At 40.3% G+C, this 127,878-nt stretch overlaps 9 protein-coding genes across 9 annotated transcripts; 4 read left to right on the top strand and 5 right to left on the bottom strand.

Moving 5' to 3' along the window:
- The first annotated feature begins 31,491 nt into the window (after positions 1 to 31,491).
- On the top strand, positions 31,492 to 51,942 carry LOC120034500 (globoside alpha-1,3-N-acetylgalactosaminyltransferase 1-like). The gene is made up of 6 exons (XM_038981089.1): positions 31,492 to 31,559; positions 39,350 to 39,388; positions 39,540 to 39,575; positions 50,448 to 50,480; positions 50,707 to 50,841; positions 51,252 to 51,942. The coding sequence occupies exons 1-6, from the start codon at positions 31,492 to 31,494 to the stop codon at positions 51,940 to 51,942; spliced, it is 1,002 nt and encodes a 333-aa protein (XP_038837017.1).
- A 10,878-nt stretch (positions 51,943 to 62,820) lies between these two features.
- Positions 62,821 to 67,420, bottom strand: LOC120034358 (interferon a3-like). Its single transcript, XM_038980879.1, has 6 exons — positions 67,031 to 67,420; positions 66,769 to 66,856; positions 66,397 to 66,471; positions 66,115 to 66,264; positions 63,493 to 63,570; positions 62,821 to 63,149 (listed from the first exon to the last, which is right to left on the bottom strand). The coding sequence occupies exons 1-6, from the start codon at positions 67,123 to 67,125 to the stop codon at positions 63,060 to 63,062; spliced, it is 576 nt and encodes a 191-aa protein (XP_038836807.1). The 5' UTR covers positions 67,126 to 67,420; the 3' UTR covers positions 62,821 to 63,059.
- Positions 67,421 to 75,621: 8,201 nt separating this feature from the next.
- On the bottom strand, positions 75,622 to 76,726 carry LOC120034325 (interferon alpha-C-like). The gene is made up of 5 exons (XM_038980838.1): positions 76,583 to 76,726; positions 76,308 to 76,379; positions 76,070 to 76,219; positions 75,866 to 75,955; positions 75,622 to 75,720 (listed from the first exon to the last, which is right to left on the bottom strand). The coding sequence occupies exons 1-5, from the start codon at positions 76,724 to 76,726 to the stop codon at positions 75,622 to 75,624; spliced, it is 555 nt and encodes a 184-aa protein (XP_038836766.1).
- Positions 76,727 to 90,663: 13,937 nt separating this feature from the next.
- LOC120034056 (interferon a3-like) lies at positions 90,664 to 92,253 on the top strand. The gene is made up of 5 exons (XM_038980468.1): positions 90,664 to 90,813; positions 90,972 to 91,043; positions 91,684 to 91,836; positions 91,951 to 92,049; positions 92,167 to 92,253. The coding sequence occupies exons 1-5, from the start codon at positions 90,664 to 90,666 to the stop codon at positions 92,251 to 92,253; spliced, it is 561 nt and encodes a 186-aa protein (XP_038836396.1).
- Positions 92,254 to 99,295: 7,042 nt separating this feature from the next.
- LOC120034499 (interferon alpha-6-like) lies at positions 99,296 to 102,048 on the top strand. The gene is made up of 8 exons (XM_038981088.1): positions 99,296 to 99,820; positions 99,988 to 100,087; positions 100,452 to 100,632; positions 100,725 to 100,873; positions 100,970 to 101,056; positions 101,188 to 101,337; positions 101,595 to 101,687; positions 101,795 to 102,048. Exons 4-8 carry the CDS (start codon positions 100,748 to 100,750, stop codon positions 101,897 to 101,899), a joined length of 561 nt encoding a protein of 186 aa, XP_038837016.1. The 5' UTR covers positions 99,296 to 99,820; positions 99,988 to 100,087; positions 100,452 to 100,632; positions 100,725 to 100,747; the 3' UTR covers positions 101,900 to 102,048.
- A 5,145-nt stretch (positions 102,049 to 107,193) lies between these two features.
- Positions 107,194 to 108,512, top strand: LOC120034575 (interferon alpha-6-like). The gene is made up of 6 exons (XM_038981174.1): positions 107,194 to 107,246; positions 107,339 to 107,487; positions 107,583 to 107,669; positions 107,801 to 107,950; positions 108,208 to 108,300; positions 108,405 to 108,512. Exons 2-6 carry the CDS (start codon positions 107,362 to 107,364, stop codon positions 108,510 to 108,512), a joined length of 564 nt encoding a protein of 187 aa, XP_038837102.1. The 5' UTR covers positions 107,194 to 107,246; positions 107,339 to 107,361.
- Positions 108,513 to 112,480: 3,968 nt separating this feature from the next.
- Positions 112,481 to 113,632, bottom strand: LOC120034590 (interferon alpha-6-like). The gene is made up of 5 exons (XM_038981195.1): positions 113,507 to 113,632; positions 113,324 to 113,410; positions 113,043 to 113,192; positions 112,693 to 112,785; positions 112,481 to 112,588 (listed from the first exon to the last, which is right to left on the bottom strand). The coding sequence occupies exons 1-5, from the start codon at positions 113,630 to 113,632 to the stop codon at positions 112,481 to 112,483; spliced, it is 564 nt and encodes a 187-aa protein (XP_038837123.1).
- A 5,424-nt stretch (positions 113,633 to 119,056) lies between these two features.
- On the bottom strand, positions 119,057 to 120,224 carry LOC120034579 (interferon alpha-6-like). Its single transcript, XM_038981177.1, has 5 exons — positions 120,083 to 120,224; positions 119,900 to 119,986; positions 119,619 to 119,768; positions 119,269 to 119,361; positions 119,057 to 119,164 (listed from the first exon to the last, which is right to left on the bottom strand). Exons 1-5 carry the CDS (start codon positions 120,206 to 120,208, stop codon positions 119,057 to 119,059), a joined length of 564 nt encoding a protein of 187 aa, XP_038837105.1. The 5' UTR covers positions 120,209 to 120,224.
- A 3,527-nt stretch (positions 120,225 to 123,751) lies between these two features.
- Positions 123,752 to 125,071, bottom strand: LOC120034566 (interferon alpha-6-like). Its single transcript, XM_038981166.1, has 6 exons — positions 125,019 to 125,071; positions 124,778 to 124,926; positions 124,595 to 124,681; positions 124,314 to 124,463; positions 123,964 to 124,056; positions 123,752 to 123,859 (listed from the first exon to the last, which is right to left on the bottom strand). Exons 2-6 carry the CDS (start codon positions 124,901 to 124,903, stop codon positions 123,752 to 123,754), a joined length of 564 nt encoding a protein of 187 aa, XP_038837094.1. The 5' UTR covers positions 124,904 to 124,926; positions 125,019 to 125,071.
- Positions 125,072 to 127,878: the final 2,807 nt, after the last annotated feature.

Here is a 127,878-nt window from a genome sequence, read left to right as displayed (position 1 = left end):
CCTTTAAACAACGCCCAAGACACCACCAGACTCTTGGTGGAGTGGGCACGTAGACCGTTGGGTAATTTCTGCCTTTTGCTGTCACACAAACTGGCACCCCTGGTCCGCTCAATGTACATGCATAATGCTCGTACTGGACGCAGGGCATGTAACCACCTCCACTGAGTAAACAGAGGAAGTGAAATGAGAAAAAGCTCAAAAGCTAGAGACCTGTAGTTCATAAACATGACCTTAGGGGCAAAGGTCAATTAGGACACAACGCCACCTTATAGTCGGCAAGCTCAGACTTCATACAGGCGGGGTGAATTTATAGCTTGTGGAGATCTCCAACATGTTTAGCCACGAGCAGGGTGGTCTTGCACTGTCTCGACACTTACATCACAAGAAAGAGAAATGGGTGTTAATTTTTTGGGGGGGGCAATTATAAATTAGAATGAAAGTAACTTCCGAAAATGAACTCTTGGATTAAAGTGATATTACGTCTGACCTCGAAAACAATGCAAAGTATGTATAGATATGTGTAATTTAGAGCCAAGCGTTTTGATTTGAAATTGCGTGCGTATCATTCTCTTGACACACTTGATGAATTATGCAGGAGAATGTGACAACAGCAGCTGTCACGTTCTGACCATAGTTCTTTTGTGTTTTCTTGTTTTAGTGTTGGTCAGGACGTGAGCTGGGTGGGCATTCTATGTTTTGTGTTTCTATGTTGGGTTTGTTGTTTGGCCTAATATGGTTCTCAATCAGAGGCAGGTGTTTGTCATTGTCTCTGATTGGGAACCATATTAAGGTAGCCTGTTTTGTGTTGGGATTTGTGGGTGGTTGTCTTCTGTCTTTGTGTTCATTGCACCAGATAGGACTGTTTCGGTTTTGCCACATTTGTTATTTTGTATTGTGTTCATGTTCAGTTGTTTATTATTAAAACATGGACACTAACTACGCTGCGTATTGGTCCGATCCCTGCTACACCTCCTCTTCAGACGAAGAGGAGGAAGGCTGCCGTTACAGCAGCATTAATGAGGCTATCTAGAGAGTGCAGGTAGGCCTAGACCACCGGTGTCAAACTCATTCAACGGAGGGCCGAGTGTCTGCGGGTTTTCGCTCCACCCTTGTACTTGATTGATGGATTAAGGTCACTAATTAGTAAGGAACTCCCTACACCTGGATGTCTAGGGCTTAATTGAAAAGAAAAACCAAAAACCTGCAGACACTCAGGCCCTCCATGGAATGAGTTCGACACCCCTGGCCTAGACAGAGGAAGGTTTTGTGGTTGCAGCCATGTTTCACCCCTTTATATTAATATAATGAATGCCTGCGAATACAACTAGTGTATATTTGCAAATTAAGCACATATAATTTACTGTATCACAAAGTATTTAAAAAAATACCTAATATGGTGTTAAGAATGAATGGTAATTCAGGACAGCGGACCAGGCTTGAATGAACACTTTCACTAGTTGCCTTGAACGCAGCTCTCGACTAACACAACAACCACAAGCTGCTACTAACTGCCAAGCAGATTCCACACCTGTTGCAACACTTTAATTACTTGCCGTGAACGCAGCTCCTCAACAGCATCAGCTGCAACTCTTCGATAGTCAGCATTCACACTCGTCGCATTCACATTCGTCGCTCTCCTTTTTATTGCATATGACCCGACCTAGTGTTTTTTTTTGTTGCTGTATTGATCCCCTCATATTCCTTAAATTATGTGTCTTTAATGTTCTATCATACTTTAGTTTTTTTATTTCTTATTTTTTAAGTAAAAATAGTTTTTGAATCACTACCCCAAGTTTTCATATGTGGATCAAATATGACCTTAATGTATTTCCTATGGAAAAATGGTTTTACAGAAGCTGGATGAGGAAGCCATTGGCGACTCTGAGTCAGAATCTGAGGTATCCAATTCAGATGAAACAGACTATGTGCCTGTGGGTCAAGTTGAAGTTGTGGATGCAACTGGTAGTCCAGCTGTCCTAGATGAGCCTTCATATGGGAAGGACTCCTCCCCTGATGAGAGTGAAAACCAGTCAAATAGACTGAGTAAAAAGGGGTCTTACTGGAGTGAACATCCTCCCACTAAGACAGGACCAGTAGCCATAACATCCTAAGGAGCTGCCCAGGGTCTGTGCTGGGGTCAACCTTTGTGCCACCAAAAGATGCCTGGGAGCTGTTCATTAGTGACAACATTATTGAGTCCTAAAGTGTAGAAATTTAGAAGGATGGAGAACAGTGACAGCAAAAGGGACATAGTGGAGAGAGGTCAACAAAGAGGAACTAAAAGCGTTTATTGGTTTAACCCTCCTCGCCGGCGTGGAGAAAAGCTGGGATGTCTCCACACGACACAAGGCAACCATGTCAGTCGGAAGATATGAGGATATGCGTCACCTCCTGAGAAGCAGTGTTCAGAGAAGCAATGGACCACCTGGCAGCCTTCCGGTAGGTGTGGGACCTTTTCCTAGAAAACTGTAGAGGAAGGTCACAGTGGATGCGTCACAGTGGATGAGCAGCTTGTGCTGTTCCGAGGCAGAAGCAGGTTCACACCGTACATGCCCAGCCTGCCAAATATGTAACGTTAGCTTATCTTTCATCCCATCTCGACTGAAGTGAATGAATAAGCTACGCTAGCTAGTAGCTACCACAGCCAGGTCAGCTCTAGCCTCTAGCTACCTGTCAGATAGCAATCTGAGGTGGCTATTATTACTAATATCTAACAACTGTTGTTTGTATGGACATGTTTTGTAGCCTTTGTTTTATCCTGTTTCAACTGAAGTAAATTAACTTGACTAGCTTTCCCTAGTAGCTATTATTTTTGCCTCAATCACACTAGACATGAATCAAACGATGAAACCATCAGCCAAATGATGGAAGATTGATATTGTCACGCCTACTCCCGTTCCCTCTCTCCGCCGCTCGATGTCGCTGGTCTACTAACCCCCGGTCCTGGAAAACCACATTACGCACACCGGCCAACAATAATTACGCATACCTGCTCACCATCGTAATGCACACCTGGACTTCATCATTACCTTGATTGCTTCCCCTTTATTTAGCCCTCAGTAGCCTCAGCATTGGTTTGCTTTCATGTTCCGTACGCATCTCCTGTTTTGTTCATTTGCCGTTCATCATTGTTATTAAACTCTCCTTCTACACCTGCTTCCCGACTCCCTGCTTATACATTGTCAGTCAAAGGTTTGGACACACCTACTCATTCAATGGTTTTTCTTTATTTTTACTATTTTCTACATTGTAGAATAATTGTGAAGACATCAAAACTATGAAATAACACATTTCGGCGGATAATTTTAGGAAGAGAGGGTCCAGAATGTCTAGCCCTGCTGATTTGTAGGGATTTGTTGGCCTCCTTGCTCGCACATGCTTTTTCAGTTCTAACCACACATTTTCTATAGGATTAAGGTCAGGACTTTGTGATGGCCACTCCAATACCTTGACTTTGTTGTCCTTAAGCCATTTTGACACAACTTTGGAAGTATGCTTGGGGTCATTGTTCATTTGGAAGACCCATTTGCAAACAAACTTTAACTTCCTGACTGATGTCTTGAGATGTTGCTTAATATATCCGCATAATTTCCCTGCCTCATGATGCGATCTATTTTGTGAAGTGCACCAGTCCCTCCTGCAGCAACATGATACTGCCACCCCCGCGCTTCACGGTTGGGATGGTGTTCTTCGGCTTGCAAGCCTCCCCTTTTTCCTCCAAACATAACAATGGTCAATATGGCCAAACAGTTCTATTTTTGTTTCATCAGAACAGAGGACATTTCTCCAAAAAGTACAATCTTTGTCCCCATGTGCAGTTGCAAACCGTATTTTGTCCCGTGTTTTATTGGGGTTTTGGAGCAGAGGCTTCTTCCTTGATGAGCGGCCTTTCAGGTTATGTCGAAATAGGACTCGTTTTACTGTGGATATAGATACGTTTGTACCTGTTTCCTCCAACATCTTCACAATGGCCTTTGCTGTTGTTCTCGGATTGATTTGCACTTTCCGCACCAAAGTACATTAATCTCTAGGAGACAGAACGCGTCTCCTTCCTGAGCGGTATGATGGCTGCATGGTCCCATGGTGTTTATTCTTGCGTACTATTGTTTGTACAGATGAACGTGGTACCTTCAGGCGTTTGGAAAATGCTCCCAAGGATGAACCAGACTTGTGGAGGTCTACCATTTTTTCTGAGTTTTTGGCTGATTTCTTTTGATTTTCCATGATGTCAAGCAAAGAGGCACTGAATTTGAAGGTAGTCCTTGAAATACATCCACAGGTACACCTCCAATTGACTCAAATTATGTCAATTAGCCTATCAGAAGTTTCTAAAGCCATGACATGATTTTCTGGAATTTTCCAAGCTTCTTAAAAGCACTGTCAACTTAGTGTATGTAAATTTCTGACCCACTGGAATTGTGATACAGTGAATTATAAGTGAAATGAGAAAACAATTGTTAGAAAAATTACTTGTGTCATGCACAAAGTAAGTAGATGTCCTAACCGACTTGCCAAAACTATAATTTGTTAACAAGAAATTTGTGGAGTGGATGAAAAACAAATTTTAATGACTGCAACCTACGTGTATGTACTTCCGACTTCAACTTTATCTCACTGTATCATCAGCATACACTTGAACTTCAGACCCATTACAGACAGAAGGCAGGCCATTATTGTATAGGCTGAACAGTTTTGACCCTTGGGGCATGCCCACATCATAGGTAAGAGTGGGCTACAGTTAGTTTTGACTATTACGCTGATGAGACAGCAACAACTTTTTGAAGGTTCTAGATTTGTTAAACAACAGGTTTATATTTTTAACTAAATTAATGCTGGAAAGGGGTTATGGGTTTGTTTATTGTTTGTTTTAGGTGTTGATTTCACTTAATGAAACACTGTATTATCTGATGTGTTTTGAGTAGGAGTCTTCCTTCCGGGACTGTATGTATGTTAATTAAGGGAGACGTAGGAGATCACGTCTCAAACAACTTTTTATTAAATGCCTGGGATCAAGTATCACTGATTCCTTACGCTGAGAAATTGACTACATTTGCGACAGCAAAAAGTATTACATTTAGAGGGGTAACAGGAACAATCTAAGGCAAAACAGCTATTACATATGTTGTTTGACATTGGTCTGGTTACTTTTATATGGTTATGGAAAAGAGAGACCAGTCATATAATATTATATGGGAGTGAATTGTTCGACTCCGTGTTTAAGGGTAGCACATGCTAAATGAAGCACACATAAATGTTGGGGTAGGTTAAAACAAATGATGAATGATTTGAAGAAGTACAGTGGACTTATCATTATTATCAGGTTTTGTTTATAGTTAAAACTTTTGGGTTGCTGAATCGGTGTAGTATAGTGAATGCTAACAAAATGTATTTTTTATGGGAAAATGGTGGTTTCATTGTCTTTCTTTGGAATGTTTCCAGGGGATATGGTCTTGGGGAGAGCAGTGGGTGAGATTGAGGCCGCAAACTACAAAATTAAATAAGGCCTGGCCATTTTTGTTTATTTTTACCTTAAGGTATGCAAATACCCACACACAACATACCTATTATGACTACTTGTTGGTGTTTTTAAAAATACTATGTTTGATTTTATTGTAAGGGTTTAGTGAATTTTCCATTTGTCTTGTTGCCAAGGTATCTTAAAGGGGCACGCACACACATGGCATCTTCTGAAGTTTTTATTTTCTGAGTCTTAATTAAACACGTGAATTATTTTGATAAGAAATGTACTGGAAACTTCCTGGAAACCTGAGATATGAAATGTAGTCAGAAACACTTCATTGAAGGGTTTGTATGACCTCTGATCTCTGTCCTGAGGGTGATCAAAGTGTGGTTTGATCACCCTCACTGGAAAGCCATTTGGATAATGAATTTAAGGTCATTTGTAATACTGATTTGAAGGTCATTTGTAATATTTAGAATTATTATGAAGTTTATAGTTCTTAGCCATATTTGTGATTTGGACCAATGTGAAGAAGGAGAGGGTGTTGCCTTTGACTAAGGGTAGGCTGTCTTTGTATGACCATATGTGTATACTTTATTTTCTTTATGGAGTTAAGGGTAGTGTTTCTATTGTTCTATTTTTATTTCAGTAGTAGTGTTTCTTTACACATTACTCACATGGGGAGTTATGTGTCAAAATGGGGGAGGTAACAGTCCTCTGAGGTTTTGGATTGAAGTTTACATGTATTGAGTGATATGTGAAGGAGTGTATTGTTGTGTTGTTTGTTCTGTTCTGTTTTGATACCAATTTCACCAGATTAGGTCTGCTGGATTGTTGTGATTTCTCCCGATGGGTCTAACTTCCTGATCCTGTGGCTCTGTGAGAAAGTTGACAGTGTGATGGGGAGTGTCGGGTTCACCTAGGGGTCATAAAAAGGGTTGTACCCAAATGTTTGGTGTATTAGAATAATGTATTATGCTTATGTTTTATTAATAGAAGGGGAGGGGTTAAAAGACCCCTCCCTCCTTACAGTTATAGGGTTTTAGACTACTGATTAACAATAGATATATTCATTGTAGAAGTTTAGTATTGTTCTACATTTGTATTTTAGTTCTCTCTCTCTCTGCCTCATTATAAAGAGGCCCTTAGACAGAACTCTGCAGGGGAGTGAAGGAGATAAGACTAGGTAAACATTCCACAATAGGTCAACTTTGGGGGAAGGGGACATTTACTGCTAAGTGTTTAGCTAACAATAAAGGCTCTGTTTATACAGCTTTGTATGCATGGTTTTGGTCCCAGGAGTAGAGGATGATGATATAGGCAGTGACATCACCAGGGCGCGACTTAGGGCAGTGACATCACCAGGGCGCGACTTAGGGTTTAATAAAACCACTGGAGACCTTTTGTTTGATGCAGAACTTACTCAGAAACATGCGTGCTATGTTCCTGTTTGTCAACTTCTGTCTGCAAATGCAGTAATAAAGGTTTTTGAATTATTTAATTAAAGATATTGTCATAATGCTAATTTCACCAATGAACCAATGATTGACAACGAAGGACGTAAGGAACGAACCCTAACAGGAGTATAAGCCCATTTTTAAAAATTGTTTCAATAGAATGTGTTGTTATTCTCTTTCACACATGTTTAGACATTGGTATTAATAATAATTGGTAAATGTAATAATTTATCATACAGTCAATGCTTGTCTGGATTTCCTGAATCAAAAATGAACTCAACTGAACTGTTGTTCTGATCTGTCCTCTCTTGAGGTTATCAAGAAAGGTGACGTCAGTCGGTGTCTTAATGCACGGAAGAGATAATTGGACCGAACAGTGTGTGTACCTCAAAACCCCCTCTAACGGGCTGAAAAAAAGTGACAAAGGCGTTCAATGCAGCCCTGTCCACACCACTTCTACCGAGAGACCTGGGTCCTGAGCCAGCAACCTGTATGCAGCGTCCAATCGGCGCTATCAACTTCTTTTGACTCATGTCTTTTCTCTCAGGAGTGTGACAGGAGTCCACGTGGAGTGAGCATGGGGAGAAATCTGTCCCAAGCTTCTCTTATGTTGCTGGGGTGGTAAAGGCGGTGGTAAAGGCGATGGCGGCTCAGATGAGACATTGAAATTGGGACATTATCATGGGCCATGCACAGGTCTACACACTACATAAAATGATAGTAATTTAGATTAAGAATGCGTTAAGATACTGATCTGTATTATAATTGTGATTAGAAAGTTAATAGTAGAATTAAAGGATAATTATACTGTATGTTAATATACATGTACATTCTGCCAATGTTGATGTGTGTTAAATTGAGGGTGTTTGACTTTGAGTGATAGGACCAATTTAAATCACTGAGCAATGTCATTGTACATTTTGGTTGAATAATTAACTGGGTTTTGATTATGATTTGTAAACTGAATGATTTTTAAAACTGATGGATTGATTGGTGAATGGGGAGAGTGAAACTGATCCTAATCTATTTTAATTTTTTCCGTTACCAAATTACAATTTTGATGATATTGATAATACTCAGGAACTATAGCAGGTATGGTGTTAATGGCACATAGAGACTATAGGAGTTGACTTATAAGTAGTGGAATCATGATACTTGTCTTGGGTCATGTTCACTAGCCTCCAACGGAATAGATTTTAGTTAAACCAGAAGTCTACTTGGATTTGTCCAACAATATATGCTAATTTTAGTTTCTGGGATGGACCATGCATTGGAGAGTGATAGATAACTGAAGCTTATGTTATTGAACTCCATTGTTGCATTCACTGCATTATGCATTTAATATTTGATTTTCAATGTCTATGAAGATATAGCCTTAAATTGTATAAACTGTATGCATCTATTGTTTTTCTTCTCGGGTTTGTGCAGGTGACTGTGTATCATGATCTCCCCAGACAAATTGGTAGAATGTTTAGAATGTGTGTTGGAGGTTGAAATGGGAGACAGTGCTAAGTTTCTTGGGAGGAGGCTGAGTCAGTGCTATCAGCCAGTCACATGCAGGAATACATGCAATGAGTTATTGCTTTTCTGCCTCTTGGGTTATGAAGAATATATGCATTTTCTACATGTGAATTAATGTTTTTAAATCTTGTAATTTTCTTTTAAATTGAGAGAATTCTCAAAATGGGGGATTATGGTGGAGAAATTACTAGATTTTGTCATAATGCTGTTATAGCATCAAATGGTTGTTTTATGCAACAGAATAAGGGGTTGTTAGAACGCTCATCTGTGTGTGTTCTACTGAGGATGGGCCTTATGATGTCTTTGGGTGATACTGCATTCCAGAGCATGAGTTAATGTTTCTGTTCTATAAGGTAGCAGGGAGAGATGACCCCAGGGCCAGACCTTGGTATCTACACAAAGATAACTGTTTTTACAGCAGATACTGTCTGCTGTGAATTATAAGTATCTTTCATACACATCTTAACCTTGTGACCCATTCCATACATCTGTTGTTTGTCATGTAGACTGAAGGGGGTGTATCTTGGACATAAAATAACTTTGTATCTTTGTCTCGGGGCTCTCAACGAATCATCTGAGGGTGATTCGTCAACCTGCCATCATTAACTTAGAGCACTCAATCGATTCACTTTATATGTGTGTGTTGTATTGACCTGCTCCCTTATTAATAAGTGAATAAAGATTTAGTTTAAGTATAACTCTGACTTGTGTAATAAGTTTGTCTCTCCTCATTTGATAGTAAATAAATTAACCACCACAGCAGTGATTGGGGACATTGCCCTGTGTAAGGTGCCATCTTTCGGATGGGATGTTAAACGGGTGTCCTGACTCTCTGTGGTCACTAAAGAACCCATGGCACTTATTGTAAGAGTAGGGGTGTCCTGGCTAAATTCCCAATCTGGCCTTCATACCATCACGGTCACCTAATCATCCCAAGCGTACAATTGGCTCATTCATCCCCCCTCCTCTCCCCTATAACTATTCTCCAGGTCGTTGCTATAAATGAGAATGTGTTCTCAGTCAACTTACCTGGTAAAATAAGGGTTAAATAAAAATAAAATAAAAAAATGCATAAAACAGTTAATGTCATATCCTAATTGGATCACTGTTGTCACAGATAATTGTCTTGTGCTGCAGGAAATTGAAATGAGACTTGTCATTTACATATATTCAATGAAAACATGCAGTTCTCATTCTCTCTCACTCGCTCAAGACAAGGTAGTTCAACTTAATGAAACCAGTTATAACACCTTTGTAAGTACTGCAGTATAATGCACAACAACCTTCATAACACATTTATTCATGATCATTCATAAGCCTTTTTCTAAATAAAAGCCCATTATCATTACAGAACTACAATACTTAAAAAGGGAGGGGACAATGTTATGTCTGTTGTGATGAGTAACTTATTCATGAGACATAATCACCATTGTGCTCCTGAGAAAACATAGTGATGTTGGTAGAGATGTGATATCTTAATTTGAAAAACAATCCAGCAGCAGGAGGATTTGATTCTAAAATTAAAAAGTGATATTTTCTAATTGGAAATTAGTTTCGATAGGCTATAGTTTATCTTGTGTCATTAATAAGCTATATAAAATTACGGTTGTTGATGTGCATGGGTGGGAATTTAAAATGTTTGTGTATTTGAATGTCGCAGTAGTAGGACCTGCAGTATTTGGACATTTATTATGTCTGCTAATTTAACGCTTGAGCAAGCGAGAGAGAATGAGAACTGTGGGTTTTCATTGAATTTACATCAATTGCAAGTGTAGTATAGTAATATGCACTTGTGGCACACACTGTTAGGTACTCACATGGTACTGGTCAGTACCTTTAAGGGTACATGTGCACAAAATGTAGTATAATGGTACATTTTTCTTCCCAATACAGTCAATTTTTAAAACGTAGATGGAGCAATGTGCTGGCGGGGGCTAAATAGCATTCATTTGGGGGCATGGTCTCAAACAGAGCTCTTCAACCTGGTTCCTGGAGAGCTAATGTTTTGTGGGTTTTCACACCAAAGCTAATATACTGTAGCACATTCTAGCGGATTCTAGTAATTAGCTGGTTGATAAGCTGAATCAAGTTACAACTGGGGTTGGAGTGAAAACCAGGAACTGTTTCCTCTCTGTTTCCTCTCCAGGAACAGGGTTGAAGAGCCCTGGTCTAAAATACAGTGCATTGCAAAAGTATTCCTACCCCTTGGATTTCTTCAAATGTTATTGTGTTACGTAGTGGGATTAAAATGTATTTAATTCATTTGTTTTGTCAACAATCTACACAAAATACTCTGTAATGTCAAAGTGAAAGATTTTTTATTTTATTTGAAGATTAATATAAATAAAATAGCTGAAATATAGTTGTTGCATAGTGTTCTAATTATTAGAGTAAGAACTAGACAGACAGTGTGAAAGCTCAAACCAAGTTTATTCTTCCCAAAGGCTCGAACAGCTGAACAGACAAAAACACATTCACACGAGCACCAGCATTGTATAGGAGTCTCCTCCTACACATCTGAACAGCCAACACATCTCTATTGCTAGACAGAACCATTAGTGATATCTGTTCTTCCTCACTTCCTCTGACCTGACCTCTACCCCAAAGTGCTCACTCCTCCCCAACTCACGGCTGTCATGGTGACTGGTACCAGACTGTGTCTCGTCTCCTCCCAGAAGATTCCTGATGGCTAACAATAACATATCCTGACAGAATGTAAACGTTCTACATTACCCTCTCTCCCTCAGTGACATGAATACGTATATTTCCTATTCTCAGAACCCAACAGTCCCCCTTCTTGAACAATAGCTTCCTACTGTTCAACTTACATAAACTTGGAAAGTACTTATAAATGAACAAGCAATAATAACAAAACATGAACATAAAAAACATGATTAACATTCACGGTGAGGTTAACAAACTCAGACTTATGGCCTCTGTTCTACAGTCACACCAACCACGCTCTTATTTCCATTTCTCACAGAAAGACTTATGGCCTCTGTTCTACAGTCACACCAACCACGCTCTTATTTCCATTTCTCACAGAACACCGATAATAATAATGTTTGGGCTTTCAACTTTCTCCTTCTGGTTCCCACGAGAGTGATAGCACAAGACTTGAAAAGCAACGAGAAACACTAAACATAACAGTATTAATAACGTGTTAAGATATGCATAATTATATATGCATGAAAACCCATAGTTTGGTAACATGACAATTCTCACGCTCACCTCGCCTGACTATGCTTTCAGGGTACTTTTCTGATGAGTTTGGCAAAAATAAAGGCCCTAAAAAGCCTCCACATGCTTTCGCCCAGTGTTCCCCATCAGACCACAGGATCAAAGAAGTGTTCCCAAGCCATGTCATTCTTACTTTGTTCACCATCTCCTTCTTCCTCCATTGCCACCTGATAAACACGTCAACTGATTGGCAAGTGCGTATCCCTAATCACCACCACATCCTCGAAGTAACTCAGCACTGTATATGCTTTCACATCAATGACTCCAGAATGTTGCCCAGAGTACAATTACCCAAACATCTATAATTCATCTGATGACTTGTCCAGAGTGCAATTACCCCCAATATCTCTTCTTTCATCTGATGCATTAACCAATAAAACAACTAACCCAACTACAGTATGGTGGTTAAAGTGTCTCCCAGGCCAAACCCGTCTGCATGTCTACAGTGGAATCTAGTCTTTTTCTTTCCCTTTAGCTCCGCTTCCTCTGTCATGGCGTCTTCAGGCTAACCCATTATGCAGCTGGATCTCACTTCACGTGAGAAGTATGAACCCACCGAGGAGAGACATAATGATCTTTACCGTTGCAGGTGCTGACATAATGTAAACGTTATACATTACCCTCTCTCCCTCAGTGACATGAATAAGTATATTTCCTATTTTCAGAACCCAACAAAAGGCATTCAATTCACTGAGTCAATACATGTTAGAAACCCCTTTGGCTTCTTAGGTAAGTCTCCAAGGGCTTTTACACAACTGGATTGTGCAATATTAGCCCATTTTTCTTTTCATACTTCTTCATGCACTGTCAAGATGTTGGGGATCATGGCTAGACAGCAATTTTCAAGTCTTGCCATAGATTTTTAAGCAGATTTAAGCCACAACTGTAACTTGGCTACTCTTGAACATTTACTGTCTTCTTGGTAAGCAACTCCAGTGTAGATTTGACCTTGTGTTATTGTTATGGGATTTTTATGAATAATGATTAAATTATGTATACATTTAACTAGAATTATAACTAACAGAATTATATCCTGTCTGATGAAGAATGTTTGTCCATAAGAAAGAGGGACTGTTAGCAGGCAAGGAACTGTGGCAGACAGCTTGTGACCACTGTGGAACTGATAACAGAGAAGGAAGTCTCCCCACCTAGGGAGGGGAGAAACCTTGGGCTTGTAGTAGATTGTATAACAGGTGGCAGGCAATATATGAGAAGGACTTGTGAACTATATTATCATTGTAGTAGAGGAGTAGGGACATTTATGACGAAATGAGAGGTATATAAACCAATGTACATGTAATGATTGGCAGAGCGCTCTCGTAAATAAATTCTGATTATTGTGACTGGGCCTCCGTCTGATTCATTTCAACCACTTTCTTACAAATTCTGGGTTTCAGGCTGAGTAATTAATTAAATTGGGTATTATGAACAACTGAGAACTAAATTCTCATAATAGTTATAGGTTATTGTACTGTTATCCAAACGAGCTTCAATGCCATACAGCACTCAACGCTGCCTGCACCCACCCGCCCGACTAGCATCACCACCCTGGAAGGTTCCGACCTAGAATATGTGGACATATTTTGTATTTTGTCTAGTTTTCATGTTCATTAAATCATGGAAACTTACCACCCTGCACATTGGTCCTCCGATCCTTCTCGCCTCTCCTCGTCCGATGAGGAGGACGACTTAGACTGCCGTTACAGATGAGTAACTTATTCATAAGACATAATCACCATTGCACACCGGATTCTAGTAATTAGCTGGTTGATAAGCTGAATCAAGTTACAACTGGGGTTGGAGTGAAAACCTACTGTGGGCTCTCCAGGAACAGGGTTGAAGAGCCCTGGTCTAAAATACAGTGCATTGCAAAAGTATTCCTACCCCTTGGATTTCTTCAAATGTTATTGTGTTACGTAGTGGGATTAAAATGAATTTAATTAATTTGTTTTGTCAACAATCTACACAAAATACTCTGTAATGTCAAAGTGAAAGATGTTTTATTTTATTTGAAGATTAATATAAATGAAATAGCTGAAATATAGTTGTTGCATAGTGTTCTAATTATTAGAGTAAGAACTCAACAGACACTGTGAAAGCTCAAACCAAGTTTATTCTTCCCAAAGGATCGAACAGAACAGCTGAACAGACAAAAACACATTCACACGAGCACTAGCATTGTATAGGAGTCTCCTCCTACACATCTGAACAGCCAACACATCTCTATTGCTAGACAGAACCATTAGTGATATCTGTTCTTCCTCACTTCCTCTGACCTGACCTCTACCCCAAAGTGCTCACTCCTCCCCAACTCACGGCTGTCATGGTGACTGGTACCAGACTGTGTCTCGTCTCCTCCCAGAAGATTCCTGATAGCTAACAATAACATATCCTGACAGAATGTAAACGTTCTACATTACCCTCTCTCCCTCAGTGACATGAATACGTATATTTCCTATTCTCAGAACCCAACAGTCCCCCTTCTTGAACAATAGCTTCCTACTGTTCAACTTACATAAACTTGAAATGTACTTATAAATGAACAAGCAATAATAACAAAACATGAACATAAAAAACATGATTAACATTCACGGTGAGGTTAACAAACTCAGACTTATGGCCTCTGTTCTACAGTCACACCAACCACGCTCTTATTTCCATTTCTCACAGAACACCGATAATAATAATGTTTGGGCTGGAGCTGTCGACTCCTTCCATTTCAACTTTCTCCTTCTGGTTCCCACGAGAGTGATAGCACAAGACTTGAAAAGCAACGAGAAACACTAAACATAACAGTATTAATAACGTGTTAAGATATGCATAATTATATATGCATGAAAACCCATAGTTTGGTAACATGACAATTCTCACGCTCACCTCGCCTGACTATGCTTTCAGGGTACTTTTCTGATGAGTTTGGCAAAAATAAAGGCCCTAAAAAGCCTCCACATGCTTTCGCCCAGTGTTCCCCATCAGACCACAGGATCAAAGAAGTGTTCCCAAGCCATGTCATTCTTACTTTGTTCACCATCTCCTTCTTCCTCCATTGCCACCTGATAAACACGTCAACTGATTGGCAAGTGCGTATCCCTAATCACCACCACATCCTCGAAGTAACTCAGCACTGTATATGCTTTCACATCAATGACTCCAGAATGTTGCCCAGAGTACAATTACCCAAACATCTATAATTCATCTGATGACTTGTCCAGAGTGCAATTACCCCCAATATCTCTTCTTTCATCTGATGCATTAACCAATAAAACAACTAACCCAACCCAACTACAGTATGGTGGTTAAAGTGTCTCCCAGGCCAAACCCGTCTGCATGTCTACAGCGGAATCTAGTCTTTTTCTCTCCCTTTAGCTCCCCTTCCTCTGTCATGGCGTCTTCAGGCTCACCCATTATGCAGCTGGATCTCACTTCACGTGAGAAGTATGAACCCACCGAAGAGAGACATAATGATCTTTACCGTTGCAGGTGCTGACAATGTAAACGTTATACATTACCCTCTCTCCCTCAGTGACATGAATAAGTATATTTCCTATTCTCAGAACCCAAGAAAAGGCATTAAATTCACTGAGTCAATACATGTTAGAAACCCCTTTGGCTTCTTAGGTAAGTCTCCAAGAGCTTTACACAACTGGATTGTACAATACTAACCCTAACCCTTTCTTTTCATACTTCTTCATGCTCTGTCAAGATTTTGGGGATCATGGCTAGACAGCCATTTTCAAGTCTTGCCATAGATTTTTAAGCAGATTTAAGCCACAACTGTAACTTGGCTACTCAGGAACATTTACCGTCTTCTTGGTAAGCAACTCCAGTGTAGATTTGGCCTTGTGTTGTAGGTCATTGTCATGGTGAAAAGTGAATTCCTCTCCCAGTGTCTGGTGTAAAGCAGACTGAAGCAGGGTTTCCTCTAGGATTTTGCCTGTTCTTAGCTCCATTCTGTTCATTTCTATCCTGAAAAACTCCCCAGTATTTGCCAATGTCAAGCATACCCATACCATGATGCAGGAACAACATGCTTGAAATGCTTGATGCAGGATGCAGGAACAACATGCTTGAAATAAGGAGGCAGTTACTCAGTGATGTGTTGTGTTGAATTTGCCCCAAACATAAGGCTTTGCATTTAGGCCAAAAAGTGTATTCCTTTGCCATGTTTCTTTGCAGTATTAATTTAGTCCCTCCCATACAAGATGTGTAGGGCAGCCCCCGAAGTGACTCTTCTTATTATCAACTTTGTTCATGTCAGATATGCCTTGTATGTGAATCCATACATTTTACGAAGTAATTAAATACACTTGTATTCAGAATTCCATTCTCAGACATTTCTTCATCGCCTATTACTGGAACCCAACCATAGTCTCTTGCATTTAGCTAATTATCTTTATAAAATCAGATAAAAAAAGTAACAGGCTAATTGCTTCGTCTTATTACGAGTCACATGTGATGTACTGTATACAGTGCATTCAGAAAATATTCAGACCACTTCCCCCTCTCCACATTTTGTTACGTTACAGCCTTATTCTAAAATTGATTTTAAAAAGAAATGTACTTACCAATATACACACAATACCATATCATGACAAAGCAAAAACTGTTTTTTAGAAATTTTGCAAATGTATTACAAATTAAAAACAGAAATACCTTAAGTATTGACATAAGTATTCAGATCCTTTTTTATGAGACTTGAAATTGACCTCAGGTGCATCCTGATCGTCCTTCAGATGTTTCTATAAATTGATTGGAGTCCACCTGTGGCAAATTCAATCGATTTTGATTGGGCATGATTTGAAAAGGCACACACGTCTAATAAGGTCCCACAGTTGACAGTGCATGAAAGAAAAGAAAACAAGCCATGAGGTCTAAGAAATTGTCCGTAGAGCTCCAAGAAAGGATTGTGTCGAGGCACAGATCTGGGGAAGGGTACTAAAACATTTCTGCAGCACTGAAGGTCCCCGAGAACACAGTGGCATCCATCAATCTTAAATGGAAGAAGTTTGGAACCACCAAGACTCTCCCTAGAGCAGGCCGCCCGGCCAAAAGTGGCCAGATGGAAGGGACTCCTCAGTAAAAGGCACATGACAGCCCGCTTGGAGTTTGCCAAAAGGCACCTAAAGGATTCACAGACCATGATAAACAAGATTCACTGGTCTGATGAAACCAAGATTGGTTCCGAATGCCAAGCGTCACGTCTGGAGGAAACCTGGCACCATCCCTACGGTGAAGCATGGTGGTGGGGATGTTTTTCAGCAGCAGTGACAGGGAGACTAGTCAGGATCGAGGGAAAGATGAATGGAGCAAAGGACAGAGAGATCCTTGATGAAAACCTGCGCTCAGGACCTCAGACTGGGGTGAAGGTTCACATTCCAACAGGAGAACGACCTTAAACAAACAGCCAAGACAACACAAGAGTGTCTTTGCGACAAGTCTCTGAATGTCCTTGAGTGGCCCAGCCAGAGCCCTGACCCGATCGAACATCTCTGGAGAGATCTGAAAATATCTGTGCAGCGACTCTCCCTATCCAACCTAACAGAGCTTGAGAGGATCTCCAGAGAAGAATGGGAGAAGCTCCCGAAATACAGGTGTTTCAAGCTTGTAGCGTCATACCTTAGAAGACTCAAGGCTGTAATCGCTGCCAAAGGTGCTTCAACAAAGTACTGAGTAAAGGGTCTGAATACTTATGTAAATGTAATATTTAAGTTTTATATTTGTAATAAGTACTTTTGCAAGGCACTGTATGTTGATCAAGGTTAATTTAAGGGGTTTTATCTTCATGTTGAGCAAGGTTGAGCACCTAATCTGTCCACTCCCAATTCTACAATCTTTGAAAGAACTGCACTGTTAAGAGTTTGCTGTGCACTTTCCAGTAACTTAATGGCATTTGTTCACCAGAAAGTTCTTACCTGTGTTCGAATACCCATACTAAAAAACTTTATACAATGGGTGGGTCTAATCCTGAAGGGTGATTGGTTAAAACCGCATTCCAGCCGGTATCTATTCCACAAGTTACCACCAGCTAAATCTATGACGTTAAAATGCCTGTTTACTCTATTCCATCTCACTGCGCAATCCACTGTCTCATCAACCCAGCCAGGCAATTTATAAACTTGATCTCCACTATAAAAAGCATCTAGACATTATCTCACATTTCTTTTAGACTAACATTTCGTTTTCAACAGCGGAGATTTGACTTGCTGTCTGTCTCTCCGACATTTTCAACCTTGTTTCAATATTCAAATTCGATCTCCAGCTGTCCCATTGTAATTGTGTTGGGAGTCGTGACGAGACAGACATGCAGGCAGCTTTTCTCAGCCAGTCGAAATCATGAATCAGCTGGTATAATTTTTATGGATATACAGTTGAAGTCGAAAGTATACATACACTTCGGTTGGAGTCATTAAAACTCGTTTTTCAACCGCTCCATAAATTTATTGTTAACAAACTATAGTTTTGGCAAGGTGGTTAGGACCTATACCTTGTGCATGACACAAGTCATTAGCAGAGCTGGTTAGGCTGTTTTCATGCTGCTGACAACAATTTAATTGCGCTTTTTTTGCGGCCGTTTACTGACACCGTCCATATTCAATGGGTGCTGAGCATTTGTAAATTCATTAGTTAATCTGCACTCTCGTACACTCAGACGAGAGTGCTCTGAAATCGGAGTAGATAGCCAGTTTATGAACGCACAAGAATTAGTAATATCCATTGAGAACGCACAATGACTATACCACTTAGCTAAGCTAAGAATGACGTGAATAATCAAATCAATAAACGTTGGGTATTTAGTATATATTTAATATACTGGCAAGTTCAATCTACTAATAGCCAACTAATGTTAGGTAGCTAACATATCGGTACATACTGCTGTAATGATGTGCTATGCGGTTCGTGAGGATAGCATAGCTAACAAATTGTCAGCTAACATAACGTAACTTATTTGAAAAGTCATTACTTTATTACATTGCTCAACATTTGTCATAATTAGGTAAAGCAATGAATTTGTATCTGTTCTCGGCGGATTTCGGCAGAAAATCTGAAAACGTTGCGAAGCCACGCCCATTTTCTGAAGAATTGCATTTCGGGCGCTAAAAGCATCGAAATAGTGTCCAATGCTTGTATACTTCATACTTTGGCAAATGTAGTACGACATCCGGGAACTTTTGTCATACTAACTATATCCATACTATGACCTATAAGCATACTACATACTCAATTTACAGTTAGTGCAAGTATTCGAACACAGCTCTTGTTTAATTTTCAAACATTTACTGTCAGCTGTTGCAGGAATGACCATTTTCTGCCAATCAAAAGGTTGAGGCCAGGTGAGGATGAGTATTTGTGTTAACAGTTAGTGGTTGTACCAGTTTAACTGGTTTTATAGTTATGAGGACCACGGTTGAGCACCATTTGGCCACCAGAAAGTTCAAAGAATGCTTAGCAGTTATCAACAAACGTTAAGCTATCTTGTAATCAGATAAGGGACAGTAAATTACTGGCTATTAGATTACTGTGCATTTTACAATAACTTACTGACAGATGGTTGTCAGTTAGATAACGCAAAATTCACTGCGGCTTTTGTTGTCTCACACCCTCTCAACTATCTCATTGCAAACAGGGCATGCAAGCCTTTCAGATCATATCTGGTACCACACTCACAGTAAGAAAAAACGTGGCAAGGGAGTGGGCGGTGGGAGATGAAATAAATCAACTAAGTAGCTCGTGACAGAGTTCATTTGTTTAATCTCCCACACTTGTGACACTTAGGCTTACACGCCACATTAAATCAGATCAACGATTATCTATCATATGCACTGGATACAGCATAAACTGTCAAAGAAATGATGTGCTTGTTCTACGATTAAAACGATTGAAGGAACTGTTTGCAACAGCTTTTTGAATATTTCAAACATGAGGTATTTTTATGTATAATATACTTTGCTTTTAGTGTGTCACAAACAATATTATATTAAGTGCAAACTACTTACAGCATCTGAAAAATGGGTTAGATTAACTTAATTTCATAATTGAAACTGTTGTAACCGTTTGTCACGTTCCTGACCTGTTTTATGTTATTTTTGTATGTGTTTAGATGGTCAGGGCGTGAGTTGGGGTGGGCATTCTATGTTTTGTGTTTCTATGTTTAGGTCGTTTGTAATTAGCCTTATATGGTTCTCAATCAGGGACAGGTGTTTTACGTTTTCCTCTGATTGAGAACCATATATAGGTTGGCTGTTCACACTGTTTGTTTGTGGGTGATTGTCTTCCGTGTCTGTGTCTGCGCACCACACGGGACTGTTTCGTTTGTTCGTTCGTTTGATGTAGTCTGTTCCTGTTCGTGTGTTCTTCGTGTAGTTATGTAAGTTCCATGTTCAGGTCTGTCTGCGTCGTTTTGTTATTTTGTAAATTCTCAAGTTTGTTTAGTTTTCGTCTTGTTTAAATAAAAGTCATGTCGTATCACAACGCTGCGTTTTGGTCAAATCCCTACTCCTCCTCTTCGGACGAAGAGGAGGAGGAAAACCGTTACACCGTTGTTTTAAATTGGATCTCAATTTCTTTTGGATGATTTATTCAAAGGTATTTGTTTGATGCAACAGCTACATGGGAATACGTATAAAAGTAACAAACATCAGAAGAACTTTGAAACTTCACTTTTATTGCTTACTTTTTTAAAATTTGAAGTACAATGTGTTTCTACAAGAGAAAACAACTTGCAAAGTAATTCAGTTTCAGTGGCGAATCAACAAAAGGGAAATTATCACTTTTCATATTATATTATTCTATATTATTCACTTTGTAATAAGCATTGAACACTTTTCTGCTGCCCAAAACATTAGAAAGGTTCAAGTAGCGCTGATTCTAAACAATGCACACTGACTTAACAGAGAAAATCAGTAAACGGTAAACACTGAACATCACATCTGACTAAAGTCTTCGGTCGCCTTGGCAAAAGCACCTTCAAAATTTTACACTTGCCATTTAGGCCAGGGTTTCCCCCCAAAAAACATCCTATCCACTTTAAAAGTATATTTCAGTTCTTTGGGATTGATTAGCTTGTGTTGTGGAAAGGACAGCTGCTTTCCCCAGTAAAATGGACTCTTTTACAACATGATTAAACGTTGTTGCTCCTTGTTTTAGCAAGGTGTTGCAGCGAAAAAGTATCATGAAATATATGCACCCGGTGAATACAGAAATATCAGCAAAAGTTAACACAGAACAGCATACTGATACAGTCCATGAGTCTTCGGTTGCCTTGGTAAAAGCTGCACCTTCAATGTTATATCCTTGCCATTTAGGCCAGCGTTTTCCAAACACCAGAGGGTACTACTGGACCTTGGCTTAAAACAAGTAAAATAAAAAATCCCCAAGCACATGGGGTTGGGTAGATGGTTTTGGGAACCCCACAATTTAGGCGACTAACTTGGTCCTCAGAGTACGAAACTTGTGGGAGGCTTTCAATGTATTGATTTCCAAGAAGACTTTCTGGAACATCTCAAAGGTGTTTTTCAGTTTTTAGGGGGGTAGCTTAGGTTTAAGCAATAGATAAGGCCCATCAGCAAGATAGAGTACATGCCTATGTAACAATGGGAATACCAGCCAGGACCTTGGCTCCTTTCAATGCAGATCCCACGCTCTGGATCCGGATGCAGATCACTCACAACGAATACCTTCAGCACATGCTGAGCGAGGTCCTCTGGGATTATGTTGTCGTCAGCACCCTGAGAAGTTAAAAACATACACATAGACAACGTCAACTAGACCCATGAAATAAAGCGGTGCAACTTGAGGGAGGCAGGAGAAAGAGAAGGGAGATGGAAAAAGAGACATACCTAAATAAATAAATCAGTGAAATAATAAATAAAAAAATCTTTACCTTGTATTCCTTGATAAGGACCTCGACCGTTTCGCCAAGGTATATGATTAGACCACGCATAATAACAATTGTTGCATTGTACCACAGGCAACTAAATAAATGTCACCAAATGTAATTATTGACTGTACTGTGAATGTTGAGTGCCTACGATATACTGTGCTTCCAGGATGCCCTGCAACTCTTCCTTTTCAGCACCTCCTTTTGACTTGAACAAGGACAACAGCCATGGGGGGTATTGGTCCAGGTTCCCCATGAAGGTGGACTGAGGTCAGACGGTCGTGATTCTTCAGAACTCCTCCTCAATCCGTGTGTGTGTGTGTGTGTGTGTGTGTGTGTGTGTGTGTGTGTGTGTGTGTGTGTGTGTGTGTGTGTGTGTGTGTGTGTGTGTGTGTGTGTGTGTGTGTGAGTGTGTGAGTGAGTGAGTGAGTGAGTGAGTGAGTGAGTGAGTGAGTGAGTGAGTGAATGAGTGAGTGAGAGAAAAAAGAGAGAGACTTGTTACTGATGCATGTGATAAGTGCACGACATGACCAAAAGTATGTGGACACCTGCTCGTCGAACATCTCATTCCAAAATGGGCATCACTATGGAGTTGGTCCCCCCTTTGCTGCTATAACAGCATCGACTCTTCTAGGAAGGTTTTCCACTAGATGTTGGAACATTGCTCCAGGGGCTTGCCTCCATTCAGCCACAAGAGCATTACCTAGGTCGGGCACTGATGTTGTGTGATTAGGGATTAATGTTGTGCAGACGGTGAAGCGTGATTCATCACTGCAGAGAATACGTTTCCACTGCTCCAGATTCCAATTACAGCGAGCTTTACACCACTCCAGCCAGCGCTTAGTGTTGTGCATGGTGATCTTAGGCTTGTGTGCAGCCATGGAAACCCATTTCACGAGGCTCCCGACGAACAGTTCTTGTGCTGACCTTGCTTCCAGAGGCAGTTTGGAACTCGGTATTGATTATTGCAACCGATTACAGGTGATTTTGACACGCTACGCACTTCAGCACTCAGCGGTCCCGTTCTGTGAGCTTTTGTGGCCTACCACTTTGCGGCTGAGCCGTTGTTGCTCCTATATGTTTCCACTTCACAATAACAGCACTTACAGTTGACTGGGGAAGCTCTAGCAGGGCAGACATTTGATGAACTGACTTGATGGAAAGGTGGCATCATATGACTGTGCCACGTTGAAATTCACTGAGCTCTTCAGTACAGGCCATTCTACTGCCAATGTTTGTCTGTGGAGATTTCATGGCTGTGTGCTCAAATTTATACACCTGTCAGCAACAGGTGTGGCTGAAATAGCCAAATCGAATCATTTTGGCCATGTAGCGTAGGATATGGTAGAAAGAGTATGTGCCCTTTTCTGTAGGCTACGGGCTGGAGATAAAATATGTCAATGTAATGAGGTGGACACTTTTTTACATCATGTAGCTTTTTCCGATCAAATTGCCTAACCTTATTGGCTCCCAATCAATAACAAAAAATGCACAGTTATGTCAACAAACAGAATATCTTAAAAACAGGATAGGTCAAAGTAAAATGGGCAATATGCAATGGACATTCACAACTGTTGTCCAGGAGTTTCACCCCATTGTCATGATCAGTGGTTTCAAGTTTCTATCCATCAAATAGTCTCACGATAACTAATGATGAAGTCGGGTAGCGGATATTCAGAGCTTAAATAGACAAATTGATATGTCACAGGAATCAGGACTAATAAAGCCAATGCAACTGCCTGTTTTACAAATGGTGGGCCTACCACATGGATGGGCATTCATAAAATGCATTTGTGGGCTGACATGGTAGGCTATAACCCAGTAAGCACGAGCCAACGTCTTTTGGACGTCTTTTTTTGGTCCTGTCCAGATATATTTGTTGGTGTGTTTTAGAAACTGTAGGCTTACAAAGTAAAATTCATTTTTTTTTTAAATATATTTATATTTCAGGCAACACTGTCGGCTATACCTCCATAAGCACGGACCCGACGCCAAAGCCTATGAAGATCTTTTTTTGGTGCAGTCCGGACCAGCCTTGATTTCCACATCCACAGACATTTGTTTTTGGACGTCTATATTTGGTTCAGATCTGGTGCGATCCAGACCTGCCTTGATTCGGCCCAAACGTAGACGTCTATAAATCACATATATTCAACTTTTGTTCATGTTAAGATGGTGCTCATTTGTGTTAAGATGACGCCGGTAGACATGGCAGCTCTGCTTCTAGCTCCTAAGCAACTTTGCAGTATTTTTTGGTGTGTGTTATTTCTTACATTATTAGCCTAGAAAGCTTTTTGTGTTATTACATACAGCCGTAAAAAGCTTTTGGATATAAGAGCACCGGCAACTCACCAGCATTCCGACCAGAAATATGACTTCCCCAAATTGGATCCTTTGTTCATACCCCCCAGGCTGGCTGCTCCAAGACATCGCTGGCGGAGAAGAGGTATTCGTAGTGAACTTCTAGTCCAACTCAGGAGGCATGCACACTGCTTCCAAGTATATTACTCGCTAATGTTCAGTCCCTGGACAATAAAGTAGACGAGCATCTCATTCCAGAGAGACATCAGGGACTGTAATATACTCTGTTTCACGGAATCATGGCTCTCTCCGGACATACTATCCCCTTCCATACAGCCAGCTGGGTTTTCAGTACATCTCGCAGACAGAAATAAAGAACTCTCTGGGAAGAAGAAAGGCAGAGAATTCTGTTTCATGGTGGGATTGTGAGAACGTACAGGGACTCAACTCCTTTTGTTCTCCCGACCTAGAATACCTCACAATAGTCACAGCCGTGTATATTCCCCTTCAAGCCGATACCACGACGGCCCTCAAGGAACTACACTGGGCTTTGTGCAAACTGGAAACAACATATCCTGAGGCTGCATTTATAATAGCTGGGGACTTTAACAAAGCAAATCTTAGGAAAACACTACTGAAGTTCTATCAATACATTGCCTGTAATACTTGCGCTTCAAAAACTCTCAACCATTGTTACTCTCCCATCCGGGATGGCAACAAGGGCCTACCCCGTCTCCCTTTGGCAAATCCGATCACAACTCCATTCTGCTCCACCCTTCGTATAGGCAGAAACTCAAACAGGAAATACCCGTGCTAAGGTATATTCAATGCTGGTCTGACCAATCAGAATCCATGCTTCAAGATAGTGTTGATAATGCGGACTGGGATATGTTCCGGGTTGCTTCTGAGATTAACATTGACGTATACACTGACACAGTGACTGAGTTAATCAGGAAGTGTATAGGGGATGTTGTTCCCACTGTGACTATTCCTACCCAAACCAAAAAATGTGGATTGAGAACTGAAAGCGCGAACCACCACATTTAACCAAGGTAAGGTGACTGGGAATATGGTTGAATACAAACAGTGCAGTTATGCCTTCCGTAAGGCAATCAAACTAGCAAAATGTCAGTACAGAGACAAAATGGAATCGCAATTCAACGGCTTTGACATGAGACATATGTGGCAGAGACTCCAGACAATCACAGATTATAAAGGGGAAATCAGCCACGTTGCGGACACCGACGTCTTGCTCCCAGACAAGCTAACCACCTTCTTAGCCAACTCTGAGGATAACACTGTGCCACCAGCGTGGGTCGCTCCCGTGGACTGTTGGCTCTCATTCTCTGTGGCCGATGTGAGTAAGACATTTAAGCGTGTTAACCCTCGCAAGGCTGGTGCCAGGAGAATAACCTCTCCCTCAACGTCAACAAAACAAAGGAGACAATCGTGGACTTCAGGAAACAGCAGAGGGAGCACATCCACATGGACAGGGCCTCAGTGGAGAAGGTGAAAAGCTTCAAGTTCCTTGGGCGTACACATCAGTGACAATCTGAAATGGTCCACCCACACAGACAGTGTGATGAAGAAGGCGCAACAGCACATTTTCAACCTCAGGAGGCGGAATAAATTCGGCTTGGCCCCTAAGACCCTTACAAACTTTTACAGATCCACCATTGAAAGCATCCTGTCGAGCTTTATCACCGCCTAGTACAAATGGCTGATTCCACACAGCACTACTGAGGGAATGATGTTGTTACCTTACTGGAAGCCATGCTTTTCAACAGACTCCAGGAAGGAACCAAGGGCAGTTGATGCTTTGTTGTTGGTTGCTGCACCAATGTACATGATCTATAGGATATCATTATGAAACTGATCGTGTAATACAAAAAAATAACACATGTATACAAAAATAGCTGTGCTGTTTGTATAATTCAAACCTATTTTGAATAGAAAGCATTGGATTATCCACATTGAGTCAGACAAACATGACCAACTTCAAATACCATGGGAGATCAATCGGTTGCCTTTCTTGAGAAGCAGTCTATGCCACCAAGGCATATCTATAATTTTTTTTCTCTGGATTATTCTGTACATATGTTGAGTGTCTCTGTATCTGGTATGTTTGCACAGTGCCATTTTGTATTTTTATTATTTTTCTTTGCAAGTGGAATTCAGTAGGGGGGAGTGTAACAGGGTTATATTGGTGATTCCCCTTGCCACTTTATTGTTAAGCCAATGGGTTTTTGGTTTTAGTTTTGTCTTGCCGTCACCTACTCAACATGGCATCTTATTGGCTGGTTTGCGTAGCTTGCTTACGAGAGGGCATGTTTCAGTTAGAATCGTCCCAGTGAACAAGCACCAAACCAGCGGTGAGTTGTTGGTTGCAAAGCACTGTACGTCAAAAGTGATTTTTATACTCCCAAGTGATGATTTAAATGTACAATTAATATCAATCTGTTTGTAAATGTTATTCGAACATGACACATAAGATGCAGTGTTTTTGGGAGAATATTGGTTGTGCATTTTGTTGTAAAGAATTCCCGCCAGTACTAGCTAGCAACTTACTGTGTCTGGTGGGGGGGGGGGTTCATATATTTTGTACAGGGCGTGAGTGCAGAGTTGGATGGTGAGCCGTGCATTGCATGACGTGCAATTTTGTGCTGTTCCTATCAGGTACATTGTTAAAGATATTATATATTGTAATTGTATTATTTTGGTAACTACATGCCCAGTGAACAAGCACCAAACCAGCGTGCGTGAGTGCAGAGTTGGATGGTGAGCCGTGCATTGCATGACGTGCAATTTTGGGCTGTTCCTATCAGAATAAATCTTCATGACTGGTGCTACACGTTGGAGTTCGTGTCGGTGATTGATTGTACACAACTCAAGCAGAGTACTGTTACAGAGTACTGTTGAAAGACCATTTTGGACAGTTTTGTATACAGTACTTGCTAAATTAGCCATTTTACAGTGAAATATACAGAGGCAGCATTGTATGGGCTATGAGTTATATGACTCAATGTGTACCCCTGAGCTGAAGGGGGTCTAAGCTTACCTGATCAACTTGTGGTTGGTGTCCAATTGTATGAGGGAAAGAGGACCCCAAACAGAATATGTTCTTCTGACAACACCTCAAAGTCGTGCCATTCTTTCCTGCATTCCTGCAGCATCGACGCGATGCATTGAGTCTCACACTTGCATCCACTGGACTCTGTGACCCAGTGCTATCAGATGTCCTCTCACCATCCTAATTGTGATGGACTTGTCCTGAATGTGGCCACCAGATTGTCCAGCTCCTTATCTGTCATTTGGCTGTAGGTTCCCCTTGCCGCAATACCGTTGTTGTGTCTTCGGCATCATTATAGTGAAGACTGTTATTTTATCAAATCAATTCTCTGTAATTATTATTATGTGATTAAACTAATCATATAAATGTAATTAACTAGGAAGTCGGGGCACCAAGGAAAATCTTGGTTATAATCAAAATTATAATTTTCCTAATATAACTTTTCAGATATTTTAATATCTGATCAATTAGTCTTCTAATTAATGAATTATTCTTTACCTCACGTTAGTCTCATTCCAAACGGTGTAAATTGTTGTTTATCTGCAGGAACCCAGTCTTTGCTATGAATCATCCATACATCAATTGTCTTAATCATTTATTTACTAACTAACTAAATAATCACAGAAATGCATAAACAAAAAAACAGTAGATATGGTTACAATGAAATGATAGGGGAGGTTCCCTAGTGGGCTAAGCCGACATGACGGCTTGGTGGACAAAGGGAAGTGGGTGTGGACTGAGAAGGACGGGAAAGACAAAAATGCAGTAGCTGGCTTCTCCACCGACCGTTTACACATTCTCCAAAACATGGATATTGTTCAGTTCTCAAGTTCTGTGGTGTAGAAGAAGTTCCTTTGCTCTCTCTATGTGTCTCTTTCTGCATGGCCAGGCGGAGAGATTCTCCTCCAGGAATTTACGACCTGGGATAACAGAACCTGGGTGTAGGAGGGAGAGAGAGGGGGATTCCACGCTCTATACCCAGAAAGGGCCACGTCATGACACCGTATTCCTGCCTTCTGCGTTGGACAGTTTGTGTTGAGATGCCGAGCAGTTTGGCAATGCAAGGTACAGGCAGATCCATTTCAATCAGCTGTCGAAGGTGCTGTTCTGACAATCAGTTTAGGACGTCCCATTTCGTCATCAACAACAATTGATGGGCACATCTTTCTTCCATTTCAGCATTGACTAGGCTACACCGTTTGGAGAGTTCCTGCAAGTCTACTTACTAATCTCATTGGTGCAGACAAACTGTAAGTAACCAAGATCCAGTGGAAGGCGTTGCATGGCCTGCTGCAATCTGTACAGGAGCCTCTCCATAATGTGCCTCCTCATCGCCTGTGAGGACATATGAAAAATGTAATTTGACCAGCTGGTTTCAGGCAAGATTGGGTCTAGACTTCAGGTATTGCTAGGGGAATAGCTATTAATGGTTGTCGCTGTTTTTTCTCACACACACACACAGATAACCTTTCACTACGGCTGACAGTGGCTGGCTGTAACGTTACAGGCATACAGTTTTGCGATTCATTCAATTTCCATTTGGCTAGCTTGTCTGACTCCGAAGCCAGCCAACTAAGTTAACGTACTTCAAAATTGTCAGTCACTGGTCAATAATGCAAGGATATTAGAAGCGCGTCTATCTAATACGTTTAATGATAAACTATGTATCTGCTTAGGTAAACATATGAATTACCTGTTGCCCAAAGTTCGGCGCAGGCGTTGGTAACTGGTTCGCCATGTTCAGAACATGCAGCCACTGGGGGGAAAGATTTGGAGTGTAGTGGTGACGTCAGATCGTTTGGTTACGTAGCCAACATAGAAAAGCATGTGTTCATTGATTGAGTTAAGATGAACCGGTATCCAAAACTAGTGGACCAATGGAGACTCGTTGTCTACACCTCCCTTTAAACCTTCACGAAAAAAAGAAATGCCAAAATTTACAATAAAAAAAACTAGCAATGAAAGCAAAGAAACAGACACGGAAAGCAAAGATATGAGTAGCGTAACCGAAAGGTAGTTAATGCAGGCAAGAGCACAGGCAAAATGGGTTAAATAGGATTGGTTGTTGGGAAAGTTTAACTTAAAAGATCTTTGCATTCATAATTTAAAAAAAAGTTGTCAATCACTTGTCAAAGTTTTGCTCTCACCTTATTTTTTACAATTCTATACATTTTGCTTTCAGTAGTTTAAAAAAATGTATTTCAATATCAATTATTTCAACCTTCCACAAAAATATGTTAACATTTTCAACTTTTTTTCCCACAATTTCTTTTCTTTTATTTTAAATTCAATACATATTTAGTGAAATTGGCCATATGTATTGGACCTAGTGAGTTTATTTCAATTGACTGATTTCCTTATAATCAAATCAATCCCATGAACCCCCAACAAAGACAGATACAGCGTTGTACCTTGCTGGCCCACAATGAGGAACTGTGCAGAGGTATGTAAATAAAAACAAATTGAACTGAGGAAATGTTTGGACTAAAGTGTGAAAAAGGATCCATAATAATAAGAGACTGTACACTGTAAACCATTTCCTGTTGTCTTTTTACGGTAACTTACAGGCAGACAGTTTACTGTAAGTTACCATATAAAATGTATGTTACCATATTGTATTTTACAGTTTCCAATAATGTTACTGTAATCTTTTTTTACCATTGTTTTTACAGTTACAAGCAACTGGCTGCCTGTAAGTTACTGTAAAACAACAGTACAGTTGGTTACCTCTAGAAGGGAAAGTCATATAAATTACAAAATGTTGGTCTTAACAAAGGCTTCCAAACTGGCAGTGACTACAGGGAAAAACAAATCAAAGGACATGGTAAATACTCAACCATTAAAGGTTTGAGACTTGATGGAACCCCATTCTACCCTCTTTACACATTTCATTTAGCCTCTTACAAGGCACACGTCAAAATATGTTAACAGCAATACTAAAGACAGTAAGATGGGCAGAAACTGCTTCTCCAACAGAAATCCCCAATCACACTTGTAGGCGATGTCATAGCAACGTTGGCTAGCTAAACTCATGCTCAGAAACACGTCTGTCGGTCGTCCCGTGCCGTACTGCACATGTGCAGGCCATCAAATCAAAGGCACTCCTTCAATATCAAGTTGTTTTTGTTAAAAAAATGAAAACATGTCAGTTTGTGACTTTCACGAAGTTGGATTAATAACTACGTGAGACATTGGCTCTAATCTACTGCAGGTCGTGCCTTTAAATTTCGATAAAAAATTAACAGCTAAGGAATATTTATGAACTTTTCTCATTGAACACGGTTACATGCACACAATAATACGATTATTGTGGATAGTCAGACTAATATAATAGATTGTTTAAAATATTTACGTGCTTTGCAAAAAAAAGAACGATTTTCCTAATAAGCCAATCAAAATAAATGCTCTACCGTGTACGTTTTTGGAAGACTATTTGATTTTGAGTTCGGACATATAACGTTTTTATGTGAACACTATTTCTAAAGATGCATACTTTCAGTTTTCCCAAACTCACTTCACTCTCACATAAGAGGGAGGTTTGCGCTAGCAGTGCAGATCAAATACAGTACACCGCTGGAATGCTGATTAAGCTGTTTACATGTCCTGATCATTTGAAAGATTGCTCAGGGGAAAAAAGTGTGTTTTAATAGGCATATGTTTACTTCGATTGTGACCTCTTACCGATTTAAGATAAGCAGAGTAAGGTGTTTACATACAGTACCAGTCAAAAGATGGGACGGACCTACTCATTCCAGAGATGATCTTTATTTTCACTATTTTCTACATTGTATAATCATAGTGAAGACATCAACACTATACAATAGAATCTGAAATATCAAATATATCTTGATTTGTTTGACACTTTTTTGGTTGCTACATGATTCCATATGTTCTATTTCATAGTTTTGATGTCTACAATGTAGAAAATAGGACAAATAAAGAAAAACCCTTGAATGACTAGGTGTGTCCAAACTTTTGACTGGTACTGTATAAGCAATAGCCTAAATGTAGAATAATTTTGCTTGGGGCCAATGAGGAGATTCAGGATCTTTCCTTCATGGCATCTTTCATCCACACGTTTCCATGGTATTTCTTTTTTTTGTTTGTCAGTTCCATTAACCTCTTTAGAGTATCTTTACCACTTCGCTCTGAAACCTGCAGTGTAGTTGACTTGTCAAACAGGTTATCGGAGGGTCTAATTAGCTCCCACATCCTCCATCATTTTCACTCTGTCAGCTTTGTTCATATGGTTGAGGCGTGCATGAATGCGCCAATGGAGGGGTGAGCAGAACATGGTGATTTGGGACTCAACCAAAGAGAAAGACAATAGGAAGGAGCCCAGGGAGGAAGCTCCTCCCTTATAATAGGCTACACGAAATACACACATAGACACATATCTTGCGTGTCACACCAGTTTAAATTGATATCAAACATCTTTAACTTGATCCTAAACCCTGACAAGGATTGATTTACTGGTGATAGATTTATCCACCTTTTCACATCATACTTTTGATCAGTATTAATAGGATCAACTAAATCTTTTCGTTACGCTATTGCAGGAACAATGCGTTTTAGTTCAAATGTTAAGCCGTTTGTTCTGCCTCTCATTGTTGGAATCTTCTTGCTTCTTGGGTATGTAAACCATTTTGACATGACTTCTAGTTTATTTCTTTTTCTGGGATTAAATGAGTGGCTTTTGTGATATTTTGATATTAGTTTCTAAGAGTGAGATGCAATTTTTCTTTCTTGAATGTGAGTATGTTCGAATCTGTTAATTAACACTGTTTTGGATTGCTACATGATTCCATATGTATTATTTCATAGTGTTGATGTCTTCACTATTATTCTACAATGTAGAAAATAAATAAAAACCCTCGAATGAGTAGGTGTCCCACGTCCGAAGCCACATCCATAATCGGTAGACGGTTCCCATTGGATCCTTATGGGAAAAAACTAATTCATTTCACATGTGATCAAGTTAATGTGGTAACATGTGACAACATGTAAAAGCAACATGTGATAACATGAAACTATACATAAATGTGACATGGGGATGCAACATTTCAACATGTGATACCAGGAAACTACAAGTGACAACATTTGAAATTTTTCACATGTAAAAATGCAATTCCACATCTGAGAGAGATTAAATCAGTAATTGACGCAGACATGGTGGCATAGAAAGAATATCGGAATGCCGTGAACTAAGAGGTTGTGAGTTCAAATCCCAGATGGGGACATGTTGAATAATAATTAATTTATAGATAAACATGCAATCATGTATGTCAAATATGTAAGTAGAAAACACTGCGGCTATTTTGTGATGGTCAGGGGATATTCTAACAACTTGTTGTTTGCAGGGCATCATGTGAACATTTGAATCTACATGTGAAATGTTATGTGATCACTTGAAATATCATCATATGTCGTGTTCCAAAACCACATAGTTTAACATGATATCACGTGAAATTTCACAGGTGAAATAATGTTTATTTTTTTGTTGTAAGGTTGAGAATCGCTGCTTACATCACCGAACAATGAACAAAAAACTATTAAATCCAGTTTTTAGATGCTACACCCAATACCCAAATCAAATACAGGGTGTGTTCTCACTTTGCGCACACGCCTGTCTTTGTTTCACACACCTGTTTGTCTAGATAACCAGCCCCGAAATGTTGGCACCATGGTGCCCATTGGGTTAAGTAGAGGAAATGCAAAGTCCGAACAAAACATTGCAAACCATATTAGATTTTGATCTGGGGAGGGGTTGTTGCATTTAAAAACTCAATTCAAAAGTGTCTTGTTCGTTGCTCGACGATGCAAATAGCGATTGTCCAATCGGAGCCGTCTACCGATTACGGATGTAGCTTCAGACGGGGGGGACACGGTCATTTAACTTCTCAAGATTTCCTTTTTTTTTTTTATATATCTCAAACTTGGCAATATACAAACTTAAAACACAACCACGAGGCAAACCTCTCTCTTTCCCAGGGGTTATACATGGCCAACACACAGGTAAATGTCAGTCACGGTTCAATATGTTGCCACTCAGTGAGTAGCAAACTCTACCGACTACTGCCAAATGTCAAACTGGCATACTACGCCACCTTTTCTTGTATAACAGGTACAACCCGGTTCTTACTATGAGTCATTTTCTTGTTTAAACAAAAACAGGTACAACCCGGTTCTTACTATGAGTCATTTTCTTGTTTAAACAAAAACAGGTACAACCAGGTTCTTACTTTGGGTTGAATGGAAACATATAGCATTCAAAGACATATATGAACGTCACAATTGTTTCCCCTCCACAATAGTCAATGCAAGCTGAACGACTAAGGCTTTCTTTTGAGCCTAGTCAAAAAAGGAAAACGAAGGCCACCACAATGATTTAACATACAAAACAAACAAATAAATAGGTTATGTTGCAGGGTTGAAGGAAGCACTAACTTAACAGTCATGTACTTCTCAAGATTTAATCAAACTATTCAATACATTAACTATGTATCTTGGGACGCTACTACATCACATGTCCCTCTCTGAGTGGTATTGAATAAAGACAATGGCTCTCTGAAACCACATGGAATTAATACCAGTACAGCATTTTTATTGCGCAAGCAAAGAAATGGAACCCTTTAAAAATGTCTGCACACATGTGAATCGTTGCATTATTCAAGTGTGCAACATTATGTGCAATATGGTTTAATTGAAAAGCTCCTGTATACTTTCAATATCCTACCTACTTGTATATACCACTACATACTATGGTGTTCATGGTATATTAATAGCTGAACACACACATGCAGCATGAATGTGGCTTTGGCCACACCAAATCCAAGGTAATGTAGGGATAGTATAAATCCTAATTTACACCCTACACAATACAACAAGATACGCAAATGTGGGCTGCAACACAGTCTCACATTCAATTCGCGCATATATGTACAAAATGTATTTCAGCAGATTTCGTGCGTTTTTGTGCATTTTTGGGCTGGTTTGGGCTGGTTAAATTCGTTTGAAAATACACGAATTTCTGTGCTACTTAATTCGTGCGAAAAGACACGAATTTAACCAGTAGGCGACACAAGCCTTTGCAACAACCATATAGACGCGATAATTTATATTTCATTTTTGTTCTTCTTAATGGCTAATTCAACGTCATGAATATACAGAAATGTTGTCTTTGTTTAACCATGTTTTAAAATGTGTCGTTGTATGCCTATATGTACTGTTTTAGACTTGCTGAACAGAATTTTTGAGAAAAGACGCACATTTACCTGCGACTTAATTCGTGGGAAATATTGTTTTATTAATGCCAATGCTGTTTTCTGTGCTTGATTTCGCTTAATACTTTGGATACTGGTGTACTTGTAATCAGAACGCCTTTTTGTCATGTAGGCAACCATACACGATTTTCTTCATAACCCATTTCATATTTCGTGGAGCCTAAATTACACCATTTTCTTCATAATGCATGTATTACATGTTAATGTAAAATAATGAATTATGTTGGCTTACACTTATGGCCTTTCCAAGGCCTTTCCATACCTTAAGGGAACATTTTAGCACTCGCCATATGGTTAGTGAGAAACGCCACATTGCAAATGTAAGGTCCCTTACTAGACGTCCTGCAACGTTTCTAAAATTCGCGGACGGCGTCGGGCCGTGCGCGGGGGAGAGATCTTTCAGGAAGTCATCAAACTAAATCTCTCGGACGTTCGGTTTCCGTTTTATAAAAATAACACATTTTGGTCATTTTTCCGCAGTCTAGGAAATTCCCACCAGAGGGAAAATAAATAATATTGCAAATGCACAAGCACATTGCAAATGCATGTGGCCTTTTCTCCTAAACGGAAAATATTTCGAAGACGTAATGGACAGTTGGCCCCGAACAAGATGGCGTCGAGGTCTCAACGCTTTTTGAGTTATGGCCATTTTTCTGGGATTAAAGGTCAAAAACGTAAAGTAGGGTGCTAATTTGACCGCTTCACGTCAAAGTACATAAGCATACGGTGTCAGGAAAAAAAGAACCAGCCATTTATCTATCGTAATTTAAGAGAAATCGTACATTGACAAATTGGTCATGTTCACAAAAAGGAGTAAAAAAAAAAAAAAAGTTACAGATCCAGTTGCAGTGTGTTCAGACGAACATTTTTTAAGTGGGTCTCGAAGCTCTGCCACTGCATCGCAGTGCTAGCTGCGCCACCAGAGTCTCTGGGTTCGCGCCCAGGCTCTGCCGCAGCCGGCCGCGACCGGGAGGTCCGTTGGCCTAGCGTCGTCCGGGTTAGGGAGGGTTTGGCCGGTAGGGATATCCTTGTCTCATCGCGCTCCAGCGACTCCTGTGGCGGGCCGGGGGCAGTGCGCGCTAGCCAAGGGGGCCATGTGCACGGTGTTTCCTCCGACACATTGGTGCGGCTGGCTTCCGGGTTGGAGGCGCACTGTGTTAAGAAGCAGTGCGGCTTGGTTGGGTTGTGCTTCGGAGGACGCGTGGCTTTCGACCTTCGTCTCTCCTGAGCCCATACGGGAGTTGTAGCGATGAGACAAGATAGTAATTACTAGCGATTGGATACCACGAAGAAAAGGGGATAAAAGGATGGAGTGAAAAAGTACGGTGCTTAAAGACACACAAAGCCTGAAATGGCATTGCCATTATCTCCAGGCCGTGCCGAGTTCAACGAGATGCCCCGCTTGACCGTAGCTAGCTCGGTCTGAGTGCAGCGACAGGGACAAGAAGAAGGACCCAAATGACCCTTTGACCTCAATTTCATATTTTTTTGCTTTTGGGAGACAGAGAGAGAACCGTTAAGGTTAGAAGCACAATTTGACCTCAGGAACGTTCCTAAGGTCCTCCCGATCTGTGCAAGCCTAACATTGACCGTGTGGCATTAACCCTTAATAGTTAAAAGAAGGTGTTTACATCAAACAGTTTACAATGACATGTCTCCCCATAGGAATACATTTCCTGCTCCCCTAAATTCAACCTGAAGCCTATGTGGGTTAATAATGCCTTATGAACCTGTCTTCGATGACAATCCATCAGGCCACTATGAGGTCTACCTGTGTCGATTCTAAAGATTCGATTTTAAATCACCCTAAAAGTGTTTGCCATACCCAACCTGCAGTTTGAGAGAAATAGTGCATTCAACCCTATGTAAATCAGTGAGTTCTTAACGTATAGACTTAAAACTCAGGATTCTGTAAAAGCCCACTCCAATGAGGATATGTGTTTACTTTCAGCTTCCTGTGCCAACCGGAAGTGCCATAATTGGTGTCAAAAGGGCTGTTTCGAAGGGTTAAAAAAGTCAAATCTTTCCAAAACTTAATATATGTGAATAGGCAACCCTCATGAACTGTAAATCAGTCATTCATCCCATCAGATTTCAAGGAAAAATTTACACACCCACACAGAAAGGATGGAGTGACACACTGAGGGGCTTAGAGGCAGACAGTGCCTGCAATAGTTACTTTTGTTTGAACTTTTAAAGAACCGTCAGACCTAGAGTTCTGAAACTTTACAAACCTGTTCTAGAGCTCAGGTCGATTAAGCACGGTGAGTTATGTGGCTCTAGAAGGTTCTCGGACCGATAAAAAGCCTCGGTGCATTTGCATTGACTTCAATTCATTTTGAGCATTACAAAATGGTGACATTTAGAAAAGTCCCAGAGTTGCAAGACTAGGTGCATTGAAACCGGCTCGGCCCATAGAGACGGACCCCGACATTTCTGTCCGATAGCTCATTCAATGACCCCGTAGCAAGGCATGGAAAAAAGTGGAATTTCAGCACCAATTAAGGTTTTGCTCGGGCACCGAATGACCTATCGAGCCGAAACTTGGGATTCGACGTCGCCTCACATAGGGCTAAACATAATGTGAAAACTGGACCCGCAGCTAGAACATAACTACGTATTATTTGTTTTATTATGGTTTAAATGGAAGGCGCTGTGAATTTTGGGCCTGCTCTGAAATATGTGATAGTTGGCTTCTAAACGAGTTGGAAAAAGTGAGTTTGGAGTCAGATGGTATCAGTTTGGTGTCTGAAAATATCTAATTGGCTGATGGACACTGACTTGCTAGTTGACTTTTGTGCATTTGCAATATGTTTCAACAGTGAAAAACCACCAAAATAGCATTCTGAAATCACCACTAAAAATGACATCACCATATCCGTGCCGAGTTCAACGAGATGCCCCGCTTGACCGTAGCTTGCTCGGTCTGAGCGCAGCGACAGTGACAAGAAGATGACCCTTGACCTACATTTCAAGTCTTTTGCTTTTGGGAGACAAGGAGAGAACTGTTAAGGTTTAGAAGCACAATTTGACCTCAGGAACGTTCCTAAGGTCTCTGTGCAAGCCTAACATTGACCGTGTGGCATTAACCCTTAACAGTTAAAAGAAGGTGTTTACATCAAACAGTTTACAATGACATCTCACCCCATAGGAACACATTGCCTGCACCCCTAAATTCAACCTGAAGCCTATGTGGGTTATGAATGTCTTATGAACCTGTCTTCAATGACAATCCATCAAGCCACTATGAGGTCTACCTGTGTTGATTCTAAGCTTCCTGGAGCAACCGGAAGTGATAAAATCACCCTAAAAGTGTTTTGCCATACCCAACCAGCAGTTTGTGATATATAGTGCATTCAACCCTGTGTAAATCAGTCAGTTCTTAACGTATAGACTTAAAACTCAGGATTCTGTAAAAGCATACCCCGATCAGGATATGTATTTACTTATAGCTTCCTGTGCCAACCGGAAGTGCCTTAAAATGGGGTCATAGGTGCTGTTTCGAAGGTTTAAAAAAAGTCAGATCTTTCCAAAACTTTAAATGTGTGAATCGGTCAACCCTCATGAACTGTAAATCAGTAATTTCGCTAAACAGATGTCAAAGAAAAGCTCTCTCACACACACACACACACACACACACACACACACACACACACACACACACACACACACACACACAGCAAGGATGGAGTGAAAAAGTATGGTGCTTAAAGACACACAGAGCCTTAAATGCTTTTAGGGGGGATCCAGACTTCCATACCCGCTCTGGGAGCGCTATACTACCGCCCCAAATCAATGGGTGCTGGCCTGAGTGATTTATGGAGGTTTTCAAAAAATATTCTGTTTTTTCTTCTGGAAAATATTTTATGTTTTTTCTTCTCGAGTCAATGGCCTGAGTGATTTATGGAGGTTTTCAAAAAATATTCTAAGTACAAACTTTTCATGCACCTGGTATTTTTTTGGGGTTACCAGGCGTCATTTTTCAAAACGGTTGAAATTGCTTTTAGGGGGCATCCAGAGTGTCACATGACCGGATGAGGTAACTATTCTTGTTCTTCTTGTAATTTTCCGGTAGGCTAGAAGCTTTCCGGTGTTTTGCTGCTCGACACAGGTCGACGCAGGTATTGCACTTGATTTATCGTTATCGTAACCGTAGGTGCAGCCAAGTGGAAATACGAAAGCTTTCTAGCTATTTCGCACTGACGGTAATTTGAACACAAGAACGTTTCTAGTGAAAAGGTGCTTACACTCAGAGCCATGTATTTACACTCAGCCACCCTAGCCTTATTACGGGTTAACGTTTTGGTAATTTTGGTTGGCCAACAAAATGTAAGACTACAATGACTGCATACGTTTCCCCAAATGTTATACGAAAAAAAAATGTTTTGTTATTGATGGACAATGGCAAGGCTGCCATTGTATTTTCAGTTACATTCTGTTCAATAAAAATGGTTTACACGTTTATTTTTTAAGAAATACATGGAACTACAACCGAATAAAACACCATTAACCATCATGCATTGCTTACATTCATTCTATCCTGAAAAGTCTGTTCAGAAAAATCGAAAACAGTACATATAGGCATAAAACCACAATGTTTTAATAGGGATTAAATAAAGACAATATATATATAACCTCTTATGGTTATATGGTTAAAAAAAGACAAAATATCTATATATTCATAACGTAAAATAAATAAATACAGGCGATCGCGTCTATGGTTGTTGCAACGGCTTGTGTGTCGCCTACTGGTTAAATTCGTGTCTTTTCGCACGAATTAAGTAGCACAGAAATTCGTGTATTTTCAAACGAATTGAACCACCCCAAAAATGCACAAAAACGCACGAAATCTGCTGAAATACATTTTGTACATATATGCGCGAATTGAATGTGAGACTGGGCTGAAATGTGTGCGGCCCGGTAATGTGTTACGCCACGCAACTATGCAGTATTGCCATTTTGCGACGCTAATTGCGTCCTTGGGTTGTGTACTTGCGTAAGGGTATGAATTACGTTTAAAATACACGTGGCAAATCTGATGGCGAAGAAAGGCAGCGCCGGCAACACATTTTGTTAGTTTAAAAATGTCCTAAATGTTTTCATGACAGACTTGAACTGATTCTCTCCTGCTTCCCAAAGGTATGTCTACTTCAGCTTCTTCTCTGAAAAGCTCAACCGGTAAGATCAAGTTCTGTTAATCTACTACAACCTAAAGACGCTATAATGTGATATGAAAGTTGCAATATTTTCTGATTCATATTAACAGGGTTTTGGTTTGAGGTTTGAATTTAAGAGGAACGTTATTTTACGGTTTCAGTGTTTCCAACAGAGATATCCCAGTTGATGAGGACCAGAAGAGCAGCAGGTTAGTTGAGATAAACAAAACAATTCCCTCAACAAGTCATGGTACTTTGTACTTTTAAAGTTAGGATGTTAGGATGTTTTGTTCTGTCACAAGATAAGCCATACAATTGCGTTAAAACAACACACTCGGGAAGAAAATGGATTGTTCTATTCTCAGCCAGGCTCATCTTTCGAAAGAAAACACAATTTAATCTCTATTTGAGCAAAATGAGTAGTTTGTTGCGAACAGAAGACAATCCTAATAATTCAGATAAAGAGCGCCACAGTCAGGCAAAAAAAATCTCTATGTTCTATCATAAAGCGATAACAGTTAGTCTCCCCGGTTGAAATGGCTGCTACTTAGAAATACTATTACAGGAAATGAATTGACGACTTTCACTGCTATTAACATGCCTCCAATATAGTCGCATAGTTTTCATAGACCCACCGCGGACCTTTGTCAAATAAATATCTCTGTGAAAAGGCGTCCCATGGTCTGTTGTGTCAACAATCGCAATGTAGACCTATTCCCGAACACTGCTGGTAACCAATGTAGGCCGTCATTTTAAATACGAATTTGTTCTTAACTGACTTGCCTAGTTAAATAAAGGTAAAACACAAACAAACAGATGATCCCGATCATTTAGGTTGCCTAGTAAATGATGCCCCCTCTGGTATCTGTCTGGGACTCGTTTCCCTGTTAACTACTCAAATATATTTGACTTATTAAGTCAAATAATAAACTAACTGCAGTACACTGGTCTGAAATATATTAGCATAACTAGGCTACACAGAACCACGGCGGACCCATTGTAAAAATAGAGGCTTTTAATTGATTAAAACGTGTCCCAGTCCAAGGTGCCTAGCTCTGCCCACTGGGGCGTGGCTTAAGGAGCGCTCTTTGAAATAAGCGCTTGTATCGCCTTATCCCAAGGGATCGACTTCTCTCACCACACTGGCAGTGTCAATTTTGCTTGTACTCTGAGTTTGGTTGACTTTGTGTGAAGAACAGAACTAGGACAGCACTCCGGTAAATAAACTTAAATGTACATCTTTTTATCGTCACGCATACATTTCGGGTATGAGCACTTCTTCAGCGTGCAAGGCAATGGCAGTCAATGTCACATCAACAATACCACACACAGGTGGGAATAATTATGAATTCTCTTTCACTTTTGGCCCAATCAAGAGATCCCAGCAGAGGGAGCTGTGAAGGAAACATGAAAGTCAAATAAAAAATATATAAACACAGCAGACTATGCAATATGTTCTCTTTGGAGAAGTACTGTAATTGATCCCTCTCTCTTTACTTTGGGTAGAGTAAATATGCTAGGCTAAAGGCTTCCATACAACACTTGTTTGGATAATGTGTTATTTTATTATTTGCTAATCCTCTGCTGTATTTTGTGGAATTGCGTTATTGCAGAATTTTTTTTGTAATTTCACGGGTCTTGTCGTTAACTTTTTCTGGAAATGTGAAGAGTGTACGGAAAAGGTACTCTTTTCGTGGAACGACCCTAAAGTCACACTACATGACCAAAAGTATGTGGACACCTACTCGAACATCTCATTCCAAAATCATGGGCATTAATATAGAGTTGGTCCCCCCCATTGCTGCTATCACAGCCTCCACTCTTCTGGGAAGGATTTGGGGATCCTAATAAAATACCAAATACCCTCCAAAATACCGCTAGATGTTGGAACATTGCTGTGGGAACTTGCTTCCATTCAGTCACAAGAGCAGTGAGGTCGGGCACTGATGTTGGGCGATTAGGCCTGGCTCGCAGTCGGGGTTCCAATTCATCCCAAAGGTGTTCAGTGGGGTTCAGGTAAGGGCTTTGTGCAGGCCAGTCAAGTTCTTCCACACCGTTCTCAACAAAACATTTCTGTATGGACCTCGCTTAGTGCACAGGGGCATTGTCATGCAGGAAACAGGAAAGGGCCTTCCCCAAACTGTTGCCACAAAGTTGCTTCCGGAAAGTATTCAGACCCCTTGATTTTTTTCACACAAAAAAATGGTTACAGCCTTATTCTAAAATTGATTAAATCTGTTCTTTTTTTCTCATCAATCTACACACAATACCTCATATTGACAAAGCAAAAACAGGTTTTTAGAAACTGAGATGGGTCAACCTTCCAGAATGACAACCATCTTCACTGAGGAACTCAAGAGCTCTGTCAGAGTGACCATCTGGTTCTTGGTCACCTCCGTGACCAAGGCCCTTATCACCGATTGCTGTTTGGCCGGGCGGCCAGCTCTAGGAAGAGTCTTGTTGGTTCCAAACGTCTTCCATTTAAGAATGATGGGGGCCACTGTGTTCTTGGAGACCTTCAATGCTGCAGACATTTTTTGGTACCCTTCCCCAGATCTGAGCCTCAACACAATCCTGTCTCAGAGCTCTAAGGACAATTCCTTTGACCTCATGGCTTGGTTTTTGCTCTGACATGCACTGTCAACTGTGGGACCTTATATAGACAGGTGTGTGCCTTTCCAAATCATGTCCAGTCAATTGAATTTACCACAGGTGGACTCCAATCAAGTTGTAGAAACATCTCAAGGATGATCAATGGAAACAGGATGCACCTGTGCTCAATTTGGAGTCTCATAGCAAAGGGTCTGACTACTTATGTAAAGGTATTTCTGTTATGTTTTTCTTGTTTTTTTTGCAAATATGTCTAAACACCTGTTTTTGCTTTTTCATTATTGGGTATTGTGTGTAGATTGCTGTGGATAGTTTTTTATTTAATACATTTTATAATAAAGCTGTCATATAGCAAATTTGGAAATAGTCAAGGGATCGGAATACTTTTCGAAGGGATTGTATGCTGTAACGTTTAAGATTTCCCTTCACTGAAACTAAGGGGCCTAGCCCAAACCATGAAAAACTGCCCTAGACCAATATTCTTCCTCCACCAAACTTTACAGTTGGCACTATGCATTGGGGCAGGTAGCGTTCTCCTGGCATCCGCCAAACCCAGATTAGTTTGTCGGACTGCCAGATGGTGAAGCGTGATTCATCACTCCAGAGAGTCCAATGGCGGCGAGCTTTACATCACACCAGCCGACGCTTGGCATTGCACATGGTGATCTTAGGCTTGTGTCCGGCTGCTCGGCCATGGAAACCCATTTCATGAAGCTCCTGACAAAAAGTTATTGTGCTGACATTGCTTCCAGAGGCAGTTTGGAACTCGGTAGTGAGTGTTGCAACCTAGGGCAGACAATTTTTACGCGCTTCAGCACTTGGCGGTCCCGTTCTGTGAGCTTCTGTGGCCTACCACTTTGCGGCTGAGCCGTGGTTAATCCTAGACATTTTCACTTCACAATAGCAGCACTTACAGTTGACCGGGGCAGTTCTAGCAAGGCAGAAATTTGATGAACTGACTTGTTGGAAAGGTGGCATCCTATGACAGTGCCACATTGAAAGTCACTGAGCTTTTCAGCAAGGTCATTCTACCACCAGTATTTGTCTATGGAGATTGCATGGCTGTGTGCTCGATTTTATACACCTGTCAGAAACGGGTGTGGCTGACATAGCCGAATCCACTAATTTGAATGGGTGTCCACATACTTTTGTAGCCTATATATATTGTATATATATTATAATATCGTCTTTCTATCTCAGAATCATTGCAATGTGGTTAACATTAAAAATTGAAATGAGAATTATTCAAATCTTAAAGATCAAATTCAACCAGAGAGCGCTCTTAGATCATGGTAAAAGGCTGCACTTGACCGTTGCACTTGAATCATTCCCACGGTGAATGGCTAGTCCTGCTACGCTAGGAAACCACACACTATTGCAGATCCTTTGATATTACCGGCCGCAATAGATATGGTAAAAGCAATATATGGGGAGGCAGAGGCACAGAAACTCACATCAATACCTTTGTCAGGGGACGCTGTTAAACAAATAATTTATACTATTGCTAGCAATTTAGAGGAAACTGACTGAATTACTCAAACTCCAAAGCTTATACTCTCCTAAAGGACGTTAGCAGTGAGGGCAAAGATGGCAATGCATTCACTTTTGTTTGCTATACAGTGCCTTCGAGAAAGTATTCAGACCACTTGACTTTTTCCACATTTTGTTAGATTACAGCCTTGTTCTAAAATTGATTTAAAATAAAAAAATATCTCATCAATCTACACACAATACCTCATAATGAAAATGCAAAAACCTATTTTTTTTTAGAAATGTTTGCCTATTTATTAAAAATTAAAAACAGAAATATCACATTTACATAAGTATTCAGACACTTTACTCTGTACTTTGTTGAAGCAGTTTTGGCAGCAATTACAGCCTTGTGTCTTCTTGGGTATGACACTACAAGCTTGGCACACCTGTATTTGGGGAGTTTCTACTATGCTTCTCTGCAGATGCTCTCAAGCTCTGTCAGGTTGGATGGGGAGCGTTGCTGCACAGCTATTTTCAGGTCTTTCCAGAGATTGGTTTCAAGTCTGGGCTCTGACTGGGCCACTCAAGGACATTCAGAGACTTGTCCCGATGCCACTCTTGCATTGTCTTGGCTGAGTGCTTAGGGTCGTTGTCCCGGCTGCGAACGTGAACAGACTGGGGGCGACCGTGAACCTTCGCCCCCAGTCTGAGGTCCTGAGCGCTCTGGAGCAGATTTTCATCAAGGATCTCTCTGTACTTTTCTCCGTTCATCTTTGCCTCGATCCTGAATAGTCGCCCAGTACCACAGCATGATGCTGCCACCACCATGCTTCACCGTAGGGATGGTGCCAGGTTTCCTCCAGACGTGACGCTTGGCATTCAGGCCAAAGAGTTGAATCTTGGTTTCATCAGACCAGACTATCTTGTTTCTCGTGGTCTGAGAGTCTTTAGGTAGCTTTTGGAAAACTCCAAGTGGCTTTTGTCTGGCCACTCTAAAGTAAAAGGCCTGATTGGTGGAGTGCTGCAGAGATGGTTGTCCTTCTGGAAGGTTCTCCCATCTCCACAGAGGAACTCTAGAGCACTGTCAGAGTGATCATCAGGTTCTTGGTCACCTCCCTGACCAAGGCCCTTCTACCGCGATTGCTCAGTTTGTCCAGGAGGCCATCTCTAGGAAGTGTCTTGGTGGCTCCAAACTTTTTCCATTTAAGAATGATGGAGGCCACTGTTTTCTTTGGGACCTTCAATGCTGCAGAAATGTTTTGGTAACCTTCCCCAGATCTGTGCCTCGACACAATCCTGTCTCGGAGGATGATTAATGGAAACAGGATGCACCTGAGCTCAATTTCGAGTCTCATAGCAAAGGGTCTGAATACTAGGTATTTGTGTTTTATGTTTAATACATTTGCAAAAATGTCTAATAACCTGTTTTCGCTTTGTCATTATTGGGTATTGTTTGTAGATTGCTGAGGATTTTTATTTATTTAATCCATTTTAGAATAAGGCTGTAACGTAACAAAATGTGGAAAAAGTCAAGGGGTCTGAATACTTTCCAAAGACGCTGTACATATCAGGGGATGCTAATCACAAGTACATATTGTTCTGTCTCACGATTCCCAAGCTTGGACCAGCACAGGGGATGTTCAGTGTGCTGTGTGGCTGTATTGTTGAAAAACAGATTCCATGGGATCGAGTGGTGGGCTTAAGCCTTTTGCGCGGATATCAAATCAAATCAAATGTATTTATATAGCCCTTCGTACATCAGCTGATATCTCAAAGTGCTGTACAGAAACCCAGCCTAAAACCCAAACAGCAAGCAATGCAGGTGAAGAAGCACGGTGGCTAGGAAAAACTCCCTAGAAAGTCCAAAACCTAGGAAGAAACCTAGAGAGGAACCAGGCTATGAGGGGTGGCCAGTCCTCTTCTGGCTGTGCCAGGTGGAGATTATAACAGAACATGGCCAAGATGTTCAAATGTTCATAAATGACCAGCATGGTCAAATAATAATCATCACAGTAGTTGTCGAGGGTGCAGCAAGTCAGCACCTCAGGAGTAAATGTCAGTTGGCTATTCATAGCCGATCGTTAAGAGTATCTCTACGGTAGAGACTCTACCGCTCCTGCGGTCTCTAGAGAGTTGAAAATCCAGACGGAAAATATTTACACAAGAAGCAACCTAATATCACACAGTCAAACTCTCCAGTCATTTAGTAATTTCACCATTCTGCGATTCTCACCGTTAAACATTGCACGGTGTTCCAACGCAACGGCTCTTTATGTCATCATAGTACCTTTGCCACTGTTCCACCCCTTGTGTATTGCGCTGTCATGGTGTTACAAATACACCATGACAGCGCAACACACAAGTGGTGGAACAGTGGCAAAGGTACCCACAGGACAAACAGAATAATATTAGTCTGAGGAGAGATTAAATAGCATTAATACAACAAAAAATAATTCAAAACACACTCCTTCAGTTTACACAAGTTAAACAGATGTATTTTTTTCTTCATAATAAGCAGGAGATTCCAAGAACACAGGATGAGATGTTACTATCCTTTGTGCAAGCACTTCCAAGAGTTCATGAACAGTGAGACTGGTGAAATTTGGGGAGCGCATCGTCAGTAGTGTACCTTTGGTTCCTAGGGTGTTTCGGCCTTTCACACTATACACCCTCCCCAAAGGCGGCCAGCGACAGGGTGATCAATCGTACGCTTGCGTCCCATTCCCAATTAGTCATAGGAGTTGCCTTGTTGTTGATAGCCAACATCCCATGGGACTATGCATGGCAGGGGCGTCCTCCTCCCTGAGTCAAGCATTGTTGACCGCATACCTCCTGGCCCTCTCACTTCGGGGCCCAGCTGGGGTCTTTCCTCTTCATCCAGAGCCATTGACTGCTGCCTTCTGCCGCCTCTGATACAGCTTTGATTGCCGAACGCTGGCTCTGGCCCTTAATTCCCAGGTCTCTAAGCAGTCTGGTTGTAGATGTTGCCACAAAACCTCTGCAGCCCACCTCCACTGGTCGGACTTCTGTGTTCCAGCCATGATGCCGTGCTTCGGGCAGCTAGATCGGCATAGCGCAGATGTTTTCGCTCATAAGCCTCATCTACTGAGTCCTCCCAGGGTACTGTGAGCTCAATGATGAAGACCTTCTTGAGCGAACGGGACCAGAGCACCATGTCAGGTCTTAGGGTGGTGGTTGCAATCTCCGGAGGAAACACAAGTTGCCGGCCAATGTCAGCTAGCATTTTCCAGTCGCGGGCCAAGCGCAGCTGGTCTCGCTCTAATGGTGTAGAGCCGCTCTTCGGTGGTTTAGAGTAATATTCTTAGATCAGAATGACAGCAGACTGTACTTCTATCCATGTCACTAAAGACTAACAGAAACAAAAGACAAAATGAACTAATACACCATGACAGCGCAACACACAAGGGGTGTGTTGCACCTGTAAGATAGAATGGTAAAGTCAAACGGGACAACCTGTCCATCTATGGCGGGACGGCGGGCAGGCCCCCTTCCCTCGGCTGTGCATGTTTCTAACAGAAAACAGCATCAGTAAGTGTCCCACACGAGTGATGACTGCTCACCTCCAATGAAAATCACGTTGGGACCTACTTCCCTATCTGTTTGACTGTGATCCTGGCTCAGTTGACATGGTGGTAAGTAAAATCAAACAGCTGATTGAGCTGTCATGTGACCGAATGCTGCAGAAAACGCATTCACAGGTCATTATGGAGGAGTATTGGTACCTGACTCAACGAGAATACCCTGCTGTCTTCCTATGAGTATTAAAACTCATGGTAGCCTTCACCAGCTCTTGTCTGTGTGAAGCTGGATTTAGTGCTCTCATCTGCATTAAAACCAAATATCGATGGTTTTAACAGCAGGGATGAGGTGACAGCAGGGATGAGGTGCGTACTGTCGACCACGCCTCCTGACTTTGAGAAGCTCCGACGTGACATGCATCAAGCACACCCATCTCATTAGTGGTGGTGAGATAAGAGACAATTTGCCAGACTAATTTGCAATTGAGTGTCACCACATTAAAAGTACGTGAAGGTGAGTTGAGAAGACAATCAGAAATGCTGTTAGAATGTTTTTCAAATAAAAAAGTAAACATTGGCTGTTAATTCCATACTTTTTTTCACGTGGTTGGGGTCGTGAGAATTTTCCGATATCAAAATGGGGTCGTGGGACAAAATCGTTTGGGAATCCCTGCACTATTTTTATTTTTTTATTTCACCTTTATTTAACCAGGTAGGCAAGTTGAGAACAAGTTCTCATTTACAATTGCGACCTGGCCAAGATAAAGCAAAGCAGTTCGACACATACAACAACACAGAGTTACACATGGAGTAAAACAAACATACAGTCAATAATACAGTAGAAAATAAGTCAATATACAATGTGATCAAATGAGGTGAGATAAGGGAGGTAAAGGCATAAAAAGGCCATGGTGGCGAAGTAAATACAATATAGCAAGTAAAACACTGGAATGGTAGATTTGCAGTGGAAGAATGTGCAAAGTAGAAATAATGGGGTGCAAAGGAGCAAAATAAATAAATACCGTAGGGGAAGGGGTAGTTGTTTGGGCTAAATTATAGATGGGCACTGTACAGGTGCAGTAATCTGTGAGCTGCTCTGACAGCTGGTGCTTAAAGCTAGTGAGGAAGATAAGTGTTTCCAGTTTCAGAGATTTTTGTAGTTCGTTACAGTCATTGGCAGCAGAGAACTGGAAGGAGAGGCGGCCAAAGGAGGAATTGGCTTTGGGGGTGACCAGAGAGATATACCTGCTAGAGCGCGTGCTACAGGTGGGTGCTGCTATGGTGACCAGCGAGCTGATATAAGGGGGGACTTTACCTAGCAGGGTCTTGTAGATGACCTGGAGCCAGTGGGTTTGGCGACGAGTATGAAGCGAGGGCCAGCCAACGAGAGCGTACAGGTCGCAGTGGTGGGTAGTATATGGGGCTTTGGTGACAAAACAGATAGCACTGTGATAGACTGCATCCAATTTATTGAGTAGGCGATTGGAGGCTATTTTGTAAATGACATCGCCGAAGTCGAGGATCGGTAGGATGGTCAGTTTTACAAGGGTATGTTTGGCAGCATGAGTGAAGGATGCTTTGTTGCAAAATAGGAAGCCAATTCTAGATTTAACTTTGGATTGGAGATGTTTGATGTGAGTCTGGAAGGAGAGTTTACAGTCTAACCAGACAGCTAGGTATTTGTAGTTGTCCACATATTCTAAGTCAGAACCGTCCAGAGTAGTGATGCTGGACGGGCGGGCAGGTGCAGGCAGCGATCGGTTGAAGAGCATGCATTTAGTTTTACTTGTATTTAAGAGCAGTTGGAGGCCACGGAAGGAGAGTTGTATGGCATTGAAGCTCGTCTGGAGGGTTGTTAACACAGTGTCCAAAGAAGGGCCAGAAGTATACAGAATGGTGTCGTCTGCGTAGAGGTGGATCAGAGACTCACCAGCAGCAAGAGTGACATCATTGATGTATACAGAGAAGAGAGTCGGCCCAAGAATTGAACCCTGTGGCACCCCCATAGAGACTGCCAGAGGCCCGGACAACAGGCCCTCCGATTTGACACACTGAACTCTATCAAAGAAGTAGTTGGTGAACCAGGCGAGGCAATCATTTGAGAAACCAAGGCTATCGAGTCTGCCAATGAGGATGTGGGGATTGACAGAGTCGAAAGCCTTGGCCAGGTCAATGAATACGGCTGCACAGTATTGTTTCTTATCGATGGCGGTTAAGATATCGTTTAGGACCTTGAGCGTGGCTGAGGTTCACCCATGACCAGATCTGAAACCAGATTGCATAGCGGAGAAGGTGCGATGGGATTCGAAATGGTCGGTAATCTGTTTGTTGACTTGGCTTTCGAAGACCTTAGAAAGGCAGGGTAGGATAGATATAGGTCTGTAGCAGTTTGGGTCAAGAGTGTCCCCCCCTTTGAAGAGGGGGATGACCGCAGCTGCTTTCCAATCTTTGGGAATCTCAGACGACATGAAAGAGAGGTTGAACAGGCTAGTAATAGGGGTTGCAACAATTTTGGCAGATCATTTTAGAAAGAGAGGCTCCAGATTGTCTAGCCCGGCTGATTTGTAGGGGTCCAGATTTTGCAGCTCTTTCAGAACATCAGCTGACTGGATTTGGGAGAAGGAGAAATGGGGAAGGCTTGGGCGAGTTGCTGTGGGGGGTGCAGTGCTGTTGACCGGGGTAGGGGTAGCCAGGTGGAAAGCATGGCCAGCCGTAGAAAAATGCTTATTGAAATTCTCAATTATAGTGGATTTATCGGTGGTGACAGAGTTTCCTATCCTCAGTGCAGTGGGCAGCTGGGAGGAGGTGTAATAATAATAGCACCTATCCCTCTACTATATATAATACAATCACTACTACACTAGCCTCGAATTGTCAACACTAGCTTCTAACATTTTAAACTTCTAAACTCCTTCCACTAACATAAAAATACTTCTGGACAACTGAAGCAAGGCACACAATTTTTCTTAAAAAAGTACCCTTTCTAGTTTTTATCGTCTTCATTGTGTTTGTTTTCTTCTTACTATGTTTTTCTATTCATACAGCCTGAGTAAGCCCATGGTCAGGAGCAGAGTACGGAACATGGTCTCTCCTGAAAAGTGTGTATTTGTATTTTACTCTTCCATCACTAACCATAGCAGTACGGTGTCATGCTGTACTGATGAAAACCATCAAATCAATCCTACAAAAAAATCTTCCCAAAAAAGACTGACAATCAATCAGATTAGTGGTCCTTTTATGTCATAGAAATGTACATCAATGTCATGTTTGATTCACTGCATGAATTGGTGATGGGATACTGCATGTGTTTAGCTTATAGCAAGGTGGTTGGGGCAGTAGTTCTATTAATGTATATGTTATGTAGTAGTCCAACTATTACAGGTCGGTCTATCTAAAACTACCACCATCAGCCCATCTCTTCATTACAATTAAGTAATTCATTACATTTTGTCTTCCCAGGCTTTTGTACAAGCAGCCCAGTGTCTTGGTGGGGTAAGCAGCATTTGTATCTCATGTTAAAGTCATATTAGCTGACGTAATGTAAGTGTCTGACACATCATTGTAGGGAGCTTTGATATATTAGGTAGGCCACAGCTGACATTAGTGTCTGACACATCAAGGTCCTTTAATTGCCAGTACCATAGTGAAATATTGAGATCATAACATGGCTCTGGTCAGTACAACACAGTCAGGCAGGACCTTTGTTCTGTTTCTCTAGACGTACTGATGTGGTGACAGTGACCCCATGGTTGGCATCCATCATCTGGGAAGGCACCTTTGACCCTGTGCTCATTGACAACATCTACAAGCCCATGAACCTCACCATAGCAACCACAGTGTTTGCAGTTGGAAAGTGAGTAGCCTACAACTTTTGCCAAATATTCCAAATGGAAGTTAAATTATCAATACTTTTTCAACACTGCAACTATAAGTAAATAAGTACTTGATGGCAGGTAATTAAATATCAAGGTGTTATCATGATTCATGCCTTGGAACATTGTTAATTCATTAATTAATACATTCATAATTGTACTACTTCATGTATTATCCGCTAGACTGTATACTGGTCAGAAAGTGGTAGAATGTCCTATGAGAATGGGGATGCAGTTAAGCGGATACCTAGTCGGTTGACCAACTGAATGCATTCAACCGAAATGTGTCTTCCACATTTAACCCAACCCCTCTGATCCAGAGAAGTGCTGCCATTGTATCCTTGAGCAAGGCACTAATCCTTATGTTATGTGTGTCTTTAAATACTGGCAGATATGTCAGCTTTCTCCGAGATTTTCTGGAGACAGCGGAGATGCACTTCATGGTCGGCTTCAACGTGCGCTACTATGTTTTCACTGATCGTCCCCACGATGTTCCTTCAGTGAACCTGACTCAGGGGAGACATTTAAGTGTGATCCAGGTCCCGGGTTCGAACCGCTGGCAGGAGATATCAGCCCGGAGGATGGAGATCATCCAGACCACCATCGAAAGTCAGATCAGCAGGGAGGCCGACTACATCTTCTGTCTCGACGTGGACAGCAAGTTCCACGCTCGCTGGGGGGCTGAGTCTCTTGGAAGGCTGGTTGCTGTGATACACCCAGGCTACTATGAGCAGACCCGTGCCAACTTCCCGTACGAACGGCGTCCAGCCTCGTTGGCCTACATCCCCATGGATGAGGGAGACTACTACTATGGTGGGGCTATGATCGGAGGGTTCGTGGAGGATGTGTACACACTTACAAAGGTATGTCGGAACCGGTTTGAGGTGGATGCTGGGAATTCCATCGAGGCTGCCTGGCAGGAGGAGAGCCACCTCAACAGGTACCTGCTCTATAACAAGCCCAGCAAGGTGTTGTCTCCGGAGTACCTGTGGCAGGACTTCAAGGCCAAAACCAAAGAGGTCAAAGTCATTCGCTTCTCAGGGGTCATTAAAAACTATGCTGAAGTTCGTCCCAATGTATAAAAAGAGGAAGTGGATATTTGACCAGCAGAAAAAAACTGAATTCAGTCTTAGCAGTATAAATTAATTGTGGTTATGGTTATGTTTAGGTTTAGGAACGAGGGTTAGGTTAAGGTTAAGTTTGGGTATAGTTTCGCTGAGTTACGTTTGTGGGTTGCGGTTCGGGAAAGGCATAATAATAAAAATTATTTGGGGGATACTTAAATTTATCCTGTTACACACGTGGGTGTTTTTTAGAATAAGGCTGTAATGTAACAAAATGGGGAAAAGGTGAAGGGGTCTGAACACTTTCCGAATGCACTGTATTTAATTTTTTGTTGAAGAAGAAAGGATGAGCTTTATTATTTCACAGTCATGAATGAGAAGTTGTTTGAATGATGCATATTACACACATGTAGGACATTGCAACAAATGAGTCACACTTATCAGAATAGTTTCTCATCTTTGAACTCCCCTGCAACAACGATTATGAGGCGTATGACTAACAAACAAATGGTTTCGTTGTGGAGAGATGCAGAAATAGAGAATATTACATAAAGTAGATTCCATCTATACATTTGTAAGTCAGACAAGGCACAGCAGTGGGCTAAATTCCATTTTTAATGAAAAAAGGGCAAAAACTGCACAAAGGGCAAGGTGGAGCTGGCAGTCCTATCCAGAAACAACCCCTACCCACTACATTTACATTTACATTTAAGTCATTTAGCAGACGCTCTTATCCAGAGCGACTTACAAATTGGTGCATTCACCTTATGATATCCACTACACACATATAGATCTGAAATGCTTGGATAGGTACAAGCAATGTTCCCTCTAAGCTGAGCACAGCTCCCCTCGGTCTGCTGAGCAGAAGAAATATCAGCCTGCGGAGAGAAGCACTAAATTGAACATCACTCAACTTTATAGAGTTTTCCATTTTAGTTACCACTATCAACACTTCATTCTACTGTGGGAATGCTCGAATCAACGGAATATTAGCCACTTTAAATGTAATATACCGAAACGAAACCAACTATGCAAGACTTAGTACGCAAAACTTTGGAGCAGGATTCTATTGCATTGACAGGCAAGACTCAGGCCCATACTCTACACAGACTGGTGCGCCATAACCAATCAGAGCTGCAGTTGGCCTATATGCAAATTGCCATTGCCATATATGGATCTGTGCCATTCAATTTAATAAACTGGACTGTGTTTATATCATGAGTGGTCTCGAGTAAATGCTCTTGTTTTGATATCAAAGCGAGAGTTGCATGTAGCCACCTGTGTACATTTTTTCATATTCTTTGCTAGTTATTGAGTTATTAGCCCAGTTATAGCTAATGTCTAGTCAACCATGGGGAAGTGGTTGCTTCCTACAAGAGCACAAAATATGTGTATTTCTTGCCATCTTTGAAAAGCCAGTCAGGTAAAGAGCTTTTTTTTATGTCTTAAATGGGCAGTGTTGTATTTTGAGACAGTCTTGAATAAGATAAGTAGCAAATAGGCAGAGGGTAGCATAATTTGTCTGTTTCTCTCAAATAATTGTATGGAAATAATAATGCAAGTGGTTTCTTGCTTCAAACAACAACATTTTCAGCCACCTTGTCTGAAGGACAAGTTGATAAACATTAAAGTCAAGCCCTGCATGTTTCTTTCAAAAGTCTCATGGAATGTACGCCTACATTGAACACCACACGTTTGCTACTACTGACAGAACATCCATTTCCATGTTAAAATGTTGTGGGTTGCACTCTGGTAGGCCTACAATATGATCAAAAAGACACAGCAGCCTACTGTTAAAACTGTAACTTAGAGCGGCTACAGCCTCAGTGTTCACAGTAAACTCGCGCCAGAAGTTGCACAGAATTTCCACAATGTTCCAGTTTGCACTCAGCAGACCTGAAATTTGCTCAATGCCAAAAAACATTCGCAGGAACATTGGGTACAAGCAATATGGCAAAATGACTCCTAGCCTATCAGAAGGCGAAGTGGAGCAAAGTCTAGGTAGCTTGCTAATACCTATCCACTTTATTTCAGATCTATATGAAGTGCCTTGGAATTAGGAGAGGGTTGTGTCTGGACTGGACCATTGCCTTTTATAAACAGTAGTATCCACAACAGGGAGTCCTCAAGACTAGGTGAAGGAATGTCTCAAGTTTTCAGGGAATGGCAATAATTTGGTTTCACTCACAAGATCTTCCAATGAAAACAAAGAAACACACAAGACAAGTCCTTTTTAGAAGGCAATATGGAGGATGGACTTCATTGTGTAAAAACATTCTGACAATGTCAGGGCAAAAGGGTAAATCATTCATTACAATGAGCCCATAGAAAATTGGATGGGGGAAGGGGCTTCAGAATAGCCTGCAATGTCACATTGTATTGGGTTACATTTACTGCCCTGAAAGCAGACCGAACTGGAAACAGGTGTATATCTGCCATTGTCACACCCTGATCTGTTTCACCTGTCTTTATGCTTGTCTCCACCCCCCACCAGGAGTTTCCCATCTTCCCCCATTATCCCCTTTGTATTTCCACCTGCCATTTCTGTTTGTCTGTTGCCTGTTCCTTTTGTCTTACCAGCGTGTTTTCCTGGTTTCCAGTCTCTCTAGTTTCTGTTTTCTAGTCCTCCCAGTTCTGACCATTCTGCCTGCCCTGAGCCTGCCTGCCGTCCTGTACCTGTCGGACTCTGATCTGGTTACGAACCTCTGGCTGTCCTCGACCTGCCCTTTGCCTTCTCTCTGTGTTGTAATAAATGATTTGAGAACAGAACCATCCGCCTCCTGTGTCTGCATCTGGGTAACATCCTGAGTCGTGATAGCCATATTTGACCAAAATCAGACAGCGTTGTACTTTTAAACAGGTGAACGTAATGCTTATGCATGCAATAAGCTAGTGATAATAATGTTGAGTGAGCTAGCCTAGCAACCACGAATTCCACTGCACCTTTTACACATGCTGTGAACTGTGTACAACACATACAATTGGATTCAATTGAATCTCCCAATTGGAAGTAAGAGAGGGTTGTGTCTGGACCATTGCCTTCATACACAGTATTATCCACAACAGCCCCAGGGAGCAGGTGAAGGAAGGGCTCAAGTTTTGGGAATGGCATCAATGTGGGTATCGATTTTGGTTCATTCACAAGGTCTTCCAATGGAAACAACAGCAAAAATAACACAGGATGAATGCCTTTAAAAGGCAATGTGGAGGATGCACTTCAATGTGTAAAAACACCCTGCCAATGTCAGGGCAAAAGGAAAAATCCTTCATTACAATGAGCCCATAGAAAAGTGGATGGGGGAAGGGGTTTCAGAATGGCCTGCACAATCACATGTATTGGGTTACATGTACTGCCTGAAAGCAAAAATAACCGAAACCATGTGTGTATCTGCCATATCTGACCAAAAGCAAATAGTATTGTACTTTTAACCAGGTGATTGAAGAGAGATGGCCTAGGCAACCCGAAGAGTTCATCATTACATAATGCTTATACATGCAATAAGCTAGTGATAATAATGTGGAGTGAGCTAGCCTAGCAAGCAAGAATCTCACTGCACCTTTTACGCATGCTGTAAACTGTGTACGACAAATGCAATTTGATTTAATTTAATCAACCTAATTTTAAAGCACATAGTTGAGAACGGCATTCAAGAAGTTAATACAGATATTTAGGATTTCTAAGCATCCATATCTTCTCTTGTCTAGCACTACTACAGAATGTCCCCGTACATGAGTTCTAAGCCTCCATCCTCTAACACTGCTGTCCCCAAAACAGCACCAACGGGGCAAGAGTTTCCCCTGCTGGCCTGTTGACATCACTTCAAGCAGATCAAAACATAGCCTAGCACGCAGACATTTCACTGCACCTTTTATACATGCTGTATAATCAACAAAAAAAATGGATTTGATTTAATCTCCCAGTGTATTCAACCTCATTTTAAAGCACATACAGTAAACGGTCAAAACTTTGGACACACCTACTCTTTCAAGGGTTTTTCATTATTTGACTATTTTCTACATTGTAGAATAATAGAGAATACATCTAAACTACAAAATAACACATGTGGAATCATGTAGTAACCCAAAAAGTGTTAAACAAATCAAAATATATTTGAGATTCTTCAAAGTAGGCACCCTCTGCCTTGATGACAGCTTTGCGCATTCTCTCAACCAGCTTTATAAGGTAGTCACATAGAAATGTATTTCAATTAACAGATATGCCTTCATAAAAGTTCATTTGTGGAATTTATTTCCTTCTTAATGTGTTTGAGACAATTAGTTGTGTTGTGACAAGGTAGGGGTGGTATACAGAAGATAAGCCTAGTCCATATTATGGGAATGCTTGAATCAATGGAATATTAGCCACTTTCAATGTAACACACCAAAACAAAACGAACTATGCAAAACTTAGTATGGAAAGCATTGGTGTCACGTTCCTGACCTTATTTCCTTTGTTTTGTCTTTGTTTAGTTGGTCAGGACGTGAGCTGGGTGGGCATTCTATGTTATGTGTTTCTATGTTGGGTTCATTGTTAATTAGCCTGATATGGTTCTCAATCAGGGGCAGGTGTTTTAGGTTTCCTCTGATTGAGAACCATATTAAGGTAGGCTGTTCTCACTGTTTGTTGGTGGGTGATTGTTCCTGTGTCAGTGTTTGTGCCACACGGGACTGTTTTCGTTCGTTTCGTTCATTTCATTTGTGTGTTCCTTCCTGTTCGTGCGTTCATGTTATATGTTCACAAGTTCAGGTCTGTTAACGTCGTTTATTGTTTTGTAGTTTTTTCGTGTTCGTCTTTCACAAATAAATCAAGATGTATTCACACTACGCTGCATATTGGTCCGATCCTTGCTCCTCTTCAGACGAGGAGGAAGACGAGCGTTACAATTGGAGTAGGATTCTATTGCATTGACAGGCAAGACTCAGGCCCATACTCTACACATACTGGTGTGCCATAACCAGCTCAAATAAGCAAAGAGAAACAACCGTCCATCATTACTTTAAGACATGAAGGTCAGTCAATCTGGAACATTTCAAGAACTTTGAACGTTTCATCAAGTGCAGTCGCAAAAACCATCGAGCGCTATGATGAAACTGGCTCTCATGAGGACCGCAACAGGGAAGGATGACCCAGAGATTCCTCTGCTTCAGAGGATAAGTTCATTAGAGTTACCAGCCTCAGAAATTGCAGCCCAAATAAATGCTTCACAGAGTTCAAGTGACAGACACATCTCAAAATCAACTGTTCAGAGGAGACTGCGTGAATCAGGCCTTCGTGGTTGAATTGCTGCAAAGAAACCACTACTAAAGGACACCAATAATAAGAAGAGACTTGCTTGGGCCAAGAAACACAAGCAATGGACATTAGACCGGTGGAAATCTGTGCTCTGGTCTGATCTCAAAATTTGAGATTTTTGGTTCCAACTGCCATGTCTTTGTGAGACGCAGAGTAGGTAAACGGATTATCTCTGCATGTGTGGTTCCCACAGTGAAGCATGGAGGAGGAGGTGTGATGGTGTGGGGGTGCTTTGCTCGTGACACTGTCTGGATTTATTTAGAATTAAAGGCACACTTAACCAATATGGCTACCAAAGGATTCTGCAGCGATACGCCATCCCATCTGGTTTGCGCTTAGTGGGACTATCATTTGTTTTTCAACAGGACAATGACCCAACACACCTCCAGGCTGTGTAAGGGCTATTTGACGAAGAAGGAGAGTGATGGAGTGCTGCATCAGATGACCTGGCCTCCACAGTCACCCGACCTCAACCCAATTGAGATGGTTTGGGATGAGTTGGACCGCAGAGTGAAGGAAAAGCAGCCAACAAGTGCTCAGCATATGTGGGAACTCCTTCAAGACTGTTGGAAAATCAGTCCCGAGTGGGCTCCCAAGTGGCGCAGTGGTCTAAGGCATTGCATCTTAGTGCTAGAGGCGTCACTACAGACACCCTTGGTTTGATTCCAGGCTGTATCACAGCCGGCCGTGATTGGGAGTCCCATAGGGCGGCGCACAATTGGCCCAGCGTCGTCCGGGTTTTGCCGGTGTAGGCCGTCATTGTAAATAAGAATTTGTTCTTAACTGACTTGCCTAGTTAAATAAAGGGTGGCAAAGGGTGGCTACTTTGATTACTACATGATTCCATATTTGTTATTTCATAGTTTTGATGTCTTCACTATTATTCTATAATGTAGAAAATAGTACAAATAAAGAAAAACCCTTGAATGAGTAGGTGTGTCCAATCTTTTGACTGGTACTGCAGTTGAGAATGGCATTCAATTGATTAATACAGCAATTTCGAATATCTAAGCATCCATATCTTCTCTTGTCTAGCACTACAGTATGTCCCACACATGAATTTTAAGCATTCATCCTCTCTAACACTCTTGTGCCCACAACAGCATTTACGGGAGAAGAATAACCCCTGCTGGCAAAGTTCTTAGAGTATTGCGATTATTGTAGATTGTAATGCAGCTTTAGCTAGTTTCTATTTTTTGGGCCTATAGCCAATTAAATATCCAGTTGGCATGAATCGTATTTATAGTAGGGGAGACCAGGAATGGATGTAACACGGGACAGTTGTAACACTTGCAATTCCTCCAATCAGGAGTGAGGTAGAATCCTGTGATTCACTGTGCATATGCTCAGTTTAGTCTTGAACCCGCATGTGAAAAAGTTAGTCCCTGTGATAAACTCTGCAGATTCTATTGACAGAAATCTGATTTTGAGTTAGGTAATTATTTTGACCAAATTTGTTTTTGTGATGGCATTAACTGCTTTGTAGTTCCATTCACCAAACTTATATCAGGGTTATAACCATTCTGTGTAGAGATATTTGATGCAAGTTAGCAATGCTAAAGTTTAAACTTTTAGTTAAAATGATAGCAAGCTAATGGCTGCAAGGGTCAGGGTTAGTTGTAACAACTTGTGAGAAAATGTTACAACTACCCAGAGTAAAACTAGATGTTTTTGGTACATTTTTTTATTTTACTTTCAGCATGCCTGGATCATGGAAAAGAAAATCTGACAGCGGAATACATCTCCACACTTTGAAAAGACTGTCAAATTATGTAGCAGAGCAAGGGTCAATCAGATCGGATGCAACGTTGTATGGCATATGTCATGTGATGCTGTACATATTCTGCAAAGAGATACAGAAGCTACTGGAGAAGGGGTTGAGAGAGCTTCCTCATGTAGGCTACCGTAGTGGAAACAGGGTCTTCATGGATGAGCAGGAGCAGAAGTTGTCAGAGTATCTCTTGAGGGCAGCTGTGCCCACTGTGCCCACCTCTCCAACTGCCTTCCAGGCCACCTCTCCAGCTGCCTTCCAGGCCAACTCTGCAGCTGCCTTCCAGGCCACCTCTGCAGCTGCCTTCCAGGCCACCTCTGCAGCTGCCTTCCAGGCCACCTCTCTAGTCACTTCACAGGGCACCTCCCCACATGTATTAGGCTGTGGCTGTGAAACAGCTGATTACTCTTCTGATTTCAAACCAGTTGATGTCCTCCCCTTCCCAAAAGCAGGGCCCAGGAAAATTACAACAAGGGGTAGGAAGAGGAGAAAAACGGTGATTTCGATGGATACACCCGTCAAGCAGGCACTGGAAGAAGAGCATAAACAGCCAAGCACTCAGAAAGCAAAACAAATACGATTCTGCCTTAAAAAACAGCTGGAAAGATGCAAGCCAAAACAAAACACACTGAAACAACAATGGGCCTCGCGGTTGCGGCCGGCTGCGACAGAGCCTGGACTCGAACCCAGAATCTCTAGTGGCACAGCTAGCACTGCGATACAGTGCCTTAAACAACTGCGCCACTCGAGAGGCCCTACACTTAGCATCTTAGCTACAGTATACATACAGAGCCTTGCAAAAGTATTCATCCCCCTTGGCGTTTTTCCTATTTTGTTGCATTACAACCTGATAACCCAGGGAACACTCGAAAGGTGAGAGCCCGGTGGCAGAGCAGGGGAGGGTGTTGCAGGCGTATTCAACACACACGAGTTGCTGGCTCCAAGTGGTGGGGTTGGTGGAGACAAGGCAGTGAAGAGTCGTCTCCAGGTCTTGGTTGGCTCGCTCTGACTGGCCGTTGGACTGAGGGTGTTACCCGGAGGACAGGCTGGCCGACGACCCAATGAGTGTGCAGAACGCCTTACAGCACCGGGATGAGAACTGAGGACCCCAGTTGGAGACCATGTCCACCGAGAGTCCATTGATCCGGAAGACGTGCTGCACCATGAGCTGGGCTGTCTCTTTGGCAGACGGTAGCTTGGGGAGAGGAATGAAATGGGCGGCTTTGGAAAACCGGTCCACTACAGTCACGATGGTGGTGTTACCATCAGACGGGGGGAGACCCGTGACGAATCCAGGGATATGTGAGATCAGGGACGGTGAAGGACAGGCAGTGGTTGAAAGAGACAGCCGGAACTTGCCGAGGAGTCTTGTTCTGCACACAGATTGTGCAGGCGGTGAAGAACGCGAAGGTGGCTTGACAGCGCGTCTGGCTTGATATTCTTGGATCCCGGTCGGTAGGAAATGGAGAAGTTAAACCGGGTGAAAAGCAGGGCCCACCTAGCTTGCCTGGAATTGAGAAGCGTGGCGTTGCGGAGTTATTCCAGGTTCTTGTGGTCCATCCACACAATGAACGGATGTTCCGCCCCCTCCAACCAGTGTCTCCACTCCTCCAAAGCCATCTTCACCGCGAGAAGCTCACGATTCCCCACATCTTAATTCCTCTCCGTAGCGTTGAGGCGATGGGAGAAGAAGACGCAGGGATGTAGCTTGAGGTCGAAGGCAGAACACTGGAACAGGACAGCCCCCACTCCGACATCCGAAGCATCGGCCTCCACCACAAACTGACGGGACGGGTCAGGATGAACCAATATGGGAGCAGTGGTGAAGCGGTGCTTGAGGTCCTGGAACACCCGGTCAGCAGCTGGGGACCACGTGAATGGATCCTTGGGAGAGGTGAGTGCAGACAGGGGGGCGCCAGGGTGCTGTAACCCTTGATAAAGCTGCAATAAAAGTTGGCAAATCCCAAGAAACGTTGCAGCTGCACTCTGGAAGTAGGCTGGGGCCAATCACCCACCGCTCTCACCTTCCCGGGATCCATCTGTACATTCCCTGCAGCGATGTTGTAACCAAGGAAGGGGATGGTGGAGCGATGGAATTCGCATTTCTCCACTTTCATAAAAATCTGGTTCTCTGGGAGGCGCTGGAGGACCTGTCGGACGTGGAGCATGTGTTCTTGGGCTGAGTGGGAGAAAACGAAGATGTCGAAGACGAACCGGTTCAAGATGTCAAGGAGAACGTCATTTACCAGGGCCTGGAACACAGCTGGGGCGTTGGTAAGAACAAATGGCATGACCAGGTATTCGTAGTGACCGCTGGCCGCGTTGGTGGCAGTCTTCTACTCGTCTCCTTCCCGTATCCGTACCAGGTGGTAGGCATTCCGCATGTCCAACTTGGAGAAAATGGTGGTCCACTGGAGTGGCTCAAAGGCCGACGCGATGCAGTTCTTCACTGTGATGTCATTGAGGCCCCGGTAGTCGATGCACAGGCACTGGGTTTTGTCCTTCAAAGAACCCTGTGCCGGCGGGGGAGGCATAAGGACGTATACACCCTGCAACTTAATTATGGGAGTGGGAGTGGTATTGTAGGTGACCCGGCCTATAGAGCGCCCGTCCAGCATTCTAACGTTCATGGGAATGGACAGAGCCTGAGTGTGGATGCCCGGCTCGGACATCAGGGATGCGTTCAAAATACTCTCATCAGGGCCAGTTCGTACTGTCAAGGCTCAGGAGAAGACCCAGATGCAGACAGTTTCGAAGTAACAAAATGTTATTACAAAAACAGGGGGGCAGGCAAACGACAGGTCAAGGGCAGGCAGAGGTCAGTAATCCAGAGCAGAGCCCAAAAGGTACAGAACGGCAGGCAGGCTCAGGGTCAGGGCACGCAGAATGGTCAAAACAGGGAAAACTAGAAAACAGGAACTAGAGAAAGACAGAAACACGGGAAAAAACACTGGTAGGCTTGACGAAACAAACGAACTGGCAACAGACAAACGGAGAACACAGGTATGGAGACAAGCACAAAGACAGGTGAAACAGATCAGGGTGTGAGACATATAACATCATACCATTATACAAATGAATATACAGCATATCTACAATAACTCTATTTTATCCAGGAATTCCAAGTCTTATGAAAGGACTGTGTGCTGCCACATTGGCCTACATAATACACACTTTTGTCTAATGTCATACAGGAATTGACCTCATTTATCCATTGAGAACTATTGGGAGGATCCCCATGATGCCACTTAAAAAGATCTATATATATGACTAAGCTAAATCAATTGTTTGTTTTTATTTTCTTGCCCACCACCACCCTGCCTCGTTCAGGGGACTAAACTACTATCCATTAAAAGTATTTCTTGTTTTTTGTCTCTTTTTCCATATTGTCTTTCCATGTCTTTTCCCCCCCGTATTTCTTCTCCAATCATAGTAAAAACATACAGGTGTTTAATACATTGGACAGACTTTATAAATAAACATCCCACAATGGCAAGTGGGAGCTAGAAGTTCCTGGTCCCCCAGATTATACTCTAATGCTCATCCAGATCTCCCCACTCCCCTTCAACCCACTGCCCCAGTGTGATTACCACACACAAACAAGAAAAACATAAAACAGTATCCCTCACAAAGTACAAAAACACATTCAAAATAAATTACACAAAGAAACAAAACTACAAGCATACATAAGCTTAAAGTAGAAACTGTCATGTGACTGATCAGCGACAAATTTAATCTGCATCCCCTCTGATGATTAGATTAGGCTGCTCAATATTATAAATCCACTCTCGTTGGTTTCAGACAAGAACGAAATCTGGACAATTTATACAAAATACGTTTTTATTCACAATTTCAATATTCTTTTTTCATTGATTTTTGAAGTAGACAAGCAATACGTTTCAGTTCAATACAGGTACAAAAGGGAAATACAAAATATAAATAATAATAATTTATGAAAATAAAAAACAATAATATACAGATTTAAATAAAATAAATAGACTAACTAAAGCATGATTGTATTCATGCTTTATAAACTGGTAAGTGAGTAGCTTCTGAGATGAGTCCGGATGATCAGTACATCTGTCCCGCAAGGATATCCAATCTTTGCAGATGACGTTTTGTCTCTTTCCTGATGAGCTCCCACGCCTCTGCACTGTAGTTCTGAAAAACATAGAACATTTGAAATCTTAGTGGGGTGAACTTTCTTGTCAACATAATGACCCATATCGTCTTGAACAACAAATAAAGGACTGGTGCCGTATATATGAAGCTTCTCAGAGTAGGCTGATTTAGGATCAGTTTTGCCTTTTAGATCACTATAAATAGGACAGAGGAGACCTGAGAGAAGACCTGATACTAGATCAGCAGTTCTTCTCTGAGACACTTGATACATATGGCCCCAGAACACTTTTTTTTAATGAACACTGCTCCTGTTTAGCCTAGCCTAGTTTATATTAATTTGATTACATCTATCAAACATGTTTCCATACGAAACCAAACTCACCATTTGTCTCAGAACTTTCCTATTCAACTTCCTGAAGTACCATTTCAGTCTCCTCTCAGGTTTCATAGCAGGTGATACCTGTTGGACAAAATTAAACAAAACATTAGCGTCATACAGATGTAGGATCTTCATTTGATCTGGGTTTTTTTCCTGAGAATTTTCCTGCGCGGCAGGAAATGGAAACTTATAGTGCGTTCAAGGTTTAAAAAGGATTCTAAAGTTTGCAATTTCGACTAAAATATCAAACTTGATTTGCCGTAATGAAAATACGCACCAAAGCCTACAAAAAATGTCTGTTAATTATAAACCACAATATTTAACATTTCTCATTGATGCAGTATTATTTTTGTGATGTTGCAAACTGGCTCAAAATCTGTAATAACCTATATACGGTGCATTTGGGAAGTATTCAGACCTCTTCCCTTTTTCCACATTTTGTTACGTCACAGCCTTATTCTAAAATGGATTAAAGAAAAAAAATCCTCATCAATCTACACACAATACCCAATAATGACAATGCAAAAACAGAAATACCTTCAAGTATTCAGACTCTTTAATATGAGACTCAAAATTGAGCTCTGGTGCATCCTGTTTCCACTGATCATCCTTGAGATGTTTCTACAACTTGATTGGAGTCTACTTGAGGTAATATCAATTGTTTGGACATTATTTGGAAAGGCACACACCTGTCTATATAAGGTCCTAGAGTTGACAGTGCATGTCAGAGCAAAAACTAGGCCATGAGGTCGAAGAAATTGTCTGTAAGGCTCCGAGACAAGATTGTGTCGAGGAACAGATCTGGGAAAGGGTACCAAAACATTTCTGCGGCATTGAAGGTCCCCAAGAAAACAGTGGCCTCCATCATTCTTAAATGGAAGAAGTTTGTAACCACCAAGACTCATCCTAGAGTTGGCCACCAGGCCAAACTGAGCAATCGGGGGAGAAGCACCTTTGTCAGGGAGGTGACCAAGAGCCCGATGGTCACTCTGACAGAGCTCCAGATTTCCTCTGTGGAGATGAGAGAGCCTTCCAGAAGGACAACCATCTCTGCAGTACTCCACCCATCAGGCCTTTATGGTAGAATGGCCAGACGGAAGCCACTCCTCAGTAAAAGGCACATGACAGCCCGCTTGGAGTTTGCCAAAAGGCACCTAAAGGACTCTCAGACCATGAGAAGCAAGATTCTCTGGTCTGATGAAACCAAGATAGAACTCTTTGGCCTGAATACCAAGCAATACGTTTGGAGCAAACCTTGCACCATCCCTACGGTTAAGCATGGTGGTGGCAGCATTGTGCTGTGGGGATGTTTTTCAGTGGCAGGGACTGGGAGACTAGTCGGGATCGAGGGAAAGATGAGCGGAGCAAAGTACAGAGAGATCCTTGACGAAAACCTGCTCCAGAGCGCTCAGGACATCAGACTGGGGGCGAAGGTTCACCTTCCAACAGGACAACGACCCTAAGCATACAGCCAAGACAAAGCAGGAGTGGCTTTGGGACAAGTCTCTGAATGTCCTTGAATGGCCCAGCCAGAGCCCGGATTTGACCTGATCGAACATCTCTGGAGAGACCTAAAAATAGCTGTGCCGTACACTCCCTATCCAACCTGACAGATCTTGAGAGGATCTGCAGAGAAGAATGGCAGAAACGTTCCAAATACAGGTGTGCCAAGCTTGTAGGTATCACGTTTTAAGGTCTGACCCAGGTGCAGACAGTGTTGAAGAAACAAAAGTTTATTCTTTAAACAGGGGCAGGCAAACGACAGGTCAAGAAAGACAGGGGTCAATAATCCAGAGAGGGTGTAAGACACCGGAACAGCAGGTGGACTCAGGATCGGGTCAGGCAGAGGTCGGTAATCCAGAGTAGAGGCAAAGGTACAGGATGGCAGGGAGGCTCAGGGCATGCAGGAAAGGTCAAAATTGGGAAACCAGAGAACAGGGACTATAGAAAACAGGAGCAAGAGAAACCGCTGGTAGGTTTGAATGAACAAAACGAACTGGTACAGACAGACAGAAAACACAGGTATAAGTACCCCGGGGATAATGGGGGAGATGGGCAACACCTGGAGGGGGGTGGAGACGAGCACAAGGACAGGAGAAACAGATCAGGACGTGAAAGTAGCTTCATACCTAAGAAGAGTCAAGGCTGTAATCACTGCCAAAGCTGCTTCAACAAAGTACTGAGTAAAGGTTCTGAATACTTATGTAAAAGTGATATTTTTTTATTTTATTTTATTGTGAACACCTTTGCATACATTTCTAAAACAGGGTTTTTGCTTTGTCATTATGGAGAATTGTGTAGATTGATGAGGGGAAACATGTATTTAATCAATTTTAGAATAAAGCTGTAACGTGACAAAATGTGGAAAAAGTCAAAGAGGCTGAATACTTTCCGAATGCATTTTATACTTTGATTTTTTCACTTGTAGATTTAGTAGGCTACACCTAAACCAGGGCTTTCTAATCCTGTTCATGGAGAACTACCTTCCACACCTGATTGATAAACCGAATCAGGTTAGTTACAACTGGGGTTGGAGCAAAAACCTACAGGAGGGTACCTCTCCATGAACGGGGTTGGAGAGCCCTGACCTAAACAGTGATACTTTAAAATGGACTTGTTACTTACACAGGAATTAAGGTTCTCAAATTGGCGTTCGAGAATGTTTAGGAAATCGTCCAGGTTTTTCTTGTCCCAGGTGACAGACTTCATATTCCCATCAAACAGTTGTATGATTTGATAGATGGTCTCGTTCAGGAATCTGACTTTGACCTCAAACTACACAGGATGATAAAAAAATATAATATTAGAAACTGTATAGGCTTCCGTTATGGCATCAGTATTGCATTGGGTCAAGACCACTATACCAAAGCATATCAGAACATGATAAGTCACAATTCGAGTCTTTACCTCGGCATCATCTATGTGTCTGTAAAGTGATGTTGGGAAAAGGACAGGGGAATTCTGCTTTGTGATATCTCCTCCCTGGAAAACAATCAATATAGTATGTCAAGTCACGTGTCAAATACTTAAAAGAGCAATCAAGACTGATATAAAGTGTAGCTTATACTGCAAGTACAGTAGGCCTAATGTAGACAGCCTCTCTTGATCTCTCTGTCATCATAGCCTAAGCGCCCTTTTGCTATGTATATTCAAATATAGGCTAACAGTTGTCGAACACAGAGGCTGAACATGAAACATATGGCTATTTTACTTGGTTGATTGTCTTGCTCGCCTTAATACAATCATTCCGTCTCCTCTTACAGTGTGCTGATAACTCACCATCTGTTCCAGCTGGGAAAGGTATTCTGCGCTCAAGTGACCGAAGTGGTGTCGGATCCAGTCACAGCAATGACACGCGCTCTGCATACTGCAAAGAATAAGAAAAAGACACGTCCAACTCTGCATTGTATACATTGTAAATAGCAGTTTGCTTTGCTTTTAGTTTTCCAGATGAGTTTGAACATCTTGGCTGTGTTAAGTAGTTTTACTGTGGAGTTAGGAAAGGGAAAACTGTATGGAGAATTTCCCCCGATCAACCTACCGGAGGCGGGGACTTTCATTTTCCAGACATACAGCAGTAAGAATTACATGCCTCCTCCGTCTTCTGGACCAACAAATCCCAGTAAATCTATACATATTCTCCTTGAAATCAGCTTTAAATTATAGTTGAACCACAATATAAGATTATTAAACGTACATATCGGCCTGGCTATTAGCGAGAATAGGCTATTCGCGAGCATTGCTTTCAAATGCTAATAACTTCGCGTGAACGATTTAAAAAAAAAAGGCTGATAACAAAATCGTCGAAGTCGAAATAAAACCCACACTTCCTAAGAAAAGTGGCCATATAAGACATTCATTTAAGTGGGTTTCTTTCAAAGTTAGTCCGACATATTGTTCCGCAGTCCTCTGCTGTTGCGCTACAACTGAAAAGTGAATTGGGAGACGTCAGCGCCCTACCCCCATCACTCAACTTTCATTTTCACAATGACGCAACCAACTTTCACCCTACAGTTGTCTGCTGGTGATGCAATGTTGACAAGCAACGACAATATGATTTGTTGGAACATTCTATTTGTCGTTTTCTTTACAACTGTAAATATCATATACTGTAGGGAAGTGGTCACCAAAACGGTCTGCACGGTCCTGGAGACCAGCAGGAGGAGGTGCTGGCTTTTGTTCCAACCCAGTACGAACACACCTGTTCCATCAGGGTCTTGATAAGATGTCGTAGATGGTTTCATAGCCTAATTATTCTGTTGGGAATTTATTCATAAAGCGTCTCAGAGTAGGAGTGCTGATCGAGGATCAGGACCCCCTCTGTCCATTCATTATAATCTAAAAGGCAAAACTGATCCTAGATCAGCACCCCTGAGATGCTTTATGAATACGGGTCTTGGTATTATTCAATATAGCCTTAATAAGCCTTATGTTTAAAATACATTTTATCTATTGGGGACCAGCCATGAGGATGAATCATAGGAGTGACACTTGAAACGTGATACTGTATGGTACACATATGGTACTGTATGGTACACATACAGTACCAGTCAAAAGTTTGGACACACCTACACATTCAAGGGTTTTTCTTTATTTTTACTCTATTCTACATTGTAGAATAATAGTGAACACGTCAAAACTATGAAATAACACATATGGAATCATGTAGTAATCAACAAAAAAATTAAACAAATCAAAATACATTTTGTATTTGTGATTCTTCAAAGTAGCCACCCTTTGCCTTGCTGACAGCTTTGCACACTCTTGGCATTCTCTCATCCAGCTTCACAATGTAGTCTCCTGGAATGCATTTCAATTAACAGGTGTGCCTTGTTAAAAGTACACTTGTGGAATATATTCCCTTCTTAATGCGTTTGAGCCAATCAGTTGTGCTGTGACAAGGTAGGGGTGGTATACAGATGATAGCCCTATTTGTTTAAAGGCCAAGTCCATATTATGGAAAGAACAGCTAAAATAAGCAAAGAGAAATGACAGTCCATCATTACTTTAAGACATGAAGGTGAGTCAATCTGAAAAATGTCAAGAACTTGGTAAGTTTCTTCAAGTGCAGTCGCAAAAACCATCAAGCGCTATGATGAAACTGGCTCTCATGAGGACCGCCACAGGAAAGGAACACCCACAGATTCCTCTGCTGCAGAGAATAAGTTCATTAGAGTTACCAGCCTCAGAAATTGTAGCCAAAATAAATGCTTCACGGAGATCAAGTAACAGACACATCTCAACATCAACTGTTCAGAGGAGACTGTGTGAATCAGGCCTTCATGGTCGAATTGCTCCAAAGAAACCACTACTAAAGGACACCAATATGTAAAAAAGACTTGCTTATGCCAAGAAACACAAGAAATGGACATTAGACCGGTGGAAATCTGTCCTTTGGTCTTAGGTCAAAATTTGAGATTTTTGGTTCCAACCGCTGTCTTTCTGAGACACGTCTTTGTGAGGAGAAGGAATGATCTCTGCATGTCTGGTTCCCACCGTGAGGCATGTAGTAGGAGGTGTGATGGTGTTGGGGTGCTTTGCTGGTGACACTGTCTGGGATTTATTAAGTATTCAAGACACACTTAACCAGTATGCTATCACAACATTCTGCAGCGATACACCATCCCATCTGGTTTGTGCTTAGTGGGACTATCATTTGTTTTTCAACAAGACAATTACCCAACACACCTTCAAGCTGTGTAAGGGCTATTTGACCAAGAAGGAGAGTGATGGAGTGCTGAATCAGATGACCTGGCCTCCACAATCACCCGACCTCAACCCAGTTGGTTTGGGATGAGTTGGACCTCAGAGAGAAGGAAAAGCAGCCAACAAGAGCTCAGCATATGTGGGAACTCCTTCAAGACTGTTGGAAAAGCATTCCAGGTGAAGCTGGTTGAAAGAATGCCAAGAGTGTGCAAAGCTGTCATCAAGGCAAATCTATGGTTTGCAACTGCACATGGGGACAAAGATTGTACTTTTTGGAGAAATGTCCTCTGGTCTAATGAAACAGAAATAGAACTGTTTGGCCATAATGACCATCGTTATGTTTGGATGAAAAAGTGGGAGGCTTGCAAGCCGAAGTACACCATCCCAACCGTGATGCACGGGGGTAGCAGCATCATGTTGTGGGGGTGCTTTGCTGCAGGAGGGACTGGTGCGCTTCACAAAATAGATGGCATCATGAGGCAGAAAAATTATGTGGATATATTGAAGCAACATCTCAAGACATCAGTCAGGAAGTTAAAGCTTGGTCGAAAATGGGTCTTCCAAATGGACAATGACCCCAAGCATACTTCCAAAGTTGTGGCATAATGGCTTAAGGACAACAAAGTCAAGGTATTGGAGTGGCCATCACAAAGCCCTGACCTCAATCCCATAGAACATTTGTGGGCAGAACTGAAAAATCGTGTGCAAGCAAGGAGGCCTACAAACCTGACTCAGATACATCAGCTCTGTCAGGAGGAATGGGTCAAATTTCACCCAACTTATTGTGGGAAGCTTGTGGAAGGTTACCCGAAACGTTTGACCTAAATTAAACAATTTAAAGGCAATGCTACAAAATACTAATTGAGTGTAATTTCTGACCCACTGGGAATGTGATGAAAGAAATAAAAGCTGAAATATATCATTCTCTCTACTATTATTCTGACATTTCACATTCTTAAAATAAATTGGTGATCCTCACTGACCTAAGACAGGGAATTTTTACTCGGAGTAAATGTCAGGAATTGTGAAAAACTGAGTTTAAATGTATTTGGCTAAGGTGTATGTAAACTTCCGACTTCAACTATATATTTTGATTTGTTTAACACTTTTTTACTTACTACATGACTCCATATGTGTTTTTTCATAGTTTTGATGTCTTCACTATTATTCTACAATATAGAAAATAGTCAAAATAAATGAAACCATTGAATGAGTAGGCGTGTACAAACTTTTGACTGGTACTGTATACAGTGGGAAGAAAAAGTATGTGAAACCTTTAGAATTACCTGGATTTCTGCATAAATTGGTCATAACATGTTATGTGATCTTCATCTAAGTCACAAAAATAGACTAACACAGTCTGCTTAAACTAATAACACACAAACAATTATAATTATTCATGTCTTTATTGAACACACGGTGTAAACATTCACAGTGCAGTTTAGAAAAAGTATGTAACCAATAACCTCAACCAAATGTTTTCTGTAGTTGCGGATCAGACCTGCACAACGGTCAGGTGGAATTTTGGACCATTCCTCTTTACAAAACTGTTTCAGTTCCACAATATTATTGGGATGTCTGGTGTGAACCGCTCTCTTGAGGTCCTGCCACAGCATCTCAATCGGGTTGAGGTCAGGACTGACTGATCCACTCCTGAAGGCATATTTTTCCTGTTCAAGCCATTCTGTTGTTTATTTAGTTCTGTCTTTTTGGTTGTTGTCCTGTTGCATCACCTAACTTCTGTTGAGCTTCAATTGGAGGACAGATAGCCTTACATTCTCCTGCAAAATGTCTTAATAAACTTGGGAATTAATTTTTCCGTCGATGATAGCAAGCTGTTCAGGCCCTGAGGCAGCAAAGCAGCCCCAAACCATGATGCTCCCTCCGCCATACTTTACAGTTGACATGAGGTTTTGAGGTTGGTGTGCTGTGCCTTTTTTTATCCACACATTGTGTTGTGTGTTCCTTCCAAACAACACAGCTTTAGTTTCATCTGTCCACAGAATATTTTGCCAGTAGCACTGTGAAACATCCAGGTGCTCATTTGCGAACTTCAGATGTATAGCAATGTTTTTTTGGACAACAGGGGCTTCTTCAATGGTGTCCTCCCATGAACACCATTATTGTTTAGTGTTTTAGGTATTGTAGACCCGTCAACAGAGTTGTTAGCATGTTCCAGAGATTTCTGTAAGTCTTCAGCTGACACTAGGTTTCTTCTTAAAATAGGGGGGCGCTGTTTTCACTTTGGAAAAGATCGTGCCCAAATGAAACGGCCTCGTACTCTTTTCTAGATCATACAATATGCATATTATTATTACTATTGGATAGAAAACACTCAGAAGTTTCTAAAACTGTTTGAATTATGTCTGTGAGTAAAACAGAACTCATTTTGCAGCAAACTTCCATGCAGGAAGTGAAAAATCTGAAAACGAGGCTCTGTTTCAGGGCCTGCCTATTCAATTGCCTTATATTTATCGATATGCATGCACTTCATACGCCTTCCACTAGATGTCAACAGGCAGTGGAAGGTGGAATGGGGTGTCTAGCTTGATCTGAGGTCGAACAAGAGCTTTTGGAGTGGCAGGTCAGGAATTTCCTTTGTATACCAAGGCGTGCGAAGTACCTCGATATTGTCTTCTGATAAGCGTTCGGTTTACACGGCGAATATCTCCGGCTCTGATTTTATTTGATACATGTGATAATAACATCGTAAAGTAGGTTTTTTCAACCGAGTTTTATCAGTTTATTCAACGTTTATTGGGACTTTTGGAGTTTTCCGTTCTTTGCGTCGAGAGAAGATGGGAACGTTATCAAGCTTGGCTAGCATTGTGGCGCGAATTCGACAGAAGAAAAGGACATTCTAAAACCAAACAACGATTTATTCTGGACCAAGGACTCCTTGTCCAACATTCTGATGGAAGCTCAGCAAAAGTAAGAACAATTTATGATGTTATTTCGTATTTCTGTGGAAAATGTTGATTCCTATTCTCCGCCGTTTTGGCGAGCGCTGTCACGCAATAACGCAAGCTGTTTGTTATGGTAAAGTTGTTTTTAAAAATCGAACACGGCGGTTGCATTAAGAACCAGTGTATCTTTCATTTGCCATACAACAAGTATTTTTATGTAAAGTTTATGATGAGTTCTTTGGTCAGATTAGGTGAGTGTCCAAAATAGCTCCGGACATTCTGGGGAAATGTTGCTACATATTCACAATGTATAACCACGGTTTGCAGCTCTAAATATGCACATTTTCGAACAAAACATACGTGTATTGTATAACCTGATGTTATAAGACTGTCATCTGATGAAGTTGTTCAAGGTTAGTGATTAATTTTATATCTTTTGCTGGTTTTTGCGATAGCTACCTTTTGCAGTGAATAAATGCATTTGTGTGTTTGGCTATTGTGGTAAGCTAATATAATTATTTATTGTGTTTTCGCTGTAAAACACTTAAAAAATCGGAAATATTGGCTGGATTCACAAGATGTTTATCTTTCATTTGTTGTACACCATGTATTTTTCATAAATGTTTTATGATGAGTATTTAGGTATTTCACGTTGCTCTCTGTAATTATTCTGGCTGCTTTGGTGATATTTTTGATGGTAGCTGCAATGTAAAACTATGATTTATACCTCAAATATGCACATTTTCGAACAAAACATAAATGTATTGTATAACATGTTATAAGACTGTCATCTGATGAAGTTGTTTCTTGGTTAGTGACTAATTCTATCTCTATTTTGTCGGTTTTGTGAAAGTTACCTATGCGGTAGAAACATGGTGAAAATATGCGGTTGTGTGTTTGGCTATTGTGGTTAGCTAATAGAAATACATATTGTGTTTTCGCTGTAAAACATTTTAAAAATCGGAAAAGATGGCTGGATTCACAAGCTGTTTATCTTTCATTTGCTGTATTGGACTTGTGATTTCATGAAAATTATATTATATGATATCCCTGTCCCGTTAGGCTAGGCTATGCTAGTCAGCTTTTTTGATGAGGAGGATCCCGGATCCGGGAGAGAGAAGTGGTAGAGGTTTTAACCTCATTGAGCATTCTGCACTGTGCTCTTGCAGTCATATTTGCCCGGATGGCCACTCCTAAGGAGAGTAGCAAAAGTGCTGACATTTCTCCATTTATAGACAATTTGTCTTTCCATGGAGTGATACTTCTGTAACCCTTTCCAGCTTTAAGCACCAGCTGTCAGAGCAGCTCGCAGATCACTGCACCTGTACATAGCCCATCTGTAAATAGCCCATCCAACTACCTCATCCCCATACTGTTATTTAATTTTTTGCTCCTTTGCACACCAGTATCTCTACTTCCACATTCATCTTCTGCACATCTATCACCCCAGTGTTTAATTGCTATATTGTAATTATTTCGACACTATGGCCTATTTATTGCCTTACCTCCCTAATCTTACTACATTTGCAAACACTGTATATATACTTTTTTTATTGTGTTATTGACTGTATGTATGTTTATTCCATGTGTAACTGTGTTTTGTTGTTTGTGTCTCACTGCTTTGCTTTATCTTGGCCAGGTCGCATTTGTAAATGAGAAATTGTTCTCAACTAGCCTACCTGGTTAAATAAAGGTGAAATAAAAAATAAAAAGTAATTAAAAATGAATACAAGGCAACAATTCTTAATCTTAGGTCTTCTGACATATCTCTTGTTCGGGGCATTGTTCACATCAGGCAATGCTTCTTGTGAATAGCAAACTCAAATTGTGTGTGTTTTTTATGGGCAAGGGCAGCTCTAACCAAAATCTCCAATCTGGACTCCAGGTTAGTTGACTTCTGATTCCAAATAGCTTTTGGAGGTCATTAGCCTAGGTGTTCACATACTTTTTCTTGCCACTGTATATATATTACGGACTCCGACATTGCTCATTCTAATATTTCTATATTTAATGTCCATTCTTTTACTCTTAGATTTGTTTGTCTTGTTGTGCATTGTTAGATATTACTGCACTGGTAGAGCTAGGAACACAAGCATTTTGCTCCTGCCACTATAACGTCTGCTAAATATGTGTATGAGACAAATTACATTTGATTTGATTAAAAGAGATTTCAGCTCTGGAGGCCACATTTATTTAATTAAAATATATGTCATCATTACAATAACAAACTATCTCGTATCATGTTGCAATAATAAATACAGTAAGCAATGGCCTTCATAATAAATACAAAACGAAATGTACGCAAACATTGTTACATTGTGTATAGTCTAAAACAATCACATAATTATTCAGTATAAAAAAATGTTTTACTCCAAAGAGTTGAGTACTACACAATACATTAACACGTTCAAAAACAAATAAATAACCAAATAAATATTTGAATAAATAGATATATAAATAAATGTGGTCTCCAGAGACTTCATGACACTGAGATGCCAAAAAACATAAACAAAATATTGTACAAAAAGGCATCAGGGAATTAAATGAAACATAGCAGCTCATGAAATGTTGAAAAGATGACAATGGCTCAAGGACCAGGAACAAGTGAATAAAAATGACCTTACAGCCTACCATTTTCTGAAGCATCGTTGGGTGGTAGGAAATATTTCGGTAGACCCTCTCCTATATGCTTCCGGTTTTCAGAATAAGACATTGGTAGCCTATGCAGTGCACAGGCAGTGTAGACCTTGGCAATACTGCTTACCTTGGCGGGTGCTTTTTGATCTGGGCCTATAGGCATGTGTGCGTAAAATATAGGCCTGTCAGTTGTTAGATCATCTGTCAAATAATTCCATCTTCGTGTGTTTTTATTGGACATTTATTTGACTTTTATCCAGATATATGAGTTGATGTTACCTCGGCAACTATTATCTTTCCACTATAGAGACTGGAGAGTGACAGCATGGTTAGCGGTTGCTACGCTCCAGTGAACTAACTTTCAGAATTTGGAGTTAATTAAACTAACTTTCAGAATTTGGAGTTATACTTACACTAACTTCAGAATTTGGAGTTATACTTATGTTGCATGATATCAGTATATGTGTAGTTGATCTAATTAATAACTATACGAATCAACAATGTTTTACAGTGATCTGATGATGCCTTAAAGGGCAGGAAAGTATGGCTGGAATTCCGAGTAGTGTAAATTAGATTATTATTTTTCATTGAGGGTGTTGATATGCAATTGTCAGGAGGAATAAGATCACATTTAGGATAACATTTCAACGAAAAAGTCGTTTCATTTCAAGGTTGCGTCCCACCACAGAATTTTACAAAATTGTTGGCACAATTTCAACCAATAGAAGGCGTGTTTGTCTCTTTATTTAAATATTATAGCCTACATGGAAATGATTTGCAACACGGATAAATAACATAAACGTATAAGGCTCACAGTAGCAAATTTCATTTATTCAGCAAGATACATTTTTTTGGCAGAAATTAACTAAAAGTTATACTACTCTCACACATGTTTTCTTGGCATTTTTGATTTCTTGTAAAAATCCCTCAGGATGCTCCGGATTTCAGCTCTCACGACCTCCCATGAGCAGGAGCTGAAACGCTGAAAGAAAACGTGAAACAAATATGTTTTTGGTGGAAATAATACATCATACATCACAGGTATAGGCTAGGCCCACTCCACTCCTCTCAATAGTTTAGATTTGGAACACAGTTGACAAAAAAATGCAACCCATGAGATGTTTTACCTCACGTGAAAGAAAGTCGCCCAGCTGTTTGAAGTAGTTCTTAACCATATTTTCAATTGGAAGGTTTTGATGCAGACGCATGTCTTTGACCTGAAATACGAAACAACAAACAACATGTGATTACATGAATAATAATAAAAATAACAATAATAATAAATGTGTAACAAGCTACAGTTAACAAATGAAAAATAACCAAGAACGTACACATTCTGAATAGGTCATATTTTGTCGAGCAAGAAGGTCTTGGAGCTCACTGAGTTTGAAGGTATTCCATTTCACAGGTGTTAGGTTTTGTTGGAAGAGCTCGCTGGCTAGTTGAAACGCAAGTTTCAGTGTCCAAAGCTTTTCCCCCTCCTGTAATCAGAAAAACACCCCGTGTAACCATGCAATTGACCTAGACAAACACTAAAACGGTAGCCAGTCATGATCTCCTGAGCATCACCTCTATGGAAAGCGTTGGACGTTGGACCATTATCTTTTCAGCCTCTTGGATACAGCCGCTTGGTCTCCTCTCCTATACCGCACACAAAAGACACCATATCGCAATAAAACAACTGAATATATGAACGAATCAAGCTCCAATAATCTACTTTACAACTAGAATAAATATCTTGTGATAACACACTATATATGCTACAGCCTATATTCAGAGGCATATTTCTAAATATGTCTCTGCCTTTATGGTCAATTTGTAACAGGTTAAAGAAATTGACCTACCATGGCAAGATCATTGAGGGTCTGGCGAGTTTGAGAAAGATAATACGTTTGCTGTTTTTGGTCACTGCATTTAGCATACACAACCGGGTAAAGAACAATTACACACAGAAGATGTACCACAAAGAACACGTTAAGAGTTGCCATGTGTCCAGTCAGTTGATAAATCCCTTAACACTACTTCTAAACAGCGGGCTACCTGCCCTATACCTTTATAGCCTCCCTCATTGAAATGGCATGGATGAGGTAATATGTACAATAAGGAAAGTTCAAGTGGGGAAAGTGAAAGAGCATTGAAAATTCCATTCCTTCACCTTGCATAGCTGTTGAAGACAGGTTGCGTTCTTGTCTTCTGTGTGCAGGTGTGCGCAATAATGTTGCTCAAAGGATATTTAAATACTTTTTGAACTAATACATCAACACAGAGAATAATATAAAAGCAGGTACACAGCGCTCTTCACGCAATGTATTTTAAAACAGTAGCCTATCTATTTTTGTCGTTCCTTTTTACATATTTTGTGTAGGCTTGATATTCTACCGTATAAGCATTTAAAGGCATGCTTTTTATATCCCCTCCCCTAATGGATGGAAAGTGTAACAAATTGTATGGCTACTCTGTTACAGAAAGAAAAACACGATGATACTATTTGGACTCGACACAGCTGCTCCACTGCAGTTATCGACATTTCCTAGATGTAGCATCCATTGCACTTCATTATTAGTTGGAAAACAAATTGACATTAGAATATAAAAAGATAATTCAAACAATTTCTGATGGACCTGATTAATAGCTAGATACAATGTCATAAGTGTGTTGTCCTTACAGTTTCTATACGCCAAATAATATAACATGAACAATGACTGCTCACTGTCGGCGTGCTATTATCCGGATGACTGCACGTGGGACAGGGTTATGGCTAGAAGGGATCCAGCTTTGGACAAATTAACGTCAGATTTGACTTTTCGTAGCAGGTTAAGAGAAATTACGCAGCAGGTTATGATAATTAACGTGTTAGGATAATTTGGTTAAGATTAGGAAAAGAGTTAGAGTTTGATATTAATTTGACAATTAGGAACCCTTAAACCGTGGGACAGCCTCTGTCTGGGATGATGATGACAACGGTGAATACACACCATAAATCGCTTTCACTTTCGAAAACGACAGTTTTTGCATATTACTGCATTTCGTCATCTATCCGAGCGAGAAGCCCCTTTGACTGCAGTGTGCAGTTCCGGGCCGGGCTCAATGTGTGCGGAGTCAAACGCGTTTTACCCGAACCCTTCCCGTCTCCTTCAAGGTCACCCAAGTTGAGGTAAAAGTCGAAGTTATCAATGTCAACGAACGAAAGCGAATCTTAATCGAACCTAACCTATATGGATAAAAATATAAACCATGGAAGTAAGTGAGACTGTCATTATGCATAATGTACTTTGTAATATTCATGTTATACCAGTGCAGTGCAATATTTCTGAATAAAAATAACCAATAAGTCAAGAATTTAACAATTCTTTGAGATGCACCTGTCCTTTCTGTGCATTGTCTCCAGGGCGAAAAAATATACTCTCAGGTATGTATGAAAGCGCCTGTCTACGGGGACTTCCACCTTTCACTTTTGGAACACCGTGTAGAATCTTTGTATAAAAGATTGACACAGATTGGAGAATGACAGAACTCGGGAATTCGAGAAGGGGATTGATCAGGAAGAACACTTTATCTCTTTTTCCTTTGAGTAAATCATTTGTTCTTTTTTTTATTCAAAGTATGCTGTCTTTCGGAAGTGTACCTAATTTTGCACCCGGGATGATAACGGCAGAGAATTACAGTAGATCTACGCTAAAATGGGTTCAATCAGCCTTTGGATGTGCTTGGTCCTGACGATTTGCACCTGGCATAAAACCATCGGATGCACTTGGATGAAGACACCGCCTCGGTCTCCGAGCATGTTCCAAGTGTTCAGCAACAACACCATAACGATGCTTCAGAAAATGGTAGGATACGGTGATGTTTATTCACTTGTTCCTGGTCTTTGAGCAGTTGTCATCTTTTCAACATTTCATGTGCTGCTATGTTTCATTTTATTCAGTTACTCCTTTATGTATACAATAATAATATTGTAAGTCTTTTGTTTCTATTTTTTTGGCATCTCAGGGTCATGTGGTCTCTCGAGAACCTCAGATCACTTTCCCTGACAAGCAATACAGACAACTGAGACAAGTCGATAATTTCAAGATAAGACATATGCATAGCCTACACTATTTAAAAAAATGTTTTGGTTCTATCCAGAAGCATTTTTCCCCTAATAGTGTAGGCTATATAATTAGGTTTAACAGCTCTTTCAGAACATCTGCTATCTGGATTTGGGTGAAGGACAAGCTGGGGAGGCTTGGGCAAGTAGCTGCGGGGGGTGCGGAGCTGTTGGCCGGGGTTGGGGTAGCCAGGAGGAAAACATGGCCAGCGTAGAGAAATGCTTATTGAAATTCTCGATTATCGTGGATTTATCGGTGGTGACAGTGTTACCTAGCCTCAGTGCAGTTGGCAGCTGGGAGGAGGTGCTCTTATTCTCCATGGACTTTACAGTGTCCCAAAACTTTTTGGAGTTAGAGGTACAGGATGCAAATTTCTGTTTGAAAAAGCTAGCCTTTGCTTTCCTGACTGACTGTGTATTGGTTCCTGACTTCCCTGAAAGTTGCATATCACGGGGACTATTCAATGCTAGTGCAGTCCGCCACAGGATGTTTTTGTGCTGGTCGAGGGCAGTCAGGTCTGGAGTGAATGAAGGGCTCTATCTGTTTTTTGAAAGGGGCATGCTTATTTAAGATGGTGAGGAAATTACTTTTAAAGAATGACCAGGCATCCTCGACTGACGGGATAAGGTCAATATCCTTCCAGGATACCCGGGCCAGGTCGATTAGAAAGGCCTGCTCGCAGAAGTGTTTTAGGGAGCGTTTGACAGTGATGAGGGGTGGTCGTTTGACCGCCGACCCATAGCGGATGCGGTAAATGAGGCAGTGATCGCTGAGATCCTGATTGAAAACAGCAGAGGTGTATTTGGAGGGCAAGTTGTCACGACTTCCACCGAAGGTGGCTCCTCTTCCTGTTCGGGCGGCGCTCGGTGGTCGTCGTCACCGGTCTACTAGCTGCCACCGATTCCATTTTCTGTTGGTTTTGTATTTATTGGTTTCACCTGTTTCTCGTTTGGATTTTTGTTCAGGGCTATTTAAGCCGTTTATGCCCGCCTGCTTTTGTGCGGGCTTATTTTCTGTTCTGTGTGTAGATGGTTGCGTTTGTTATTTTGTTGGACTGTTTTTGTGTCCTGTTTTGGGTAGGTCAGTATTTGTCGCCTATTGTTATTTGGCGGGACCTTGTTCTTTCCGGAATAAATTACGGAAACCCAAAATCCTCTGCTCTCTGCGCCTGACTCCGCACCCACCACTCCTAGCTCCGTGACACAAGTTGGTCAGGATAATATCTATGAGGGTGCCCATGTTTACGGATTTAGGGTTGTACCTGGTGGGTTCCTTGATAATTTTTGTGCGATTGAGGGCATCTAGCTTAGATTGTAGGACTGCCGGGGTGTTATGCATATCCCAGTTTAGGTCACCTAACAGAACGAACTCTGAAGATAGATGGGGGGCAATCAATTCACATATGGTGTCCAGGGCACAGCTGGGAGCTGAGGGGGGTCTATAACAGGCGACAACAGTGAGAGACTTATTTCTGGAGAGATTCATTTTTTAAATTAGAAGCTCGAACTGTTTGGCATAGACCTGGAAGATATGACAGAACTTTGCAGGCTATCTCTGCAGTAGATTGCAACTCCTTCCCCGTTGGCAGTTCTATCTTGATGGAAAATGTTGTAGTTGGGGATGGAAATCTCAGAATTTTTGGTGGCCTTCCTGAACCAGGATTCAGACATGGCAAGGACATCAGGGTTGGCGGAGTGCGCTAAAGCAATGAGTAAAACAAACTTAGGGAGGAGGCTTCTGATGTTAACTAGCCACAACAAGAAGTACTAACCACTGAGGTGTGTGTGTAGATTTATTTATACATCTATTTATTGAAATATTTATTTACACGGTTATTTAAAAAACATTTTTTTTACTTAATCTTGATTTATTTATTGTATGTATTCACAACTCTGCGAAGTAAAACACCATTTTTACTGAATATTTAATTATGAGATGGCTTTTTTAAGGCTATAGACAATGTAACAATGTTTTAATGCATTTATTTGTGTATTTACGAAGGCCATTGCAAGATAAGAAGACATTTCAGCACCATGGCAAACAAACAGACAGGAGCTGACATGATTACGGATCATTCTGAATGAATCGTGAGTAATGACTAGTGAGAAAGTTAAAGACGCACAAATATCATACCCCCAAGACATGCTGACCTCTCACCATTGCAATAACTGCGGAGGTTAGCAGTTTTTGGAGACGGGGGTATGAAATTTGTGCGTCGGTTAGGCATATAACAAGTAAGTCGAGCAACCCGAAAGGCTGCGAGTTGGAATCTCATCACAGACAACTTTATCATGTTAGGTAGTTGTAATGGTGAGAGAATAGCATGTCTTGGGGGCATAATATTTGTGCTTCTGCAACTTTCTCATGTATTATTCAAAATTCATTCAGGATTATCAGTACTGATGGTTGAATCCACATGAATGTAGAAGTGTTTTAAAAAAAACATATTCCAATTCTTATTTACAATAAAAGGGACTACAAAATTACACACAACCTTATCCACCATTAATTTCTATTGGGCACAAAAGAATCTGAAACACAATCAAAACAAACGGCAAATGCATCCAACAAGTTTGTAGAGTCACAAACTTGATGTAGTCATTGGGTGCTGTCAATATGGTACCACATACCACATACTGGATCAAATAAAACGTTTGAAGCACCTTCATCCATTGCATAGCTGTTACATGTATTACAATAGTTGTTTCAACCTTTTAACAATCTGAATGACCGGCCTGAGACCGCACACACCTTTTAAATACCTCACCGCCAGGGGATGAGCTCCTGGAGTGGCACCATCAATTCCCACATGACACGCTGAAATAGCTGCCGTATACACCTTCAGGGTGGAGAATGAACGGCCCTGCTCGAAAAGCCCCTGTATGAACATCAAACGTTCCATCAGAGAGCTCTGACAAGGAACAATTCCTTTATTTTGGCACCAATATCCATCAGATGTTTACTGAGTTATAGCAAACAGACAACCAATTTAAACTTTTGCTCTTGTACTTGATTCTTGCACTCATGTATACATGTTTTTAGTTTTATCAGGTATTTTATTTCATTGCTTTGTGATAAAATTATGAAAGTTGTAGGTGGTTAATTTGCAAATATACGCTAGGTGTATGTGCATACATGAATAAATGGATATAAAGATGTGGACCAGGACTGCCTTACTCTATCTAGGCCCAACCCACCATCACAGCTTATTGTGAAATAGACACAAATGATTTATTTGAAATTCGAGATTACACGATTTTCATCACAAGGCATATCGTGTGTATTACACGATTTGCTTTCTTCATAATGCATTTCTGTACATTGCACAGTCATAATACCCATAAAACCTATCGGTCAAACAGGGATATTGTACTAATAGTTTTTCCACCATTCATTTTTCCCATAAGGGATTTTAGAAACACTTCAAATAAGGGCTGTGTTTAGTCTAAGCTTACCTTGGTGTGACATTTTGATAACCATATAAATCTCTTTCGGACAAGGTGACTTATCAATATATACACCTGTTTTTTAAGCCCCTCAAAATTCCATGCTAATTCGCTGCTAATGTGATTATCATGAAGAACTACAAAATGCCATGATGATCTGGACGAGACTGATGAATCAAGGCAAAGGTAAGAATCTCTGGATTAACTATCTAATGTTAGCTAAATATAGTAATGAATTAATTGGCTACATTTCTTTAAATTGACAATTCTGTGAACTGTCTTTTGCAAGTTTTACATTGGCGCAGTACCTGGGGTCAGCTCGTGTAAGCACTTGCATGGATTTGTAGTTTTGCATCATGTCTACTTTGATGTAATTAGCCATTTCAAATCTGAGAGTAAATTGAGTTGAATATATTGATAAAAGTCACCTTGTCTGAGGAAATGTCACGCTAGGGTAAGCATACATAAAAAACAACCCTTATTTTAAGTGTTTCTAAAATCCCCTATGGGAAAAACTAATGGTGGAAAAACGATTGGAACCAATTCCCTTTTTGACTGCTAGGTTTTATGGGTATTGTTACATCTCCACTGTGAGGCTCTATCTCCCAGGACAAATGAGCTAATAACAGCAAGCTAGCTAAATGTCTATGACCGTTTCGTGTGTCACACCCTGATCTGTTTCACCTGTCTTTGTGCTTGTCTCCACCCCCCACCAGGTGTCTCCTATCTTCCCCCATTATTCCCTGTGTATATACCTGCGTTTTCTGCTTGTCTGTTGCCAGCTCGTCTTGTCCGTCAAGTCCTACCAGCGTGTTTCCGTGGTTCCTGTGCTCTAGTTTTTTTTGTCTTTATTTGTCTTTATTATTATTTTTAAAAGATTCAGGGGATGGATCAGCTTCAATATTGCAGATAGAGTGTTGCTTCTATCAATGTAATTGTCTGCATAATTTCCAATCCCCCATATCATTTTTTGGTAAATATATACACTACAGTTTAAACGTTTGGGGCCACTTAGAAATGTCCTTGTTTTTGAAAGAAAAGCACATTTTTTGTCCATTTAAAATAACATCAAATTGATCAGAAATACAGTGTAGACAGTGTTAATGTTGTAAATGACTATTGTAGCTGGAAGCGGCACATTTTTTATGGAATATCTACATAGGCGTACAGAAGCAACCATCACTCCTGTGGTCCAATGGCACGTTGTGTTAGCTAATCCAAGTTTATACTTTTAAAAGGCTAATTGATCATTGGAAAACCCTTTTGCAATTATGTTAGCACAGCTGAAAACTGTTGTTCTGATTTAAAGAAGCAATAAAACTGGCCTTCTTTAGACTAGTTGAGTATCTGGATTATCAGCATTCGTGGGTTCGATTACAGGCTCAAAATGGTCAGAAGCAAAGGACCTTCTTCTGAAACTCATCAGTCTATTCTTGTTCTGAGAAATGAAGGCTATTTCATGCGAGAAATTGCCAAGAAACTGAAGATCTCATACAACTCTGTGTACTACTCCCTTCACAGAACAGCAAAAACTGGCTCTAACCAGAATAGAAAGAGTGGGAGGCCCCGGTGCACAACTGAGCAAGAGGACAAGTACATTAGAGTGTCTAGTTTGAGAAACAGACGGTCACAAGTCCTCAAATGGCAGCTTCATTAAATAGTACCCGCAAAACACCAGTCTCAACATCAACAGTGAAGAGGCGACTCCGGGATGCTGGCCTTCTAGGCGGAGTTCCTCTGTCCAGTGTCTGTGTTCCTTTGCCCGTCTTAATCCTTTCTTTTTATTGGCCAGTCTGAGATATGTCTTTTTCTTTGCAACTCTACCTAGAAGGCCAGCATCCCGGATGAAGCGTGGAATCTGACCAGTTCCTCGCCAAAAGGAGGGCGAGGGAGGGCTTTGTATGCGTCGCGGAAGTTAGAGTAGCAATGATCCAGAACTTTCCAATTTTTCAAGCATTCGATATGCTGATAAAATTTAGGGAGCCTTGTTTTCAGATTAGCCTTGTTAAAATCCCCAGCTACAATAAATGCAGCCTCAGGATATGTGGTTTCCAGTTTACATAGAGTCCAATGAAGTTCTTTCAGGGCTGTTGAGGTGTCTGCTTGGGGGGGGGGGGGATATACACGGCTGTGATTATAATTGAAGAGAATTCTCTTGGTAGATAATACGGTTGGCATTTGATTGTAAGGAATTCTAGGTCAGGTGAACAAAAGGACTTGAGTTCCTGTATGTTGTTATGATTACACCACAACTTGTTAATCATAAGGCATACACCCCCGCCCTTTTTACCAGAGAGATGTTTGTTTCTGTCAGCGCGATGCGTGAAGAAACGGGGTTGCTGTACCGAGCCATGTTTCCGTTAAACAGAGAATGTTACAATCTCTGATGTCTCTCTGGAAGGCAACCCTTGCTCAAATTTCGTCTACCTTGTTGTCAAGAGAATGGACATTGGCGAGTAGTATACTCGGGAGCGGTGAGCGATGTGCCCGTCTACGAAGCCTGACCAGAAGACCGCTCCGTCTGCCCCTTCTGCGGCGCCGTTGTTTTGTCTCGCCTATTGGGATCCGATCCATTGTCCTGGGTGGTGGTCCAAACAGAGAATCCGCTTCGGGAAAGTCATATTCCTGGTCGTAATGATGGTAAGTTGATGTTGCTCTTATATCCAATAGTTCTTCCCGGCTGTATGTAATAAGATTTAAGATTTGTGTAAGAAATAATAATAATTTCCTAAGAACGCGAAGCGAGACGACCTTCTATGTCGGCGCCATCAATCTAGTCCTGCTTGATGGGCCAGCAGGTCACTAGGTGTAGGCAAAACAATAAGCAAATAGGAAAACTGTTATATGACAAAAGAGTTAATCAGGGTGATTTGTCCACAAATAGACAGGTATTTTCCTTTCCATTGTAGCCAGATTTTATCTATTTTTGCTAACTTTCTATAAAAATGTATTGGAGTGAGATAATTTCTTTCTTTCCGGATATGTATACCGAGTATGTCCACATCCCCGTCAGACCATTTTATTGGTAAACTACACGGTAATGTAAAAGTTGAATTTTTTTGTGATCCAATAGTAATATAGTACACTTATCATCATTTGGTTTTAATCCAGAGAGGATAGCAAAAGTATCTAGATCCTCTATGAGGCTGTGCAGGGATTCTAATTGTGGTTTTAAAATAAAACATGAACCATCAGCGTACAATGACACCTTTGTTATGCATTTCTAATCCCTTAATATTATTGTTGGATTTAATTTAACAGCTAACATTTCGATGGCAATAATAAATAGATATGCCGGACAACCTTGTTTTACTCCTCGACAGTTTAAAATTTTCTGAGATGTAGCCATTATTTACTATTTTACACCTAGGGTTACTATACATAACTTTAACCCATTTTATAAGAGATTCTTTAAAATTGAAATATTCTAGGCGTTTATATATAAACTCCAGTCGTACTTTATCAAAAGCCTTTTCATAATCAGCTATGAAAACCAAGCCTGGTTTCTCCGATATTTCATAGTATTCTGTTGTTTCCAGTACTTGTCTTATTTTATCGCCAATGTATCGTCCATGTAAAAACAACTGTGATTAGGATGAATAATATCTGACAATACCTTCTAAATTCTATGCGCCAAGCATTTAGCTGGAATTTTTGCATCACAACACTGAAGTAAGTGTAAGAGGCCTCCAATTTTTTTAAATGGACTGGATCTTTATGTATACCACTTGGATCCCATTTCATTAATAATGAAATCAGACATTCTTGTTGCATGTCCGATAATCTACCGTTTATATAGGAATGGTTAAAACATGCTAATAATGGTCCTCTGATTATATCAAAAAGGTTGGTAAACTTCCACTGGTATGCCATCCAGCCCTGCAGTTTTACCTGACTTAAAGGCTTTAATTGCATCAAGAAGTGCCTCTGTAATTTGGCCTTCACATGAGACTTTCTGTACAGATGTTAATTTTACATTATTAATAGGGGGAAAATCCATACAATTAGCTTCGGTTAGTGGAGTTGTAGGAGACTGAAACGAAAACATAAACTCAGCAAAAAAAGAAACGTTCTCTTACTGTCAACTGCGTTTATTTTCAGCAAACTTAACATGTGTAAATATTTGTATGAACATCACAAGATCCAACAACGGAGACATAAACTGAACAAGTTCCACAGTCATGTGACGAACAGAAATTGAATAATGTGTCCCTGAACAAAGGAGGGGTCCAAATCAAAAGTAACAGTCAGTATCTGGTGTGGCCACCAGCTGCATTAAGTACTGCCGTGCATCTCCTCCTCATAGACTGCACCAGATTTGCCAGTTCTTGCTGTGATGTTACCCCTCTCTTCCACCTAGGCACCTGCAAGTTCCCGGACATTTCTGGAGGGAATGGCCCTAGCCCTCACCCTCCGATCCAACAGGTCACAGACGTGCTGAATGGGATTGAGATCCGGGCTCTTCGCTGGCCATAGTAGAACACTGACATTCCTGTCTTGTAGGAAATCACGCACAGAACGAGCAGTATGGCTGGTGTCATTGTCATGCTGGAGGGTCATGTCACGATGAGCCTGCAGGAAGGGTTTTTACGAATTATCTTTGAAAGACAGTGTCCTGAATAAGGGACGTTTATTTTTTTGCGGAGTTTATTCTTAAAGTGCTTAAACTCCTCTTTCATAATATCGTTCTGTGAATCATGCGTGACTCCATAATTTGTAACAAGTTTCAATTCATTATTTTTGATAGGATTTATATGTTGAAGATTGAAAAATATATTTTTCCCCATATTCCATCCAGTTCGCTTTATTTTTTATAATACACTTACACTGGATCTTACTTGAATAAGTTCCTCCATTTCTTTTTGTTTTTCCTCTAACTTATTCTGTGCCTCTATGGTACCGTTTTTATTGCTATCTAACTGTACTGTTATTCATTCAATTTCCTTTGTTAATATGGACTCTTAATCTAAATTGCTTTTGATTTATAGATGAGTACTGAATTGTATGGCCTCCTAAAGGCACACTTAAAAGTGTCCCATACAATAAGGGGCTCTGCTGTACCTATGTTATGTCGGAAAAAGTCCGTTATAAATTATTCTGTCCTAGTTATAAACAAGTTATCATCCAGTAGGCTTTGATTAAATTTCCAATATCCTCGCCCATGTGGAAATTCTGTAAGAGTAATATATATGCCAATTATGTGATGATCCGACCGCATTCTGTCCCCTGTCAACACTTTTTAAACTTTTGGTGCCAGAGAAAATGACATAAGAAAGTAAACAAGACGACTAGCTTTATTAAGCCTCCGCCATGTATATCTCACTAGGTCAGGGTATTTAAGCCTCCATATATCCACTAATTCCAATATATCCATGACATTCATGATTTCCTTAACTGCCTGAGAGTGATAGTTTGTAGTGTGATTTCCTTGGGAGAAATTTCCTAATGCCTGAAGGTACCACGTTCATCTGTACAAACAATAGTATGCAAGTATAAACACCATGGGAACACGCAGCCGTCATACCTCTCAGGAAGGAGAGAAGTTTACATCTATCTCCTAGAGATGAACGTACTTTGGTGCGAAAAGTGCAGATCAATCCCAGAACAACAGGACCTTGTGAAGATGCTGGAGGAAACAGGTACTAAAGTATCTATATCCACAGTAAAACGAGTCCTATATCGACATAACCTGACAGGCCGCTCAGCAAGAAAGAAGCCACTGCTCCAAAACCGCCATAGAAATGCCAGACTACGGTTTGTAACTGCACATGGGGACAAAGATCGTACTTTTTGGAGAAATGTTCTCTGGTCTGATGAAACAGAAATAGAACTGTTTGGCCACAATGACCATCATTATGTTTGGAGGAAAAAGGGGGAGTCTTGCAAGCCGAAGAACACCATCCCAACAGTGAAGCACAGGGGTGGCAGCATCATGTTGTGGGGGTGCTTTGCTGCAGGAGGGACTGGTGCTCTTCACAAAATTGATGGCATCATGAGTCTGGAAAATGATGTGGATATATTGAAGCAACATCTCAAGACATCAGTCAGGAAGTTAAAGCTTGGTCGCAAATGGGTCTTCCAAATGGACATTGAACCCAAGCATACTTCCAAAGTTGTGGCAAAATGGCTTAAGGACAACAAAGTCAAGGTATTGGAGTAGCCATCACAAAGCCCTGGCCTCAATCCTATATAAAATTTGTGGGCAGAACTGAAAAAGCGTGTGCGGGCAAGGAGGCCTACAAACCTGACTCATTTATGCCTGCTCTGTCAGGAGGAATGGGCCAAAATTCACCCAACTTATTGTGTGAAGCTTGTGGAAGGCTCCCTGAAACGTTTGACCCAAGTTAACCAATTTAAAAGCAATGCTACCAAATACTAATTGAGTGTATATAAACTTCTGACCCACTGGGAATGTGACGAAAGACATAAAAGCTGAAATAAAACATTCTCTCTACTATTATTCTGACGTTTCACATTCTTAAAATAAAGTGGTGATCCTAACTGACGTAAAACATGGATTTTTTATGAGGATTAAATGTCAGGAATTGTGAAAACTGAGTTTAAATGTATTTGGCTAAGGTGTATGTAAACTTCCGACTTCAACTGTATATGGCACCCTTGAAGGATCTATATAGAACCCTTATCTAAGAGTGTGTATAATATTTGAAGAAACAGACACACACACAGCTTGTATTTGTTGGAATTGTGCTAGCAATTTTGTTCAAATGTAATATGCGGATGAACCGTTGAACGAAAGTCGAATTTCTCCATGAAATGTTATCTTAAATGTTGTCTTATTCCTTCTCATAATTCCGGATCAACAGCATCTTCAATGAAAAACAATAAACGCCTTTACAATACACTTTTAGACAATAAATAATTTGACTGTGTCATCTCATCACTGTAAAATATTGTTGATTTGTATAGTTGTTAATAATTTAAAGTACACATATACTGGATATCATGTAACCTAATTATAATTTCAAATGTTGAATGGTATTTCAATGGAGTAAAGCAATCTCTCTTAAAACCATACTGTTACTCTTCAGTGTCACGTTCCTGACCTGTTTTCCTTTGTCATGTATTTGTTTTAGTTGGTCAGGGCGTGAGTTGGGTGGGTTGGTCTAGGTTTGATTTTCTATGTTGGGATTTTGTGTTCGGCCTGGTATGATTCTCAATCAGAGACAGGTGTCAATCGTTGTCCCTGATTGAGAATCATACTAAGGCAGCCTGGGTTTCACTTGTGTTTTGTGGGTGTTTGTTCCTGTGGAGGTTTTGTTGCCACACAGGACGGTTTCGGTTTTGTCACGTTGGTTGTTTTTGTATTTTGAAGTGTTTTGTTGATTTTCATTAAAAGAATGAACACTAACCACTCTGCGTTTTGGTCCCCACCTTCTGTCAGCGAGGACAGCCGTAACACTTCAGTCCCTAGAGTGGAAAGATTAGAGATGCAGACGTCCCATCAATTTATATATCTGGATGAATAAATTAAATATGGATTTAAAAGTCCATTAAAGACACGACTATGGAATACTTTGACAGGTGATCTACCTGACAGGCCTATGGAATACTTTGACAGATGATCGACGTGGCAGGCCTATAGGCCCAGATTCAAAAGCACCCGCAATATAGGCTCCAATTTAAATGTAAATGTCTGTACTGCCTGTGCACTGCATAGGCTACCAGTGTCTTATTCTGAAAACCGGGAGCATATAGGAGGGGTTCTACCAAAATATTTCAGACCCCCCCCCCAAACCCGTTTCTTAAACGAAATAACGCGATGTTGAGCGTGCAAGGTTGATCTGTATTTTAAATAGGCAGTTGTTGTCACAAACTACAATTACCCTTCAAGCAAGTGGTTACAACGTAGGCGGAGACCATCGTTTCTGTGTGCAAATGAAAAGGGCAATATAAAGTGCTATTGTTTTCGAAGTGAAAGGCCAAACTCAGTTCTGTTCTATATGGTGATATTTATTTAGGCTATAGTCTGACTAAAATGGATTCATATGACTATTTTTTCATCATTATTTCCCCCCTGGTTGATAGGCCAATATTTCATGAGAAAGGAGCAAATATATCAAGATGTCCTTTCCGTGCATTTTCTCCAGATGTAAAACAACACTCTCAGGTATGAAAGTGTACGGGGACTTCCGCCTTTCACTTTTGGAACACCTTGCAGAATTTTTGTATAAAGGACCGACACAGGTTGGAGCATGGCAGAACTCGGGAATTTGAGAAATTGATCGATCAGGAAGAACAATTGATCTCTTTATTCTTTGCGGAAAACCTTTTTTTTTGTTGGTCGGAATTATACAAAATAAGCTATCTTTCGGAAGTGCTCCCCCACGTTGTTTGCGGACAGACCGAGAACTACAATAGCCCTAAGCTAAAATGGGTTCAATCAGCCTTTGGATGTGCTTGGTCCTGACGATTTGCACCTGGCATAAAACCATCGGATGCACTTGGATGAAGACACCGCCTCGGTCTCCGAGCATGTTCCAAGTGTTCAGCAACAACACCATAACGATGCTTCAGAAAATGGTAGGATACGGTGATGTTTTTCACTTGTTCCTGGTCGTTGAGCTGTTGTCATTTTTCAACATTTCATGTGCTGTTATATATGTTTCATTTAATTCCCTGACTCCTTTATGTACAGTAATTATAATGCAATATTTGTTTGAAATATTTTGTCATCTCAGGGTCATGAAGTCTCTGGAGAACCTCAGATCACTTTCCCTGACAAGCAATACAGACAAGTCGATAATTTAAAGGTAGGAAATATGCATAGCCTACACTCTTTAAAAAAAAATGCATTGTTCTATCCATAACCTTTTTTTCTAAGAGTGGACAGTGAATTCGGAAAGGATTCAGACCCATTAACTTTTTCCACATTTTGTTAGGTTACAGCCTTATTCTAAAGTGGATTAACCCCCCCCCCCCCCCCCCCCCCCCCCCCCCCCCCTCCCCCTCTCTCATCAATCTACACACAATACCCCATAATGATTTATTTAACCTTTATTTAACTTGGCAAGTCATTTAAGAACAAGTTCTTATTTACAATGAAGGCCTACCCCGGCCAAACCCTAACCCGGACGACACTGGGCAAATTTTTTCACCGCCCTAAGAGATCCCCAAACACGGCCGGTTGTGATACAGCCTGGAATCGAACCAGTTTATGTAGTGACACCTCAAGCACTGAGATGCAGTGCCTTAGACTGCTGTGCCACTCGGGACCCAAATGACAAAGCACTTTGTTTTGTTTTTTCATAAATTTGCAAAAATGTCTAAAAACATGGCTTTGAAAACATGGCTTTGTCATTATGGGGTATTGTGTTCAGATTGATGGGAGAAAAATACATTTAATCAATTTTAGAGTAAGGCATGTACTAATACAAATCACTCTTCTTCTAGGCTGACGAACAGATTGCATTCATTTCGCAAACTCTGAACGCTATAAAGAAATTGTACAGCAGTGGTAAATACGAGTCCACCTCCTCTAACCAGAAAGGAGTTGACAAGTTTATGAATGACCTCTATCGCCAGACCTCGGAGCTGGACCAATGCGTAAGTAATTTGTAACTTTTGCCTCTTAACATTAATGCAAAAAGGAAAACATTATCCTATTATAATATAATGACAAATCATGATATTAAATGAATTATTTGTATGTTCCAACAGGTAAAGGCTATGAAAACTAGACGATCAAAATCTGTCAAAAGAGTGAACAAAAAGATGAGCCTTCACTTCAAATTCCTTATGAATTATTTGAAACTCGCGGTAGGTTGATCAATTTGTCTTACAAAGAGAGTACATTCACCAAATCTGGATGTATTTATGTGATGATACAACATGTGTCTATTCTAAAATCTTAACAATTGTATTTTATTGATGCAGGAATACAGCGCAAGCGGCTGGGAAGACATAAGGACAGTGGTACTGGCACACCTACGAAGACTAGACATGACATTAAGTAGCCAATGAGCGTTACGTTTGTGTGGTGTAGAGATTATTTATTTATATGTCTATTTATAAACATGTTTATTTGTTTTTCTATGAATTTATTGTGTAGTAATGTATTCTGTGGAGTAAAATATTTTTTATACTGAATAATTATGTGATTGATTTAGGCTAAACACAATGTAACAATCTTTTCCTGCATTTGTTTTTTGTATTTATGAAGGCCATTGCATACTATATTTATTATTGCAACCTGATACGAAGTGTTTGTTATTGCAATGATGAAATGTATTTAATTTAAATAAATGTGGGCTCTACAGCTGAAATATATTTTTATCAAATCAAACCTAATTTGTCGCATGCACATATTTAGCAGATGTTTTAACGGGTGTAGCGAAATGCTTGTGTTCCTAGCTCTACCAGTGCACTAATATCTAACAATACACAACAATACACAAAAATCTCAAAGTAAAAGAATGGACATAGGAAATATAGAAATATTAGGACGAGCAATGTCGGAATCCGGGGGATATATATACAGTACCAGTCAAAAGTTTGGACACACCTACTCATTCAAGGGTTTTTCGTTATTTGTACTATTTTCTACAATGTAAAATAATTGTGAATATATAAACATTATGGACAGTAGTTGGATATCATTTTTTTATATACATTTGTAAAAAAATTTAAAACCAGTTTTCACTTTGTCATAATGGGTTATTGTGTCTAGATTGATGAGGAATTGTTTCATTCAATATAAATTAAGCTGTAATGTAGTAAAATGTGAAAAACGTCAAGGGGTCTGAATACTTTCCCAATGCACTGTACCTTAGTTGAATGCGCTGTAAGTCGCTGTGAATAAAATCGTCTGCTGAAGGACCAAAATGTAATGAGCCCCGCCCTATAAAAAATACAAATTTGTCTGGTCCGTACCAGACCAAATCTGAACCAATCATAGACATCTAGCTCATGTCTCACAAGTTTGAACACCACAGTATGGTATGGCACAATTCAATACAATAGAGGACAGTATAATACAGTAAAGTATAGTAGCGTACAGTACAGTAGAGTTTTATTCAGTACAGTATGGTACAGTAGATATTAATTAAGTACAGTAGAGTTTAATTCAGTAGAGTGCAATACAGTTTAGTACATTAGAGTAAAGTAGGCTACACTCTACTGTGCTGTTTTCTACTCTACTGTACAGAATTATACTTTACTTTTCTTTACTGTACTGTACACTCTACTGTAATGAACTGTACTCTTCTGTTCTCTACTATACTGTGCTGTCCAAACTTGTCCGTGGACTTTGAAATGAAGTCCGGATCTCACAAAAATCTGATTAAATAAAGAAGGCCGGTTCAGACAGCACTGTGTTTAGTGGGTAGGCACGATGTATCCTGTATGCATTGGGATGATGCAGTTTAGACATTGTATGCTCATTGACGTCTTGCACCTTCTATATTCTACGGTTCTACGTCGTTTATACGTATAGGCCAGACATCAACATTCTACGTCTTCCCATTGTGCAAACGCTCTCCAAACTCCCTATTCCCTACCCAATTCGATAGGTCGGCTAAAAGTGTGCATGATTACTGGGGAGAAGACTCAGGTGAAACTGATTGACATCACACAACTTTTGTTAAACAGCTGGGAAAACCTCCAAATGGGTCCACTGCAGACTTGTCTGCGACATACTCGACCTAAGGATGAAGACGGATGAAGACGTCAGCCACTTCAACACATTGGACATCGTCACACAGCAAAGATGTGTTGTGGCTGCAGGCCTGTTGCTACTGTTATTGCCGTGCTTACTACTGTTCCAATTCCCCACACCCTAAACTTAGAATTGTAAAACTATAGGCAATAAATTGATGATATGTGATGGGAAATATTGCTCTCTGAGTCCTTGGTATCTCGATTCACGTGTCACTCTTATGATTCATCCTCATGGCTGGTCCCCAATAGATTACATATTTTCTACATAATGCCTATTAAGGCTACATCGAGTAACACCAAGGCCCGTATTGATAAATAATCTCAGAGAGTAGGAGTGTTGATCTAGGACACGTTTTGCTTTTTAGATTATAATGAATGGACAGAGAGGGTCCTGATCCTAGATCAGCAGTCCTACTCTGAGAGCTTAATGAATAAATGTGAGCCCAGCAGAATAATTAGGCTACATCTCATATTTTAGCTTATAACATGACGTTTCAGGATGAAACCATCTATGACATCTTATCAAGACCCTGATGGAACAGGTGTGTTCGTACTGGGTTAGAACAAAAGCCTGCACCTCCTCCTGCTGGTCTCCATGACCGTGAAGACAGTTTTGGTGACCACTTCCCTACTGTATATGATCTTTACAGTTGTACAGGCATTGTACATTATTAATTAATCCCAATATTATACAGAAAAAGGGAGAAATAAACCAATGCCAAGATTTGACCTTGCATAGTCATTCAAAAACGTGCACAACGCCATGACACACACACACACACACACACACACACACACACACACACACACACACACACACACACACACACACACACACACACACACACACACACACACACACAACAGTAGGTTATAGCCCTGTCAACACTATTCAGGGTAAATATCCTGATATCGTAGCCTAAACCAAGGAACTATAGTCACGTATTATTTTTAATTTTCCCCTTGAAAAGAAAACGACAAATAAAAAGTTCCAACAAATCGTGTTGTTTGTGAACATTGCATCACCAGCAGACAACTGTAGGGTGAACGTTGGTTACGTCATTGTGAAAATGAAAGTAGAAAGACCAGAGTATTGACGCTGACGTCTCCCATTCCCTTTTCATTTGAAGCGCAACAGCAGAGTACTTTCCGGAGATGCGGAACAATATTTCGGACTAACTTCGAAGGAAACCCACAAAATTAATGTCTTATATGGCTACTTTTTTAAAGAAGTATGGGTTTTATGTCGACTTTGACAATATTGTTATCGGACTTTTTTTATCGGTTCACGCAAAGTTATTCGCACTTGAAAGCATAGTTCGCGTATAGCCTATTATCGCTAATAGCCTAGCCGATATTTACAGTTGAAATCGGATGTTTACATACACCTTAGCAACCTACATTTAAACTCAGTTTTCACAATTCCTGACATTTAATCCGAGTAAAAATTCCCTGTTTTAGGTCAGTTAGGATCACCGCTTTATTTTAAGAATTTTAAATGTCAGAATAATAGTAGAGAGAATTATATATTTCAGCTTTATTTCTTTCATCACATTCCCAGTGGGTCAGAAGTTTACAAACACTCAATTAGTATTTGGTAGCATTGCCTTTAAATTGTTTAACTTGGGTCAAACGTTTCGGGTAGCCTTCCACAATGAATTTTGTGAATTTTGGCCCATTCCTCCTGACAGCTCGTGTAACTGAGTAGGCCTCCTTGCTCGCACACGCTTTTTCAGGTTTGCCCACACATTTTCTATGGAATTGAGGTCAGGGCTTTGTGATGGCTACTCCAATACCTCGACTTTGTTGTCTTTAAGCCATTTTGCCAGAACTTTGGAAGTATGCTTGGGGTCATTGTCCATTTGGAAGACCCATTTGTGACCAAGCTTTAACTTCCTGACTGATGTCTTGAGATGTTGCTTCAATATATCCACATCATTTTCCAGACTCATGATGCCATCTATTTTGTGAATTGCACCAGTCCCTCCTGCAGCAAAGCAACCCCACAACATGATGCTGCCACCCCCGTGCTTCACGGTCGGGAAGGTGTTCTTTGGCTTTTTTATGGTGGTTTTGGAGCAGTGGCTTCTTCCTTGCTGAGCGGCCTTTCATTTATGTTGATATAGGACTCGTTTTACTGTGGATATAGATACTTTTGTACCTGTTTCCTCCAGCATCTTCACAAGATCCTTTGCTGTTGTTCTCGGATTGATTTGCACTTTTCGCACCAAAGTATGTTCATCTCTAGGAGACAGAACGCGTCTCTTTCCTGAGAGGTATGACGGCTGCGTGGTTCCATGGTGTTTATACTTGCGTACTATTGTTTGTACAGATGAACGTGGTACCTTCAGACGTTTGCAAATTGCTCCCAAGGATGAACCAGACTTGAGGAGGTCTACAATTATTTTTCTGAGGTCTTGGCTGATTTATTTTGATTTTCCCACGTAGGCCTTGAAATACATCCACAGTTACACCTCCAATTGACTCAAATGATGTCAATTAGCCTATCAGAAGCTTCTAAAGCTTACAGGTACATCATTTTCCGGAATTTCCCAAGCTATTTAACGGCTCAGTCAACTTAGTGTATGTAAACTTCTGACCCACTGGAATTGCGATACAGTGAATTATAAGTGAAATAATCTGTCTGTTAACAATTGTTGGAAAAATTACTTGTGTCATGCGCAAAGTAGATGTCCTAACCGACTTGCCAAAACTATAGATTACTAACAAGAAATTTGTGGAGTGTGTCACGGATAGCTAGGAGTGGTGGGTGTGGAGTCAGGCGCAGAGAGCAATGCTTCCAATGCATACGTTTATTAAGCTGGGTCTAGCCAACAAACAGGCAAAAAATACCAATAAACGGACATGTCCCCAAAACCAGGGAAAATAACCAACAGAAAAATACGTAAGCACAACAATCTCACCACTGACAGTGAGAATAAGCCCGCACAAAAGCAGGCGGGCCCTGGAAGTTTAAATAGGCCAATAATTAACAACAAATAAGTAACAGGTGAAAACAATCAAGACAAAACTAACAGAAAAGAATAAGGAATCGGTGGCAACTAGTAGACCGGTGACGACGACCGCCGAGCGCCGCCCGAACAGGGAGAGGAGCCACCTTCGGTGGAAGTCGTGACAGAGTGGTTGAAAAACTAGTTTTAATGACTCCAATCTAAGTGTATGTCAACTTCCGACTTCAACTGAATATTCAAATGCATTTTTTCAATGAAGTGTGTTTTATCACTGGACAGGGCGGTCTGTTTTGAACAGTGTACTTTGAGCAGCTATACAACTTCCGTTCCTACCATGGAGATACTATTACATTATTAGAATTCCTAATTCTATGGTTCCGACCCATCTATGAAATTGTGTTCCACAATCAATAACGTAATTGGAAGAATATTCGCTGAATAGACTGAAAAGGTGCACAGTGAATTCACTAAACCAAGCCCAGCTCATTTAATCCCTACCATTGTGTCACTGAGTTATCATAATGATTCAGCAAATGTACATTATCTCAGGGGCATTGGAAGACAACATGTAAGTATGTCCCTCTTACTGTCCTGAATGATCCTACAGCTAATGTATGCAGCAATCATATTCCTATGTACCAGAGTTCTACTGTTAGCACTGAGGTGGTGTACCCTAGCAGGAAGTCTATGTTCTGCAGCTCACCCTCCACTAACATAAATAACCCAAGCATGTCTACCTCTGCCAAGCTTCCCAGTAAAGCAAGAAAAACAATCAAGAATCCCAGAAAAAGTGTTAAAAATAGCCCATGTTAACTTTGTAGCTTAAGAAATATGGTTATCGAAATCCATAATTTGCTTGTAACAGACAACACTCATACTCTGACAGTCTATGAAACTCACTTAGCTAATACCTTTGATGACACAGTGGTAGCAATACATGGTTATAAGATCTACAGAGAAGACAGAAATGCCAAAGGTGGATGTGTGGCTGTTTATATTCAGATCCACATTCCTGTAAAGCTTAGAGAGGATCTCATATTAAATACTGTTGAAGTAATATGGCTACAGGTTAATCTGCCTCCCAAAAAGCCCATTCTGGTGGGAAGCTGCTATAGACCACGAAGTGCTAACAGTCAGTATCTGGATAACATGTATGAAATGCTTGACAATGTATGTGATATCAATAGAGAGGTATATTTTCCTTGGCAGCAGCTAATAGGGATCCATAACACATAGAAATACAAGCAGTGAGGTAAAGTGGCTGAACTTTAGACATCATTCAACACTATCAGTCTCTCTATTAATAACATCTATTTTTATTTCAAGGATGTGCAATGTAAACACTGAACAGCCATGTGTTTCAAATTGCAGTGCCTGATTTAAAGAGAGTCTACAGACTAAATATGTGAGCAAAATGTGGTCTCTGTGAAACACCTATTGAAACAACGGTTCTTCAAAACAACGTTTTTGGTTAACCCTACACAGAATCTGAAAAGTGTGGTGTTCAATGTCCACACTTTGAACATAGTTATATTGAACATGGCCCTCATTTAATAAGACAGAGCCCTTCACCAATATATTATAGAGTTATTTATTTTTCATATTCAATATTTCCTGCTGAATAATTGCTTACTATTATCATGAACTGCATTACTCCAATGTAATTCTTGTCATAGACATGAATTAAAAACTGTTCACTTTCATTACGTTTTTCTGATTCATTTCAAAAGAGCAAAATTAAGAATCACCCAATGAAAATTGGGTCTTATTAAGGGAATCATTCAACCTTCTTCACAGTGTTTTCCCTGTACACCAAGTCAGAACCGTAGGATAAAAAAACGTGGCATATAAGCAGACAATGAAAGCTGTAATAATATTCGATGATGACTTGTCTTACTCAAGAAAGCAAAAAATAGACCATGTTTGTATGCAGCTTTATTAACTCAATGATTTTTTTTTTTTTTTTTTACATTTTTTGCCAACTGATATGTGAAACGTATTAATGCCAAATAACAAGTGATACAGGCAACAACATAAAAAAGTTAAACAAATGCTAAATGCTAATAAATTAATCTGAGCAAATTCTACATCACCACAAATAGGATGGATTTCGCTGCCATAAATCACATATGAAACTGGGAACTTCCAAGCGCGGTTGTGGTGTCATAGGACTCGTTGGCAGCGCACCTGCTGTGGTTGAGTTGAGTGAAGGAAATAAATAAATAAATATATATATATATATATATATATATATATATATATATATATATAGTGTGTGCTCTCCATGAACACAGCGCATGCGCATGGGAGATCACGCGATTGGAGGTTCGCGACAACCTGGTGCAGTTCAAGAAATTCCTCGAAAGCAGAGTCAAGCCATGAGGAAAAAGAGGTCTGTTGGAGAACCACATAATCATCATTGGAGACATGTGACATGTTTCTGAGCCCGGCTAATAGATTGACAGCTGATATAATTACTGACTGAATGATTTATTTATAAACATTGGTTGACTGACATTTATATGTGAATGTATTTATCCCTTTATAATAAAATCAAATAATTATTCTCTCATCATTTTTTAAAATTCATTTATATATTCAGTCATTCATCCTTTCATTATTTTATGCATTCATTTGTTTATAGACTTACTTTTTAAAAGGAGCAATCTGCTGTTCTAACAATACCAAAGCGGTCACTGAACCATTATTTTTCTAAATAGCTGAAGATTGGGGTGGAGAAAAGTAATCATTGTCAATATTCAAATATTAATGCTAACCTTGATATGGTTGAGTATCTACCTGACTCTGTTCTGTTCTACTTTTACACGGCAGCATCCGATCTGTGAGGGTGGACGCAGTTCATCCGCTAGTGCGCTATTTTTGCACCTGTCCGCTAATTGGTGTGTAAAATTTGATGCTCAATATATCTAATTATTACACCTACATTTATTTTATTGTATTATAGCACGTTTTATGTAACCAATACTTTCACTCTCTGTACCACAATGTTTCATTTCTGGATATTATTCCAAGTTCACTTTTTGATATTGATATGACCTCATTTCAGGGTGGACAATTTCCAGTTCTGTGTCTAAAAGATAAGTCGAGCGCATGTTTCCAGAGCATGTGTCACGGCCGATGCTGGAAGAAGACCAAGGTGCAGCGTGGTGAGCGAACTGCAAACATCTCTGAAGCTGGAAACACTTATCTCCCTCACTAGCTTTAAGCACCAGCTGTCAGAGCAGCTCACAGATTACTGCACCTGTACATAGCCCATCTAAAATGTAGCCCAAACAACTACCCCTTCCCCTACTGTATGTATTTATTTATTTATTTTGCTCCTTTGCACCCCATTATTTCTAATTCTACTTTGCACATTCTTCCACTGCAAATCTACCATTCCAGTGTTTTACTTGCTATATTGTATTTACTTCGCCATCATGGCCTTTTTTTGCCTTTTTTTTTGCCTCTCTCTCTCTCTTTCTCTCTCTCTCTCTCTCTCTCTCTCTCTCTCCTCCCTCTCTTTCTTAGCAACGTTTGAGCCTTTGAGTTACATTTTTTAAACCTACTTAGGACAATGTACCTCCTATGAAGGAAAACTCGAAACATGATGAGAGGGAAGTGGAGCACACGAAAAGAGAAATCCGGAGATAATGGATCAGAACACAAACCACATTCTGACTGGAGGAAATTTGCAATATACTGGCAACAGGTAAGTCAACAACATGCTATCATTTGATCATTGCTTCAGGCTTCAATTAATTATTTTCAGGATTATATTCAACTAACAATGACCATCTTCAGCAGATCATCTAACTACCCTAAGAATGGCAATTCAGACTATCACTTGGATGAGCGCCTTCCTCTGCCTCGTGCAAGTTTTCTCGATGCCCATGCCTTGCCAGCTACAAGGACAGCTGGTGCGAACAACCCACAACCTACTGAGAGACATGGTACATTTTTTAAATTACTTTTGACTTGAGATGTATTATCCAACTATGTTTAACTGAATAGCTCAACGGGAACAATGTGTTTTCTCTTTCTTTCAGGGGGGTCATTTTCCTCTAGAGTGCCTGCATGAGAATGTCGTCATGTCATTCCCAGCCACCGCATTTGCAACCTCCGGCGCGCCACAGGTAAGGGCACGCGAGCATATCCAAGTGTTCTTTACAGCATGAAAGAGTATTTGCATCCGTTAGGATTAGAAAATAGAAATCTTTAAACTGCCATTTATGTTATTTGAAATTATTGCTGTTGTCCGATTCAGTTGAGCAGCAGTGGTGCTAAGGCTATTTATGAGACATTGAAGAACATCGACACATTGTTTGGAACCGACGAGCTGCCGACGATGTGGGACCAACAGAAGTTGGAGTATTTTCAGAACATTATCTACCGTCAGACTGAAGAGAGCAAATGTGTGAGTACCTACCTATGCCAATACAGATAGCTTAACTGTTTAAGTGTGTTATGGTGACATTTTAATTATTTTCTTCTTGTGTCAGATGATGGGGAGTGTGGATACACGTGATTATCTAGTCAGGGCAAAGGCGCTGAATACGTACTTTATGAACATCGCGGCTGTCCTAAAATAAAAAGTAGGGTACAAGCAAATACACTATAATGGATGCATTTTCATTATTATTCATCGCCTGCCTCTTTCTTTCTTTCTGTCAGATGATGGGCCGTGTGGATACAAGTGATTATCCCATCAGGGCAGAGGGCCTGAAGACGTACTTTGGGAACATTGCAGCAGTCCTAAAAGAAAAGGTAGAATATAGGTTGAAAACAACTAGACACATTGTTTTGATAATATCTCTACATAGGACAATATTACCCTACATTGCCCTAACAGTTTATTTTTTATATTTTCACAGAATTTCAGCTACTGCGCCTGGGAAGTGGTTCGAAAAGAGCTCCTGTACACCCTAGAATTCATTCTGAAACACAACTCTGATAGCCTGTGGTCCAACAGAACATGAATTTGAACTTGCAGATCTTTTTTACTATTGTGTTTTACAATTGTGCTTGATTTTAAAAGCCTTCTATTCTACAATCATGCAATGTGCAATGTCAAACAGCAATATTATACATGTATTTATTTATTTATCAAGGTTATTTATTTATGTAGGCCTATTTATGAATGTATTTATTAATCTATTTGAAAATCGTGCCTGTTGTTGCTCTTCATCAAATGTTAAGTTAATAAAAAAATTATACTTTTATTAAATATTGTTAATCTGAGTGCTCATTCTGTATCCAAGTCTGTCGTTGTGTTTTTATGTATTTATTTTTTATTTCACCTTTATTTAACCAGGTAGGCCAGTTGAGAACAAGTTATCATTTACAACTGCGACCTGGCCAAGATAAAGCAAAGCAGTGCGACAAAAACAACAACACAGAGTTACACATAAGCAAATATACAGTCAATAACACATTACAGAAATGTATGTACAGTGTGTGCTAATGTAGAAGAGTAGGGAGATAAGGCAAAAAAACAGGCCACAGAGGCGAAAGAATTACAATTATAATTTAGCATTAACAGTGGAGTGATAGATGTGCAGATGATGATGTGCAAGTAGAGATACTGAGGTGACAAAGCGCAAGAGGGTAAGTAATAATGTGGGGATGAGGTAGTTGGGTGTGCTATTTACAGATTGGCTATGTACAGGTACAGTGATCGGTAAGCTGCTCTGACAGCTGATGCTTAAAGTTAGAGAGGGAGATATGAGACTCCAGCTTCAGTGATTTTTGCAATTAATTCCACTCATTGGCATACCTGCTGGAGCACGTGCTACGGGTGGGTGCTGCTACGGTGACCAGTGAGCTGAGATAAGGCGGGGCTTTACCTAGCAGAGACTTTTCGACGACCTGGAGCCAGTGGGTTTGGCGACTAATATGTAGTGAGGGCCAGCCAACGAGAGCATACAGGTTGCAGTGGTGGATAGTATATGGGGCTTTGGTGACAACACGGATGGCACTGTGATAGACTACATCCAGTTCGCTGAGTAGAGTGTTGGAGGCTATTTTGTAAATGACATCGCCGAAGTCAAGGATTATTAGGATAGTCAGTTTAACGAGGGTATGTTTGGCAGCATAAGTGAAAGAGGCTTTGTTGTGAAATAGGACGCCAATTCTAGATTTCATTTTGGATTGGAGATGCCTAATGTGAGTCTGGAAGGAGAATTAACAGTCTAACCAGACACCTAGGTATTTGTAGTTGTCCACATATTCTAAGTGAGAACCGTCCAGAGTAGTGATGCTAGTCGGGCAGGAGGGTGCGGCAGCAATCGGTTGAAGAGCATGCACTTAGTTTTACTAGCAATTAAAAGCAGTTGGAGGCCACAGAAGGAGTGTTGTATGGCGTTGAAGCTCGTTTGGAGGTTTGTTAGCACAGTGTCCAAAGAAGGGCCAGATGTCTACAGAATGGTGTCGTCTGCGTAGAGGTGGATCAGAGAATCACCAGCAGCAAGAGCGACATCATTGATATATACAGAGAAAACAGTCGGTCCTAGAATTGAACTTTGTGGCAACCCCATAGCGGACATTAAGATTTGTATAAAACATGCTCAGGACATATGCATTGATGGCAGAACAGTTAGTCTTATCGCCTACTAATCCATAAAGGAAAGCCATTAAAACAAGTCAAATGTATCTTCTCAAAATGTAGTTATATTCAAATGCCTTTTTTCAATTAAGTGTGTTTTATCACTGGACAGGGCTGGTCTGTTTTGAACAGTGTACTTTGAGCTCCTATACAACTTCCAATCCTACCATGGAGATACTATTACATTATTAGAATTCCTAATTCTATGTTTCCAACCCATCTATGAAACTGCGTTCCATAATCAATAACGTAATAGGAACAATATTCGCCGAATAGACTGAAAAGGTGCACAGTGGATTCACTAACCCAAGCCCAGCTCATTTAATCCCTACCATTGTGTTGCTGAGTTATCATAATGATTCAGAAAATGTACATTATCCCAGGGGCATTGAAAGACAACATGTAAGTATGTCCCTCTTACTGCCCTGAATGATCCAACAGCTATTGTATGCAGTAATCATATTCCTATGAACCAGAGTTCTACTGTTAGCACTGAGGTGGTGTACCCTAGCAGGAAGTCTACGTTCTGCAGCTCACCCTCCACTAACATAAATAACCCAAGCATGTCTACCTCTGCCAAGCCTCCCAGTAAAGCAAGAAAAACAATCAAGCATCCCAGAAAAGTGTTAAAAATAGCCCATGTTAACTTTGTAGCTTAAGAAATATGGTTAACGAAATCAATAATTTGCTTGTAACAGACAACACTCATACTCTGACAGTCTATGAAACTCACTTAGATAATACCTTTGATGACACAGTGGTAGCAATACATGGTTATAAGATCTACAGAGAAGACAGAAATGCCAAAGGTGGATGTGTGGCTGTTTATATTCAGATCCACATTCCTGTAAAGCTTAGAGAGAATGTCAGTATCTGGATAACATGTATGAAATGCTTGACAATGTATGTGATATCAATAGAGAGGTATATTTGCCTTGGCAGCAGCTAATAGGGATCCATAACACATAGAAATACAAGCAGTGAGGTAAAATGGCTGAACTTTAGACATCATTCAACACTATCAGTCTCTCTATTAATAACATCTATTTTTATTTCAAGGATGTGCAATGTAAACGCTGAGCAGCCATATGTTTCAAATTGCAGTGCCTGATTTAAAGAGAGTCTACAGACTAAATGTGTGAGCAAAATGTGGTCTCTGTGAAACACCTATTGAAACAACGGTTCTTCAAAACAACGTTTTTGGTTAACCCTACACAGAATCTGAAAAGTGTGGTGTTCAATGTCCACACTTTGAACATAGTTATATTGAACATGGCCCTCATTTAATAAGACAGAGCCCTTCACCAATATATTGTAGTTATTTATTTTTCATATTCAATATTTCCTGCTGAATAATTGCTTACTATTATCATGAACTGCATTACTCCAATGTAATTCTTGTCATAGACATGAATAAAAACTGTTCACTTTCATTACGTTTTTCTGATTCATTTCAAAAGAGCAAAATTAAGAATCACCCAATGAAAATTGGGTCTTATGAAGGGAATCATTCAACCTTCTTCACAGTGTTTTCCCTGTACACCAAGTCAGAACCGTAGGATAAAAAAACGGGGCATATAAGCAGACAATGAAAGCTATTATAATATTCGATGATGACTTGTCTTACTCAAGAAAGCAAAAAATAGACAATTTTTGTATGCAGTTTTATTAACTCAATGTTTTTTTTTTACATTGTTTACAAACTGATATGTGAAACGTATTAATGCCAAATAACAAGTAAAACAGGCAACAACATAAAAAAGTTAAACAAATGCTAACTTTTTTGTTGTTGTGGTTAAACAGGTGGGGCTCAAAACAGGTGGGGCACACTCAGAAAACCGGTCGCCACTGGGTGGGTTCAAAATCAAATGCTCTCGAATAGAGGATAAATGAATCTGAGCAAATTCTACATCACCACAAATAGGATGCATTTCGCTGCCACAAATCACATATGAAACTGGGAACTTCCAGGCGCGGTTGTGGTGTCATAGGACGCGTTGGCGCAGCACCTGTTGTGGTTGAGTTGATTGAAAAATGCCTGTATTGTTTGTGCTCCAGGAACACAGCGCATGCGCACGTGAGATCGTGGGAGTGGAGCTTCGCTACAAACTGGTGCCGATGTAAAAATTCCTCGACACCATGGTCAAGCTGTGACAAAGTCGACTGCAGAGTCAAGCGGTGAGGAAGAAACGGCCTGTTGGACAACCTCATAATCATTATTGGAGACATGTGACATGTTCCTGAGGCTGGCTAATAGATTGATGATGATATAATTACTGACTGACTGATTTATTTATATGTGAAGGCTATGTATTTATTTATTTATAACACTATTAATTGACATAATACATGCATCTATTATCATATTGTTTTTTTAATTCATTTATATATTCAGTCATCCATTTATTCATCCATTCAGTCTTTCATGCATTCATTTGTTTATAGTCAATCTACAGTTCAAAACAACACCATAGTGGTCACTCAACCACTATTCTGGTAAATAGATGAGGGATGGGGTTCCAGAAAAGTAACCGCTGTCAGAGAGCTATTGATTCAAGTAATGACCATCCAAGAGATCAACATTATAGTTTCAACTACATTTTCAAGCTATACAGTGTTTGTTTAGATGTATATTGTTTCAAACAATGTCATAAAAAAATTTATTTGGGTTCTGTTGAGGTAAGACTGGTGGACTGAGCTCATGAGGCCTTTAAAAGTTATATATTCTTCAAGATTCAATAGGTAGCCTGTGTATCATTCATTTAAAAGTCCAAAATTGGATGTAGCAATCACAGAAACTAAGCATATCCAAGACGATGAGATGTAGCATTATTAGGAATTAAGATTTAGGTATTTTTCTACTAAGCCTACGATAATGTTATCACAACACGTTAGCACATTGGTTAATTTAATTTATCGTAAGTAATAAATGGTCAAATGTTAATGTTAGCCTGATTATTCAGATACACACGTCATAAAATGCTGGTTAATTTCTATATAATCTTCAATTAATATCAACAGTTTAATTCGAATGTATAGACATGAATGGGATTAAAGACAGAAGATGCAAACAGAACGAGATCATATTAAATTATCATCTCTCACTCCCTCTCTCACAGACACACGCACGCAGACACACAGAGAGTGAGAAACAAACAAATAAGCAAATAGCAGTTTTGTGATGAACAAACAAACATGGTAGTAGGCCTTCCCTTAGTCCATAAAAGTGCTATTAGTTTAATTTTGGTGTTGAGAAAGACATGAAGAGGTCTACTGCATTCATTGTGAAGTTATGCGCGCTCTCTCTCTCTCTATCTCTCTCTCTCTCTCTCTCTCTCTCTCTCTCTCTCTCTCTCTCTCTCTCTCTCTCTCTCTCTCTCTCTCTCTGTCTCTCTTCCCTGTCTCTCTTCCCTGTCTCTCTTAGCAACGTTTGAGCCTCTGAGTTACATTTTTTAAACCTACTTAGGACAATGTGCCTCCTATGAAGGAAAACTCGAAACATGATGAGAGGGAAGTGGAGCACACGAAAAGAGAAATCCGGTCTTGCGGTTCACTTGGCAAAACTTTCCCAAATTCATTCATTTCAACTCTTAATTTAGCGAGACACCCTTTCACTTTTTGTACATTCTTTCAATCCTCACTATTTAAGTTAATCCGCAGATATGGATTCAGAACACAAACCACATTCTGACTGGAGGAAATTTGCAATATACTGGCAACAGGTAAGTCAACAACATGCTATCATTTGATCATTGCTTCAGGCTTCAATTAATTATTTTCAGGATTATATTCAACTAACAATGACCATCTTCAGCAGATCATCTAACTACCCTAAGAATGGCAATTCAGACTATCACTTGGATGAGCGCCTTCCTCTGCCTCGTGCAAGTTTTCTCGATGCCCATGCCTTGCCAGCTACAAGGACAGCTGGTGCGAACAACCCACAACCTACTGAGAGACATGGTACATTTTTTAAATTACTTTGACTTGAGATGTATTATCCAACTATGTTTAACTGAATAGCTCAACGGGAACAATGTGTTTTCTCTTTCTTTCAGGGGGGTCATTTTCCTCTGGAGTGCCTGCAGGAGAATGTCGTCATGTCATTCCCAGCCACCGCATTTGCAACCTCCGGCGCGCCACAGGTAAGGGCACGCGAGCATATCCAAGTGTTCTTTACAGCATGAAAGAGTATTTGCATCCGTTAGGATTAGAAAATAGAAATCTTTAAACTGCCATTTATGTTATTTGAAATTATTGCTGTGGTCCGTTTCAGTTGAGCAGCAGTGGTGCGAAGGCAATTTATGAGACATTGAAGAACATCGACACATTGTTTGGAACTGACGAACTGCCGACGATGTGGGACCAACAGAAGTTGGAGTATTTTCAGAACATTATCTACCGTCAGATTGAAGAGAGCAAATGTGTGAGTACCTACCTATGCCAATACAGATAGCTTAACTTTTTAAGTGTGTTATGGTGACATTTGAATTATTTTCTTATTGTGTCAGATGATGGGGAGTGTGGATACACGTGATTATCTAGTCAGGGCAAAGTTGCTGAATACGTACTTTATGAACATCGCAGCTGTCCTAAAATAAAAAGTAGGGTACAAGCAAATACACTATAATGGATGTATTTTAATTATTATTCATCGCCTGCCTCTTTCTTTCTTTCTGTCAGATGATGGGCAGTGTGGATACAAGTGATTATCCCATCAGGGCAGAGGGCCTGAAGACGTACTTTGGGAACATTGCAGCAGTCCTAAAAGAAAAGGTAGAATATAGGTTGAAAACAAATAGACACATTGTTTTGATAATATCTCTACATTGGACAATATTACCCTACATTGCCCTAACAGTCTATTTTTATTTTCACAGAATTTCAGTTACTGCGCCTGGGAAGTGGTTCGAAAAGAGCTCCTGTACACCCTAGAATTCATTCTGAAACACAACTCTGATAGCCTTCTGTGGTCCAACAGAACATGAATTTGAACTTGCAGATCTTTTTTACTATTGTGTTTTACAATTGTGCTTGATTGTGCTTAAAAGCCTTCTATTCTACAATCATGCAATGTGCAATGTCAAACAGCAATATTATACAAGTATTTATTTATTTATCAAGATTATTTATTAATGTAGGCCTATTTATGAATGTATTTATTTATCTATTTGAAATTCGTGCCTGTTGTTGCTCTTCATCAAATGTTAAGTTAATAAAAAAATTATACTTTTATTAAATATTGTTAATCTGAGTGCTCATTCTGTATCCAAGTCTGTCGTTGTGTTTTTATGTATTTATTTTTTATTTCACCTTTATTTAACCAGGTAGGCCAGTTGAGAACAAGTTATCATTTACAACTGCGACATTGTCAAGATGAAGCAAAGCAGTGCGACAAAAACAACAACACAGAGTTACACATAAACAAACGTACAGTCAATAACACGTTAGAAAAATGTATGTAGAGTGTGTGCAAATGTAGAAGAGTAGGGAGAAAAGGCAATAAATAGGCCAAAGGGGAGAAATAATACCTGCCGGAGCACGTGCTACGGGTGGGTGTTGCTATGGTGACCAGTGATCTGAGATAAGGTGGGGCTTTACCTAGCAAAGACTTATAGATGACCAAATGTAATTCTTTGCATAGACTTGTAGGAAAAATGTTCACTTTCATGACGTTTTTCTGATTAATTTCACAATAGCATAATTAAGAATCACCCATTGAGAATTAGGGCTTATAAAGGGAATCATTCAACCTTATTCACAGTGTTTTCCTTATACACCAAGCCAGAACCTTGGGATTATAAAACGGGGCTTATAAACAGACAATGAAAGCTCTTACGATTTTCGATGATGACATTTCTCTAAAACAGACTATAGGCTACATGTGCACCAGAACACGTATGCTAAATTATGAGGGGAAATGGGACAAAATTAGTATTCAAATTTTGTCATCAATCTTTGTCATCCAAGTCTGGTATTCTCTGGATTTATGGTGCTTTCAAGACAACTGGGAACTCAGAAAAAAAACAAAGTCGAATCATGACGTCAGTAATCTTCATGTCAGAGGTCTGGAAAGAGGCCCGAGTTCCCGACTTGCAGTTCTGAGTTAGATGACCGTTCAAACCCTATTTTCTCAGTCAGAGCTAGTTTGTTTCAGAGATCCGAGTTGTCTTGAACTCACTGAAGTCTGAGATTTCACAGCTCAGAGTTTCCAGTTGTTTTGAACACGGCAGAAGTCGTGCTGGATTGACAGCATGGCCAATGTTGAATATTTATCCTTTTAAGCTTGGAAAAGAGAACCTTAAACCCAGACTTGGACCGCACACCCACAGCCACTGATTCCTTCCAATCCACTCATTGTTAAATTTGCGATTTCCAACTTCTTGTGCAAGGTAGTGTTTGTTTGTGGCTGGCTGGCTGCCACACCACCACAGAAATCACTGAGCTAGGATGAAAAACCTGCATTTTGGAACTGCCTTACTCAAGAAAGCAAAAATGGGACAATGTTTGTATGCAGCTTTATTAACTCAATGATTCTTGTTATTTTTTTTACATTGTTTATAAACTGATATGTGAAACGTATTAATGCCAAAATAACAAGTTAAACAGGCAACAACAAAAAAAGATAATCAAATGTTTAATCTGAACAAATTCTACATCACCACAAATAGGATGCATTTCGCTGCCACAAATCACATATGAAACTGGGAACTTCCAACCGTCGTTGTGGTGTCATGGGACGCGTTGGCAGCGCACCTGCTGTGGTTGAGTTGAGTGAAGAAATAAAATGTATATATATATATATTTTTTTTTTTTTGTGTTCTCCAGTGTTATGTTTGTTCCTTATATAATGACAAACCGGGACGTAGGTTTAACTACTTTTAATGAACATATACTTCAGCTAGAAAACTCCATGTTTAGCCATGCAAGGCATTCTTTATCCATCTCCCGCGCCCGCATAGCCTACTGGGTAACGTAGTCTAAATGTTATTAACACATAACAACACATCTTCTTTCCTTTAAAACCTCTCTTATTAAAAGAAAACTAATTTTCTATGTAACTACACATGTCACATCACATTTGTTTCCTCAACCTGCATAACATGCAATTTTCAATAACACACATTTCTTTCCCCAAATATTTTTTTCCTTAAAAAAATAATATATATTTTTTTCAACTAAATATAGTCTGTCCAACAATACTCTATTGTGGCTCTATTTCTTTTCACATTAACAAAACATTCAGTCCAGATGACCCTTTTTTGTAAAAAAAAAAAATATATATATATTTTTTTTAGCAATTTTCAATAAGCCTTTCAGGGGCTCTGACAGTCCTTTTTGGTCGTTCTGCTGAAGTGCTTCCTGAAACAGTTGGACAGCGTTCATTGTCAGTCAGGGTGTTCTGACTGAATCGTCCATTTCTAAAGACATTTGATGCTTCAGCAGTATCCTCCTGATGATCCTCAGTCCCTTGTGTGAATGGCTGAAGCCTTAGATCCACTCTGTTTCGTCTCAGTTGTGATCCCTGCTCCGTTTGGATCTCATAGGATCGCGGTGCAACTTCTCTCTGCACACACCCTTGCTGCATCCAGGTTCCTCTAGTGATGTCTCGGAGTCGTACATGATCTCCAGGTTTCAGTTCAGGTAAGTATCTTGCACTTTTGTCATGTGACCAACAGGGGGTTCTAGGTGAGTTTGGTGCTGACTCACCTGGGGTCACCGAGAAGTGTTCCGCCTGCCCTCTCGACTCCCAGACAGGCTCCCCCAGCACCGGTGTGTCCTCTCCGAGCTGGTGCAGGAGGAGCCTCCTCCTCCGGTACCCCTCGGCACGGCCCCCCCTAACTCCATCGGAATGGGAGCGGGAGCGCTAGGTAGTGGAACAGACAGGACCCTCTCCGAACACCCGCGGGCAGCCAGCAGATTGTCCAGCCGGATAGACATGTCTATTAGTTCGTCGAGGGAGAGAGCGGCGTCCCGACACGCTAGCTCCCTGCGGACGTCCTCCCGGAGACTACACCGGTAGTGGTCTATCAGGGCCCTGTCGTTCCACCCAGCCCTAGCGGCCAAGGTCCGGAACTTTAACGCGAAATCATGCGCGCTCCTCCTCTCCTGCCTAAGATGGAATAGTCTCTCACCCGCCGCTCGGCCCTCTGGAGGGTGGTCAAATACTGGATAGTGCTCCTTTGCCGAGTCTGGACCATTCCAGACCGCGTTGGCCCACTCCAGAGCACGACCCGTCAGGCAGGAGACGAGGGCACTCACCCTCTCCTCATCCGAGGGAGTTGGTTTCACGGTAGCCAGGTACAGCTTGAGTTGGAGCAAAAAACCCTGGCACCCAGCCATTATTATTTACCCTCTTGCTCTTTTGCACCCCAGTATCTCTACTTGCACATCTATCACTCCAGTGTTAATGCTAAATTGTAATTGTAATTATTTCGCCTCTATGGCCTGTTTTTTGCCTTATCTTCCTACTCTTCTACATTTACACACACTGTACATACATTTTCTATTGTGTTATTGACTGTAAGTTTGTTTAAGTGTAACTCTGTGTTCTTGTTTTTGTCGCACTGCTTTGCTTCATCTTGGCCATGTCGCAGTTGTAAATGATAACTTGTTCTCAACTGGTTAAATAAAGGTTAAATACAAAATAAATACATAAAAACACAACGACAGACTTGGATACAGAATGAGCACTCAGATTAACAATATTTAATAAAAGTATAATTTTTTTATTACCTTAACATTTGATGAAGAGCAACAACAGGCACGATTTTCAAATAGATAAATAAATACATTCATAAATAGGCCTACATAAATAAATAATCTTGATAAATAAATAAATACTTGTATAATATTGCTGTTTGACATTGCACATTGCATGATTGTAGAATAGAAGGCTTTTAAAATCAAGCACAATTGTAAAACACAATAGTAAAAAAGATCTGCAAGTTCAAATTCATGTTCTGTTGGACCACAGAAGGCTATCAGAGTTGTGTTTCAGAATGAATTCTAGGGTGTACAGGAGTTCTTTTCGAACCACTTCCCAGGCGCAGTAACTGAAGTTCTGTGAAAATAAAAATAAACTGTTAGGGCAATGTAGGGTAATATTGTCCTATGTAGAGATATTATCAAAACAATGTGTCTATTTGTTTTCAACCTATATTCTACCTTTTCTTTTAGGACTGCTGCAATGTTCCCAAAGTACGTCTTCAGGCCCTCTGCCCTGATGGGATAATCACTTGTATCCACACTGCCCATCATCTGCCAGAAAGAAAGAAAGAGGCAGGCGATGAATAATAATTAAAATGCATCCATTGTAGTGTATTTGCTTGTACCCTACTTTTTATTTTAGGACAGCCGCGATGTTCATAAAGTACGTATTCTGCGCCTTTGACCTGACTAGATAATCATGTGTATCCACACTCCCCATCATCTGACACAAGAAGAAAATAATTCAAATGTCACCATACCACACTTAAACAGTTAAACTATCTGTATTGGAATAGGTAGGTACTCACACATTTGCTCTCTTCAATCTGACGGTAGATAATGTTCTGAAAATACTCCAACTTCTGTTGGTCCCACATCGTCGGCTGTTCGTCAGTTCCAAACAATGTGTCGATGTTCTTCAATGTCTCATAAATTGCCTTCGCACCACTGCTGTTCAACTGAAACGGACAACAGTAATAATTTCAAATAACATAAATGGCAGTTTAAAGTTTTATACTTTCTAATACTAACGGTTTCAAATACTCTTTCATGCTGTAAAGAACACTTGGATATGCTCGCGTGCCCTTACCTGTGGCGCGCCGGAGGTTGCAAATGCGGTGGCTGGGAATGACATGACGACATTCTCCTGCAGGCACTCCAGAGGAAAATGACCCCCCTGAAAGAAAGAGAAAACACATTGTTCACGTTGAGCTATTCAGTTAAACGTAGTTGGATAATACATCTCAAGTCAAAAGTAATTTAAAAAATGTACCATGTCTCTCAGTAGGTTGTGGGTTGTTCGCACCAGCTGTCCTTGTAGCTGGCAAGGCATGGGCATCGAGAATACTTGCGCGAGGCAGAGGAAGGCGCTCATCCAAGTGATAGTCTGAATTGCCATTCTTAGGGTAGTTAGATGATCTGCTGAAGATGGTCATTGTTAGTTGAATATAATCCTGAAAATAATTAATTGAAGCCTGAAGCAATGATCAAATGATAGCATGTTGTTGACTTACCTGTTGCCAGTATATTGCAAATGTCCTCCAGTCAGAATGTGGTTTGTTGTCTGATCCCATATCTGCGGATTAACTTAAATAGTGAGGATTGAAAGGATGTACAAAAAGTGAAAGGGTGTCTCGCTAAATTAAGAGTTGAAATGAATGAATTTGGGAAAGTTTTGCCAAGTGAACCGCAAGACCGGATTTCTCTTTTCGTGTGCTCCACTTCCCTCTCATCATGTTTCGAGTTTTCCTTCATAGGAGGCACATTGTCCTAAGTAGGTTTAAAAAATGTAACGTTGCTAAGAAAGACAGGGAGAAGGAGAGAGAGAGAGAGAATCGACCGCATAACTTTACAATGAATGCAGTCGACCTCTTCATGTCTTTCTCAACACCAAAATTAAACTAATAGCACTTTTATGAACTAAGGGAAGACCTACTACAATGTTTGTTTGTTAATTACAAAACTGCTATTTGCATGTTTGTTTGTTTCTCACTCTCTCTCTGTGTGTCTGTGTGCGTGTGTCTGTGAGAGAGGGAGTGAGAGATGATCATTTAATATGATCTCGTTCTGTTTGCATCTTCTGTCTTTAATCCCATTCATGTCTATACATTCGAATTAAACTGTTGATATTAATTGAAGATTATATAGAAATTAACCAGCATTTTTATGACGTGTGTATCTGAATAATCAGGCTAACATTAACATTTGACCTTTTATTACTTACGATAAATTAAATTAACCAATGTGCTAACGTGTTGTGATAACATTATCGTAGGCTTAGTAGAAAAATACCTAAATCTTAATTCCTAATAATGCTACATCTCATCGTCTTGGATATGCTTAGTGAAAGGGGCAATTTCTGTGATTGCTACATCCAATTTTGGACTTTTAAATGAATGATACACAGGCTACCTATTGACTCTTGAAGAATATATAACTTTTAAAGGCCTCATGAGCTCAGTCCACCTGTATTACCTCAACAGAACCCAAAATGTACTTTTTTATGACATTGTTTGAAACAATATACATCTAAACAAACACTGTATAGCTTGAAAATGTAGTTGAAACTATAATGTTGATCTCTTGGATGGTCATTACTTGAATCAATAGCTCTCTGACAGCGGTTACTTTTCTGGAACCCCATCCCTCATCTATTTACCAGAATAGTGGTTGAGTGACCACTATGGTGTTGTTTTGAACTGTAGATTGCCTATAAACAAATGAATGCATGAAAGACTGAATGGATGAATACATGAATGACTGAATATATAAATGAATGAAAAAAAACTATATGATAATAGATGCATGTATTATGTCATTTAATAGTGTTATAAATAAATAAATACATAGCCTTCACATATAAATAAATCAGTCAGTCAGTAAAAATATCATCAATCTATTAGCCAGCCTCAGGAACATGTCACATGTCTCCAATAATGATTATGAGGTTGTCCAACAGACCTCTGCTTCCTCACCGCTTGACTCTGCAGTCGACTTCGTCACAGCTTGACCATGTTGTCGAGGAATTTTTTAAACTGCACCAGTTTGTAGCGAAGCTCCGCTCCCACGATCTCACATGCGCATGCGCTGTGTTCCTGGAGCACAAGCAATACATGCATTTTTTCAGTCAACTCAACCACAACAGGTGCTGCGCCAACGCGTCCTACGACACCACAACCGCGCCTGGAAGTTCCCAGTTTCATATGTGATTTGTGGCAGCGAAATGCATCCTATTTGTGGTGATGTAGAATTTGCTCAGATTAATTTATCCTCTATTCGAGAGCATTTCATTTTGAACCCACCCAGTGTCAACCGGTTTTCTGAGTGTGCCCCACCTGTTTTGAGCCCCACCTGTATAACCACAACAACAAAAAAGTTAGCATTTGTTTAACTTTTTTATGTTGTTGCCTGTTTGACTTGTTATTTGGCATTAATACGTTTCACATATCAGTTTGCAAACAATGTAAAAAAAAACATTGAGTTAATAAAACTGCATACAAAAATTGTCTATTTCTTGCTTTCTTGAGTAAGACAAGTCATCATCGAATATTATAATAGCTTTCATTGTCTGCTTATATGCCCCGTTTTTTTATCCTACGGTTCTGACTTGGTGTACAGGGAAAACACTGTGAATACGGTGATTCTTAATTTTGCTCTTTTGAAATTAATCAGAAAAACGTAATGAAAGTGAACTGTTTTTATTCATGTCTATGAAAATAATTACATTGGAGTAATGCAGTTCATGATAATAGTAAGCAATTATTCAGCAGGAAATATTGAATATGAAAAACAAATAACTCTATAATATATTGGTGAAGGGCTCTGTCTTATTAAATGAGAGCCATATTCAATATAACTATGTTCAAAGTGTGGACATTGAACACCACACTTTTCAGATTCTGTGTAGGAATAACCAAAAATGTTGTTTTGAAGAACCGTTGTTTCAATAGGTGTTTCACAGAGACCACATTTTGCTCACACATTTAGTCTGTAGACTCTCTTTAAATCAGGCACTGCAATTTGAAACACATGGCTGTTCAGCGTTTACATTGCACATCCTTGAAATAAAAATAGATGTTATTAATAGAGAGACTGATAGTGTTGAATGAAGTCTAAAGTTCAGCCATTTTACCTCACTGCTTGTATTTCTATGTGTTATGGATCCCTATTAGCTGCTGCCAAGGAAAATATACCTCTCTATTGATATCACATACATTGTCAAGCATTTCATACATGTTATCCAGATACTGACTGTTAGCACTTGGTGGTCTATAGCAGCTTCCCACCAGAATGGGCTTTATGGGAGGCAGATGAACCTGTAGCCATATTACTTCAACAGTATTTAACATGAGACCCTCTCTAAACTTTACAGGAATGTGGATCTGAATATAAACAGCCACACATCCACCTTTGGCATTTCTGTCTTCTCTGTAGATCTTATAAACATGTATTGCTACCACTGTGTCATCAAAGGTATAACCTAATGAGTTTCAGAGATTGTTAGAATACGAGTGTCGTCTGTTACTAGCAAATTAGTGATTTCGTTAATCATGTTTCATAAAATACAAAGTTAACGTGGGCTATTTTTAACACTTTCCTTACTTTACTGGGAGGCTTGGCAAAGGTAGACATGCTTGGGTTATTTATGTTAGTGGAGGGTGAGCTGCAGAACGTAGACTTCCTGCTAGGGTACACCACCTCAATGCTAACAGTAGAACTCTGGTTCATAGGAATATGATTACTGCATACAATAGCTGTAGGATCATTCAGGACAGTAAGAGGGACATACTTACATGTTGTCTTCCAATGCCCCAGAGATAATGTACATTTGCTGAATCATTATGATAACTCAGTGACACAATGGTAGGGATTAAATGAGCTGGGCTTAGTTTAGTGAATTCACTGTGCACCTTTTCAGTCTATTCAGCGAATATTCTTCCAATTACGTTATTGATTGTGGAACACAATTTCATAGATGGGTCGGAACCATAGAATTAGGAATTCTAATAATGTAATAGTATCTCCATGGTAGGAATGGAAGTTGTATAGGAGCTCAAAGTACACTGTTCAAAACAGACCGCCCTGTCCAGTGATAAAACACACTTCATTGAAAAAATGCATTTGAATATAACTACATTTTGAGAAGATACATTTGACTTGTTTTAATGGCTTTCCTTTATGGATTAGTAGGCGATAAGACTAATTGTACTGCCATGTGTGAAAACTTCCTGAGCATGTTTAATACATATCTTAATGTCCACTATGGGGTTGCCACAAAGTTCAATTCTAGGACCGACTGTTTTCTCTGTATATATCAATGATGTCGCTCTTGCTGCTGGTGATTCTCTGATCCACCTCTACGCAGACGACACCATTCTGTAGACAACTGGCCCTTCTTTGGACACTGTGCTAACAAACCTTCAAATGAGCTTCAACGCCATACAACACTACTTTCGTGGCCTCCAACTGCTTTTAAATGCTAGTAAAACTAAGTGCATGCTCTTCAACCGATTTCTGCCGCACCCTCCTGCCCGACTAGCATCACTACTCTGGACGGTTCTCACTTAGAATATGTGGACAACTACAAATACCTAGGTGTCTGGTTAGACTGTTAATTCTCCTTCCAGACTCACATTAGGCATCTCCAATCCAAAATGAAATCTAGAATTGGCGTCCTATTTCACAACAAATCCTCTTTCACTTATGCTGCCAAACATACCCTCGTTAAACTGACTATCCTACTAATCCTTGACTTCGGCGATGTCATTTACAAAATAGCCTCCAACACTCTACTCAGCGAACTGGATGTAGTCTATCACAGTGCCATCCGTGTTGTCACCAAAGCCCCATATACTATCCACCACTGCAACCTGTATGCTCTCGTTGGCTGGCCCTCACTACATATTAGATGTCAAACCCACTGGCTCCAGGTCATCTATAAGTCTTTGCCCCAGTAAAGCCCCGCCTTTTGTCAGCTCACTGGTCACCATAGCAACACCCACCCGTAGCACGTGCTCCAGCAGGTATGCCAATGAGTGGAATTAATTGCAAAAATCCCTGAAGCTGGAGTCTCATATCTCCCTCTCTAACTTTAAGCATCAGCTGTCAGAGCAGCTTACCGATCACTGTACCTGTACATAGCCAATCTGTAAATAGCACACCCAACTACCTCATCCCCATATTATTATTTACCCTCTTGCGCTTTGTCACCTCAGTATCTCTACTTGCACATCATCATCTGCACATCTATCACTCCAGTGTTAATGCTAAATTGTAATTGTAATTCTTTCGCCTCTGTGGCCTGTTTTTTGCCTTATCTTCCTACTCTTCTACATTTGCACACACTGTACATACATTTTTCTATTGTGTTATTGACTGTATATTTGCTTATGTGTAACTCTGTGTTGTTGTTTTTGTCGCACTGCTTTGCTTTATCTTGGCCAGGTCGCAGTTGTAAATGATAACTTGTTCTCAACTGGCCTACCTGGTTAAATAAAGGTGAAATAAAAAATAAATACATAAAAACACAACAACAGACTTGGATACAGAATGAGCACTCAGATTAACAATATTTAATAAAAGTATAATTTTTTTATTAACTTAACATTTGATGAAGAGCAACAACAGGCACGATTTTCAAATAGATAAATAAATACATTCATAAATAGGCCTACATAAATAAATAACCTTGATAAATAAATAAATACTTGTATAATATTGCTGTTTGACATTACACATTGCATGATTGTAGAATAGAAGGCTTTTAAGCACAATCAAGCACAATTGTAAAACACAATAGTAAAAAAGATCTGCAAGTTCAAATTCATGTTCTGTTGGACCACAGAAGGCTATCAGAGTTGTGTTTCAGAATGAATTCTAGGGTGTACAGGAGCTCTTTTCGAACCACTTCCCAGGCGCAGTAACTGAAATTCTGTGAAAATAAAAATAAACTGTTAGGGCAATGTAGGGTAATATTGTCCTATGTAGAGATATTATCAAAACAATGTGTCTAGTTGTTTTCAACCTATATTCTACCTTTTCTTTTAGGACTGCTGCAATGTTCCCAAAGTACGTCTTCAGGCCCTCTGCCCTGATGGGATAATCACTTGTATCCACACTGCCCATCATCTGCCAGAAAGAAAGAAAGAGGCAGGCGATGAATAATAATTAAAATACATCCGTTATAGTGTATTTGCTTGTACCCTACTTTTTATTTTAGGACAGCCGCGATGTTCATAAAGTACGTATTCAGCGCCTTTGCCCTGACTAGATAATCACGTGTATCCACACTCCCCATCATCTGACACAAGAAGAAAATAATTCAAATGTCACCATAACACACTTAAACAGTTAAGCTATCTGTATTGGCATAGGTAGGTACTCACACATTTGCTCTCTTCAATCTGACGGTAGACAATGTTCTGAAAATACTCCAACTTCTGTTGGTCCCACATTGTCGGCAGTTCGTCAGTTCCAAACAATGTGTCGATGTTCTTCAATGTCTCATAAATTGCCTTCGCACCACTGCTGCTCAACTGAAACGGACAATAGCATTAATTTCAAATAACATAAATGGCAGTTTAACGTTTTATACTTTCTAATCCTAACGGTTTCAAATACTCTTTCATGCTGTAAAGAACACTTGGATATGCTCGCGTGCCCTTACCTGTGGCGCGCCGGAGGTTGCAAATGCGGTGGCTGGGAATGACATGACGACATTCTCCTGCAGGCACTCTAGAGGAAAATGACCCCCCTGAAAGAAAGAGAAAACACATATTTCACGTTGAGCTATTCAGTTAAACGTAGTTGGATAATACATCTCAAGTCAAAAGTAATTAAAAAACTGTACCATGTCTCTCAGTAGGTTGTGGGTTGTTCGCACCAGCTGTCCTTGTAGCTGGCAAGGCATGGGCATCGAGAAAACTTGCACGAGGCAGAGGAAGGCGCTCATCCAAGTGATAGTCTGAATTGCCATTCTTAGGGTAGTTAGATGATCTGTTGAAGATGGTCATTGTTAGTTGAATATAATCCTGAAAATAATTAATTGAAGCCTGAAGCAATGATCAAATGATAGCATGTTGTTGATTTACCTGTTGCCAGTATATTGCAAATTTCCTCCAGTCAGAATGTGGTTTGTGTTCTGAATCCATATCTGCGGATTAACTTAAATAGTGAGGATTGAAAGGATGTACAAAAAGTGAAAGGGTGTCGCGCTAAATTAAGAGTTGAAATGAATGAATTTGGGAAAGTTTTGCCAAGTGAACCGCAAGACCGGATATCTCCTTTCGTGTGCTCCACTTCCCTCTCATCATGTTTCGAGTTTTCCTTCATAGGAGGTACATTGTCCTAAGTAGGTTTAAAAAATGTAACGTTGCTAAGAAAGACAGGGAGAAGGAGAGAGAGAGAGAGAATCGACCGCATAACTTTACAATGAATGCAGTCGACCTCTTCGTGTATTTCTCAACACCAAAATTAAACTAATAGCACTTTTATGAACTAAGGGAAGACCTACTACAATGTTTGTTTGTTAATTACAAAACTGCTATTTGCATGTTTGTTTGTTTCTCACTCTCTCTGTGTGTCTGTGAGAGAGGGAGTGAGAGATGATAATTTAATATGATCTCGTTCTGTTTGCATCTTCTGTCTTTAATCCTATTCATGTCTAAACATTCGAATTAAACTGTTGATATTAATTGAAGATTATATAGACATTAATCAGCATTTTATGACGTATGTATCTGAATAATCAGGCTAACATTAACATTTGACCATTTATTACTTACGATAAATTAAATTAACCAATGTGCTAATGTGTTGTGATAACATTATCGTAGGCTTAGTAGAAAAATACCTAAATCTTAATTCCTAATAACACTACATCTCATCGTCTTGGATATGCCTAGTTAAAGGGGAAATTTCTGCGAATGCTACATCCAATTTTGGACTTTTAAATGAATGATACACAGGCTACCTATTGACTCTTGAAGAATATATAACTTTTAAAGGCCTCATGAGCTCAGTCCACCTGTCTTACCTCAACAGAACCCCAAATGTACTTTTTTATGACATTGTTTGAAACAATATACATCTAAACAAACACTGTATAGCTTGAAAATGTAGTTGAAACTATAATGTTGATCTCTTGGATGGTCATTACTTGAATCAATAGCTCTCTGACAGCGGTTACTTTTCTGGAACCCCATCCCTCATCTATTTACCAGAATAGTGGTTGAGTGACCACTATGGTGTTGTTTTGAACTGTAGATTGCCTATTAACAAATGAATGCATGAAAGACTGAATGGATGAATAAATGGATGACTGAATATATAAATGAATGAAAAAAACTATATGATAATAGATGCATGTATTATGTCATTTAATAGTGTTATAAATAAATAAATACATAGCCTTCACATATACATAAATAATTCAGTCAGTAATTATATCAGCTGTCAATCTATTAGCCGGGATCAGAAACATGTCACATGTCTCCAATGATGATTATGTGGTTCTCCAACAGACCTCTTCTTCCTCATGGCTTGACTCTGCTGTCGAGTAATTTCTTGAGCTGCACCAGGTTGTCGCGAACCTCCACTCGCGTGATCTCCCATGCGCATGCGCCATGTTCCTGGAGAGCACACAATACATATATTTTCAACCACAGCAGGTGCTTTGACACCACAACGGCGCTTGGAAGTTCCCAGTTTCATATGTGATTTGTGGCAGCGAAATGCATCCTATTTGTGGTGATGTAGAATTTGCTCAGATTCATTTATCCTCTATTCGAGAGCATTAGATATTGGACCCACCCAGTGGCGACCGGTTTTCCAAGCGAGCCCCACCTGTTTTGAGCCCCACCTGTTTAACCACAACAACAAAAAAGTTAGCATTTGATTATCTTTTTTTGTTGTTGCCTGTTTAACTTGTTATTTTGGCATTAATATATTTCACATATCAGTTTATTAACAACGTTAAAAAACAACAACAATCATTGAGTTGATAAAGCTGCATACAAACATGTTCCCTTTTTTGCTTTCTCGAGTAAGGCAGTTCCAAAATGCAGGTGTTTTAGCCTAGCTCAATGATTTCTGTGGTGGTGTGGCAGCCAGCCAGCCACAAACAAACAAACACTGCACAAGAAGTTGGAAATCGCAAATTCAACAATGAGTGGATTGGAAGGAATCAGTGTCTGTGGGTGTTCGGTCCAAGTCTGGGTTTAAGGTTCTCTTTTCCAAGCTTAAAAGGATAAATATTCAACATTGGCCATGCTGTCAATCCAGCACGACTTCTGCCGTGTTCAAAACAACTGGAAACTCTGAGCTGTGAAATCTCAGACTTCAGTGAGTTCAAGACAACTCGGATCTCTGAAAAAAACTAGCTCTGACTGAGAAAATAGGTTTTGAACGGTCATCTAACTCATAATTGCAAGTCGGGAACTCGGGCTTTCTAGACCTCTGACGTGCAGATTACTGACGTCATGATTCGACTTTGTTTTTTTCAGAGTTCCCAGTTGTCTTGAAAGCACCATAAATCCAGAGAACACCAGACTTGGATGACAAAGATTGTTGACAAAATTTGAATACTAATTTTGTCTCATTTCATCTCATAACTTAGCATACGTGTTCTGGTGCACATGTAGCCTATAGTCTGTTTTAGAGAAATGTCATCATCGAATATCGTAAGAGCTTTCATTGTCTGTTTATAAGCCCCGTTTTATAATCCCAAGGTTCTGGCTTGGTGTATAAGGAAAACACTGTGAATAAGGTTGAATGATTCCCTTTAAAAGCCCTAATTCTCAATGGGTGATTCTTAATTATGCTATTGTGAAATTAAACAGAAAAACGTAATGAAAGTGAACATTTTTCATACAAGTCTATGCAAAGAATTACATTTGGCCATCTATAAGTCTTTGCTAGGTAAAGCCCCGCCTTATCTCAGCGCACTGGTCACCATAGCAACACCCACCCGTAGCACGTGCTCCGGCAGGTATTATTTCTCCCCTTTGGCCTATTTATTGCCTTACCTCCCTACTCTTCTACATTTACACACACTGTACATACATTTTTCTAACGTGTTATTGACTGTACGTTTGTTTGTGTAACTCTGTGTTGTTGTTTTTGTCGCACTGCTTTGCTTCATCTTGACAATGTCGCAGTTGTAAATGATAACTTGTTCTCAACTGGCCTACCTGGTTAAATAAAGGTGAAATAAAAAATAAATACATAAAAACACAACGACAGACTTGGATACAGAATGAGCACTCAGATTAACAATATTTAATAAAAGTATAATTTTTTTATTACCTTAACATTTGATGAAGAGCAACAACAGGCACGATTTTCAAATAGATAAATAAATACATTCATAAATAGGCCTACATAAATAAATAATCTTGATAAATAAATAAATACTTGTATAATATTGCTGTTTGACATTGCACATTGCATGATTGTAGAATAGAAGGCTTTTAAGCACAATTGTAAAACACAATAGTAAAAAAGATCTGCAAGTTCAAATTCATGTTCTGTTGGACCACAGAAGGCTATCAGAGTTGTGTTTCAGAATGAATTCTAGGGTGTACAGGAGCTCTTTTCGAACCACTTCCCAGGCGCAGTAACTGAAATTCTGTGAAAATAAAAATAAACTGTTAGGGCAATGTAGGGTAATATTGTCCTATGTAGAGATATTATCAAAACAATGTGTCTATTTGTTTTCAACCTATATTCTACCTTTTCTTTTAGGACTGCTGCAATGTTCCCAAAGTACGTCTTCAGGCCCTCTGCCCTGATGGGATAATCACTTGTATCCACACTGCCCATCATCTGACAGAAAGAAAGAAAGAGGCAGGCGATGAATAATAATTAAAATGAATCCATTATAGTGTATTTGCGTGTACCCTACTTTTTATTTTAGGACAGCCGCGATGTTACTAAAGTATGTATTCAGCGCATTTTCCCTGACTAGATAATCATGTGTATCCACACTCCCCATCATCTCACACAAGAAGAAAATAATTCAAATGTCACCATACCACACTTAAACAGTTAAGCTATCTGTATTGGCATAGGTAGGTACTCACACATTTGCTCTCTTCAATCTGACGGTAGACAATGTTCTGAAAATACTCCAACTTCTGTTGGTCCCACATTGTCGGCAGTTCGTCAGTTCCAAACAATGTGTCGATGTTCTTCAATGTCTCATAAATTGCCTTCGCACCACTGCTGCTCAACTGAAACGGACAACAGCATTAATTTCAAATAACATAAATGGCAGTTTAACGTTTTATACTTTCTAATCCTAACGGTTTCAAATACTCTTTCATGCTGTAAAGAACACTTGGATATGCTCGCGTGCCCTTACCTGTGGCGCGCCGGAGGTTGCAAATGCGGTGGCTGGGAATGACATGACGACATTCTCCTGCAGGCACTCCAGAGGAAAATGACCCCCCTGAAAGAAAGAGAAAACACATTGTTCCCGTTGAGCTATTCAGTTAAACGTAGTTGGATAATACATCTCAAGTCAAAAGTAATTTAAAAACTGTACCATGTCTCTCAGTAGGTTGTGGGTTGTTCGCACCAGCTGTCCTTGTAGCTGGCAAGGCATGGGCATCGAGAAAACTTGCACGAGGCAGAGGAAGGCGCTCATCCAAGTGATAGTCTGAATTGCCATTCTTAGGGTAGTTAGATGATCTGCTGAAGATGGTCATTGTTAGTTGAATATAATCCTGAAAATAATTAATTGAAGCCTGAAGCAATGATCAAATGATAGCATGTTGTTGACTCACCTGTTGCCAGTATATTGCAAATTTCCTCCAGTCAGAATGTGGTTTGTGTTCTGAATCCATATCTGCGGATTAACTTAAATAGTGAGGATTGAAAGGATGTACAAAAAGTGAAAGGGTGTCGCGCTAAATTAAGAGTTGAAATGAATGAATTTGGGAAAGTTTTGCCAAGTGAACCGCAAGACCGGATTTCTCTTTTCGTGTGCTCCACTTCCCTCTCATCATGTTTCGAGTTTTCCTTCATAGGAGGCACATTGTCCTAAGTAGGTTTAAAAAATGTAACTCAGAGGCTCAAACGTTGCTAAGAGAGACAGGGAAGAGAGACAGGGAAGAGAGACAGGGAAGAGAGACAGGGAAGAGAGAGAGAGAGACAGGGCAGAGAGACAGGGCAGAGAGACGGGGAAGAGAGACAGGGAAGAGAGACAGGGAAGAGAGACAGGGAAGAGAGAGAGAGAGAGAGAAAAAGAGAGAGAGAGAGAGAGAGAGAGAGAGAGAGAGAGCATAACTTCACAATGAATGCAGTAGACCTCTTCATGTCTTTCTCAACACCAAAATTAAACTAATAGCACTTTTATGGACTAAGGGAAGGCCTACTACCATGTTTGTTTGTTTATCACAAAACTACTATTTGCTTGTTTGTTTGTTTCTCACTCTCTGTGTGTCTGTGTGCGTGTGTCTGTGAGAGAGGGAGTGAGAGATGATCATTTAATATGATCTCGTTCTGTTTGCATCTTCTGTCTTTAATCCCATTCATATCTATACATTCGAATTAAACTGTTGATATTAATTGAAGATTATATAGAAATTAACCAGCATTTTATGACGTGTGTATCTGAATAATCAGGCTAACATTAACATTTGACCATTTATTACTTACGATAAATTAAATTAACCAATGTGCTAACGTGTTGTGATAACATTATCGTAGGCTTAGTAGAAAAATACCTACATCTTAATTCCTAATAATGCTACATCTCATCGTCTTGGATATGCTTAGTTTCTGTGATTGCTACATCCAATTTTGGACTTTTAAATGAATGATACACAGGCTACCTATTGAATCTTGAAGAATATATAACTTTTAAAGGCCTCATGAGCTCAGTCCACCTGTCTTACCTCAACAGAACCCCAAATGTATTTTTTTATGACATTGTTTGAAACAATATACATCTAAACAAACACTGTATAGCTTGAAAATGTAGTTGAAACTATAATGTTGATCTCTTGGATGGTCATTACTTGAATCAATAGCTCTCAGACAGCGGTTACTTTTCTGGAACCCCATCCCTCATCTATTTACCAGAATAGTGGTTAAGTGACCACTATGGTGTTGTTTTGAACTGTAGATTGCCTATAAACAAATGAATGCATGAAAGACTGAATGGATGAATAAATGGATGACTGAATATATAAATGAATGAAAAAAAACTATATGATAATAGATGCATGTATTATGTCAATTAATAGTGTTATAAATAAATAAATACATAGCCTTCACATATAAATAAATCATTCAGTCAGTAATTATATCAGCTATCAATCTATTAGCCGGATCAGAAACATGTCACATGTCTCCAATGATGATTATGTGTTTGTCCAACAGACCTCTTTTTCCTCATGGCTTGACTCTGCTGTCGACGAATTTCTTGAACTGCACCAGGTTGTCGCGAACCTTCACTCGCGTGATCTCCCACGCGCATGCGCTATGTTCCTGGAGAGCACACAATACATATATTTTTTTCCCCACTCATTTCAACCACAGCAGGTGCTTTGACACCACAACGGCGCTTGGAAGTTCCCAGTTTCATATGTGATTTGTGGCAGCGAAATGCATCCTATTTGTGGTGATGTAGAATTTGCTCAGATTCATTTATCCTCTATTCGAGAGCATTAGATATTGGACCCACCCAGTGGCGACCGGTTTTCCAAGCGAGCCCCACCTGTTTTGAGCCCCACCTGTTTAACCACAACAACAAAAAAGTTAACATTTGATTATCTTTTTTTGTTGTTGCCTGTTTAACTTGTTATTTTGGCATTAATACATTTCACATATCAGTTTATTAACAATGTTAAAAAACAACAACAATCATTGAGTTGATAAAGCTGCATACAAACATTGTCCCATTTTTGCTTTCTTGAGTAAGGCAGTTCCAAAATGCAGGTGTTTTAGCCTAGCTCAGTGATTTCTGTTGTGGTGTGGCAGCCAGCCAGCCACAAACAAACAAACAAACACTACACAAGAAGTTGGAAATCTCAAATTCAACAATGAGTGGATTGGAAGGAATCAGTGTCTGTGGGTGTGCGGTCCAAGTCTGGGTTTAAGGTTCTCTTTTCCAAGCTTAAAAGGATAAATATTCAACATTGGCCACGCTGTCAATCCAGCACGACTTCTGCCATGTTCAAAACAACTGGAAACTCTGAGCTGTGAAATCTCAGACTTCAGTGAGTTCAAGACAACTCGGATCTCTGAAAAAAACTAGCTCTGACTGAGAAAATAGGGTTTGAACGGTCATCTAACTCATAATTGCAAGTCGGGAACTCGGGCTTTCTAGACCTCTGACATGAAGAATACTGACGTCATGATTCGACTTTGTTTTTTTCAGAGTTCCCAGTTGTCTTGAAAGCACCATCAATCCAGAGAACACCAGACTTGGATGACAAAGATTGATGACAAAATATGAATACTAATTTTGTCTCATTTCATCTCATAACTTAGCATACGTGTTCTGGTGCACATGTAGCCTATAGTCTGTTTTAGAGAAATGTCATCATCGAATATTGTAAGAGCTTTCATTGTCTGCTTATAAGCCCCGTTTTTTAATCCTAAGGTTCTGACTTGGTGTACAGGGAAAACACTGTGAAT

The sequence above is a fragment of the Salvelinus namaycush genome, chromosome 41, assembly GCF_016432855.1.
Source record: "Salvelinus namaycush isolate Seneca chromosome 41, SaNama_1.0, whole genome shotgun sequence".
Lineage (NCBI taxonomy): Eukaryota > Metazoa > Chordata > Actinopteri > Salmoniformes > Salmonidae > Salvelinus > Salvelinus namaycush.
This window is presented reverse-complemented; position numbering and strand designations above follow the sequence as displayed.

What these genes read in the sequence shown, in the direction of transcription:
- LOC120034500 (XM_038981089.1), top strand. Translation starts at nt 31,492, where the DNA reads ATGCGTTTTAGTTCAAATGTTAAGCCGTTTGTTCTGCCTCTCATTGTT. An exon ending in GGAATCTTCTTGCTTCTTGG is followed by an intron (nt 31,560 to 39,349) that starts GTATGTAAACCA and finishes TGCTTCCCAAAG; the next exon opens with GTATGTCTACTTCAGCTTCT. An exon ending in GAGGACCAGAAGAGCAGCAG is followed by an intron (nt 39,576 to 50,447) that starts GTTAGTTGAGAT and finishes TTGTCTTCCCAG; the next exon opens with GCTTTTGTACAAGCAGCCCA.
- LOC120034358 (XM_038980879.1), bottom strand. Translation starts at nt 67,125, where the DNA reads ATGTATAGATTTACTGGGATTTGTTGGTCCAGAAGACGGAGGAGGCAT. An exon ending in TTTCCCAGCTGGAACAGATG is followed by an intron (nt 66,472 to 66,768) that starts GTGAGTTATCAG and finishes ATTGTTTTCCAG; the next exon opens with GGAGGAGATATCACAAAGCA. An exon ending in GGAAAGTTCTGAGACAAATG is followed by an intron (nt 63,150 to 63,492) that starts GTGAGTTTGGTT and finishes TATGTTTTTCAG; the next exon opens with AACTACAGTGCAGAGGCGTG.
- LOC120034325 (XM_038980838.1), bottom strand. Translation starts at nt 76,726, where the DNA reads ATGGCAACTCTTAACGTGTTCTTTGTGGTACATCTTCTGTGTGTAATT. An exon ending in CCCTCAATGATCTTGCCATG is followed by an intron (nt 76,380 to 76,582) that starts GTAGGTCAATTT and finishes TGTGCGGTATAG; the next exon opens with GAGAGGAGACCAAGCGGCTG. An exon ending in GCGACTTTCTTTCACGTGAG is followed by an intron (nt 75,721 to 75,865) that starts GTAAAACATCTC and finishes GTTTTCTTTCAG; the next exon opens with CGTTTCAGCTCCTGCTCATG.
- LOC120034056 (XM_038980468.1), top strand. Translation starts at nt 90,664, where the DNA reads ATGGGTTCAATCAGCCTTTGGATGTGCTTGGTCCTGACGATTTGCACC. An exon ending in GACAAGTCGATAATTTAAAG is followed by an intron (nt 91,044 to 91,683) that starts GTAGGAAATATG and finishes CTCTTCTTCTAG; the next exon opens with GCTGACGAACAGATTGCATT. An exon ending in TGAATTATTTGAAACTCGCG is followed by an intron (nt 92,050 to 92,166) that starts GTAGGTTGATCA and finishes TTATTGATGCAG; the next exon opens with GAATACAGCGCAAGCGGCTG.
- LOC120034499 (XM_038981088.1), top strand. Translation starts at nt 100,748, where the DNA reads ATGGCAATTCAGACTATCACTTGGATGAGCGCCTTCCTCTGCCTCGTG. An exon ending in CAACCTCCGGCGCGCCACAG is followed by an intron (nt 101,057 to 101,187) that starts GTAAGGGCACGC and finishes TGTCCGATTCAG; the next exon opens with TTGAGCAGCAGTGGTGCTAA. An exon ending in CAGCAGTCCTAAAAGAAAAG is followed by an intron (nt 101,688 to 101,794) that starts GTAGAATATAGG and finishes ATATTTTCACAG; the next exon opens with AATTTCAGCTACTGCGCCTG.
- LOC120034575 (XM_038981174.1), top strand. Translation starts at nt 107,362, where the DNA reads ATGGCAATTCAGACTATCACTTGGATGAGCGCCTTCCTCTGCCTCGTG. An exon ending in CAACCTCCGGCGCGCCACAG is followed by an intron (nt 107,670 to 107,800) that starts GTAAGGGCACGC and finishes GGTCCGTTTCAG; the next exon opens with TTGAGCAGCAGTGGTGCGAA. An exon ending in CAGCAGTCCTAAAAGAAAAG is followed by an intron (nt 108,301 to 108,404) that starts GTAGAATATAGG and finishes TTATTTTCACAG; the next exon opens with AATTTCAGTTACTGCGCCTG.
- LOC120034590 (XM_038981195.1), bottom strand. Translation starts at nt 113,632, where the DNA reads ATGGCAATTCAGACTATCACTTGGATGAGCGCCTTCCTCTGCCTCGCG. An exon ending in ACAACCTACTGAGAGACATG is followed by an intron (nt 113,411 to 113,506) that starts GTACATTTTTTA and finishes TCTTTCTTTCAG; the next exon opens with GGGGGTCATTTTCCTCTGGA. An exon ending in CAGCAGTCCTAAAAGAAAAG is followed by an intron (nt 112,589 to 112,692) that starts GTAGAATATAGG and finishes TTATTTTCACAG; the next exon opens with AACTTCAGTTACTGCGCCTG.
- LOC120034579 (XM_038981177.1), bottom strand. Translation starts at nt 120,208, where the DNA reads ATGGCAATTCAGACTATCACTTGGATGAGCGCCTTCCTCTGCCTCGTG. An exon ending in ACAACCTACTGAGAGACATG is followed by an intron (nt 119,987 to 120,082) that starts GTACAGTTTTTT and finishes TCTTTCTTTCAG; the next exon opens with GGGGGTCATTTTCCTCTAGA. An exon ending in AGATTGAAGAGAGCAAATGT is followed by an intron (nt 119,362 to 119,618) that starts GTGAGTACCTAC and finishes TCTTTCTGGCAG; the next exon opens with ATGATGGGCAGTGTGGATAC.
- LOC120034566 (XM_038981166.1), bottom strand. Translation starts at nt 124,903, where the DNA reads ATGGCAATTCAGACTATCACTTGGATGAGCGCCTTCCTCTGCCTCGTG. An exon ending in AGATTGAAGAGAGCAAATGT is followed by an intron (nt 124,057 to 124,313) that starts GTGAGTACCTAC and finishes TCTTTCTGTCAG; the next exon opens with ATGATGGGCAGTGTGGATAC. An exon ending in CAGCAGTCCTAAAAGAAAAG is followed by an intron (nt 123,860 to 123,963) that starts GTAGAATATAGG and finishes TTATTTTCACAG; the next exon opens with AATTTCAGTTACTGCGCCTG.